Source organism: Emys orbicularis, chromosome 22 (assembly GCF_028017835.1).
Source record: "Emys orbicularis isolate rEmyOrb1 chromosome 22, rEmyOrb1.hap1, whole genome shotgun sequence".
Lineage (NCBI taxonomy): Eukaryota > Metazoa > Chordata > Testudines > Emydidae > Emys > Emys orbicularis.
The window spans coordinates 15780749-15924927 of NC_088704.1; the positions used below are offsets into that span (position 1 = coordinate 15780749).

General features: G+C 46.0%; 2 protein-coding genes across 2 annotated transcripts; both read right to left on the minus strand.

Annotated features, from left to right (window-relative positions):
- Positions 1–70284: 70284 nt before the first annotated feature.
- On the minus strand, positions 70285–115595 carry C1QTNF12 (C1q and TNF related 12). The gene is made up of 8 exons (XM_065421483.1): positions 115425–115595; positions 97966–98085; positions 96316–96427; positions 94859–95040; positions 86227–86335; positions 84430–84520; positions 72044–72122; positions 70285–70383 (listed from the first exon to the last, which is right to left on the minus strand). Exons 1-8 carry the CDS (start codon positions 115593–115595, stop codon positions 70285–70287), a joined length of 963 nt encoding a protein of 320 aa, XP_065277555.1.
- Positions 115596–123428: 7833 nt separating this feature from the next.
- Positions 123429–134210, minus strand: UBE2J2 (ubiquitin conjugating enzyme E2 J2). Its single transcript, XM_065421299.1, has 7 exons — positions 134041–134210; positions 129925–130055; positions 129635–129675; positions 128530–128632; positions 128282–128420; positions 127470–127550; positions 123429–125818 (listed from the first exon to the last, which is right to left on the minus strand). Exons 2-7 carry the CDS (start codon positions 130053–130055, stop codon positions 125534–125536), a joined length of 780 nt encoding a protein of 259 aa, XP_065277371.1. The 5' UTR covers positions 134041–134210; the 3' UTR covers positions 123429–125533.
- Between the last annotated feature and the right edge of the window lie 9969 nt (positions 134211–144179).

The window sequence follows — 144179 nt, forward strand, 5'->3', positions numbered from 1 at the left end:
ACAGATGGTGGATGATGATTTGCTCCAACCGCCACGCCCTGCAGCAGCACAGGCTTTCAACTATTAGTTTACAATAATAATACCTAGCTCTTATATAGCACTGTTCATCCGTAGATCTCAAAGCATTTTACAAAAGCATGTCAATATCATTAGCTCCATTTTAAAGATGGGGAAACTGAGGCACAGAGGGGTGTTATGACCGTGTAGCGCAATGGCAAAGCCAGGAATCCAGGTCTTCTGAGTCCCAGTCCAGTGCTCTATCCACAGGGTCATCCTGCTATATTTTGCCACATAGCAGCTAAGGGTGTGTTTTAATAGGAAAAAAAATCATAGCAGTTCAGAAATCAACTCCTGGCCAAATCCTAGTGAAGTCTGAGTGGTTATCTCCATGGAAAATGTTCTAAGCTTTAAAACTTTTTTTCATTTTCTTTTAATATTAAACCCTCTGTCAACGAAAACAGCATAAAAATTAAACTGCAGCAGAGACGCGTTAAACTGGTAAAGCTGGTAAATCCCCCATGTATCAAATTGTGAAATTCAAAGAGTGTTTGAAGTGTTTCTAATACGTTGCAGGATTCATTCAGTCCCGTGGGGCAAAGGAGAGATCCGATGCTGCTGTCGGGTTTCCTATAGAATTCTGATATAAGGGCAGAGGGAAGGATGAGATACAGTAGAAAGATCATAGCACAGACTCTGCTGGGAAGAGACATAGGCCAGGTGAGTCAGAGATTTGCACACACTGGTTTTTGTGAGCATGTGCATCCCTACTTTGCACACACATGTGCAGACTGGCCATTTGGAGCACACATCTCAGCCACGCACAAAAGGGCAGACACACTTTTGCCTGCTTGGGGCATGTTTTCTCTCTTGCTTATGCCCTTTTTACACAGATGGAAGCCAGTGAATTCAAAAGAGCTCCTCTCTCGATTTATTCGGCTGTGAGACAAGCATCAGGCAGAAGCTTCTTAAAATGTAGGCCCTCTCTGCATGGCTGTCTCCAGTGGGGATGACGAAAATGAGTCTGAAAAGGCTGTTAATCCCCCAGAGTCTCTTCCCATCCCAACTCCCCTAATATCTTTACTCATGTTTAGAAACAATCCCTTTTGAAGACTCTGACACTTTCAGCCACACTCTGTCTTATTGTTCTGGAGATCTATGCACTCCGGCGTGCTGGAAATGGAAAGTTGCTGCTTGTGGTATTATCTATTATCTGTAGCGCCAAGAAGCCCCAGTCAGAAACCGGTGCCATACAAACACAGAACAAAAAAGATGGCCCCTGCCTGGTATTTCCAGCTGGAGCAGAAAGGAGAAATACTGGAAATCTTGCAGGAAAGCCTCTTCTTGAGATAATTGTGGCCCAGTTTTACAAACTCACCAGGTGCTAGTTCAGAGAAGCAGCCATGTTTCTGGGGTGCTTCCCTAAACCCCAAACATTTTGCAGTTCTCCCATCTCTAGCTCCAAAGCTCAGCTCCTTCGGACCCAATTGGCCTGGGAGAAGAGAGCTCCACGTCTCTCCATTCTGGCTGTGGGAGCAGCCATCTGCCAGGGAGTTAGACCCAAGAGTCTGCAAAGTGATAAAAGCAGATAGACCTGGATCTCAGAGGGAGCAGGTTTGCTTTGTAGCTGTGCCAGTGCTGGCTCTTGGAGCTCATTTCATGAGCAGTGAGTTGGCTGGAACCTCACAGGCCCAGGTTCATTAACTTGTGCCTCTAAAGCCAAATTCAGTCTGCCCAGGTGCTTGTTAGCTCAGCAGCCGTAATTAAAACCACCTGTGCGAAGTGTGGGCAAGGCCAGGATGACATATTGACGAATGTCCCTCGGGGGCACGGCAGGGTGCACAGATTTGGGGAAGTCCAGGTTCTGCCTCTGAGCCCTAAGCAGGGGAAGGTACTTCAATATTCTTTCTGCTCTAAGGACATGCAGCCCGGGAAGACAGATTCATCACCTTTGGATGCTGACATTTGGCTTGGTCCCGTCTTCCCTAGGGAGATTTCCCCAGCCTAGGTACAGGGATGCTTCATGCCTGCCTGAAGCAGCCATACAAAAAATGAACACATGCAACAACAAACCATGGGCTGTTTCAAGAAATGTTCATATGGCTGCCAGCATCAGACCTCAACTGCTTCGCTGGCTGGGGCCCAAAATTGTGGGACTTACCACTAGTAAGACAGGAACATACCAAGGGGCTGGGCACGGAAGGAAGGTCAGACACAGATCTATAGACTGTGTCTTCTAAGTACATTTCTTGGGGCCTGGCTGGGGTTGAGGGGGGTGCTGGAGCTTGTGATGGGGGGTGTGGTTCAGGCTGGGACTCAGAAGACATGGATTCTCTTCCCAGCTTTCCTGCCGTGTCATCTGGAGCGAGTCACTTTGTCCCTGAGTCTCCCCTCCCCACCCTTTGTTTCTGCTGTACGAAGTTCAGGGAAGTGACTGTCTCTCGTTATGGGGTAGGACATGCACGAGGCCCTGATCCAGGTTGCAGTCTCCAGTTGTTCAGGCAAGATCAATAATAATGAAAGCAAAGCCCAAAACTCAAAGCAAATTTCCCAGTAGTGGACCCTATGTGAGCCGGAACCAACACCAAAGAGAAGGGATGAACACATGAACCCCGACTGCGGGAACAGCTGAGGACTGGGAAGGTATCAATCCTTTAGTAAGGCTGGTTTGCACTGAGCATCCGACCTGAAGCGTGTGAGCAATTTACTCAAGCTCTGGCCACGTAGCCACAGTAGCTGGATGTTAAAAACGGTCAATAGCAAAATAGTTAATTATGATAGTTAAACCACCATGGTTATGCTTCAGAGCCAATGCCCCACTGAGGGGAACAGGGACACTTCACACCTCTCCTGGAAGCAGGGTCAGATTTAGGGGCAGGCGAGTCAGGTGACCGCCTGGGGTGCCGGACTTGGGAGGCGTAGAAAGGTATTCAAAAGTTTAACCAATGGAGTAGGGGCGGGGCGCTGAAAACACTCCTCACCTGGGGTGCCATTTGGTCTAGGGCCGGCCCTGCCTGGAAGTGTCATTTCAGGCAGGCTTATCAGCAGACTGAGTAAGACTAGGTCTACACTTAAACCGCTGCAGCAGCCCAGCTGCAGTGGTGGTGTGTGGCCACTCACTAGCCCGACAGAAGGGGTTCTCCCGACCCTGTAATGAACCCACCTCCCCGACGCAATTCTTCCGTCGCCACAGCGCTGTCTACACCAGGGGTTAGGTCATCTTAACGACATCACACAGAGGGGTGGATTTTTCACACCCCTGAGCAACGTAGCTGGGTCAACTGAACTTTTTAGTGTAGACCTGGCCTAAAACAGCGCTGCCCTGGGTCACAGTCAGAACAGTTTCCTTCGCGCCTTAGGGTGTTTTGTTCTGTGTTTATACAGCGCCTGGCGTAATATACAGCGTCATGGTCCATGACTAGGTCTCCCGTGCGCCATGATAATACAAACAATAAATAATCATAAATACAAGGGCTAGAAATTTAATATTTTTTTAAATGAAATCTTAAATTCTGCGGAAACAGAGGGGAAGAAGTGTCAGTGCCATAAACCACCCAGTCTCAGCACCATTTGAACCTCGACTGGCACGGAGGCCTTCCTTCGAAGGCTTACAATGGGCATTTCACTGAACGGCTCAGATCCGACCGAAACCTGAGCAGAGCGATAAAACTGAACGAGGGCTGTGTTTGTTTCTCCAATAAGTTCCACACGGCTGGAGAGGCACCACCAGACCACACAGTTCTGTTAGTCAGGTATTTTTTAAAAAGGGAGACAACTTCATTTTTGTTTCTTTAGTGCATAAATAGAGCCTGTGCCGTGGGTGGTCTCCAAAGGAACCCACGTGCCTGTTCTCTAACATCTCCTGCTTTCTTCTGAACCGCTGTCAAGCAATGCTAATACCTGCTGGTAATGTATTTAATGTATTTATGCAGGCGAAACAAAAAACAAAAACCCCACTCCACATGGAATGACATTAAGGGCCTCAGCTTTCAAGGGATACCAACCCAGAGTCTCTTCTTGTTGTTGTTTTTGCAGCCACATATATTTGTGCCAGCAGTTCTGGGCCTGCAGTTAAATCTGCAGGCATCAGTGCTAGCTTTGAAATCTCCAGCTAGCTGATTGGTGAGCAGTGAAGACATTCTATGCTTTCATGCCAGTGTTGGCCCCGGCGGTTAATCGTGGGTGCAAAAGTGTGGAGACAATTAAAAATCAGACGCGCTGGGTTCTGTACTGGAAAGCAGCAATCGCAAGGGAATGCAATGCTATGCATCATGATCTCAGAGGTTGTGTCTGTGTAACAACCACCCTCGCGATCATCATCAGTGATTGAACTGAGGATCTGCAGAGCTAAGAGCCTGACCCTCTACCACTTGAAATAAAAGACTGAGGGTTTGGTGCTACAGTCCTTGAAATTAATGGGAAGACTCCCATTGACTTCATCTGGCATTGGGGTGGGTCCTCAGACCCCTAGCAAGGAGCTCTAACAGACTCATAGCCTCTGTGGATCAGATACAGAGGGACACACGTAATATACACTGAACAGCAGTTTACTCCAAGGGCACTGGGGTGCTGAAGGATGGCTCAGTGGTTAGGGCACTATTCTATGACTTGTGACATCTTGGGTTAAGTCCCTGCTCTGCCACAGAGTCCCTGTGTGACCTTGGGAAAGTCACTTAGCCTGTCTGGGCCTCAGTTTCCCCCTCTGTTACTGGAGACAACAGCACTGCCCTACTTTGCAAAAGCGTTGTGGGGACAAGTTGTGAGGCATTCAGATACCATGGTGATGGGGGCCATATAAGCAACTAATGCTATGTCTACACTTACAGTGGCATCTAATATAGGCGCTACATGCCGCAGTGAAAGGCTCTGGCAAGGGGGAAGGCAGCAGGACATTACCCTGCTAAAACTGGCAGTGTAGATATGGGAGGCACTGCTTGGCCCGTAGAGAGCCTGGGGTTCAGGCGTAGGGCATTGTACTCACCTAAGCTGTGCCTCGCCATCTACACAGCTATTTATACCCATGACAGGTGGGCATGCCGTGTCTGTACTCTATGCATTGCTGTAAATGTACACGTACCTTTAGATAGCTTTTAGCACCCAAAATATGCCTACGTTATGCACCCAAATTTGGAAACTGGGCATGACGAGAGAAAAAGTCATCATCCCCCCCTCTCCCTCCAACAGGGTCTTTTCCAAAGCCTGTTGGAGTTAATAGCAAGAATGACTCCCACTGATTTCAGCAGTGTTTGACTCAGACCCTTCGTCTCCCTGGAGAAATCCACAAGTGTTCCTAAAACACCTGAGGGGGAACATCTGTAGAAATAAGCATCTGAACATGAGAGGACGATTCACCTGGCTCAGCAGGAAATTAACAAGTAGCAGAGAGGAGGAGGAGGACTCAGGGAAGGACTTACCAGAAATCTCTCCCTATGCAAGAGTAGCCACAAATGCTAATCTAAACTGGGCCTCTGTACCACATTAAAACAACGAGGAGTCCAGTGGCACCTTAAAGACCAACAGATTTATCTCTCCATGCATCTGAAGAAGTGGGTTTTTTACCCACGAAAGCTTATGCCCGAATAAATCTGTTAGTCTTTAAGGTGCCACCGGATGCCTCATTGTTTTTGTGGATACAGATTAACACGGTTCCCTCTCTGATATTTTGTACCAAATTAACAGATCTTGGTTAACCAGACATTTCCCCTCCTCAGCTCCCCACCCCCTTGCTTGAGAAATCATGCTAGTGTGCGTGTTTCCACCTCATTCACATGACTTTCCTTCTAGCCCTACCGATCGCTGTTCTACTCCAATTTTCATCCTTAATGCAAAGCAGACCAGTCTCACGCTCCTTTCGGCGAGCTGATGGGATCACTCCCTCCTCCCATCTTTTAAATATAAAAAACATGCGGCATAATCTTCCCTTCAGTCATGAAAAATACAATATAATCTTAAGTAAATATTAGCGTTCCACTTACGTAAATACAAACTGCAGTTGAGGGCTGGAGTGCTGAGCCTTTTCAAAACCCCCGGCTGAAAATATTTCTTTGGAAAGGACAGTAAAGGTCAGGACTGAAAGATATTTTGATGTTTGTGATTAAATTAGGGGGAGAGCTGTGCTTGAGAACGCAAGGAATGAGCAAGACCTGCACCGTGAAGCGCTTGGAAAATGTGAGACTGCTTTGAATAACGCTTTCTTCTCTTGCTCCTGAATAAATTTCCCGGTGACTAGTGATCTGCCCCATTTGTTGTTGGCTACTGGGCATGATTATGTAACAAACCATGATGGCCTACCCCCCTAGCACCATGGTTATCGGTGGTGTGGGGATTGAACTCATGACCTTCAACACTTGGTACAAACTGAACAAAGGGAGAACTCCTCTAGCTATGACAAAGTAGTAGGATGTCATCGTTTCTTGGGCCAGCCTCCAGAGGGAGACATCCTCTCTCTTTCTCTCTCTCTCCCTCCCTCCAATGTATTTACAGCCATTTGGATAAAGTCTCTCAACAGAAGAATCACATGCAGCTAAGGTCACAAATGACAATGAATTGGGTGGTCTCTGAATATTCGTGTGGCCGAAAGCAAACCAGATCAAGCCCTGCTCGAACACTGTTTGCTCTTCCCAGCTGGAAAGGTAATTCCCCATTGGGAGCAGGTCAAAAAGGTGGGGGAGAGATGGGGCTGCTATAGCAGGGAGGAAAACTGGGCCTGATTTAGGACTTGGGCTGCAGGTGGCATTAGCCATGTATCAGGCATAGTCAGGTATCTCCAATGCCTGGGCAAGACTCATATCCATAGCTAGGCTGTGTATTTTTGCTACACACCCACAGCCTGATGTCCCTTGTCAAGTCCCCCCCCCCCCACTTCTGGAAAGACAGTCACTGCTGGAGCTGAAGCCCTGTTCCTGGAACCAATGCCTGACGTTAATGAGGGAGGCAAGCATGCGCCTCCCCTTATGCGCCTGTCCTCTTCAAACAGAGGTGTACCCCTAACGGTGACCAGGCAGAAAGGCTAGGGCACAAAATGCTACAGAGAAAGCACGCATGACTCATGGGGCATGACAATGACCTACGGTTTGCCAGCTTGAATCCTTTACAGGGCAGTGGCTGGAAATGGTTCTCACAGGATGGGCGCTCCAGTGGAACGAGCGAGCGGCCTCAGTCCGGGTCCTAAGGGACAATCAAGCACCTGGAAACAAGCCTCGTGCCATTTGGAAGCTCCGTCGGCAGGCTCAGCAAAGAATCACCTCATCGTGCCCCTGAGAGGCTCCCGTTGGTAGGTGTGCGGAGAGCTGGCACCTTACCTAGAAGGCTTCGTTCTCCGGCACCTTAAATCCAGTGCCTTTTACGAGCAGTAAGCTCATTTCAACTGATTTATTTAGGGTGGGTGTGACAGGGTGCATAACACTGACAGGGACTGTGCGCAAGGCACCCCTGCCCCTCCGGCCCTGCCAGTCAATCATGGTAGGGAGAAGGGCTAGAAAAGGAGAACGTTGTGGTCAGCCAGGGAGAAGCTCTGAGGAGGGAGTGGCTGGTGCCAGAGACTTGCCAACTTTGCAAAGAGTCCAGCGAACCCCGGGGCAAGCCCAGAAAGGAGAGACTGATTCGGCTGCCTGGCTGGAAGCACTCCAGCATAGCGACCCCTGGAATCAGTGGCGCCACTGACCTTTTCCCTTTGTGCGGAACCTGGGAAGGGCTTTTTCTCTTCTGAGTTTGAACTTTTGCTTTTCCCCACCTGTAAACAAAGGAAGACGGCCTGCAAGGGTGGGGCCCACTTCCAGGGCTAAGAGGCTGGGGCCTGGGGCCACCCTGTGTTGGTAACTGGGGCAGGGCAAGGGGCCCTGACACAGCTAGGGAGGCACCCCAGAAAGACTTTTTTTGGTGGGATTTTCAAAAACATTTTAACATACTTTAGGAGCACAAGTCCCTTTGGCTTGCAGTGCAGCACATGCTGCTTTTGAAAATTAATGTAAAATTCCCAGAGACTGTTAACCTGTTCAGCTCCATTCAGAGACCAGCAAACGACCCGTTCACCCTCACGCTTATATATATATATATATATTTCACTCTGGATAAATGTAGCTGGTTTTTTTAGTCATTAAAACATGAGAGTCCTCCTACATTCAGCATCTGTCTGAATTTTCCTCTCTGATTACTTTCGTCTAACATAAATGTCACACTCTTTCCTTTGTTTGGTGCTCTATTTTTCTCTCTCCTGCTCTGAGCCAGATTCCCATGTGTTTTACAACTGCCACGTCTTTGATGCTGACGTTAACTGTAAGAGGGGAGCTTTGTCAAAACCCATTTCTCCTCATAGCTGGCATCAGAAAAAGAAATTGAGGGTGTGTTTGATATCTCTGCCCTGGAGGGTGATGGTTAGCAGAAGTTCCTTGGGGGAAAGGACTCTCTTTTTATTATACAGTTGTACAGTGCCTAGCCCAAAGGGGCTCTGGTCTCAAATAGGGACTCTAATGATTAATAATATGCACCAGAGCTGGGATCTTCTGAGTCCCCCCAGCTCTCAGAACTTTAAGGGTTGGAATAAAATGGAATCCTGATCTCCACCACCTGGTTCGGGCTTTATAAACCCTAAACCAAGCAAAACCAAAACCGTGGCCTCCTTGTGCATCTCCTGCTGCACATTGTATCATGTGCAAAGAGGGTCAGGCTGCATCATTCCCTGTGTGAGTTGTTTCCCCAAAGCTCAGTTTGGTTAGCGGTTTTGATCTGGGGGCAATCTCCAGTTTAAATGTAGCTAAATTATACCCAAGGCCTCCAGGTAAGAGGAGAAAATTCTCAGCTCCTGGCTTCCCCTTCTTTACCTCTAGCAGGAACGTGGCTTCAGCACACCACTGCTCAGTGGGGCAGACCCAGGGAGGAGCCATGTATTTATTACTAGAATTGGGAAGGACTTAAAGGCTTTGCTTTGCAAGGATTTGTGTGAATATCGCCTTTGGCGTCAGTCTCCACCAAGCTCACATCCCCTCCTCTGAGTTTTGCTGCGGGTTGCAGGTTCAAACGCCTCAGAGCAAAACTCAGTGAATGTCATGTATTTATTCTGTTGCCATAGTGCCTGGGGGAGCCCTAGTGCTGGACCAGGTCACCATGCTGTACAAACACAGAACAAAAAGGCAGTCCCCGCCCCAGAGAGCTTGCAGTCTGAGTACTAAATGCATCAGGGTGTTTTGGAGACCAAAACTATGTGAAAGAGCAAATTTCACAGGGATTCTGAAGCAAAACCATAAATCCTCCCAGATTTGCTTGGGTTTGTGAACATTTCTTTGAACCTGGGCTGAATTTGGAGCTGGTTTTGGAGCAAACATTTTGCATGGCTCTGTTTAACACAAGGATTTCCATCAGCAATTCTGTTCCTCCGGCGTTATCCAGCAGGGGATGTCAGAGATCAAAATGCGGTTTATCACATAGCCTGAATGTGGCTTTGACTCCCACTGCCCCGAGAGGTCTCCTCTCCCCTTTGCATGGTAGCACAGCTAGAGCATCTCTACGAGGTTTTTTAAAAGAAAAGAGGGAATTAGGACCAAATCCTGGAAATATGGGCAAATGCTCAGCCAGCAAACCCGGACAAACCGTGCAGAGCATCCGGTACAAGCAACTCTGCTCACCAGGTTGTAGCACCTGGAGCAGGGCACTGTAGCACACAGGAGCTGCCGGAGTTACTGCTTCAGGGGTGAGCCACTGACACAGAAAAAAGTCCCAGACAAATGTTATCCGTGACATTTTTCACACTAGGACAAACCTGCAGCAATGTTTGGAGCTTCCCAGCAGCCTCTACGCGTGGGCCCCTGTGCCTCCGCACTGGCTTTTCAGCTGCCACAGCCAGCCAGCCAGCCAGCCAGCATGTGCTGAGGATGGCTTGGCAGCAGAGCGCTAGCCCAGGCATGCAAAAATTCTACTCACCAACTTCTAGGGTGACCAGATGTCCCGGTTTTATAGGGACAGTCCCGATTTTTGTGTCTTTTTCTTATATAGGGTCCTATTACCCCCCACCCTCTGTCCCGATTTTTCACACTTGCTGTCTGGTCACCCTACCGAGTTCCCCGGGGTGAGTCATTTATTTGACAGGGAAGAAAACCTTTGTGGGTTTATTCCCATTATTAGGAAGCACTGCAATAAAGGGAGGTCTGGGAAATTTCGTAGCTGGGCTAGTAGATCTTCACAATGGGTCTGCAAGGCCACATAGCCAAATCCTGAACTAACAACGCCTCCCTAGGATCTGGATACCCAGCCCGCCAGCATTAGACTGGCACAGACCTTAGGTGCAGATGCACAATGGCTCAGTGGCTTCTGCTCGCTCATACAACATGTATGAGGATCTTTTTGCCGCTTCCACTTACTGTTTCACCTGTGGGCAGGTGATATACCCTGTGGGCAGGGTATACCCTTTATTTGTAAGCCTTTGGCGGCCTGACAAAAATAAATGCCAGCTGCCACTGATGGCAGAAAGAGAGAATTTGTGAGCTAAAACTCCTGGCTTTGCAGTGTAACTTTGAAAGAGCCAACCTGCCCTAGACTCCGAGGCTCACGTCACCCCATCGAGCGCCTGCGAGCGCCGGAGACTAATCACCTAAATCCAGGTCTCTTTGTGAAGTTCTCTCTCCTCAGTGCCTCTGATTCTGCTTTATGATGCTGCAAGCGTGCACAGCCCATTTTAACATTTTCCAGCCCGAGAGCTGTAGTCCAACTGGGGTGGGCAAACAAACGGCTTGTCACCGCCAAGTATGGACCAACCTTGGCTCCGGCAAGAAATTTCCAGCCACGATGGAGCCAGACACATTTACATTCCTCTATTTGAAGTAAAACCCTAATCCTCTGGAAGATTTGCTGTCTGAGTGGGGGCTCTGCTCTAGAGTTTCCATCTGTCTTACAGCACGGGGCAGCAGTGGGCTTTCAAAGAAAGAAGGGACTATGGAAAAAAATAGGCTGGGGGCATAATACTACTTAGAGGAGTCCAGAGTTCACGTTAAATGCAGAGTTACTGCGCTCTAATGAATTGTGTTGTGTGCCCTTAGGCATTTTCACTCCGAACTAACTGCGGATTAAACACCCCCCATGTGTAAAAGCCTGTGCTTTCATCTTCAAAGTGCATTACAAACATTCCCTAATTAGCCCTCACGCTCTCCTCACTCTGAAGTGGGACAACATCATTATTATCCCCATTTTGCAGATGGGTAAACCAAGGCACAGGGAGATCAAGTGTCTTACCCCCAAATCAAACAGCAGTCAGGATTGGTGCCTGGCTTCATATCCCCTGTTTAGCCTATGCTGCCTAGATACACAGGAGTATATATTGCTGATGAGTCCAAAGAGCATTCACTCCCCCAAATGGTTTCCCCCACACATGTTTTTTTTCAGAGGATCACTTCCAATTTTATCAAGGTGCAATTCACTGTGTGTTTACTACTCACTCCTCTTTCTTCCCCATGGGTAATGGGGGATTCCTTCTAAAGAGAGGCTGCGTGCCTCCAGAAGTCAGAAGGGCTGTTCCAGGCTGACTGCAGCAGGAAAGGGTCCCGCCCACCTGCAGAGAGTGGGGACATTTTGCCAGTGGACTCATTGGGGAATGGAAGGGTAAATCTAACAAGCCTTGCAGTGTCATTCACACCTGTATAAAGTGAGCACTCAGGATACTCCCCTCTGAGAGCAGTGGTGTCTTTTGTTCTGTTTGTACAGCTCCTAGCACCGCAGGGTCCTGGGCTATGACTGGGGGTCCCTATGTGCTACCACAATCCAACTAATACCTACTACTATTGCATGCATTTTGCCCAAGTGGAAATGGTGGCAGAATGTAAAAGGCAGCAGAGAACCTGGCCCAAAGGGTTTATTAAGGACTGGGATTTCTTTTAGCCTAAGCCCAAAGTGAAGGGACAATGCACAGCCTGTCTCAGCCAAAACAAAGGCCTAACGTGTGATTCCTGTCAGCCAGATTCCAGAAGAAAAAACCCACCCAACCAGCCCCCTACACTCAGCTTCAGCCTTCCTTCTAGCCACACTAACATTCCCCCACCAAAACCAGCTGCTAATGCCACCTCACCGCTTCCTCTTATCTTATACTGGGCAGTGGGGGTGGGAGAGAGGAGGCGAATTAACAAATTTCCCACAGCTGGTCCAGTCCCCGCTGCCCTCATGGCTAGCAACCATGCTCCTTCTTCCAGGATGAAGGAGAGGGTGCCAGGATGGCCCAGCTTCCAAACCAGATCCTGCTGTTCAGGAAAATTAAAAAGGGAGAAAGGGGGGGAAAAATCTTGACAACAGCTTCCCTAGTTTGGTACCTCTACCTTTGAGATACATCAGGCACAGAATGGCTGTCAGCACCAGCACTGGAGACAAACAGAAGGCCATGAAAGGAAACAGGTGCATTTTTAAAAAAAAAACAAAAACAAACAAACAAAAAAACACCTGCAGAAAGAGCAGCTACTGGTGTCAAGGGAGTGTTGAATTTATAGCTGCAGATGCATGTTTGTTATTTAGAGCAGCCAGGTCTGTTTGCAAGTCTAGCTGAGCCTATTTGGATGGAGATACCTAGGGTAAATTAGCACAGTGATGAGCCTCCAGTAAATGGAAGTGATGTGGAGCTGTTCGCCATCACTCTAACGGGAGCTGTTTTGTTCCTGATTTAGTTGGGAATTGGTCCTGCTTTGAGCAGGGGGTTGGACTAGATGACCTCCTGAGGTCCCTTCCAACCCTGATATTCTATTCTATGGCCTACCCCACAATCTCCTTTGAAGGAAGCATTTGGTGTGGGGGGAAACCACTTCCTCTGCTTGGTTTTGGCTTCAATAGTTTTTAAAGCTGCTGCACTGAATCCTGCAGATGGTAAATCCTCTGTGTCTCCTCAGAAGAGAGATTATTAGGAGTAGCATTGCAATAGTGCCCAACTGAGGTCCGGTTCCCATTGTTTTAGGTGCTGTACAAATAGTAGGACAGTGTCCCTGCCCCGAGGAGATTACAGTCTAAATAGACAATATAAGGAATGAAAGTGACTCGCCCACGCTTGCATAGCAAGGCAGGATTAGAACCTGGGTCTTTAGAGTCCTAGACCAAGGCCCTAGTCACTAGACCACATTACTCCCAAACATACCCTTATTCCAGAATAAGACGGCCTTATCCCAAATAAATGTAATCCACTTTGGCCATGACTTAAGCTAATTCAGAATAAGGCAGTCTTATTTCAGAATAAGGGTGTCCACACATGGAGTTAATCAGGAAGAGTTAACCCACTTTAAATTCACACTCTACTTTATTCCAGATTAACTTTCATGTGTGTAGACAAACCCAAACACAGCCATCACCATGCGGGGTCTCCTAGAGTCCAAGCTTGGACTAAAGCAGTCACATCCACACTCCTGTTGTGCTACATAAATAACAAGAATATCAAGGAATCGGTTGGGCATTTTCCTGCCTCCCCGGCATTAGCCAAGTGCTACGTTGCCTTTTTAAAGCACTGCACGTTATGTGGGCTGTTCCCTGAAAGGGCTAAGAGTAAATTCCCGTATTTCATAGCTAAATATGTGGTGGCTATTTGTGGGTCTAATAGCACTGACTTGAGCCAGGCATCCCGCTGGCAGGTGCTATGCAAGGTTCCTATGTGCAGAACTGCCAACATGCCAGGTGCACTGGCAGCCCCAGACATGCACCTTTCTGAGGACATCCAACACCCTCTACTATTTCAGGCATGGGCAGAGATTGCTGGTGGCACCACATTGTGCCCAGCAGCTGAGATCAACAGGCTTGTTTTGCTTTTAGCCAGAGCTGGGTTTGAACCCAAGCCTCCAGGCTTTAGGCTTGTTAATAGCAGGCCCCTCGCTTCCTTATGGTCCAAGTACTGGGGCTAAATGCACAGAGAACAGTCTGAGAACCTGTCAGTTGATGTCATTTTACTACTGCACTCTCATAAAGATCACCTAGCAAGCCATAAATTAGTCCTGCTCTGGATTTCCAGTTAAGGGCTTGGACTTGCTGCCCCAGGCTCTCATTTCTTTCAATCCAGACATTGTGAAACTCTGATTTTCCTGTTTTCTCCCTTGATCCCCTTAAAGGTCCTATGGCTGGCTCAGATCACCTGTCCGTTTTCCAAGCCACACTTAGCCCACTCCACGACAGCTCGGCCTATGGGTATATTGCAACGGGCTCTCTTCGAATGTCAGACCTCAACGCTCATGCCTGTGACATTTGCAGATGGCTCAATTGCCCTTTGCAGTAGGATTTGGGATCATCTAGTTGTGGGGCCAGAATAGAATAAAAAGGGGGAAACTACATTTGTCCCACAATCTGCCTCAGAAGCAAAGCGTGGTTCTGCTGATGCTCTTTCCCTCCAGCCAGCTCACCCACCAGCGGCCAAAGTAGCTGTGAAAAAGCAAAACAAAGAAACCTCTGAGACAAAGCTCACACATACAGCGCTGTGATTAACATAAGCCCTGGCCAGCTGCAGTTACATGTAGGTAATAGCACTACGCCTTCCCAATAGCCATCAAACCAGAGCAGGAATGTTTAACCAATTTCCTGCTATAAATACCCTGTCATGTTTGCGGGTAAGAAATCCTTTTAGCAGAGCACCCCACGTAGGGCTGTTTTATTTTATGTGATCAGAGAATCTGGATTCCTTATTTGGTGTAACAGCTTTTCCCCTCCCCAGCATGTAGAAATGCAACACTACATCTTTGGCACCTGGATTAAAGCCCTTCCTTACTGATCAGAAATCGGAACCTCTGAATTATTGGATACCACATGCAAAACAACCTGCAAATGTGGCTCGTCGGAGAGAGAGGGTTTAAGATGGTCACATGCAAAATAGCCAGGATCTGGCTCCTAAACCTGCTTAATTATCCTACCCACCATAGAAACAAAACCACTCGGGACTTCTTACCTCTGCCTCTAGGCTGGTGATAGTGTCCACAGTTCAATTCAATGCGGGATTTGTGTGCATGCATTGGCTCTGTGCCCCCCTCCCCTCCCCGCTAGATCCCTTGAGATTAGCACAGGGCTCAGGGGGTCCACAAGGTTTTAGAGCTGGATTTCCTACTTCTCCCAGGGTCGGGGGAGGTAAGCTGTAGTGGCACCAGAGAAAATTCCAGGAAGCCTCAGGGTCTGATCCAAAGCCAGTGGAAAAACTTGCATTGGCTTCAGTGGGCTTGGTTCAGGGCTTCAGTGAGAAATGCCTTGCAGAGATTCCATCTCATGATTCTCTCCTGAGGACTTCACCCATGGGAGGGTATAATCCAGGAGATCATGGCTAAACTTGTAACTTTTTGCACATGTGTACAAATGGAGAGTCCAAGAAATCAGGGACAGAATAGATGTGTTGGGCCTGTGACCCATTCTCCAGCCCAGCCAAGCTAGTTCCAGGCAGTGTAATCTCTCGTCTACAGCTTTAAGTGCCTTGAGAAATGGAGCTTCCTCTGCTTCCCTGGTGAGACCATTCCACAATATCATCGCTCCCCACCCCACGAGGCAATTCTCCTGGAAATGCCGCCTCAGTTGTCCTCGTTATACCCCCCTGCTGCCACCCTCGACAACGCCTCTGCCTCCATTGTGCCTGCTTTGACGTTTCTCTCCCTCTGCCATCGCCGCTAGCTAGACATGTTCTTTTCATTTCCCCCTCGTAAATCAGCCCCTCCCTCCAGCCCCTTTTGATCATTTTCATCACCCTTCTCTCAACCCCCTCCGAGTCTGGGCCCTGCGTGACTCAGGGCTGGCAGGCCTCCCCAGGTTCCTACAAACACAAGGGTCAGCGCCGAGCTGCTGGCCCTTGGCTCCCATGCCCGCTTTTGAAGTCCCGCCACAACCAGTCTCCAGGCTGAAATCCTTGCGCGCTCATTTGCATAACAAAGAGCTAAAAGGAAGAGACATTGGGAAAGAAAAACGTTTCTTTGTAACAAATCCCCAAAGCATGTCAGAGCCCCCGTTCTCCCATCACAACATAACTTTTCCATTTCCCCTCCCCAAAACCTTCCTTTGAAGCCCTCACATTAAATAACGTCCACACATTACCATGCTTGTGGTCAAGTATTAATCACGCCTGTTAGCGTCTCCTGCTCATAAATAACTTGTGCCTCCAAATGCCCTTGTAGCATAGGCCTGTCCGGGTGAGCCGAAAAATACCGCAAACCCCTACAGCCTCTCTCGCTGCGGCTCAGATCGCTGGATATCAAATGCTCTTGAATAAATTAATGATTTAAGATTCAGATCTTGTAGCCTGTCGGGGGACTCGTTCTGGAGACAGGGACATTCCAGCGGCATTACAGCTAAGTGGTTAATAACCTGCGATTAGGATGGTTACAATCTGGAGGGGGAAGGGGAAAAGATTCGCGGGCACTAGTGCCGTAATCATATAGCGTCTGCTGCTGAACAGCCATTAGTACTCGGCCGGTTAAAAGGCTGCAAAAATGGTTCAAGCTCCCTGCATTTTCCAGTCACTTTAAGGCCAAGGGTTATGGGTTCATTTCAGACTCTAACTAGTATTTCTAACTCCTTGATTGCCATCTGAGCTGGGCCACTCCCAGGGCACAAGCGCTGAAATCCAGCCCAGCTTCTATCTCCTCTTCCTTCACTGGGAGTCATCTACCTACCTGAGATGGCCAGGACATCTTGCCAGTGCCAGCCGGGCGTAAATTCCCAATCAGGATGAATGTGCATTGGCACAGTTCCAGGATATGTTCCTGTTAAAGAACAGCAAGGAGAGATGGCCGGATGCCATTGGGCTTGGACGTACATATGGCTGCTGTGTGGGCCAGTTGGCTCCCACAGGTCACAAATGCCGTTCTGTTCTCATTTCTTTCTGAGGAGAAAGGGTAGCTGCAGAATGGAGACATTTCCACACTGCCTGCTCTTTAACTCTTTCACCCCCAGAGCTGCTCGCTGCCACCTCTAATGGTCAATCCCTTAGGACACACTCACAACCCTTTACATCCATTCAGACACCCAAGAGCAACCACCTCTTAATGCCACCACACGGATGTGGCGCTGGCCTATAGACCTCTGTCTTCCATCCTGCAATGGTTTTACTTACCTTTGCGTTGTACATCTCCGGTGCCATGATGCCTACAAAAAAACTGACCATGGTTAGAGAGCTGGTGTGCTGAGTCATTGGTGTCCCTGCACTCCCGCATCTGTCTGTGGCATCCACTTGTTGTCTCTTGTCTTGTACTTCAATTGTAAGCTCTTTGGGGCAGGGACTGTCTTTTAATCATGGTTTGTGCAGCACCTGGCACGGTGGGGCCCTTATCCATGACCGGAGCGCCTCAGTGCTACCACACTATACATGATTCATAATCAATATGGTATTGAGAAGAAATGGTTGACATTTTTCTCACATTATTTATTGTGGAGAAAATGGCCTGCTGCCTTTCAAAATCTGCTAAACAGAAAACAGATTAGGCATTTTTCACACAATCATTTGCCTGGGTTTTGACCAGCTTTAAGATGGCATCTGCGCAGAAGAGAGGCCCAAACCCTGCTGGCTTTAGTGACACAGATAGTATCAATTTCATCGTGGCTGATCCCAGAAGGCAAGCAGAATTTCACCCCTGAATTGGAAAATCTTCCAAGCAGAGATCTCGGTAAGGGGTTGATTTTCAAATCTGCTGAGCACCGGCAGCTCCCATTGGAGTAGATTCTCCCCTGTTCCCAGCGGGGATGTCAGAGAGACAATTCCAGCTGTGATCGTCTGGGCAGACCTATGCGGCTCCTGGTATTAGCATGAGTTAGCAGGCATTGGGCTGCCCTAGTACACTTCTTCCTGCCTCAGCGCAGGGAGCTTGGAGACTTCTCAAGGTTTCTCCAGCCCTACGATTCTATAATTTAGACAAAAAGGCTTTTTTGGGGGGTCCAAAATGATCATTTTCTGGGGGTTTTTTTTTCCAGTGAATCATTTTTTCCCAGTAAATATATCCAGTTAGAAACAGAAAAGTTTTACTGAGGTTTTTTTTTTTTTTATGCCAAAACCAGTTTTTGAAAACTAACAAAGCCCCAAAACAATACACACCCAACCAAACCAAGCCCCAATTTTCAGTTTGGGCTCTTCCGTGAAAAGTTTTCCATTTTTCAAATAAATATTTCAAATAAAATAAATAAAAATAAAATATTTGTATGGGAAATGTCAATGAAAATAAAAAAAAAAATTTTTGTTTTCAAAATTTCCCACATAAAAAAGAATGGGCATTTTCCAACCAGCTCTCCTTGGTGGTGTTCAGAACCTCAGAAAATCAGGCCCTACCTGTCTATGCAACACCTTGATTGGAAACTCTTTGAGGCAGAGACCATCTTTTTGTTCTGTGTTTATACAGCACTGAGTCCTGGTTCATAACTGTGGCTCCTAGGTGCTTCTGCAATACACAGTCATAAATGTCCAGCTACTGTGCTGCGTAAGTAGCTTGGTAAATGACCACGAGACGCTCACACTCCATCGGTGCAGATGGCAAATAAAAGGTCGGTAAAATTGGCAGACCTGTGCCAAGACTGAAATGGAACATTTGTGCTAAAACAAACAGTCATGAGCTTCTCCAAAACTCTGGGAAAGTTCCTCTCCGATGTGCTATGCCTCTTCCGGTAAGGAGACTGACAGAGAGTGAGAATGTGTCTATCACAGAGCGCCAGTGATCGGGAATCAAATGGGAAATAAGCAGAAATGGAAGCATTGCACTGAATCACAGAAGTGGAGGGCTGAAAGAGCCCTCGAGAGGTCATCTAGTCCAGCCCCCTGCACTGAGGCAGGATCAAATAAACCTAAACATCCCTGACCGGTGTTTGTTCAACCTGCTCTGAAAAACCTGCAATGATGGTGATTCCACCACCTCCTTTGGAAGCCTATTCCAGAGTGTAACTATCCTTAGAGTTAGAAAAGATTTGGGCAGATTAAGCAGTGATGCAGAACTGCTGCTGCCTGTTAAAAAGCGCACGTGCACCCACGCTATGCTGTGTCAAAGGGACTTTATATTTGTTCCTTCTTGTTTTATTTCCCTTTTGCTAAATTAATACATCCTTCAGGTTGGAAGTACGGAGTATCTTTCTGTGTGGCAAATATAATAAATAACAGCGAGATAGATCAGAGTACCCACCATCGTTGCTAGTGCTACCCTGGGGCTCCGGCCCTTTAAATCGCTGCCGGAGCCCCAGGGCTCCTGGCCACTGCCACTTGCATGGGGCTCCAGCAGCGATTTAAAGGGCCCGGAGTTCCAGCTACTGGCACGGTAGCGGTAGTGGCGGCCGGAGCCCCGGGCCCTTTAAATCGCCACCGGGGCCCCAGGGCTCCCGGCCGCCGCCATTACGGTCGGCTGTGTGCCAGCTCTTACCGGTACACCGTACCAGACCAGACCGGCTTACTTTCACCTCTGCTGCCAACGCTGCATAAAGTTCCAGTTGTGTGGAGCAGGAGTGGATAGGGTAGGGAAGCAGGCTGGGCTCCTCCGGATTCTCTCTCATAGACACATCATCAGCCAGATCCTCAGTGCAAACTGGCGTAGCCCCACTGACTTCAGCAGAGCTAGGTCGATTTGCACCAGCTGTGGATCTGGCCCATAAAGAGTAATTATTTTGTAACCCTCGGTCAAAGACCCAACTTATAGTAACATAGAACTGGGTTGGCAGGGACCTCGGGAGGTCATCAAGTCCAGCCCTCCAGCATTGTGGCAGGAACAAATACACCTAGGCCATCCCTGACAGGTGTTTGGCCAACCTGTTCTTAAAAACCTCCAATGACAGGGCCACAACCTCCCTTGCAAGCCTATTCCAGAGCTTAACTACTCTTAGAGTTAGAAAGTTTTTCCTAATATCTTACCTAAATCTCCCTTGCTGCAGATTAAGCCCATTATCCCTTTCCAAAGCACCTTTTATGAATGAAAGGTTATAAATAATAAAAATAACAATAAAAAGCAAAGCTGGGTGAAGAGTGGGGGAGGAGGAATACTTTGAAGGTTTAAAAAAAAAAAAGCATGTTGAAAAAAAAATTGCATAAACAATTTTGACGGCTCTTTTAAGGCATTTTCCAAAAGGCTGAAATGGGATTCGAGTGACAAGCCTTCGGATTCCTCCCAAATACCTCAGCACGCTGTTGCAAATTAGGAATTTGCTGCCCAAACCACACTTGCTTAGCTGGCCCAGATCCCACTGCATTGACATTTTGATGTTCTTTCCTTTCAGTCCATTTAATTCCCTTCCTCCAACCCCAGTTTTTACTCAGCACTGAATCATGGCTTCCCATTCCTGGGTTTTGACCCACTGGTTCTCTCGTCAGTTGCACCTTGAGGCCCCAACCAAGTTTGGGGTCCCATTGTGCTAGGTGCTGTACAGACATATAGTAGAAGCCAGTCCCTCCCTGGTGATAACTGTTATTGTTATTATGCCTAAAGACCAGCTAGGTTTGGGCCCTATCTTACAGATGGGAACTCAGAGATTAAGTGATTCATCCAATGCCCCATAAGAGGTCTGTGCCAGAGCTGAGAACCAAATCTTCTTCTCCCCAGCCCATGGCAGTGTCTCGATCACAAGTCCCCTCGGGTACTCTGATCTATCTCGCCTCCCCTGTAAGCTTGCTTTTGTGATAGATGGTCCCTTACACCAAAAATCACAATATTCAGGTTACTCCAAGTCCCAAAGGACCAGTCACTTATCCCAGGTCAATTGCACCTCAAATCTCAAACCAAAGACAACGCTTGTAGCCAATCCTCTAATAAGCTACCTAAAGATTTATTGACTAGGGAAAGGAAGTAAGCGAATTATTTACAAGGTTAAAGCAGGTAAATATACCCACACAAATGAGTTACAGTCTTAAGTTTCAAAAGATAATAAAAGCTTCTATAATAAGCAAGCTCTAAATATCCTTTAGGGTTAACCCAGGCCAAGCACTGGGTATCTTTTGCTTATGCTTAGTAATTCTTGCCCCTTAGAGTCCAAACAGCGTAAAAGATACAGTTCTTCCTTGTTAGGGCTTTGTATGTCTTCCCCTCTTCTGCTTCAAGTTGCAAATTCAGCTGTTGGGAGGAATTCACTTGCACATCTCCTCTTCATGGGGCAGGGGGGGAATGGAGGGGACAGAGAGCAACCAACCAGGGCCGGCTCCAGCATTTCTGCCGCCCCAAGCAAAAAAAAAAAAAAAAAAAAGCCGCGATCGCAATTGTGACCGCAACCGGCGGCGGCAATTGGGAAAAAAAAAAAAAAGCCGCTAGTGGCGGCGGCAGTTCGGCGGCATGTCCTTCGCTCCTAGCGGGAGTGAGGGACCTGCCGCCCCCGAATTGCCGCAGGTGCCGCCCCTCTCCCTTGGCCGCCCCAAGCACCTGCTTGTTAAGCTGGTGCCTGGAGCCGGCCCTGCAACCAACAAAGTATTTTGTCCTCTGATGTTCCACAATAGTTCTTCTGACAGGTTTCAGAGTAGCAGCCGTGTTAGTCTGTATCCGCAAAAATAACAGGAGTACTTGTGGCACCTTAGAGACTAACAAATTTATTAGAGCATAAGCTTTCGTGGGCTACAACCCACTTCTTCGGATGCATATCAGCTGTTCTTCTGGTGTTGATGGGCCTTCTTTGTTGGGCAGGAGATAACACCTCCTGTTATTAACACTTGTTAATGCTTCTCTTCTGTCTGGTGATTTACAGTTACAGAGCAAACACTATTACCTTATAACCCGGGTTACAGATATAGATGAGATTAATGCCTGAAGAAATGTACGAGCATTTCATAAAGTCGAAACATGACACACGCTCTTAGCATTTGAATACCTATTTTAACAGTACCAACGCGTGGGAGCTAGACTGGGTCCAGCTGTGCATTTGTCAGTGTTCACTTGAGCCCTAGGAGCTTTGGCATGAGCTGGCACCTGGTCTGCCAGCATCACAAGGAGGTAAACAGCACATGTCAGATTGATAGATCTTCATTTGGTTTTGAATGAATGGTTTAGCCCGGGCCGGGGCAGCACCATCAGCAGTTAATGAGTTTATCTTTTATTTAAAAAAAACGAGAGAATATTTTTATGTGCTACATTCAGCATCCAAAACACTACATCTAACTGTGCAGTGCATGCAGTGTGTTGGGCCATCACGGTAGACTCCTGTAGGGCTCTAATAAGAGATAGGTAAAGCCAAACTAACAAACTCCATGACTTTTCAACACATGTTGGCATCCTCGCTTGGGCAGATTACTTCCTGCTAAGAGCAAAGTCATTCAGTTTGCAGAAAATCTGAAAATCCACATCTATCCATCCATCCACTGATCCAGCAGTGTAGCCAAGGGTTAACTTGGATGAACTGAATTTACTCACGTCCCATTTATGGAATATGGAGTTTATAATAGGTTAGGTTATCCTCTTCCTTTTTTACCACTACATCAGTCTATTTATCTGTCTAGATTTTTATTCTTTGCCCATCACCATGAGGACTCCACAACATTTAAACAATCTATGAGCCAGACTCTGGTTATCTTTACTCCCATTAAGTACTGTCTTACTCCACTGATGTCAATGATATACTACTCATGGAATGCTACATAATGAGAGTAAATGCACCACAATCTGGCCCTGTGTGAGTAGTCTATGCAGAGACCCACTTCTCTCTCCTTGGCCAGGGATAAGTAGGATTCATCAGAATCGCTCTCTTCTTGTGCTTCGCCTCTGGACTGAGAGCAGGCAGGGCAATTCTGCTGTTGTCTGTATCAGCGAGGGTGTGACGGGTATGTCTGAGAGTGAGTAGGCGTGTCATGTGTATGTTCTGTTTCCCTTGTGAGGAGGAGACCACCACCTCTAACTCTTGCATTCATATATGTGTTTGGTCAATCACAGGGCACTCAGCAGACTGGTTTCCACACAGCACTTCTCCCCCTACCAGCCCTAGAGTGCAGGAATGGGGAGAGGCTCTCAAACTGATATGCAAAACATTTATAAACTTTCAGGCCCCATCTACCACTACACCTTCTTAGTTTATTTACACTGCTATCTGGATAGCCTTGATAATGGCTTCTCTTTAACATCAAGTGCTGATGGACAACATGGTTTGCAGAGCCCAGGCCTGAGCATTGTATTGAGTGTCACATCTTTCTCACGCCTTCTCTTCCCCCTCCTCTCTCTGTCACACACACACACACACACACACACACACACACACACACAAATTGTGTATCCAAATCCCGTAGGCAGCCTTGAAAATCCCAGACTAAGTGCCTAAATCATGTGTCTCTCACACTGGTGTAAATCAGGATCAGTTCCAATGAAGCCCATAGAATGAGAGTGGTGTAAAAGCATTTTAAGTTTCAGCAGTATCAGGCCCCATTCCAAGCTGCAGTGCCATATATGGCATTTTAGTTAATACCTATCACATTTATATTATGCATGTGCATAGTGACCAGGAGGTATTACTAATATATCACTTTGCTGGGTGCAGCGTTGGTATAATCATGTTGATCCCAGGATATTAGAGAGACATGGTGGGTGAGGAAATTAATATCTGTTATTGGACCAACTTCTGTTGGTGAGAGAGACGAGCTTTCCAGCTCCATGCAGCTCTTCTTCAGGTCTGGGGACCATTTGCTGGGTGCCATTTGTAGCGGGAGGGTAAGTGGTTAAAAAATAAATTATATTCTTTAAATGTAACGTTTACTCTACTGAAATTTGGCACCAGTGGCCTGTTGGCCAGTAGATGGAGCTAGGATACCTCCAACCATTGGCAACAAGATTCAAGTGATTTTCTATCATCTCTTAGCCCCTGTCGTGCGCTGGTTAAGGAGACATCCCCATACACACAAAGCACTGGCTACAGAGGGTTAATGCAGAATTAGAGAGAGTCTGTGGCAGATTTTTCAGTACAGAGATGTTGGTGAGTTTCAAGGGTCTGATGCAGACATGGTACAGAGAAATGATAGCTAGACTCCAGGAAACCTGCCTTTTGTCTCTCTCTCTTGTGTATGTTCCCAAACAGTGTGCAGTTAGTTGTGCAAAGGGCTTATTTTTTATTTTTACAATTTTTTAGTGAATGTATTGCTCGGGAAAGGTGTAGGAGCAACCCCCCTGGAGACTCAAGGCCTCTGTTTATCCATGGAAAAAACATAGCAGGGGTAGTGGTGGCAGGGCAAGCTTCTTCTACCCTGCTCTGCAGATGAGCCTTAACTCTGCCCTGGAGGTGATGCGAAGTTCAGTCTGTCTGGACTATTCACTTCTTGTACTCACCCTGGAAAACAACACGGGGGCTAATTATGGTGGGATTTTCATTGTGATGAAGACGCCAATTCACTGGGAACCACCAACTTACTGTAGGCTCCCAACAAGTTTCACCCACCACCATGGATTCTAACAGACGAGTGTTATGACCTACAATCAGATTGTGCTGTAATCCTATTACCAATCCCCTGACCCATTCAGCCTGCTAAGAAATGTTGACATTGCCAATAAATTTAAAAAAGCAGTAGAAAATACTTTTCAGAATACGACTATGTAGAGTAGACTGTAGCAAGGGACAGCTCCTATTCAGCCAGGCATGTGAGATTTAGCTAGAGCTGATTAAATTGCAACCCATCAAATGTTATATTCCAGAGCGTACACACTTCCCCATTGTGGTCTTTTAAGATCTGAAGGTACATTTATCCTTTTGAAAATAACATTTAAATTTGGAAGAATTTGGAGTGAGTAGGGGTGAGGGGGACAGGGTTTTCCAAGGTTATTTCTTTTTGTAAGATTTTGGGGATAATAAAATAACAAATAATATAATAATAAAATAATAATCAATAGCTCTTATATAGTAGTTTTCGTCAGTAGATCTTGAAGTAATTTACAATGGAAGTTAGTATCATTATCCCCATTTCACAAATGGGGAAACTAATGCACAGATAGATGAAGCAAAGTGATCCAGCAGGCCAGCAGCAGAGCTGGCAGTAGAAGCTAGGTCTCCTCAGTTCTGTGTGTGAGGTGTATGTATAAAATTTATCCCCTAGGGTAGCCAGAGAGTCTTTCTCATTACAATTGAGTAAATCGTTTGCAATGGAAAACATTTTCAATGAGGATGAAAATCACCCATTTGCAGAGGACTAGCACAATGCTTATGCATCATTTGAATCCCATTTACACTCTATTTTGAGGGCTTAATTGAATATTAAGCAGAGCACAGGAAGTCTGTTGGCACAATGCACAGGGGTGAATTTCATTATAAAAGACCAGATCATGATTTCCTCAAACTTGATCATTATTTGTATTTATTTGATTAATATGTTTTACTATATAGACTGATAGTCAATATTCCAGACGTGTCCTAATTGTGATTGGTTACATCAGTCACATGGTATGACTTCTGTTCCCAGATTGAATGAATGTGCAAGTTTGTGAATATTTATGCATGCAAATTTAATGTTGGTTGTCATGCATATTCACATATGGGATTTCAAATGTTGCTTCCCCTGAATATTTGTGATGGTAAAATTTAATTGTTTGGATGTTCATGAACATTAATGATAAAAATCTTTCAATTTTTGTTAAAAAAAACCTTTCCGTTGCTGCAAAACAATCTCTCTAGATTTTTACAGAAAGGGGGGAATTTGTGTTTTTGTCAAACATCCAGAAAATTTTGATCAAAAAACATTTTCTGCAAAAACATTTGATTTGGTTGGCAAGCCATTTTTTGGTCAAAAAATTGTTAAAATGAAAAAAAAATTCAGCAGCACTATTAAATTTAACTTAACTCTGTGCAATGTTGCCCTTGACAACACTGCTGAATGGCATATAATAATCCTGATAACTTACATTTCCACAGTGCCGTTCACCTCTAAAATAACTAAAACCAGAGTTGGTGCAAATTTTCCACTTTTCAAAATTCCAACAACATTTGAAAATTGAAGAGAAATTCAGAATTGTTTAAAGTGAAATTTCACAAGTTTCCTACCCCACTCCCATTTTTGACCCACTGAAGAGTGGGTTAAAAATGCTTCAAATTCTGAATTTTTGAAATTTGACATTTCAAAAAGATGGGTAACAGGCTGTTCCTTTGCTTCACTCAGCTCTGTTGAAGCCTATTTTACTAATGTAGCTAAGGAGGAGGCACTCCAACCAGCAATGAGATGGAACTATTGCGCTTTGAGATCTACTGATGAAAAGTGCAAACCTGATTCGCTGCCCACATTAACCAATGAACAGCGACAGTGATTCACCATTGGAACCAACTACCAAAGGAAGGGGCAGATCAAGACTGGTTGCCTTTGGAAGATACGCTTTGGTCAAACACAAGTTATTGGGCTCAATGTAGGGTAACAGGGCCTGTGATATACAAGAAGTCAAATTAGATGAGCTAATGATGCCTTCTGGCCTTAAACTTTATGCCTCCAAAAATTTTTGACAACAGCGAGGCGGCTGGGGTGCTGAGACCAGAGCCTAGCGTGCTGACCAATATTGTTGCATTGTTTCCTTGTAGTCCCCCATCTGTCTGTATCCATCTGTTGTCTCTTGTCTTACACTTATATTGTAAGCTCATTAGGGCAGAAAGTGTCTCTTTGTTCGGTATTTGTACAGCGCCTAGCACAACGGGGTCCTGCTCCATGACTGGGGTTCCCATGTGCTACTATAATACAAATTAGTAACAACAATCATCAGGATCATGTGACTCTATGATCCACCCTCGAAAGCACGGATCCCTGAGCATATTTTAAAATCTACAGACCGAGATTCTTCCTGGCACCAAGTTGTACAGGGCCTGGTGCACCTGTTCGGCTGCCCATTCCCTCTGCCTTCCCTGCCCTGCCCTGAAGCCATGCATGGTTTTCCTCGGGAAGGTAAAACACACCCCAGAAACCTGATGGTTGTTGTCTGGTGGTAGCCCCTGACGCCGCCTCTTGCGGCCAATTGGTTAACATTGCACACATCCTGGAACCAAAAGGGGTATGTTTCTCTCTGGCAGGCTGCAGAGATTTGCTGAACTGGAGCCAAGAAAAGAGAAGAGGCAGGGGGTGTTAAAAGCTACTGTCTCGCCTCTTCATACACATTACACGCACGAGTGCCTTCAGCAGCAAGGGCCTGGAGCCCAGACAATGCGCTGAAAGTCTAATGTGTTTCAGATAAGGCCTTTGACTATTACCTGGATTGACAGCCAGAGAATGGGAGGGAAAATCCTGGCTCCGGCCTACTCAGCCGAGCAGAAAGCATCCCAGCTCACAGGCGAACCTAGGTCAAGTGATTTGGCGCCTCGGGTGTATTAAAGCTATTTACAAGCGGAGAGAGGGATTTATAGGACTTTAAGAAGGGGAACAAACTCTCAGAGTGGGGATTTTTTTTTTTAAATTCATGATATGTCCTGGCGCGGTGCCATTAATCACGTTTGGGAAGGGCGCTGTCGTTATTAAAGAGTAATAAAATACAAAAAAAATTCTCAATGCTGCTGGCCGAGCCCACCTGACTCTCATGCTATGGACTCTCACTAGAGAACAAGGCATTTCAGCAGACAATGGAGAGAACTGAATGGACAGGGCACATAGACACACACATGCCCGCTCTTTGTGATGAAAGCGTCAAAGCAGGACTGTACAACGGTGGATAAGGGACTGCCCTGTATTTGTGCGCGCGCGCGCACACACACACACACACACACACACACACACACACACACACACACACATCCCCGCTCTTTGTGATGAAAGCGTGAAAGCAGGACTGGTGGATAAGGGACTGCCCTGTATTTGTGCCCTGAGGCCTCACCCCCAACTCACAGAGGACAGGAATAAATCCAACGGGCAGTTCCTCGGTACATAATTGTGTCACAGTAGTGGGCCCCAAACAAGAACATAGCCTCATTGTGCTAGTGCTCTGCAAACACATAGTAAGAGATCGTCCTTGCCCTGAAAGGCCAAAGGATAAATCTAAGGCAGAGAGACATGGAGTCAACTCAAGTCCCCACGGTTACACAGTAGGTCACTCGCCGAGCTAGAAAGAGGACCAGGTCTCCTGCACTACATTGCCTCTCTTCATACCCAGCCTGTGGGCCCCTGGAATGCCTGGGCAAACCAGAGTACCCACGTGCTACTCTTGGGTAAGTTGAACTAAAAGTCATTTCACAAGTTGCGATGGGTGAACCACAGGTGGTTCGGAGTTAGGGTTCACTACAGAAAAGCACCCCAAAATTCGGATGCTTCCAACCCTCCCGAGTGAGCAAAAACCAGGCTGGGAGAGCTGCAGAGACGTCTTCTCCTGTGAGATTTCTAGGGTGACCAGACAGCAAGTGTGAAAAATTGGGACAGAGGGTGGGGGGTAATAGGAGCCTATATAAGAAAAAAACCCAAATATCGGGACTGCCCCTATAAAATCGGGACATCTGGTCACCCTAGAGATTTCTGACCTCTCCAGCCACTGTTTGGGCTGCTGCAGCATCTCTCTCAGTACTTCCGTGTGGTCAGTTCTGGCCTCGTCTGGCACGAGGCTGCCGCGTAAATAAAAAGCAATGGCAAGAGTGTAACCGATCATTGCCGAGCCTTCCCAAGATTTCATTTCAAAAACTGGGCCTGAGGGCAGGGGAGGTCTGGCTCTTGCCAAAGAGGTTCATCGGCCCCTGAGTTGTGAGGCCTTTGCTTGAAGTAAAGGACTAGCTCACACACCCACTTCTAGAAATCCTATTGACATGAATGAGAGTCCCTCCTATACAGCAGCGGCAGCCTCAGGCCCAGAACCAGACACATTTGAGATGGAAGTGACCCATGGGGTTGTCTAGTCCATCTTTCTTTGGTCGAAGGCCCCTGGTGCTCTGCAGCGGATTTACGCAGTTGCCATTTGTCCAATCCAGTGTTAAATCACCCATTAAATGGGGCTTCTACCATCTCCCTTGCGAGACCGTTCCACAGCTCAACAGAGCTGGCCATCGGGATAGTCTGCCTGATCTTCAGATCATCCTTTCCTTAACTTCATCACAGCTTTACCCCTCGGGGCTGGGGACTGTTAAAGGACAGGCTTGTTCCTTGCAAACCTTAACTGATGAATCCAGCCAAGACCCCCAGGAGGAAGATAAAGCACACTATCCTCATTTTACAGTGGGGAAACTGAGGCAGAGAGCGGGCAACGTGACCTGGCAGACTGGGATTGGAACTCAGCTCCCTGAGGTGAGGGGAGGTCACTGGCTCCCCAGTGTTCAGGCACTAGGGCAGTTTCTGACTCCTCCAGTATCCAAGCCAGGAAACACTCATCCAATGGGAAAGCTACGGGGGGAATTGCCCCTTCAAAAGAGACTGGCCGGACAGCCCCTTGGGAGGTTTAGAGAGCAGCCTTTCCCACCGCTTGTTATCTCTCTTGTCACCATTGTGTGCCACCATAAATAACACTAGCAATAAATTCATTGATACTTCTGCCAGGTCTCACTGTTCAGAGCCCTGCTTATGAGACGCTTATTTTATTTCCTCTAAGCTGAGTCACTGATCCTGGGGGATTTGGTCACATGCCAGGATGGGTGCTGCATGCCATATGACATGTGACCGGCTTGACCCCCTCTGACCCTGCTGCAGCACTGACTGTTGCGGGCTCTGGATGAATTACATGCAGGAGACTGGAACCAGCACCAGTTCAGTGACCATGACAGGCCTGTTGGCCTCTCCAGTTTGAGCGAAGCACAGAGACACTGCGGCGGGGTGATGTGTTATCAGTCTCTCTACCTTCTTTGCAAGTCTCTCTCTCTCTTTTTTTTCTGCTGTCATTTAAACCTGCCTCCCATCTGAGCAGCCCAGACCACTTCACTCATCGTTTCTGAAGCTTGGGCTCCACGGGGCAAAACACAACAAGGGAAACTGATCCAGCCCACCCCAGGAAGATTGTAAGAGGAGAGAAGGAAGGGTTGGCTGTTCGGACAACCCTCATTTGAAGCCCTCTCCTCTGCCATCCCCAGGAATGTAAAACAGAATGGCAGCTCATCAATAGAGTTTGCATATGATAAACCGAGCCCCCAGAGTTTAGATGTCCAAGCGTGTGTGCGTCTACAGATGCCTCGCTGGAGATGCTTTCAACAGAAATCACAATACGGTTGTCTAATAACATCACTACCCTGTTTCTGAAAAGTTCCCAGCTGCACTGGTTGTATTTTTTCTGCCTAGAAAAATTGCTCGGAGCAAGTTACTTGCTTCCAAGTTACTAACAATAACAACAAACTGTTAAAAGAACCTGTCTGTGTGGAGACACACACCCACACGTAATTCGAAAACATTTGGCATGTTCACACGTCTCATTCCCAAGGTATTTCCCTCATTTTCAATGGCACTTGGGGACACACTGCACAATGTACATCCCTTAACCTTGCAAATGCCTAGTAGGTACCCAAAGGACCCAGCCAGTCTTTTGCCACAGACAGTAGGTCCATGTGCTGATTGATTGGTCTGACAAGTTCAGGAAATCGGAGGAACAAACGGAGCTGGAGCTGGAGGTAGGTCAGGCGAGGAGCCATGGTGATTATTATTCATTCGTAATAACGAGGTGTTTTCTTTTTCCTCTGAGGCGCGTGTTGGTTTCTCCACTGTCATCAACCTGAGCTCTTTTTGCACTTTGATCTTCAGATCAAAGAGCAGGGTGGGGGCGGGGGAAGAGCTGGTCACAGAATATTAGATTTCTCCAACAAACCGCCCAGGAGAACAAAAACAAAACAGACTGACAAATGCCATTGGCCAAGGATATCAACACACAACCTCTGAGGTGCTTCATTTGGGAAATTCCTGGATGCAAAGTGCCAGCCATTTTCTACCTCCAGTTCTGTCAGCTACCTATAGCACCCTTGTATCTAATCACATCTCAGGGATATGAGATCAGCTTTCCATCACACCTGAGAGACGGCAGCTCCAGCAGCCCCTAACACCACACTGGGTCATTGGGTGAGCGCGGATTTAGAAGGGAAGAGCACCACGGGCTAAATCACCAACCCCAAAACACCTTCTGCAGCCACCTGGGTTTTTCCCTTGGAAGTGTTTCATCAAACTACCAACCAGGTCTCACTTTGCTTAGCTTAGGAGGACAAACAAAGTCATAGCTTGAGGTGGCATAGCTGCGTCCTCTCAGTACATAGCACTCAATGCAGGCCAGTAGTGACTGAGAGCAGTTACCTTCCTGATGGCCGATATGTGTAGGGCTGGTGGTCTCAGTTCCCAGTCTCCAAGGAGTGCTAGTCCCTATCCCAAAATCACCACCATTGGCACTAATGAGTACAATTGTCTGTTTCAACAGGGAGGCCAAAGACTGAATGGGTCAGTGACTGTCCTCCAGGCTGATCCAGGTGAGGGGTGAGGCATGCTGGAGAGGTGCTGCAGGTGAAGCCTGCATTCCTGCTGCTCAGACGCTGCTCAGCAGATAAGCAGGGAGGCCTGGGTCTCCAAGGGTGGGCAGCCCAGCATCTTGCTCAGAAATGTAACACAAATTCTAGAAGGGCTGGATAAGACATAATGAAAAAATTAGGACAAAACAAATCCCCTTCAACCCCCGGGACTGGTAACAGCCTACGGCTGTCAGCCTGTCACTCATCATGGGAAAGCAGATAGTCAGGCACTGGTAAATCACATGGAACCAAAGGGTTAATTATTATTATACGATAATCAATCTAGAGCAAGCCTGGGGTTAAATTATCCTGTAACACAGAGATTCTCAACTAGGGTGACCAGATATTATCAGGACCATTCCTATTAGGGTCTTTGACTCATATATGCAACTATACCCTCCCCCAAAAAAGAAAGTGTCCCTATTTTTCACACTTGCTGTCCGGTCACCCTATTCTCCACCTTGCAGAGCCGAAGAAGCACGTCATGCAGCAAAGTCACAGAGAATCCCAAAGACACCCCGGAGCTACCCCCCAGAGCCTGCACTGGGGTGTTTGCATCCGTGGCTGAGATGCAATGCCGCATTGCAAACATCCCAGCGCACTGTCGCAGAACCATGTCACGAGGGTCTCCATGATGCACCGTCCATTCTCTCTACCACCCCCCGGCTCTGGCAAAGAATGAGGGGGGGGCGTAGTGGGGGGGGGAAGGGGGAGCTTCTCTCTGACCCTAGAGCAGGGGTCGGCAACCTTTCAGAAGTGCTGTGCCGAGTCTTTATTTATTCACTCTATGTTAAGGTTTTGCGTGCCAGTAATACATTTTAACGTTTTTAGAAGGTCTCTTTCTATACGTCTATAATATATAACTAAACTATTGTTGTATGTAAAGTAAATAAGGTTTTAAAAATGTTTAAGAAGCTTCATTTAAAATTAAATTGAAATGCAGAGCCCCCGGGACCGGTGGCCAGGACCCGGGCAGTGCGAGTGCCACTGAAACTCAGCTCGCGTGCCGCCTTCGGCACCCGTGCCATAGGTTGCCTACCCCTGCCTTAGAGTATGAGAGGAATCAGGATATTGTGCTGCATGCAGGTATAGGTTGCAAATCAAGCTGTTTGCCAGCCCCTGCTCCCTTGGCTACGGGCAGTTGTGACTTTGTTAGTATTAGGGATTTCATTTACAAAACAATCACCCCGCGTGGCTTCCCCTTTCAGAGCAGCCTTCCCCGGCCGCCTGCAGCAGCAGCACCCCTCAGCTCTCGCCCTGCTTGGCCCGGCACCTGGCTGGCAGAGGGCCAGAGCTGTCACTCAGCATCAGACAGATGTCTTGTCAGCACGCTCTTTACCCGTCACAACACTGTCAGCCCTGGCGTCTAGGCAACAGGGAGAGGATGCTTAACAAGGCCCAATTTGTCTGGCTGCGCAAGGGAGGAGAAGCTGGGGGATCATGTCTGAAGGAGAACCCAGCACTTGAAGAAAGAGTTTTGGGACAAGATGGAAGATCCCGTGGGCTGAAGCAAATAAATATTTCCCCATATTATATAAGCCATTCATTAGACACAAGCCTTTCTATTTCCATTCGCCCTTCCACAGCCATCCAACTCCTTCCTTGATGCCTTTTTTCCACCTTTGCTAGGAGCAGCCTCCCACTCCCTGTGTGCTAAGCATGGGGGAAGCTTGCCCGTATGCACATGGAGATAGCACGGCACCCTGAGGCGCTGTCTCCTCACCTCTTGTTCCCCCCCTACCCCCGCCGTGAAGGAAGCTACCAGTTGACTGGTGCTTGCCCTCCCAGAGGCACCGCACACCACAAAGGAGCAGAGCTGGGTGGGAGTGTGGCCAGAATCTCTCCCCACTTCTTGCTCACTAGAGGTTAGCAGGACGGGGACCCCCTACTCTGTGCATGGAGAAGAGCCCCTAAAGCTGGCCTGGCACAAGTAGGCATTTTATGGGATATCCGCAGGATGCCTTTTTTCACCGGGTTTTCCTCTGTTCTTCACCCTCTGCTCTTTGACTCACCGTCTCGCTCTGCTTTTCGCTCTGCACCGCCAGCGGCTTCAATGCTCGGCCTGGTTTTCGTTGGGTCTTTTCTCAACCCCTTTCTCGGCTCCGTCTCTCTCTCGCCCTTAAGCAGACAGTGAGCCACAACATTGAAGTGCTTCCACAATCAAGCACAACAGGGCAAATGCAACCCTGCTGTGAACTCCACGGCAGTCAGTGGAGATACACCGTGCCAATGGGGGTACAGTAGGGTGACCAGACAGCAAGTGTGAAAAATCGGGACAGGGGGTGGGGGGGGGGGTAATAGGAGCCTATATAAGAAAAAGCCCCAAATATTGGGACTGTCCCTATAAAATTGGGACATCTGGTCACCCTAGGGTACAAAGGGGATTCATTTGGCCCAGTGAGTTCAGCCAGGCTTATCTGGTGTAAAATGACTCCCATTGACTTCACCGGTTCCACTAAATCACTACTGATCTACCCAGCTGAGGATCTGAACTGACGTGTCTAAAGTCAGCATATGCTACAGAGGGAGAAGAGGGTCATGTTAAAAGTCCTTGACAATGCGCCGTTTTATTTCATTTTCTTTTAAACGGTTACTTTTAGAGCCTAACCAGGCACAAGAGCAAGTTAACTCAGCCTGTCTGGAATTCACTGTCCTAAGTTCCAATTTTGACATAAAACCATGGGCCAGATCTTTGGACCCCACAGCGGAAAGCAGCAGTGGGGGTGTACGGCGATCCCCAAACAGCATGAACAGAAATAGACTGCACTCTACCACCGGCACCCTCCTCAGTAACGTAGGGGACATAACATGAGCAGGAGGGAGCAGGGACAGAGCATACTTCTCTCCTGGCTGAGTCTGGCTGCATAATGGTCCGCACCTGCCCATAATGCCTTCGGTTCTCTGCTGCAAAGATTCTGCTTGAGAACATCACTAGACACTGGGCTTGTTATTTTATTTGGTGTGTATACAAGGCTCCAGGCGCCCTAACACCTAATTAGTATTACAGCGTAACCCCAGCAACGTCACACATCTTTCTTTCTATCTGGCTTTATATAATAACAGCCCAGCAAAGCTTGCCTCGGCCTCACCCTCTGTTTTGTTCCCTGAGGCGGCTGCTTTCCACTCAGATTTCCACCTGGACTAACCAAGGCACAAAACGATCACGTGACTTGCCTCACAGTGACAAAGAGACACGCCCAGGTAGGATTTGAACCCAGGGCCAATAGGAATCTTCAGTTCTTTGCTGTAATCACCGGATCAGCAATAAGCCAAAGTTCAACCCTAGCACGGAGAATTTGTATGACCCATCCTCAACTTTAAGACAGCGGTGCAGCCCAGGGAGGCTCGTGGGCTTTGTGGAGAGCTCATGTGTGTGTCAAAAACCCTGTACTTGCTGACAGCGAATGGGGATTCCCCTTTAGCTCAAGTGGGTGGGGACTGTGGTTTTGGAGGTTGCAAATCTGACTGGTCTCTCCACTGTCATCATGACACTCTGTGTGGTCATTATGTGCATCTTCGTGACAACTGTGAAGTTCTCGCTAGTCACAGAATTGTTACAGTACTATAGGCAACATTACCCTAGCGCAATAATTCACCTGCCTCTCCATATTCCATGCAGCGATCTCCATATAAGCCTCACTGTACTTGTAGCTAAACAACATCCTGCTTAATAACATCAAAGGTCTCCTTCTGTGTGCTTAACACATCAAGGGGTTTCACGCAGTGCTGTGTCTGGATAACAGAAAACAAAACAAAAATTGCTCCTGGCATAAAGAAACATTCCTTTAATATTTTATAATCCATATCTTCGCGTCACATCTAAAATCATGCTTTCAAGGCACTGACTAAGAACACACTGGACCTTTAAGTAAGAGCATGATAACCTGGATTTTCCATGTGCTCATACGTACTCTCAGTCTGGAGTGGACTTACCATTAAGTGGGGCAGGAGGGACGTGTTCAGGTGGAAATGACTAGCTGTAACTTTCCCTTGACACGTCGGCACATCATTAACATAACGGACATGCACCATTTCATAGAAGAAAATGCTTTACTGCAGCATAATGGATTTATAGCACATCATTGTTATATTACACGACTAATCAGTTTAACTTAGTGCCTCTACTACAAGTGCCTTGTACTCTTAGCATGGGCAGCGGCAAAGGCTAGCTGCCCTAAGTGCAAACTCGCCTGAAGCCGTGGGTATGTACTCGAGGCAGCTAGCTCATGCTAGCACAGCTACGCTACTATTTTTAGCTAGCTTGATGCGAGCTAACACAAGTATGTTTGCGCAAGCTGGGAATCACTCCCCTAGCTCTGAATGCAGACATCGCCCCAGGGTATGTCTACACTGCAATCGGGCGGTGAGATGGTAGCACGTGTAGGCCCCTTGGGACCCTAGGTATGTTCTCGATCAGCTCACCTGTGTCACCACCTACACCACCACAGCAATTCTGCAAATTTCAGCCGAGGCTAGCTCGGATATGCCTATACATGTGTCCCGACTGCAGTGTGGACACACCTTCATTAGAAAGGGATGTCACAACAACTATTACAGCAAGGAAGCTTGTTTCCAGACTCGGTGGATTTTTTTTCATCAAAACTTCTTTTTTTCCCCCAACAAAAACTGGGCTTTTCAACCAAAACAAAAATGTTCCTGGAAATGTTTAGTTTTCCTTGAAGTTTTCCAGTTTTTCAACCAATAAAAAAAATGAAAACTGAATTTTTGTTAAGCCACAAAACAACTTTGTTCACGAGAAATTTTAAAACCATTTTTTTCAAAATTTCCTACCTCCCCTCCTCTCCCCCGAAAAAAAAGTAAAAAAAAACCCCATTTTCCCACCAGCTCTATTTCTTTCATCTCTTTGCTATTGATTTGATGTGGAAAGAATTCAGATCCTACCGGGAGGGGTGGTAGTATCGGATAGATCCCAGTGGCCAAGGAAGAGATGCTTTCCTACTCACATATAATGTGTGCTGTGACGCTATGCTTTCCTAGAGCCAATTCGTCAAACACCAATTGGTAGCATGAAATCTTAAATAAAAGTAGCCAGATACTGAAAGGTGCTGAGTGTTTGGCACCAATCGGCTTCTGACAAGAACACATCCACAGCTCCCAGTTTGTCTTCACTGGAAACTGCCGGGTACTCAGCGCCCTTTGAAAACCAGGCCATTTATTTAGGTGCCTAGAGATGGATTTATTTATTTTCAGTTATTCTACTTCCGGACCTAAAGGCCCAAATCCCAGTTGGAGCCCCTAGTGCTGGGCATTCTACAAACCCATAATGAGAGAAAGGCTCAAATAGACAAAACAGACAAAAGGTGGGAGGGGAAACAGAAGGACAAAGAGGGGAGGTGACTTGCCCAGAAGATGAATGACAGAGCCAGATATAGACTGCAAATCTCCCAGTTTCCAGTGCAGCACCCTATCCCCTGCCTTCACCGCCCTTAGCTGCATAAACTTTGAATAGTTTTTGGGTGGGAGCCTTCGCCTGGCAAATGGGCGTTTGTACAGGCTCAGCACTCAGAAAGGCTCACTTTGGAGTGGGGGATAGATGTATGGATATCACGGTTACAGGGGCAATTATCCTGGAGCAGGCAACAGACAGGGACATGGGCTAGAGTCCTGTTAACGAGGCCTTCATGTTGCAGTTGATTTTTGGATGGGAGAGTGGAGTCGGCTCTGCAGAGGCCTTCACCCGGTGGTGGACTCAGAATGAGGACAGAAACACAGCCCTTGTGGAGAAGACAAAATTTACACCCCCTCAAGCTAGGGTGCGACCCAGAGCCATTCACTCTAATTCACTCTAATGGCCTGGAAATGGATCCTTCCTAATCAAGGATCACATTCTAAAAGGAGAGTGTCAAAAACAGAGACAGGAGAGCTCTCCAGCAATAAAAACGGGGGTGTGCGCACTGGGGAGTTGTGGTGTGGAAAGCAAACAGCCCCTTAGCCGCTGCTTGTGGTCTAATTATTTAATCCAGCTGTGTTAAAAGGTTATTGTATTACCAGAGTTTGCAGCTAAATACCATTGATTTACACAACCTGAGATGTGTTTTTCTCCCTCTTTTCAAACTTCTTGCTTCCTACTTCATTTGCAAAGGAATTTGAAAGGGCATCTCTTGTCTGCACAGAAAAACCCTCCTTATAAATGGCTGTCAATTACTGTCACCTTGAATTAATTGGTTCACGGGTTGCATCAGCTCACACTGAGGCCTTGGCTACACTGGCAATTCACAGCACTGCACTTGCTGCGCTCAGGGGTGTGAAAAAACACCCCCCCCCCGAGCGCAGCGAGTGCAGCGCTGTAAAGCGCCAGTGTAATCAGCGCCTGCAGCGCTGCACGCTCCCTCGCAGCGCTGCAAGCTACTCCCCTCGGCAGCGCTGTGAATCCGCGAGTGTAGCCAAGGCGGGTGATCTGGCTGTTACCTTAGCATAAGGCCCCTGTTGAACCAGATGTTCATGCAGGGATGATTTTTTCCACTCCTCTTCATCTGGGGGAGAATAGTGTGAAGTGGGAGCCTGGCAGTGAGGCAAGATCCTTGCTCTACAGTGAAAAGAATTTTAATTTAATCTCTCAACTATTAATGACTAGAGGTAGGCTTGAGCCAGAGCGTTTGGGTCAGGAATCAGACACAAACTTCTCTCCACGGTCTGAGGAGTTGTTGGGGTCCAAGGTTTCGATTCTGGCCCCTCTCTGATAATTACTGATTAATCTAAACCATTCTAAGGCATCAGTTCAGAAAAACACCCCCAAAAGAGTCCCCTGAGTGGGGAAGGCATGGAGTGGGGGTGGGGCCTGGGGTGGAGAGTAGATTGAGCACCCCCTCGGGTAGAGAGGAAGTCGGCGCCTATGGTCAGACTAAATGATCTCATGGTCCCTTCCTGCCTTAAACTCAATGAATTTATCCAAAGGGAACCACTGAACTTTCTGAGGTTTGCCCAGTGCTTGTCTCAAGTGGACCCTGATCACAGTAATGTGGAAATGATGTTATCTTTAATCTCTGCAAAGCTCCATGCAAGGTGCCATGTGAGGGCAGATCCCCAGAGCCTTACCAGAGGTGGGCAGGAGACGTTTTTCCCATCCTGCAAAAGTTTGTGAGGTTTCACATTTTTTCCCCTTCCGGAATAGGGATGAAAAGTCGAAATCTCAAAAATGTTCATGGCCCGATAACAAAATAACCCACATTGGATTCTGTGTAGTTGTAGCCATGTTGTGTCTCTTTCACCAACAGAAAAGCTCTTACCTCTCCCACCTTGTCTCTCCAACATTGAATTCTGTCAATCAAAACATTTTGCTTTAATTTTGACCTTTTAAAAAAATGTTAACCTACTTTTTAGTCTAAATTAGCTAAGCTTTCAAAACAGAGTCATTTTGAACCCGAAAATGAAAGTGTCGGGTTAGAAAATGTCAAATTGGGATGTTTTGACAATTTCAAGACTTGTTTTTTTTCCTTTCAAAACTTTTTCAAATCAGAAAGTTCATCAAAACCGACCCATTCCCACAAACAGCTTCCGTGTTGAGGAAATGGCATTTTCGGATAAAAAAAACATTTAGTTGGGAAATTCCCAACGAGCTCTACTCCCTATCTCTGTTACACCTTCCTCACCCCATGGAGAAAAACACTACACCCCACAGATAAGACTAGCGCTGCTGTTAAATGGTTAGTGCTTGATTCTGCAACCCCTACTCACCCTGGGTAGCGTTTACTCATTTGCATAATCCCAGCGAAGTCAATGTGATTACTCACAAGAACGGGTACTACTTAACGCGTGGAGGAGTTGCAGAATCGGCCCTTAATAAATAATAATAATTCATAAATATTGATTTATTCAGATCAGAGTGGATGAGGCTGGGGCAGGGAACATACCTGCTTTTGCTACAACAGACATTTCCAGCCCCGGCAGCAGAGGAGCGGTATTTGAGGACTGTATCCAGGCTAGCTGAGAGGTGTTGGTGTGGATGACATGCAAGCCGTGTGTTTAGTTCATATCGCTCCAGCAGATGTTTGTTTGTGTTATACCTACGTGCCTCTGATCACTGCCGGAAGCACCTGCTGTTGAGGTGCCAGACAGAGATGATATCGAATGAAACTTTGGCACCAAAATTGACATACTTCTGCAAAGCCAATTTACATTCCTTGCTCTGGACTTCTGGAGCCAAAAAAAATGTTCCTTGGATCCAAATCTGACTTTGTGGCTCCAGATCGCCTAGCGCAGTCTCACTGGCATTAAGCTAAAATGACGTTCTGGCTCCCCGCTGTATCCTGGATGGATCCCTGGTGGGTTTTGCAAAGTATCTCAGGACGGGTGCAAGACGGCAGTTATGAGATGGTGATGAAAAGTGGCTCTAGTTGCTACGTTGCCCAACCTTGTTTCCATCTTTGTCCTGAAAGGCTTCTTCTCAGACACTGTGATTTGCTCTTGTCGGTTTGGAAAAGGGAGTCTCTTTCCCTCCCCCACCCCATTCACCATCCCTCCTTCTCCTCCCTTCCCAACTGCTGCTAAAGAACACACACAAAGTAAGCCATGCTAGGACCCCAGCTGGAGGAAATTGGCGGCGTTCCATTGAATTCAATGGCACTGCGATGATTTACACCAGCCGAGATTCCGTCCCAGTGATCACACAGAACAAACCCGTTGCTTGGAGCTGTCCCATTATAACCCTCTGGTCTTCTGGCTGCTGGTGGAACAGCCTCTGTGAGGCCCAGAACCCAGAGCAAGACAGATTCTTATACCTTGTGTCACAATTCAGACCTGTGCAAAATGCTCCCACTTCTGTAAGTGATTTGGCAGCATTCCACACCCCTGCTAGCCAGGTGTAATTGACTAGCTGGGGTGCCCTGCAATGGAGAATCAGGCCCCATTGTGTCTCTAGTCTGTGATCTGCTCTCAATCCCCATTATGGCTTGAACACTGAACTCATAAATTGCCCCTTTGCTGATCAGTGACAAATTTTCAGGGCCGCCCAAGTCAGTTTCCAGTAGGGTGACCAGATGTTCCGATTTTATAAGGACAGTCCTGGTTTTCGTGTCTCTTTCTTATATAGGCTCCTATTACCCCCCACCCTCACCCCTGTCCCGATTTTTCACACTTGCTGTCTGGTCACCCTACTTTCCAGATCGGACCTGAAATCGGTGACACAGCATCGGGGTCCTTACTTGATGAAATATATCTAGTCACACATTTGCTTTCTGTTTTCTGCCCCAGGAGTGGTAATAAACAGCACACAGGCAAGCCCCTTTGGAAGAAACCTCAGGCACGGCACAGCACCACTGCCCTGTCCCAAAACACAGCTCTGGTGCCCTTATCTCTCCGAGGGACCCACAAAGACCCAAGCCAAAACTGTCTGCTTCAGCTTCTCTCCCTCTTCTGCTGACTCACTCCAACTACTTCAACACACATGGAAACAGCCCCAAGCTTCCCTGGCCTGAGCCAGGTACTACAGACCTATATTGATATAACTACATCGCTCAGGGGTGTGAAAAATCCACACTCCTGAGTAACATAGTTATATCAGCCTAGCGTCCTGTGTAGACAGCGAGAGAGCCCGCTGACTTACCCACTGCCTCTCCGGGAGGTGGATTAACCACACAGACAGGAGAGCTCCCTCCCGGTGGCGTAGGGCGTCTTCATTAATGCGCTAATGCAGGGTTTAAAATGTAGACGTGCCTCCACTTCCCAGCATTTGCATTCTGCCCATATAGCTCAGCCCTGACCAGCCCATGTGTGAGGCCTGTGTTTTCGTGACTGCTGTTGTTTCAGCTACCTCATTACTTCAGTGAGTTTAATAGCTTCTTATATTTATTCTGAGTGTTACGGCTACCAGGTTCCGCCCATCCCCCGCCATAACACTCCTAATCTATTCTGCTCTTTGGGAGTTGTATAAGCTTTTAAAAAGGTACTTAAGAAATCAGACTTCTGTTTTTATTGGAGCTCGGATAAGCCAAAAAGAGCCTCATGAAATTTAGTTTTGAAAAAGTTCCTCCTTGTCTACCGTAGTTTCTGTCCAAAGTAAATGTGCCCAAGCTTTAAAGTTAAATAGAAGTCAAGGTAACAATCATGGTTTGCGGTGTTTTATTTTTTTCTGTATTAGTAATAAAACTTGAGATTATTAACACTGAAATGATTATTTTAACAAAAATATATAATTTGCTCCTTACCTTTCAGCACGTGATGCTGCCACTGGCTGAATTGTTTACAGGCTTGGAGCCTTATTTCTGCATTTTGCTCGGTTTGCACAGTGACAATGCCTGAGCAAGCCGAGTAATGAAAACATTTGCAAATCTATTGGTGAATAAACAGCTCACGTTTGATTCACTGCCTTGTATCTCTCTCTGTGCTTTAGGGTTTTGTACTGCCACCCATCACCACAGGATCTCCTCACCGTGCAGTGGCAATAGAGAAGTCCCTGTAGACTTCATGGAACCTCCGGTCCTTCTTTTTGGGGGTAAACACCCTGCTTGGGGCAGGATTTTAGATTTGGTTGGTTGGGATTTCAGGGTGGAAAGGGGTGTTAATGCTCTTGTCAATACTCTGAGGGTCTCTCTTCACTGCAGAGTTAACTTGAGTTATACCCACTCGAGTGATTCTTCTTAGAATCATAGAATCAGAGAATATCAGGGTTGGAAGGGACCTCAGGAGGTTCTAGTCCAACCCCCTGCTCAAAGCAGGACCAACACCAACTAAATCAACCAATCCCCAACTAAATCTTGAGTTAGTTTAGAGAATAACCCTCAAGCTGCTGTGTCCACACTGGTGCTGCATTTACCCATGTGTCACTAAGACGTCCAGAGGTACATCCCATGGTTCTTTGGACTGCAGTATGCGGAGCCGCTCTATGAATGCTTTCCCAGTGAAACGTGGGAGAACTTGTCTGTCCTTTCTGGGCACATGGGAAGGTGTTGGAGGACCAGCAGCACTCAAGAACATAATATTCTTATGAGTTAGGGGGGCAACGCTCAAGTGATAACTCGAGGTCACTTTTATAGTGGAAAGGCCTATTTCTAGAAGTGCTATGCTTAGCCTCATGCTAATCTTTATGTGCAGTTGGATTTCTTAAGTGCCTTTTTAAAAGCAATCAAAAGCAACACAGTAGATGAGACCCATTTTATTTTTGCTTATGTCAGCCGGGCTTGAGAGTCTGACAGCCAATAAAACACAGGCCTGAAAGAAAAAGGCACCAAACAGAGAGAAAATACAACGCAAGGAGGAACCATTTTAGTTCTCCTGTTGTGCCTGGAGATTCCAAGGTTCTTATTCTGTATTCTGCTCCTTAGTCACGGTTTAAAAACAACTGGCTCTCGGGATTAGTAGTAAATAAACCTGAAGACTGAACAAGCCCCGCCAAAAAAAGAAAGATGTGTTTTGTTCAGAAACATCGTAACCCCGGGGCTTAACAGGAGTTTCTTTTATGCCTGTGCTCTCTCGTGTGACGTGTGTATCCAACTTCTGTGCCGGGAGCCCGGTGCCTTGAATAATTGCCGAATGAGCGGCGTTTAATTCTGGCGCTCAGAGGCAGAAAGAGTTCACAAGAGCAGGGTATTCAGAAGGGCCAACACTCACAGGAGGTGACCACCAGTGTGCCGCTTAGAGGGAGCGAGACCTCGACGAGGGCTCCGAGCTCAAAGGAGCTGAACTTTGGCATAAAAGGGAGAAGAGCTACGTTCCCCGACCCAGCCCAGCATCACAGGGGCCTCCTTGCATTTCCATCTCCCCACTGCAGCCAGCTCCTTGATACAGCCCTGACCTGCAGCTCACTGTGCCCATCTGCCCCCATTCTTTGCTCCCCAGCTCAGCCCTGTGCTGCAGAATTGTAGACTCCAGGTTCCAAGGCCAGAAGCGACTGCTGTGATCATCCAGGCTGAATTCCTTGTCCAGCATAAGCCATTCCCCCAGATAATTACAGCAGGCATCTCTGCTCTTTAGCGATGTCTCTCCTCTCACGTTGAATCTGAAATAAAAGGAGGGAGCCTGGGTCCTTCCTGCATTTCAGACTCACCTTTCTTCAGCCCTGCTCCGGCGAATCGTTCTCATTCGCACCTCATCGGAAGAGCCCAGAACTAACTCTTGGAGGGGAGGGATAGCTCAGTGGTTTGAGCATTGGCCTGCTAAACCCAAGGTTGTGAGTTCAATCCTTGAGGGGGCCACTTAAGGGTCTAGAGCAAACATCAGTACTTGGTCCTGCTAGTGAAGGCAGGGGGCTGGACTTGATGACCTTTCAAGGTCCCTTCCAGTTCTAGAAGATAGGACATCTCCAAAATAAAACAAACAGCTGGCAGGGGAGATTTAGGGTGTTGCTTTGAAAGAACTCTCTTTTCAGGAGGGTTGGATTTGAGGGGGTACAAGGACGTCCCACAGCAAAAGGGAAAAGCAGCTCTAGGTAAATATCAGGTTTGATAACGGGATTCCCCGGCTGTCCCCAACCCCCATTTTCAAGGCCTCATCAAAGGACCTTGAGCAGAAGGGATCATTTTATCTATATTTCTCTCAGGTCAACCCCAAGCCCTCCTAGGGTCAGCAATAACTTAGATATTAGCACTGAGAGATTACTTCCCTCTTGCCTCTGTTTCAGACACTCCCTTTGAGCTAGCTGGTCCCGCTCATGGGACCCCAGCAGTCCCTCCTCCCTCCCCACCCCTTTTCAGGCTGCCAGAGCAAGCATCCTTTCAGACAAAGATTTACTAGTTACTAGATATTAGCTAGTTGTTTGCCCCCCAAAGGGACAGGGCAATGTTCTCTCCGGCCTGGAAGTATCTTTGCCTCGATAAAATCAGGTCATCTTCAGGCCCCCTTGCTCTTTATTGTGGCTCTGAGCCCCAGATGCCAGTGCCCACTGCGTGACCTTTTGGGGGATGTACAGTATCCTCTTTCAAGCCCTCGCCTTCTTCCCTGTGAGGGAAGGCTCCGGGGTTTACACATGCCCCACTAATCTTCATGCTGCCAAGTTCAAAGATCAGGAAAGGTGTGATAAGCCTCTAGGCTCAGAGCTGGTTGAGTAATGATGCTTCACTTCCTCCCTTCAGTGGCTTTTCCTGGCAACTCCTTCGCTGGAGTCCTTCTTGGATTGCATCACCTAGTAGCTAGGTTCCCCTGCAGACAGACACCTGCATTTCTGTAGGTCTCACCAAGGCCAGCAAAATGTTCTTTCCTTCTCCTCTGCTGCTGCTCCAGCCCTCTTTGGGGACATGGGGACATTTGAGGGCAGGGGACTGGACTAGATGACCTCTCAAGGTCCCTTCCAGTTCTATGAGTCTATGGCCGCCTCGCCCCTCTCCATCTGGCATGAAGCTAATACCATTGTGAGCTGTGATAATCCTATCAGAATGAAGCACCTCTGAGGGAACAGCCAGGGCACTGCTGGAAGTGGTGGTGGAGATACATCAAGAGGTGCTGTTACCTCTAAATTATAAACCCTAGAGCTTTTGCAGAGCTGGGGGCTACTGTGCTGCAGGAGGGGCCATGTTTTGGAAGAAAGGTACAAAAACATTTCTGACCCCTGCTGCTCATTAATGGCCCCATGGCACTTATTGTAAGAACAGCGGTGCTGACCCTGGGTCCTTGCCATACCCCAAACCAGCTAACTGCACTCTACTTCCCTACATTTCCTGGCAGTTTGAAGTGGATATAGTGCTCTCTTCACTTCCTCTTCTACCTTGCCTTGTAAGCTGTTACCAGCTGTCTGTGTTACACCCCAAAGGTGGCTGCATTTTAGCGGTGAGTGAATGAATGAACCCAGAAAAACTGAGAGGGAGCTGGAATATCTGCTGAGGGGAGAGGAGGAGAGATGACGTATTGCAGATGATATCCTTGTCTTTAGCTCTGCGATGATACTAATGATAAATAACTAGTTCTCAATACTTTAAGGTTGGATATTCCTGGTATTTTCAGGGCACTGGGATTATTGTGGCTGTTTTCATAACAGTGTAGGTATTTTCACAGCACTGTGGATATTGTCGTGGAAATGTGAGTGTTTTTATGCCAGTGTGAATGTTTTGACAAGATAGGGAGTATTTTCACAACAGTGAGTGTTTTCACAGTAGCGTGAGTACTTTTAGAACAGGTGGAGTATTTGCACAATACTTTGAAGATTTTCCTGGTGCTGTATTTTCAAAATATGGTGAAGATGCTGTGGGAGTAATTCCATGGGGTATTTTTATGATACGATTGGTATTTTCACAGCACTATTTTTTCCATAGCCCTGTGGGTTCTTTTGTGGTTCTCTGAGTATGTTCCTGTTAGTGTATAACACCACGGGTATTTGGAACCATGGATATTTTTTTCTTCTATGCCAAACTCTTTCAGCGTATAGCTGTTGGAGTCTATTTCCTCTCCTTCAGTCCCCAGACACCAAAAACCTTTTCTGATTTTTCTGATCCATTTCTCCACTGATTGATTTCTCCATACCGTGACACAGGGGGCTTTACTCTGCAGCTTAGCATTCTGATTCCAGCACGTATTAAATTGCCCGTTGAAGTGCTCACAAATTCCAAAAAGGATTTGCAAGTGTGTGTGTTGCAATAAAGTTGATGGAGAAAAAGGTACAGCCTCGGGACGCAGCCCAAGCGCTCATGGCGTATATCAAAAAGCAGCATTTCATTATGTAACAGCTTATTCCAGAAAGTGTCGACTTACTGCTAGAAAGCAAAAGAAAAGTGTCTGTGCATGTGTAGGTTTGCGCAATTTAGAGCACATGATGTCCCGCGTGTCTGATTGACATAGAAACACTTAACACTTGCATAGACGCATAGGTACACACATGCCTCTGCAGAACACACCGTGCCCTTGTGCAGTTAAACTTAGGCACTGTTATATGGCGTGCATTGGGGGCTGGTGGGACAGAAGTGAAGAACCAATTAAAACGCTAACTGAAGAGCCATGGGAAATGGTTTAGAACAAACAAACAAAATCAAGATTTGCAGAAATTGAGGGTGGTTTTCAGTGCTGGTGCACCTGCAAAATACACATACACCAGATGAACCAGCAGAACACCTGCAAGGCAATATGTGTGCATACAAAATGGGTAACTGAGTGTGCCCCACCACTTATTTGCACGCAGTACATTAGTTCCATGCCCACGTGCTGGACTGTGTGCAAATATGACACCCTGCAAGTATCCTAGGGAGAAATGCCCCATCTACTGTAAAAACAACTCTGTGTGTTCTAACAATCACCACTGATAGAAAGTAACGCATCAGCCACTTTGAAGACTGCACGAAATCACAACGCCTGGAGGATTTCTTCTGTGCTCTAGGTGGATTACACTTTTCAGTGCCTGGGCCCGACCTGCAGAATAAAAGGTTTGATGCCCAGCACCCCCAACCTGTCAACCGCATCTTGGCTTGAAGTGAAACCAAGCAAACCCACGGGGATTGCACTGAGGAATGCACGAAAGAAAGTGATTGTGAAGAAAGGAATCGCGCTGGGGAAACATCGGCTTCTTAGACGTTGGGCAGGAATCGATATGTAGCCAAATGCCCAATTAACTGAAAAACGATAAGGGTTCTTAAAAAATACGCAGCCAGATTTGTCACATGCCAGAGTCCCAGGGCCTGGGACTCAGCCACAAAATAAGAAGGTTGAAATATCGGAGAACGAACCCAGCAGACATGTAGTAATAAGAGATGGGTCCTGACCCTGAGCTAGACACAGGGATTTTTCTCACCACTGGCCCTTTGGGGGAAGTTCAGAGCTGGCTCGGAGTAGCACAACTCAGGTCCCTCTCTGTGCAATGAGCCGGAAAGGGAATCCCAGATGCCCGACTTTGAGACAGCACAGATCTGGAGATGGATTGCAAAATGTGTGTCTTGCTTGGGCCAGCTCTGCATAACTCAGGCCTGTTTCTGTGGCTATAATATGACCCTCACTGTGGGCCTGTGTCAGATACCTTTGCTCATGAGTAACTGCACTGATTTCAGTGGGACAGCTTGTGAAGTCAGGCACTAGCCAACCGGAGGAACAGCACTGTATCCAGATCTGGCCCTGTGCTGAGAACTATATGGTATGGCCCTGAATGGCAGCGCTTTGCTACATCACTGTAATCTTCTCCATCGTTGCTGGTAAACTGATAGCACAAATAAGTCTCGATCCACAGCTCCTTTCAACGGAGACTAAGCATTTCTAAAGGAAAATAACCATGGAATTCCCTTGATTTTTGATGGGGTTTTTCATAGGCATTTTTTACACGGAAGTCAATACGTCTGAGCTCCGAAACTCAGAGTTTGTGGATTTAATCCTCAGATTGGAAACCGAGTTTATGCCGCGTGGTCTTGAGGCTAGAACTGGCCTGGGACTGGGGTGACCTTGGTTCCATTCCTGACTTGTCTACAGGGTGATCTTGGGCAAGTCAGTTCCCCCCCATCTGTGAAAATAGGGCTATTGATGCTGCCCTCCTTTGTAAAGTGCTTGGAGATCTGTGGCTGAAGAGTGCTGTATACAAGCGAGGCATTACTATGCTCCGTACTGAGTCACAGCATGGTTTAGTGAGTGCAGCGCTGGCCTGGCGATGCGAAATCAAGGGTGCAAGAGATAAGGCAAACTCCCTTTGGGCTGATGGGCTCTTCGCAATTTGATCAGTAAAGATCCTGGACCCATTATCAGCCAGGGGAGGTGATAGCCAGCATTCCTTCTCACTGAATGTTTTCACCTACCAGGCCTTTGGGATCTCTCTCCTCATCTGAGCTCTGGTCTCTTATTCCCCACAGTTTCTTGCTACAACCCCACGCCGCTCTGCTCACATTTAGTGCTGTTTTGGTCACCTCCTCTGCCTCTTGGCTTTGTGCTTCCTCTCACAGAGCCCCCTACAATGCCTGCCCTCCCCATCCCCCGTGTGGCTTCTCTCTCCTCCATCAACTCCCTTCTTAAAACACATCTGTTTAAGCCAGGCCTCACCCCTCCTACATACACACATCCCCTCTTTTCTCTCTCTCTTTCCCTCCGACTGGAGACTAGATCCTCGGCTGGCATTATTTGCCGTAGCACCATTGAACTGAATGCACCTGCTCCTCAGCTGGGACAGATCCCCCCAGCTTAACTCCAGTAAGATCACTAGGCCAGCACCTCACAGCTCCACTGACTGACGTGATTGGGCCAGATCTCTCGCTGGTGTTCATTGGAAAGCTAGGCCGATGAGCATCAGCTGAAGAGCTGGAATGCCGGGCAGAGCACGTGTCTCTTTTTATGTAGGCAAAGGGCTGCGTATTCTCTCTTTATGCAGCATCTTACATTTAAAGACCAAACTGCTCGTGAACCCTGCTGAGAGCTGAGTGGTTGCTTCATTTGCCTGCACAGGCCCTGCTCTGCCAACATCCAGTTCATTGCCCTTTGGTATTTGAGGCTGGAAGGTGCTGCAGAAAAGCACATTCCATTTGGTTGGTATTTTATTTCCACATATCTATGAGCCTCTCGCCTATGGCCAAGATTTGCTCCCACAGTCACCCCCCCCCTCCCCACACACACACACACACACACACAAGTGCTACAGAAACTGGCTAGGAAATGAAATGGAAGGTCAGGGTGCTTAGTTTGGCTGGTGGTTTTGAAGTGAGTGATGGCTCGTGCCAAGAAGCCAAGAGAGTTGGAGACACTCCGCTCAAGAAATCAGATAGCTGATTGTCTCTCTCACACACACACCGAGAGGCAGAGATATTCCTATGTCACACACACACACACACACACACACATAGAGGCAGAGATACTCCCATCTCTCTGCATCCTCAGAGTCATTTTACCTTTGAATACTCTGGGAAGATTCTTTTCATCCTTTAGCCACCCCCATCAAGTCCAGGAGACGATGAGGGAACTCGTTATGTTAGGTAATAGCTGACTTGTTTGTATAATAGTTTTGGCCTAAGCTTGCATAGGTCAGTTCAGAGCCTGATCCAAACTCCATTGAAGTCAATGAGGAGTCTTTTCCTTTGAGTCTTTCCATCTTTACTTTGAATCAGGCCCTCAGTTCCCATGGAAGCAAAGAATGCTAGCCCCTTGCAGGATCTGGGTTTCTAGATGTAGAATTCAAATAATTCCCTGGGGACTGTGGGGCTTAATCATCTGAAAAGTATTTCATGGAGGCCAAAGACCATTTTACCCATCCACAGGCAATTCACATCCAGGAACAGAGATAAGAGACATCAAAGTCACCGGGGAGCATAAGGCAGAGCTCGTTGGAAAATATTGTTGAGTCAAAAAGTCATTTCTGGTCCCCCCACCCCCAATAAAAGTTTTGACGCAAAATGTTCAGCCATTTAAAGGGTTTATTGACCCCATGAGAAGGTAAAAAGTCTTGCCCTGCCCCACAAACTAAGCCAACTGGCTGGGAAAAGAACCCAGACATCCTGAGTCCAGATGAGGCTGAATATTTGAGGATTTTGTTGAATCCCCCAATTACTTACCTACATGCCTCCAGCTTCCATCCAGGACACACCACACGATCCATTGTCTACAGCCAAACTCTAAGATACAACCGCATTTGCTCCAATCCCTCAGACAGAGATAAACACCTACAAGATCTCTATCAAGCATTCTTAAAACTACAATACCCACCTGCTGAAGTGAAAAAACAGATTGACAGAGCCAGAAGAGTACCCAGAAGCCACCTACTACAGGACAGGCCCAACAAAGAAAATAACAGAACGCCACTAGCCGCCACCTTCAGCCCCCAACTAAAACCTCTCCAGCGCATCATCAAAATCCTGAAAGATGATCCCTCACTCTCACAGATCTTGGGAGACAGACCAGTCCTCGCTTACAGACAACTCCCCAACCTAAAGCAAATACTCACCAGCAACCACACATCACTGAACAAAAACACTGACCCAGGAACCTATCCTTGCAACAAAGCCCGATGCCAGCTCTGTCCACATATCTATTCAAGTGACATCATCATAGGACCTAACCACATCAGCCACACCATCAGGGGCTCGTTCACCTGCACATCTACCAACGTGATATATGCCATCATGTGCCAGCAATGCCCCTCTGCCATGTACATTGGCCAAACTGGACAGTCTCTACGCAAAAGAATAAATGGACACAAATCTGACATCAGGAATCATAACATTCAAAAACCAGTGGGAGAACACTTCAACCTCTCTAATCACTCAGTGACAGACTTGAAGGTGTCAGTTTTGCAACAAAAAAACTTCAAAAACAGACTCCAAAGAGAGACTGCTGAACTCAAATTAATATGCAAATTAGACACAATTAACTTAGGTCTAAACAGAGACTGGGAATGGTTGGGTCATTACACTAATTGAATTTTTTTCCCCCCATGTTAAGTTCTCCTCACACCTTCTATGGGTCATCTCGATTATCACTTCAAAGTTTTTTCTTCTGCTGCTACTGATAGCTCATCTCAATTGATTGGCCTCTTACAATTGGTATGCGTACTTCCACCTTTTCATGTTCTCTGTATGTATAAATATCTTCTGTCTTTATGTTTCACTCTATGCATCTGAAGAAGTGGGCTGTAGCCCACAAAAGCTTATGCTGAAATAAATTGTAACCCCCCCACTTCGGACTAAGGTACGCAAATTCAGCTACGTTAATAACGTAGCTGAATTCGAAGTACCTTAGTCCGAAGTTACCGCGGTCCAGACGCGGCAGGAAGGCTCCCCCGTCGATGCTGCGTACTCCGCTCGCCGAGCTGGAGTACCAGCGTCGAAGGCGAGCACTTCCGGGATCGATCCGGGGCACTTCCGGGATCGATCCGGGATCGATTTATCGCGTCTTAACCAGACGCGATAAATCGAACTCAGAAAACCGATTGCTTGCATCCGGACCCGGATGTAAGTGAAGACGTACCCTAAGGTGCCACAAGGACTCCTGTTCTTTTTGCGGATACAGACTAACACGGCTGCTACTTTGAAACCAATTCAAGTGTTAACCCCACACAAAGTGAAATGGGAAAGCAGGCTTCCCGCAAACCCCACAGTGGACATCGGGGGCTCCCCTCTGCAGAGCCATGCGCTCCATTTCCAGGGGAGAGAGTCACGGCAACAGAAGGGAGGGAACTCAAGGACTTTTTGCTCCCAAAGCTCAGGAGCCCGTCCCTTGAGCTAAAAAGAATCGCTGTTAGCTAGGAAGAATATAGTGTCTATGACACACAGCTGAGGGATTTTGATTCAATCCAGTAAAGGGCAGTGAGACATAGATACACACACACACACACACACACACACACACACACACAAGCTAGTTCATCAGCATGATTAACCCTTGGTGGTGTTCACTGAGCCAGCCTGCAATCCAGGGATACCGCAAGCAGGAATCTGCTCATAATTGGAAACAGCAAATTTGTGGGTTTTTTTCCATTGCCTTTTTTTTTTTTTTTTGGGTTCTTGTACAACTTATGCTGAGAACTGTGATGCTGCGGCTTTAAAAAAGCTCCCGCAGTCATTCCCCCCTCCCTCCCACCCGCTATCAGAGTCAAAACAGAACATTCCTTGTGACCCCAAACGCCTGTGTGATTCCACTGGGCAATAAAGGAGGACTACGGGAGGAGGAGGGGGAAGAGACTAATCCTTAAAGTTAGCTAGGACAGCTGATGGGAGGAAGTCGTCTCGATAGTCCGCTGGAATCAGAGCCAGTTTGGAACTCTCTGTCTTGGAGATGATCCCGACAACAGCTTCCAATCTGTCAGTTCTGGAAACCACAATCCTGAGCCTTGCTTGTGTAGCACATGAAGTACAGTAGCTTCCTCTCACTGTCAACTGGCTGATTATGCCAGACAAGGGCTGGGGTTCCACCAGGAACCAATTCTTCCCCTTCCTCCATTTCTTCTAGGCATCACATGCGAATGTCTCGCGTGTTCATTCTTTAAACTTTGCAGATCGACCGGACTCAGCAAGGGGGTTGGTTTTTGGATGGCATCTTGTTTTCATAGGGGGAGTTCATCGTGTCGCCTCGAGAAATGCTTGGCTCTCTGTTTTACCACTAGCGATGAAAGCGACAAGAAACAAAACAAATGTTTGGACAGATTTAATCTGATTAGCAGTGGCTTGGAAAAGAGGGGAGGAGAGAGAGAGAAAGCAAAGGAGTGTTGGACCCTTTCGGAAGAATACGATAAACCAGCTGTGTAGTATCGTCAAGACTGGATAAGAGAAATGGTCTGTGAGGATTCCCCTCTCTGCCTGAGGAGTCCATTCATTTCCATGTGGCAGACACTAGGAAGGAGTTTTTCAGTAGTCTGGAGTAGTTATTTTGGTACAACCCCCCCGTGTGGACAATGATGCTGGAATAGCCATTTGGTAAATTTCCAAATGTAGACAAGCCCGAGTGCTGTTTGTAAGGGTGAGCCTGGGCAGCGATGAAGAAGGCTCCCATCACCACTGGTGGCACGTCTACCCACGCATAGCTTAGCAGCCTTCATCCACCCCCTTACTGGGATTGGCATGAGTGCCTTAGACAGCTGGGTTTCCGGCTCCCCTCAGGGGCTCATGGAGTCGATGCTTCTGAGCAGGGTGCCAAAAAAACCCCACCCCAACACTACAGCAAAGCCACAAAATCCAGGCTACCTGTTCAGATTGGCAGATGCATCCCCTATATACACATGTTCAGGGAATGCCTACGGAGGAGACTGACAGAGGAAACGTACAGGAATAAACCATACCAATATAAGCCGGTCAATCCTGGTGTAACTGCATCGGTTGTACCGATTGAACTATTTTGATTTCGAAGGCAAAATAATTAAAGCAGTATGAAAACTGTGCCTAGATCAGGTCTGCGCACCTCTGCTTCCCTAACTATGAACAGCGATAATACTGACCCACCTCCCACGGTTAGTCAGCCTCCATGCAGTTGTGAAAAGTGTTTTGAGCTACGTGAGCGAGAGGTGCCAGAGAAGTGCAAAGTATTTGAGTATTTCAAATACAGTTGCAGGGTATAGGAACAGGGCAGCAGCCCTTCAAATAGCTTGAGAGTCTTCTTATAGCGCTCACCATGCTCTGGGTTTTAGAAGCCACCAGAAGCCAACTGTAGCAACCTTGTGTGGTGTGTCTATTCAGGAAACATGGTTCTTTGGACCTAACCCTGCCTGGGTGGTTTCTTCAGCCTATTATTATTGTGCAAGGGTAAGAGACATAAGAACAATCATATTTGTTTGAGCTCGGCCCAGGCACTGCTCCATGACTACAGGGCCATTCGGTGTGTTTATTGTAAAGCTTTCTGAGAGGCGGCTATGAAATGCGCTCCCTAAAATAATGCACCGCTGTTCCCAGGTTTATGTTTAGGTGAGATCATGGGGTCTAGGGGCTGGGGCATTGCCCTGGGAGTGAGAGGACCTGGTTCTATTCCCAGCTGACTTGCTGGGACCTTGAACAAGTCACTTCCCCTTTTTGGGGCCCCGGTTTTCCCTCCCAACCTTTGTCTGTCTTGTCTAGAGCATTAGCTCTTCGGGACAGGGACTCCCTCCCACTATGTGTATGTACAGCACCTAGCACAGTGGGGCCCTGAGTGTGGTGGGGAGCTCCATGTATTACTGTAATGTAAATAATACTGAGAGCAGAGACAGATTCCTTTCTCCGCCCACAAGGAAGAAAGGGGGAAGGGGAGAACGGAGAAGAGGAGGATCTAGCCAGGGCCCTGGCTGTGAGAAGGTTTGCATTGGCCGCTTTTCTCACAACGCCTAAAGGTGTCTACTGAAAAGCAGAAGGGGGGGGAGGAATCCCCACCTGTTCGCTAAGTGAGCTCATGCTTTTTAATTAGTCTGTAAGTCTCCCCTGACAACTCAAGCATGAACAAGCCTAATGAGGTTCCACCTTACATGAGAACCTTACACTCATTGGACTCTGGTGGGGTGAAAGACAGAGAGAGAGCGAGCGCAAGAGACACAGACACAGTTCGATGTGTGTTAAGAGCAAGCCATGCAACCATTCCAGCTGTCTCTCTCTCTCACACCCACAATGCTCACTTCACTGCAGAGTTAACACAAGTTTTCTACGCTTGAGTTAACACCCCTCACGTTAGCCTAGGCCAGGGGGTCGCGAGGTTATTACATGGGGAGTCGTGAGCTGTCAGCCTCCACCCTAAACCCCGCTTTGCCTCCAGCATTTATAATAGTGTTAAATATACAAAAAAGTGTTTTAAATGTATAAGGGGGGTCGCACTCAAAGACTTGCTGTGTGAAAGGGGTCACCAGTACAAAAGTTTGAGAACCACTGGCCTAGATCCAGGTGAGAGCACCTACACCATGAAATAATCACACTGCAGAGTGCTTACATGAGCAGCTGATGAGCTGTGCTCCTTGGAGGGGTAGGGGCTAGCCCTGAGCATGTGTCTGCACTGCAGCTGGGAGGTAGGTTCCCAGGTAGACTTGTGCTAGTTTCACCCAAGCTAGTGTGCTAAAAATAGCCGTGTGGACATCAGAACCAGGGTGGCTAGACCTAGCCACTGCCACTCCCTGGTGGGACTCGCCCCTCCCAGCTGTGGCATGGACATAGCCCGACAGGCCAGCCAACTTGCATTAAAAGCACCCAGGCATTCAAGTCACAGGGCTTTGTGTGCAGACAGGATTAGAGTTAGGGACCAGACTTGAGCTAATGCTGTAGCGAAGACAAGCCCACAAAGTCCAACAGACGTTAGGGTGAGTGTCTCTCTTGTGCATGCGCACACCTGCTTCAGGCAGCTGCTGGCCACATGTTCTCCCTGCTGCCATCCCCTCATGCCCAGACCTGAAGGACCCCCTCGCTCTATAGGGCTTTGATGTGGAATGAATATCTGGACTGCTGCTTCCCATTCCCTGGCACAGCTCTAAATCAACTCTTCTCTCCTCCCCCCATCCCACCTGACCAATCAGATTTTGTTCATTGTGAGGTTTAAGCTAATGGCTTCCTCATGCAGAGCCCAGCACAGCATTATCAGCAAAGATCCCTATCGCTCCTTAATATACCTTAAGGCTCCAGCTCCTATTTGTTAAAATAGGCGGGAAGGGGCAGAAGAATGTAAATCATTGAGACGGAGGGGAACAGTTGGAGATCCGGCACTGAGATGTCTAGCAGGACAGTGTCTCACTGGCATTTTTCTTTAAAAAAAGAAAAGAAAAGAAACGGAGCTTGTGCCTAAGTACAAATCAATTCCACAAATACCTGCTCGCAGGGAGCCAGCCTGGCTGCAGTCCTCTCTTGCTGTTGGTCTTGGCCATCCACACTGGCTCTTCTGCTGCCAGAGGCCCAGTGATAATAAACAGCAGCAGCAGGTTTTCCGAGGGTAACAGTCACCCCATGCACAGAGCCTGCACAAGGTGCAGGCCCCTCTGAAGAGGGGCTTACCTAGGCCCTTTGCACGGGGGTGAATCTCCCTGCCCCCTTTTTCAATATACCCGAGAGAAAGCTTTTCCAAAAGCTCACCCGGCTCTATGGAGGGGAGTCCCAGTTTATTTCTGGTGCTTAGCCATTTACTTCAATTGAGATCCACCACTGTAGAAAGAGAAGACTCCAAAACACCTGCACTTCTGCTCTCTGGAGGAAGGCGGGGCTGGTGTGTCTGTCTATTACAGAAACACCCTGCCGAAGAATTCTCTGTAGCAGAAGAACTGAGCAGCAACTTCTGCTGTGAGATGAACAACTAGGATACATCTGTGAGTGTGGAATTAGCCCATAGAATTCTCTCCACAAGGCATTAGGCAGGTCAAGGCTTTAGCAAGCTTTAAAAAGATCAGTTGGACAGCTGCCACCTTAAATTAGCTATCTAGTTCAGCGGGCACTCCCCCTGTGAGGCAAGCAGACATGCTGTTCACACCTGTGATTCAATTAATGAGCCAGTGGGTATCAACATTGCATGATTAAAAGGTAGAACCACATCCACCCTAGAGGAGACCAAAAACCCTTTCACTGAGAATCCCTTTAGTGGCTCTGGGTGTATCAGATAGACCCTCTTGTTCCCTGCCATCCATTTCAAGCACCCTCACTGGCCAGGGTAGATGCATAGTTTAGCAACAGTGATTAAGGTCAAAGGAACCTGAAGTCATCACACCCAGAGGCAGATTAGGGGTTTGTGGGGCCCTGGGCCACAGCAAGTGGGGCCCCTCCCTACCCCTTCTGCCTGCAATTCCCCTCCCACCTCCATACTCCTGCCAGGAAGCAGGGTTGGGGTGCAGGGGCTTCCCCTGTCCACCTGGCACTCCTGCTGGGGAGTGGGATAGGGGTGTGGGGCCTTCCCATGCTCCCCGGCAGGAGCAGGTCGGGGTGTGGGGTGCCCATTTTCAGGGGCCTCCCAAATGGCCAGGGCCCCTGGGCACAGGCCCCATTGGCCCAGTGGCTCATCCACCACTGATTACACCTGTGATCCTCCCTCCTGCGAGCCTGTCTCATAAGCTAAGTAACAACAGGTCAGGTCAATATATGGATGGGTCCCAGGCCAGTTTCTTAACCATAAGACATCCTTAGTTCTTCCTTGCGGGGGGTATAACACTGCACCACTTTTTAAAGGAGGCCCACTTGTAGAATTGGCTTGCTATTTTCTCTCTCATTCAAAATGAACTTCTTTGACAAATACTAGCCACACCTCAGGAGAGATAGGAGAGCTTTGAGGATATGGACAAATGCCAAAGGATTAAGGTTCTCCATGTAGGTTTTGCTGGTTTCTGCAGAACATCAGCATCTCTGTCAGTAAGTTCCTATATGCAAGACACCAATGCCCCATGGAGGCTACCAAGAGAAAGAAACAAAGAGCACCATCTTGTGAGTCTACCATGGAAAATTCAATAGGTTTCCTGCATTCACTTTGTCAAATAACTCCACTGCCCATCTCTCTTCACACCATGTTTGCAACTGGTTTTAAGTGCCCCTGTGAGAACACACTTTGAAGGGTGAAGACCTCACAGCTCATGGCTTTCTTTAGATAATTTCAGATATGGCCAACTCACACCCACCAAGCTGTGTGCTAAGAAGTTGAGACACTAGCTAATTAAGGTGCTTTAGTATTGCTGACTAGCCTCCAGAAAAATAACCTAAGATATTCAGTTACCATGAGATGGGATTTAATGTGCAGAATTCGGGTGTCACACACATTTTGTTCATGGAAGAAATTAAACTGATTGGTAAAACTAACTGCTTTCAACATAGCATAAAATATTAACCCTCTTTGCCCCAGGCACTCGGACGTTCTGACAAAATTGGGTGACAATAAAACCAACCAGCCATCAGAGGGGAAGAAGAGGGAGAGAATAAGCAGCTATGCATACCTCTCAGATTTCATTTGTCAGACACCACCACCTTTTTAAAGTAGCATTTGGCTTTAATCATGCAAATATAAAAGGGCAAAAATAAGATCATAAAAGACTCAGAGGTCAGAAGTCTGAAAATCCCGGTTTTGGATCTAGATTCATTGCAGTTAAAGGGGACGACAGGAGTAGAAATGAACGATAGGCCCAGCTGAACAGCGCACGGTTCAGAACTTCAGGCTAGATAAGCAGCCCACCCTTGTTTTTTGGCAGCGAGAGACCTTTGAGACACAAGGACTGATTCTGCTCTCAGCCCGGTGTCAGCGAGGAACTCCAGCCACGTGAACAGAGCGACACCGGTGTGAGCGAGACAGAACGATGCCCCAGAGCGACACTGAGTTATGTGGTGGTTGTGTTAAGGTTTCATAAACTCCACCAACATTAGCATGAGCCTCTGCATGTCACACACACGGGCGCCTGGCTGTTATGGACACACATCTTGAACTGATTTCAATAATACCGAGACACCACAAGTGAGACTGTGGCTCCCTCATGTCAGGCCCTGCATGCAGACAGCCCCTGCCCCAAAGAGGTTACAGGCTAAGGACACAAGACAGACTGTCAGGGCCAGGGCATGAGTGTTCCTGGACAAGGTGTTAGCATCAGGTATGGACCGAGGGCCAGTTACCAGGCCGGGTTGGAACATGAGATCAGAATCGAGACACAGACCAGAGGGCAGGAACCAGTTACCAAGTATCAGGATATCAGAAGGCAGGACCAGGTTAGCACCAGACCAGCAAGGTGAAGCCCACTTGTAGAGACAACTTCTTCTGGCCTCCTCTGGGTTAAATAGAGGCTGCAGCCCAATCAGGAGCCTTGGAGGTCTCCCAGTCATGGCATAGGGGTGGGGCTTGTGCCCCAGATGGGCTTCATGGATCTAGGTCCCAGTGACAGTCTGGGAGCTGCTGTGTGGAGGACTGCTGTGTGCTGGCTTCAGAACTCCATAGGGCTGGGTTCAAGATCTAGGAGGCCTGATACAGACAAAGGGTGGGAGGGAAAACAGACATGACATGACTTTTAAGGTCCTACAGCAGGTCAGTGGCAGAGCTCCAAACAGCACACTGGTCTCCTGGCTCCCAGTCCCGTGCCAGTGAGCCATGCTGCCGGGATTTCACCAGATCACCAGGGTGCCCTATAAGGATGTTCCATCCATGGCATTACCTCTGCCTTTCGGGCTTCCACTCCAAAAGGTCATAGCCCAGCCGCCATCCCCCCTTCCCCCTCTCCCTCCAGCTGAAAACATCTCTAGAATTTCCATTACTCTTTGTAAAGCTGCAAGACTAAAACCAGTTGGGGGATATTTATACTATTTGAGATCATTTCCCCGAGATTGACGGTTGCTCCTGGTTTTTAGATTACTGGCAGCGTGCCGCACCCTTTGCTGGGAAAGCAAGGCTTTGAGAATTACAACAGCCCACGAGAACTTTGATTTAAAAAAAAATGATTCCATCGGGCTGTACAGTTTTATTAGATTCCAAGTCCAAAACGCACACCTCTCCACCAGCCCTGCCGTAGCCTGTCTGTCAAAGGAGACACCTGAGACAGTGTTAGGAGCCTGATCCTCAGCTGCTGTAACTTGGCCATTCTACCAGGCAAGCCAATGGGGCTACGCTGATTTACCCCAGATAAAGGATGTTCTCTCTTGTATTGAAACTTGTAGCATGGCCCAGCCAAGGATCCTACAGAAAGTGCCCTACAAACATTAATTAATAAAGCCTCAAAACACTTCCATGAGGCAGGTGGGCATTGTTATACCCATTTTGCAGTGGGTAAACTGAGGCAGACATGTTCAGCCAGCAAACTGATGGCACAGGTGGCACTACAATCCTAGATAGAGGCCCAACTTTCAGATCCTTACTCTAAGCACTAGGCTATACTGCCTCAGTGTAAGCGGCCGGGAGCTTTCTCCCATCTGCTTTAGATGCAGGTAGATATGTTAGTTTGGCTGAATTGAGACATTTTCCTCAGTTTTCCTTGTACCTCTCAGATGGAGAGTGTGACCGCTGGGCCTTTAAGAAAAGTGCTAGAAGGTGTTATGATGCATTTATAAACAAATGGGGTGTCATTGGCCACGGAGTGAGAGACAGCGCCGTTACCAGGAATTTAGGACTGAGTTCTTTTCTTTCTTTCTTTCAGCCATGAGCACTGACTCAGCATCCCTGCCTCCCTGCTGAATGCTTCATTTATTTTATTACCTTCCAGTGTGGATCCAGCTCACCAGTGCTAGCGTCCTAAATGTTTCTTCTCGTCTCTTTCAGGAAAACTAGTTCCAAGAAATTGAACTGCGAAGAACATCCATGAAAATGAGCAAGAGAGAGAGAGAGAGACAATAATTTCTTGTCCTGATTTGTAGGGTCAGATTCTGCTCCGGTTATAAGCATCATGTATTTCCCAGTAAACCAGGGTCATCATAATGCTAATATTTTACCTTTTTATAGAACTTTTCTATCCAAAGAACTTTCCAGGCTACATATGCTGCATGCAGCCACCTCTGGGGTGGAGAGCAAATGTCAGATGGACAAGGAACAAAGACAGAATGCTGGACCTGCTGTTACAAAAACAAAAACAAAGCCGCACATTTTATTTGCCAGAAACACGCTCCACAGTAATGAATTAAAATAAAAAATAAATGTGCCTAATAAATAAACAGGTTCCTTGTAAAAGAGTTTAACAGCCTGATTTATTGCCCAACAAAAGCAGCAAGAAAATGTGTGGCAATGCCTGGAAATACAAGCCAATGCTCTGTGCTTGGCTGAAGACGTGGTGCTATTTTTTCCTTGTTTTCCACAGGAGTATGAGCTAAAGCCCAAGCTGATCTGAAGTTGGATTTCATTATTATTTATCTGTGCTACTGAGATCAGGGCCCCGTCATGCAAGGCATTGCATCGTGACACAGTGCGAGGCAGTCTTTATTATTTGCATTATGGCAGAGCCTAGGAGCTCTGGTCACAGACCAGGACCCTCTTTTGCTAGATGGTGTATGTACAAAGAACCAAAAGAGGGTTCTGGCCCCCAGAGACTTTACAATCCAAGTTTGCTACTCCTTGCTGCAAGGTCCCTTGCTTTTGAGGCTTTAAGTCACATCCATGTATTTTAAATATCTATGATTTTTTTTCTTTCTTGCCTTCGTGGTAGTTGACTATTTTCTAGGCTTTTGTGCTAACTTGAAGCTAAGCACACAAGTTATTTAGGCAAGCAAGAGCCCCAGAAGGAAATAGCCAGGCTGGTCATCACAAAGACAAAAATATTCTTATGTTAAACCAAAACCCAGTAGTAGCTGGAATATTTTGTTTGTTTTACTAACATTTCCATTCATATCAATGCGGAGAAAAATGCAACAAGCTTCTAAAAGTGCCTCCCTGGTAGGAGACTGGAGGATCTCTTGGGGAGGCTGTCCGAACACCAAATGCACCCACTTCTGCACAAATATCTCCATGGCATCTTCTGGGTGTGGGGTGGGGGGTCCATTTAGGGTCATATTTAACTGAGGGAATGGGGAGATAATTTGTCTCACTGCTATGTGGGAGGCACAAGTAGTTAGTTAAAACCCAGAGGCAGCATTGGGTTGGTAGTAACCAACTATTGTAACTTTAAGTTACAGGGCACAGCTAGTAACCTCAGAAAATCCATTGTGTACTCAAAGTATAGATGCTGTTACATCTGGGGAAGGGACCCTGCGTCCTTTATATGCACCCAAGTGATTAAATATCTGCCCTAAATGCAAAGCTCAATTCAGCCTTAACTATGGAACTGTCAGTGGCACTTCCATAATGGTATCAGGCCAGACTGACTATGTCAACATTGCACCCTGTGCCGGGGCTCTGACTCAGGTTTGGGCCCAAGCCCCCATTCCATCCACACAGAGATCAGTCTGATTTGGATCAGCAAGCACTCAAGACCTGTGTCCTAGGACTCTGCTAAGGGGATGGGTCAGAGCCTGAATCCTGCTGAGACTGGGGTCCAAGCCCTGTCATTTTGCAGTGTGGACGCAGCTCAAGCCACAGACCTGAGTCAGAAGGTCTACATAGCGCAGTGTGAATGCATTAGCACGGCTGTGCGCCCTGGGTCCAGCAACTGTATGCAGTGTGGACGCTCAAGTGAAGATTAAGGCTTGCAAAATCCAAATCCACAAGCACAGGTCCCACAGACCCAGGTTTACACTGCAGTGTAGAGAATCGCCCCCATGGAGCTCAACGCCTTAGCAAAAGGAGATCCCAATCGCCACGGCTCACCGCATTGTCCCCTGGGACACACAAGAGCTTTGGGGAACTGAGGAAAAATAACGTCAAACTTTTGGGATTCCTATCAAGTTTCAACCTGGCGAGCTCACATGCAAAATAGTTGCATCCAGTCACTGTCCAAATCTGCAGAGGCTGAGGAAAGGGGGTGAAGCTCAAGGGGGCTACTTGCGGGGGAGTCATGTGCGGGAAGAAGAGAGTTAGGGAAGAACATATGACGTTGAAGCCTTTTAAAGTGGAGAATGCATGGTGCTCGGGCAGACGTGTGGGACAGAGATAAATCCATCCTGGGCTTTGCTTCCACATTGTTTATCCCAGCATGTTCCAAATTGCCTTTTTGGATGCTTTGTTCTGAGATTTATGCTGGTTTTATTCTACTTATGTCAGGAATTTTCCTTTCCTTATAAACAGTAAGCGGGTGACTGCCTCCCCGCCCCCATACACCCTCACAGTTACAGAGACCCGTGCAGCAGATACATGAAGTGATGCAGCCGCACATACCTGCAGGTGCTCACAGCCAGTCACGCAGAACCACACACATCCATGACACACACACAGTCCCCACAGTGACACAGAACCACATGCCTCTATGACACACACACAGTCACCTGCTCACCCAAAGCCACAGACAGACACCCACAGCAGGATCTCAGTTACACACATATGCCTGTACAAAAATGCATGCACACACATGTTCTTGTAGGCAGCCACACAGATGCACAAACACACTTACATCCATGGCATGCACCCCCACCCACCCCCATACAGCCACACAAATATGTCAATTGGAATCTCTCCAGGGATTGTTACTTAACTAAACAATTACAGATATATTAGTTATTTATGGGGGCAGAACAAAGCCGTGTTCTGCCGTCCAGAGCAGAGGAGCTGGCTGGGTTGGCATAATTCATAAGGACAGCCAGATGAAAGGGCCTGGGTAAAGTATTTTCACTCTGCGATCACACAGCAGCAAGAAGCTGGGGAGGGGACACTAGACAGAAATGGTTTCAGACACAGAAATAGTTTGACAAGCAGATTGGGTGACCCCACAAGGTTAATCTCTCAGCATTGCTAGCCTCCCGTTTCATGGACCTTGTGATGGGCTACAGTAACAAGAGATGCCTACATTTCCCCCCCACCCCTCCTTTCCCCAGGATAATTGTCATCGTGGCTGGCCTGTCACAACCGGGAACGCGGTGCTGCTGGCGCTAGGAGAAATAATCCTGTCTGAGCTCAAACCTCATCTAGGCCAAGATTTCCTAAAGTGACTCGTGTCTCTGGGGCCTAGATCTCAGGAAGTGCTGAGCACCTGCCCGCTGAAAACCAGGCCTCTTCAAGGTGCCTCAGGCTGGGCTCCAAAAATCACTCCGCACTTTAGAAAAATCTTGCCCTTAGTGAACGGGGGCCAAAATTGTTCACCCAGCTGGAAAACCTCCTCCTCTCCTGCAGCCAGCTCCCAGAGCCCCGGAGAAAGACAGACGGTAAAGAGAGGGCATTACCCCTAGCTGGGGATAAGGGGTTCCCCCCCACCCCCTATAGGAATCTGAGCTTGTTTTAAAACAGAGCTTCCCAGGAAAGGCACAGGGGACGACTTATTTCTGCCTCTCCCTGCCCTCTCTAGCTACCTGGGGGCACCTGTGCAGGTTATTTTACAACAGTTGGCTGCAGAGGAGAAAGGGAAAATGTTTTGCCCTTTTAAGGCCCTAACAAAGGCAGACCACTCATTGAGCTGCAGGAACAGAGCGGGGCGGGGGGGAGGGGGGGCTGGCTCCTTCAGACACCAAGCAGGCTGAAGGGGCATACACATTTCCCCAGGTGACCAGCACCCTGCAGATTTAAATACCCCTCCCCCAGGGCCTCCACTGCCCACTCATCAGCCTTCCTGTTGGGAACCCCCTGCACAGCCAGCCAGTTGAGGACACTGGCTTAATGGGGAAGGATCTTAACCCCTTCCTTGCTGGAACTTGTCCAGATCTGATTCTCCATTGAATTCTACGCCCCTGACTTGTGCCTTGCGTTCTCCTTTCCATCCATGCTGCATGAGTGTTTAACAAACAACACCACCACAATGCTACCAGCTTGGAATGGTAGCGCTTTGCACTTCCTTTGGACAGGTGTAAAGGATGGCACAAAGCAGCGCCCGCTAGGTTTTTAAGAGCTATTTGTATAGAATCCGTGCCCAGTCTTTAATGTCCATAGAGCCCTCTGAAATCCCATCCATCGGACTTGTCCATGAAGATAGTTACAATGCCAAAGTACATTCATTCTATTATCTTCCCCATGTCATTCTCAAATGTCACACAAGAGGAGATGTCTAAAGCACATCTCGGGCTGATTCACCCACTTTTTCATTCACGTCTCAGTCTCAGAAGAGCTTTCGTATTTCCCAACAGACTCCCTAGCTAACCCTTTCACTAACCATCTTTCCCTCCTTCTGTGTGCCGCCTTCCCCCACGGTATACACTCCATTTCTGTGCGATTTCATCATGGGCCCCGGGAGTGATTTATAGTCCGTCAGAGTTTTATAAGACAAACGAATCATTTTGCTTGAAGGTTAATAGCACGCCATTCAAGGGGAGTTTACATATGCTGGGCTTTCCTCTATCAAGTGAGGAAAGGCAGGCAATCTGCTGCTAATCCAACATAAATACCCGTGGAGTCAGTCTGAAGTGTGGCATCAAAATCATTTACAAAACCTGAAATTTGAATAGGGCTTAAAACCCCATAACCTGTCAGCTCCCAGCCAGGGAAAATATTCACAGCCTGCCCGAAATTGGAGTCGTGTACTGTCTAGGTGCCAAGGAGATTGCTTTTTTCCCTTTCCTTCTAAGCAGCTAGTAAGGGAGGGGGATGGGGACAGGACAGCCTAGGGGTTACACTGCCGGTTCTAACACAGCTCAAGCTGGTGGGGTTACCATCCAAGGGCTGCTCTGTGTCAAATTAGGGGCTAGTGCAGCTCCCCCATTGCAAAAGGCCCGATTCAGCATTGCGGGCCCAATGCAAAGGGACAGCAAGGCAGGGGTTACCAGCCCCCCCATACACATCCGCTGGGGAGTACCCCGCTGCAGGGAGCCACTGTCTCACTTCTGCAGAAGATAGATAGATAGAGCCATTGAGTTCAGTGGAGTTATGTATGCTGCCCCTTGGGTGTGTGACCCATTAGCATTGATATGTTAATTGTCTTTAGAGCACAATGCACGGTGCATTTTATTGCAAAGGCGGGGGCAGACGATTAGCCTTACAGGAGGGCATGAAAAAGAAAGAAAATCTCTTTAAGTAATAGCTAAACCATGTAGGAGATAGGGGAGTCCTTTCCGGAACATTTCTGAGACTAGTGTCTGGAGCCTAGACACTATCATGATTGGTGCTGGGTAGAATAGCTAGCTATATAGAGCATTTAATCTTCAAAACATTTTAAAAGCATCAACCGATTCATTCTCTCAAGCCCCGTTGTGAAGCAAGTAAGTAATCCCCCCCCACATTTTACAGATGGGGAAACTGAGGCACAGGCCATTCCAGTGACTTGACCAAGGCCATAGGGCGAGCCAGTGTCAGAGCTGGGATTGAGACCATGCCTGTCTCAAGGGACAGTACACCCTCAGGAGGCCTTGCTACTAGGAAAAGGTAAACTCATGCAGAAAAAGCACAAACAGCCCCTGCCCCCTGCTGCTTCCCTGAAATTTTATCCAGAACTCAACCCAAGACTTTTCACAGGTTTCAAAATATACAATGAATGGTTCCCATCCTCCCTCATTCTGCTAACGCCTCCTAGCCGGGATGGTCATGCAACAAGCACATCTCTTTCAATCTGCCACAGCTTGAATGTAAAATATACAGAATATAGAGCAAAGCTACAGAAAAAGGAAGGGGCACAAGAAAAAGACCAGAGCAGGGAGCTTAAATAATTATATATCAGATTTTATATAGGGCCTCTCGTCTTGTAGGCTCTTATAGCGTACAGCACCAGTGCAATGCAGTGTGGGGAAATGTTACCCACAGACATTAGGACAAACCCTTATTCGTATGGCAAGTTTCAGGGGCTCTCTAATGACAGGATCTGAGATGTTCAGAGCTGGGCGCAATGACTTTAGCTGAAAAGACAAGTTTTTGCCCAATCATCTGCTTATAACGACCCCGCACCCCACACCCCCCTACACACATTAGAGTAACTTTCAGTAATGCCCCCAAACACTGGTAACACAGCATGGCACGCTGCTAAATGCAGAATATGCTTTGCATAAAACGAGAAGCAGCATTCAAGCCAGCTGTGCGCAATATGCAAGTAAATGGATGTCTAAAATGAAGACCCTTTGAGAGGGATAGATATGTGTGTCCTGGGAGTGTGGGGAGCAACGGCACAGCACATTGGCTGCTGTGGTGCCAGTGGTAGAGAGAGAGGAAAGCATTCACGGATGTTGGGGCGAAGGGCCTGGGACTTCCTGTGTGATGCTGGACAAATCACTTAATCTTGCTGTAGCTCAGATTCCCAGCTCTGAAATGGGGACGACGATTCCTTTGTCAGTCTCGTCTATTCAGACCGTGAGCTCTTCCGGTCCGTCTACACTGCCGTGCAGCACCCAGCACAATGGGGCCCGGATCTGGGTTGGGGTTTCTGGGTGCTACCCTGATACAAAGAGCAGTAAGTGGCATCATTCACCGGTGAAGAGGAGGTTAGTGTCTCTGACTTTATGCCTAGCACAACTTTGCTCCACCATTCAACTGGCTGTCAAAGTGTCACTCTGAATGGGATGAGTTCATGGGGCTGCCTGCCATAGGAGGTCTCAATGGCCTATCAGCCCCCTTCCTGTCCTATGTTCCATCACTGGAATAAAACTGTTCCTTTGCATTGATAAATCCCACTTCCACTCAGTCCAGTGGTTTAAGCCTTTCCTCTCTAAGGACCCGTGAGTGAGTCCTGCACATAAGGGACAGCCTGCAAATGTTGACATCTCCACAGGTCTGAGGAGAAAAACAAAGCCTTTTCGGTTGTGCCTGTTTCAGTTTTTCCTTCGGTCCTGCCATGATTCTACTCCCCTCGGGGGCTGTTTGGGTGGGATTTACACTCTTGGCCATTAAACCAAAGGCTCAGGCGCTCGGGTTTTGTTATAAACAACGTCTCCTTCACACTGAACTCGGGTTCTCCCAAGCGCTCGCGTTTTTCCTTGGACTATAAATTTTGTGGCTACAGACAGAGAAGCACCGAGACTTTGCTTCTCACACCATCAATCTCCACAGCATCCAAACAGCGGTCAGGCCGTTCAACGCATTCGCCTCCTCAGCCCCCCCAAGCCATGTCCTGCTTTGGAGTCTTCTGTTTTCACTTCAGTGGCTATTATTCCAGAGCCTGGTACACACCCAGCTCACTGCTAGTCCCCTTGTGTATTGACTCTTTGCCACCAACATGCCTCACAGCCTGTCCCCTTTCGTCTTACCATTGGACTGATTATTTCTCTCTAAGGTGTCTAATCAGATTGATGGCCAAGGCCCTTGAGGCACGGAGTAGCAGCCTTCCAGTGACATTCAGGGCTGACACACCAATAGGGCAATGCGTGGGGAAGCTTCCACCGTGGCTTGTCCTGTAGATATAGGACTTGATCCAAAGCCCATTGAAGTCAAGGAGAAAGGTTCCCATTGACTTCAGTGGCCATAGGGATCAGGCTCCCGGAGAGAACTTTAATCCCCCCGGGGCTGCCAGTTGGAGCCATTTCACCAGCACTAAATTCATACCACACATTATTTACTTATTGGAGAGGCACTGTGGTCTAGTGCAGGATTTCTCAACGACCGGTCCGTGGATTGGCTCTGGTCCCGGAGATCTGCCTGACACAGTTTAGGAAGGCAGCAAGCAGGTCCCTGGTACCAAAGAGGTTGAGAAACACTGGTCTAGTGGATGGCATGTCAGCCTGGGAGACAAGACCATGGCTCTATTCCTGGCTTTACTGCGTGACAAGTCACTTTCCTCTCCCTTCACACTTCCAACCCTTTGTATATTTAGACTGTAAGCTCCTGGGGGACAGGGACTGTCTCTTGCTATGTGTTTGTACAGCGCCCACTATAATGGGCCCAGATCTCAGCTAGGTCCTTTAGATCTTGTCGTAATACCAATAAATACGGGGGGGTGTTCCCTTCCAGGCCCTGCAGGTAGGTAAAATCCAACCCAGGGTGAATATCGGGGGGAAACCACCAACCCAATAAAACAAACAAACAAAAAGCCAAGTCAAACAAGCATTTTAGTTCTACGACAAAATAAATATTTCAACTCCAATTTGCCAAGATCAGTGAGACGACGGTTCACGATTCATAGGTATAACACCACTTTGTACGGCACAACACTCAGTGACTATGCTGCAGCATGAAAAAGCCCTGATGAGTACAAGTATTCACACAATATAAAATATGGTCTAGGGATATATGCTGGCTTATAGGCTACTTGCCTGGGCTACCTGTACTCTGTAATCACGCAGTGTCAATAGTCTGTCTTCACCGCTTGACTGATTCATTTCCATCAAGGCCTGGGCTGCCACCAGTTGCCTGATCCCAGGGACCAGCGTGCACTGAGAGGATAACAGTGTACAACACACCTCGGCAGCTGATATCTGTCATAGAGATTGTCTCATACGTCTGTAGCCAGGCCTGGGACAGACTCCTCCCCCCATGGAACTCTGCTGACTACAGGGATGAATATGGCCTGTGTTTAAAGGACCCGGGTTTTCCAATTCTTTATTGCTTTTTAATATACTCCTAGCAAACCGAAAATACTATCTCCCCCCCTCCCCGCCGCCTCTGCGCTGGATATTTTTCTCCCTGGGTTTAGAAAGTAGCTGATACAAAAGAATCCATTTCTGTTCTACTGCAACTTTTCCCACAGTGCCTTAAATCGATCAGCTGTGTGGGGCAGTGTCACTGGAGCATGGAGGCTCATTGATTATCTCCTCCCAGAGAGCCAGCAGAGGGAGGAGTGGGCAGCGTTTCTGTGGGTATCACAAAAATGGCATCGGTGGGTTCATTGCTTGGTGAGGAGGGTGGTAGATTAGACAAGTACAAGACCCCTAAACTAAGTATTTGGAATCTCTCATTTATTTTCTTATCAGTTTAGATCAATATTAAAAGGCCCATCGATCCCATTCTTTACCTTGCCAGTGTCTCTTTAGAGTCATCTGACAGGGTCATTTCTCTATGGAGTTTGCATTAGCAAAACATCCAAGTCCCATCTACTGATGCTGGAATCAACACCCAGGTGCATCCAATGAGCTTTTATGTGCCTCAGAGGTTATCTGAGTCTCCAGATCATGGGTGAAATCCTGGCCCCACTGAAGTCAAAACTCCTATTGATTTCACATGCATCAGGGTTTCACACCTTAGCGCCAGGGAATACCGGAATTTGGGAGGTGCAGGACCTATTAAGGCACCTACCTTTGCAAACTGGGGTCTGGACAAGCCCCGATCCTGTGACCTTCTCGTTTGGTGCCTTCCAGGTGACATTTACAAGGCCTTTGAAGCACTTAACACCTAAAAGTAGGGAATAGGTGGGTCCTAAATGATGCCTTCTATAGGGAGGGGAGTTGCACTCCTTCTTGTTGCTCAGATATTTTCATCAATTCCGCCACCAAATTAGCACCATACAAAAAGACAACTTTCACATTGCCAGTCTGGGGCCTCCGGTCCCCAGCCTTTTCCAGGCCTGTTGGCAATCAGCAACTGTGCGCCTGCCATGTTTACAACTTAATATGTGGGGCCCAGGGGATGCTGCATATATGGATGTGACTAAAAATACATATATATCTTACTAAAACATAAGAATATAAGGGAAGCAGAGAGTTGGCTAGAACTGTTGCCCTTGCTTGTTTGTCTTACCCTAACATAAAAAAGTAATCACGCAGCCAACATGAAATGCTCAGCTTTGGCATGATATTAAGGAACTATTTGGAAATAAAGTAACAATGTCGCTTCAGTCCTTGGGCCCCCAGAATTACACTGGGCAACACTCAGGCTTGATGTTAGATAAAGCAGTCAGCATGCTGTGTATCAGTCATCCAGGAGGCAGGCCGGAAAGTGGGGGCTTTCAACTTGTCCAGAGCGTGACATCAGCAGAGTTTGCTGGCAAATCCCTAACTTCTTCCTCCCAAATAAAGAGAATTCATCCATATATATATTTTTTTTTTGCTTTGTTAGCTAGTTTGCAAAGAAACTCAAACGAAACCCATCGATCCCCAAGACACGCCGGATACAAGCTCAATCGTGTTATACAGATAGTTACAATGTAACCCTTCCAGACCTTGGTATATTGCGCTGTGAGCTTTTGGTGAAGCACAGACAATTTAAATAATATACAGTTCTTTTTTTAATTATTATTATTATTTAAAATATATTTGTAGGCAGAACTGATGTAGACATTTAAAAGCAACAGCCTTTGAAAAGCAAGTTGAGTGTCTGCAAAAGGAAAGGCTCTTTACTTCACTGTATTAAAAATAGACGCCAATGGGTAACGGAGCAGTCCTCTAGGGTCAGAGTAAAGGGTTGTTCAGTCAGATGTATGTTGCAAGGCTCCTTGAGTCATGTCCTTCCCCACCCAACCTGTGGTGGGGATCCAGGTTAGACGCCCATAAACATGCCCATGAAATCCGATCCATTCTGAATGGTGATGGGGGCTCCTGCGCTGTTGTCGACAAATATAGAGGTGTATTGCCCAGCCTGTATGTTCAAAACAAAAAGGGGGAAAGGAATCGGATACGGCTATCCAGTGTGTAAGGGAAAGCGAAAAGCAGCAAAGGCTACTGTGAGGGTGGACTCGGGACACCAGAACGTGGTGGTTTCAGGGAGCTGCTCAAATATTTTCACTGCAGCACTGTGTTTCTAGCTTGTTACTATTCAGTTCTATTTACATCCGTGTCTGGGCTTGACATGATTAGAGTGTGGAAGCAGTGCGGTCTAGTGGTTACAGCAGCCAACGAGGGATAGCTCAGTGGTTTGAGCATTGACCTGCTAAACCCAGGGTTCTGAGTTCAATCCTTGAGGGGGCCACTTAGGGATCTGGGGCAAAATCAGTAACTTGGTCCTGCTAGTGAAGGCAGGGGACTGGACTTGATGACCTTTCAGGGTCTCTTCCAGTTCTATGAGATATATATATATGGAGATATACCTATATAAAATCAGATGACTATTCCTTACTCTGCCACTGTCTTGCTGGGTGACCTGGGGCAATTGGTGCTCTCTGCCTCAGTCTCCCTTCTATGAAATTGGGATGATACTTACCCACTTTGGTAAAGCCCTGGGAGATGGCTGGATGAAGAGTTTATGTATTTACTATTATTAATATCACAGTTTTGTAGGAGGAAGATTAATTGTGTGGTTAAAGTTAGGAACTTGGACCCAGGAGATCAGGTTTCGGTTTCTAGCCCTGACACAGACTCCCTGGGTGACCATTTAATTTCATGGTACTTTAATCCTAAAATGGAGTTAAGAACGCTTCCCTACTACATAGGGGGTGGAAGGGAGGGGAAGGGAGCTGGGCTGAGAATCTTAATTCAATAATGTCTATAAAGCATAGGCGCCGACTCCGTGGGTGCTCCAGGGCTGGAGCACCCACGGGGTGGCGGGGGGGGAGAATTAGTGGGTGCTTAGCACCCACTGTCAACTAAGCTCCCCCCACCTCCTCTCAGCACCTCTCACCTGACACCAGCCCCACTGATCAACTCCTCCCCCTCCCTGTTCCGCAGTGTGCAGGAGGAGCTGGGAGGGAGGGGGAGGAGCGGGGACGGTGCACGCTCAGAGGAGGGGACAGAACTGGGCGGGAAGAGGCGAGGTGGGGGTGGGGACTTGGGGGAAGGGGTGGGGCCAGGGCTGGGGGAGGAGAGGGGGCAGGAATAGGCAGGGTGAGGGTGGGGACCTGGGGGAAGGGGTGGAGGGGGCTGGGCCTGGGGCAGAACTGGGGCGGGAAGAGGTGGGGAGGAAGTGGGCGCTTGGAGGAAGGGGTGGAGTGGGGATGAACCTGGGGCGGGAGGGGGTCAAAACACCCCCACCCACCCCCGGGTAGAGATGAAGCCAGTGCCTACGCTATAAAGCACTCTTGCCCAACTCCACAAAGGAAGCTAGGAGTCTCAATACCTTTGTGGATTTGGGTCTCTGTGATCCCACCACACTCAGAGAGAAAAGTGTGCGTGCGTGTGCGTGTGTGAAATAAGCTCCATGTAAGCTCGAAAGCTTGTCGCTCTCAGCAACAGAAGTTGGCCCAGTAAAAGGTATCACCTCCCCCACCTTGTCCCTCTAATATCCTGGGACCAACACAACTACAACTGCACTGGGCACTGAATGAGTGCAGACTGTATCATCATCATCTTCCATGCCCCCTTACCTGTAGCTGTAGCAACCCATGCACATAAACAGTGAAGATCTTGCTGTTACTTTCCAGACCAGCAATAACTTCCAAAGATCTAAACAGCAGCCAGAGAAGAACAGAATATGCACATTAACTCAGCCAGCTAGTCACATCAGCTACACACCTAAGCAGAAACAAAGACATCCAGATTAAGTCACAGTCCTCCCCTTCTCAAAGAGCTTCCACACTCCCGGGGGGAAACCAGTGTTGCCGTAGGCATTGCTATGTTGGATCAAACCAGTGGTCCCCATCTAGTCCAGGTGCCTCAGAGGGAGGTGCAAGAAACCCTGGAGTGACAGTTAGGTGATAGGTTTCAGAGTAGCAGCCGTGTTAGTCTGTATCCGCAAAAATAACAGGAGTACTTGTGGCACCTTAGAGACTAACACATTTAACTGCTCCCAGGGAAATCGCCTCCAACCCCCTTCTTCCCCCCATTAGTTAGTGGCAGACATCTACAACAGGCCACTTGAGGAGTCCTACACAGGTGTGAAAAGTAGCAGCAGGAGAAGAGGAACTGATTAGCTACCTCCCAGCTGAGACCTACCAAGCCATTATAAAAGCCAGCAAGTGGCTCAGCGTGGGGAGCAGATAACTGCCTTTCTGGACACTGAAAAAGCATATGATCTGGTGTGCAGGGAGGGTTTGTTCTATATGTCGGCCAAGATAGGGGTAAAAGGAAAAATGTGTAAGTAGACAAGAGATTTTTTTGAGGACTAAACAGGTTACAGTAGGGAAAGTCTTAACAGATATCTATAATATCGCCTATGGCACTCCACAGGGAAGTGTTATCAGCCCAACCACATTTAATATTATGATAAACAATCGCCCAAAAAATGTCAGGGCAGGAATAGGTATCACCTTAGTTGCAATATGGGTCAAACGCAGGAGAATTAAAGTGGCTGGAGAAAGAAGCAATGAAGCATTCAGGGAGGTCTCACACTGGGGAGCTGATTGAGGATCTAAAACAAATGGAGTGATCTTCACCAGGAAAAAGACTAAAGATGAGTGTAATTGATTTCTTTATGGAGAACAGGTGTGTGTAGTTAATAGTTTTAAATTTCTGGGTGTAGTGTTTGATAATAAACTCACTTGGAAGGGCTATATAAAAAGTATTACAAACAAATGTAAAGGTAGGATTCATCTGCTTAAAAGTATTGCTGGGATTAATTGGGGAGCAGGAGCGCCGCCAGCTTTTCTGCCGCCCTAGGAGGCGGAAGGTCCCGCCCCGAAATGCCACCCCCCACAGAGGCGGCGGAAGGTCCCACCGCCAAAATACCGCCGCGGTCGCCGCCCCCCAAATTGTAGCGCCCTAGGCGACCGCCTAGATCACCTAATGGGTTGCGCCGGCCCTGTTGGGGAGCAGATAAGAAAGTGCAAATGATGCTACATAGAGAGTTAATAAGATCAATCATAGATTATGGTGTCAAGCCTTTAGTTCTGTGACCAGATCGGAGCTTAAAAAGTTAGTCAATTCAGGCTCAAACGCTACAAATTGCATGTGGTGCGTTTCTTATGACACCACTGTGTGCAATGCAGGTAGCTACTGGAGAAATGCCTATCAATTTGAGAATGAAAAAGTTAGATCTGATATTTTGGGCTCAAGTTAAGGGAAACGGTGCAGATAAGAATATTGGACAAATTTATATGAGGAATGTTGGGAATAAAGCAGATGAAATGTAGCCTAACACAGTAAACTCCTTCATGCTCAGAGGGTTAAAATGTAGGTAAAAGAGTTATGTGAAAAGGAAGGACTAGAAGAGATTCAAATCTATAATTATGGGGCAGTAAATTATACCTGGAAAATTGTCTTTCCGGACGTGAGTTTAGAATTATATAATATAATAAAGGGAAAGAAAGCGTCATTCTATATGACAGATAAAGTTTATCCATTTATATACGGTAAATGAAGTCACCATTGCTAAATATTATATATATAGGCGAAGCTTAAGTTGAAAAAAATAAGTTGAATGGGAGCAACCTTTTGCATCCCTGAGATTGGAGTTAAGAAATCTAAAAGAATATCTAATTTTGTAGCCATGATGATAGCTGACTTGGTGGGACTAATGTTAGCACTGAACTAGATAAGAGATGTACAGCCTACCACAGCTGTTATCTTTTCAGATTCATTATCAGGAATTCTGGCCATTCCCAGGAGACCTCAAATCGAATAAATGAAATATTGTTTTTGACAACAGAGTTAGGATGTTTGGACATTGAAATCATGCAAACCGGGTGAACATATTACTACCAAGGATTCCAGCACGTGTAGGGATACCTGGCAAAAAAGCGGCAGATAAAGAAGTGAAAAATGCTTTAAAACATGGAGACACTGATATAAAAAGATTCCTTTGACTAAGCAGGAATTTAGAAGTTTAGTTTAAAAAACAAAACAAAACCAAAACAAACATTAAGAAGGAATTACATGAATTGTGGACCAAGGAGAAGAGAGGAAGAAGATTCCCCGAAGCAGAGGATAATGTGCAACTCCAAAGTTCGGAAAGGATCGGTGAAGTGCTCATATTTAGACTAACTGGTCACTATGGTCTGAATGATCATTTATATTTATCGACTAGACACAAAGTTGGGTGATGGAACATGGGTAAGGTTAAGAAGCAGCTGATCCCCTGAATGCAGGGCGTGTTTCCAGGAAAGCCTCTTTGGGAAGAATGGAGACACTTTGAAGGTGACAGAACATACTGTCTGAGGCTACAGAAGGTAACATTAGAAAGCTGGACTACGGTGTTTTTAAGGGTATAGAGGAGGGTAAGAGTGCAGTGGCATGAATGTCTGAGGAATACATTATTTGGTGGCAGTTACAGACTTAGTAGACGAGTCTGCTTCACCCTGGGGCATGAGAAGTAGAAAACAACATTTGGGGAGCGGGAGTTGGGAAGCTGGTATCTGTAGCTGGCCCTGGAGCAGTGGGGAAGGGCCTCTGGGCCCTGCAGCTTGCTTTGCTCAGGGGAATAGCTTTGCTTTGGCATTGCTTTGTGAGTTCTGTGTTTAAAGAATCCAACTGTGCCCTGACGGAAGTGCCTGAACAGACTTGGGGCACAGCGTTCCTTCTTCCTGGGCTGGGGAGTCAAGTCAGCAGCCCTACACAGGCTCTTGCTCTATAATTGCCAAGCAAATGGACTGAAATCACTATTTCCGGCCCTCTAAATGACTCTCAAGAATGTCCAATTCTGTCCTACAGGGGGCACTCTGCAGCAGTCAGTACGATAGCTACTCTCTCAATAGCCATGCCTACATGACTCCTTGCACTAAGTGCACATTTGTTTTCAGGGCGTAAAAAAATTATTTGAACGTTTCACAAACGACACAAGAATTCTGACTGCTGTAGGTAGCGAGGGAAAATCTACCACTTGCTATGGGACACGTTGCTAGTACTGTTCTAGTATTCACATACTCATGGAGGTCCATTGATCTCACAGCAAGTAGCTGTTTTATAGCTGAGGAAAGTGAGGCCCGGAGAAGGAAAGTGACTTGCTCACGGTCACTCAGCAGGTTAGTGGCAGTGCTAGGAACAGACCCCGATCTCCGGAGTCCCACTTCCATGCCCTACCCACCTGACCAAATGCTCCATGGAAGTGGTGACTCAGAAATAACAACAACTAGCTTCTATATAGCCTTTTTCAGCTGTACAGCTCAAAGTGCTTTCCAAAAGAGGTAAGTATTATTCTCTCCATTGTATAGGGCGTTACTTGTTCAAGATTACAAAGCAGGTCAGCACCACAGCCAGGAATAAACAACCCAGCTCTCCTGAATCCCTGTCCAGGACTGCACTGTCTCCCCCAGGTCAGAGCTGAACCAATAACTAAGTATAGTGTTAGAGCAGCAGAGAAAGAGGTGAGCTGCAGGTGCTGTCCTCCAGATGAAATCTGAAAACACCCCCTGTGGTTTCCACTGGAAACACTATTGTTCCTCTCTCTTGAACGGTCATGCAGTGTTGCTGTTTGCTCTTAAACCGCTGCCTCCTTCCGCCCAAGAACCAGCTGCATTTCAGTGATGAGTGAAATGACTCTGCTTCCAATCAGCTTGTCAAGTTTGCCAAGCACTATGGGTGGGAGGTTCTATAGCATCCTTTTATTGCTCATTGTTTATTAATTGCTTTGTAGGTGTGATGGTCACAAAGAAAGTATGTTCATGGAAAAGACAGTGCTCTGTATGGGAGCCTGCTCTTTGGATGGGAGGAGTGTGTTGGCCTGGGGTTTTTATCAGGCCCATACGTAATGGACAGAAAATCATTTTCAAGGGCCAGACCATCCTCTGAGTGCCAATAAGTCAGAGCCTGTTTGGAAAGCTCTGTATCACCTAGCCAGCATTGTCCCTCCATGTCACCCTGCATGCTCTAAAACTCTCCCTGAGGGGAAGTTACAGGGATAACAGGTCAACCCATGGGAGCACAGCTCCATCCCAACGGCATGTCACGGAGGTAGGAAGCAGGACAGAGGCACATGGCCTCCGCCTGGCTGGATCCTCCCAGATCTGCCCTATTCAGTGGGTAGCACCTCTGGCTTCTTCCCCCAGGAGGCCAACGCCACCCCGCTCCTTTCCACAGTGAGGTGAAGAAACACAGCGAGTGCCAACACATGGCGTTTCCAGCCCCCCGACATGGAGATAACCTGCGTAGGGGGGACTATTTGGCCCAGAGAGCACAAATCACTTGGCACCAAGAGCCAACTAGGGAGTTACTTGTGTGTGTCATATACTACCAAATGCCAAACCTGGGAGGGAACTTTCCTTCATTCATCTCTCTCACACTCCCTCTCTCCTTCCCTCCAAGTGTCTGCCTCCCTCTCTCTCCCAGTCACAGCTGGAAGCCTCGAGGCTCTTTCAGCTCCCTAAAACAAATGACTGCATAAGCAGACATCCCTAGCAAATTCCACAGGCTGGCTCCGGTAGCAGTGCACCCAGTGCCAGCAGAATGCTCGTCCGAACAGGTCCCATAATGACAGAAAAGTTCCTGTGCCCCTCCTCCCATTCTCTCACCACTCCAAGGGACAGTCAGGTCCTCACCCATTGTCAGAGAGCGAGAACAGCCTCTGCTAGAACCTGGCGCTTGCCAGGCTTTGTCCCCATGGCTGTAGAACTACGCTGACGGGACAATAGTTTTCAACACCATTTGAAGAGGGCCATGGTAGACACCCAGTGGAAACACAGCTCTGTCTCCTAGTGGGCATGGCCCTGCAGGAGCTTAATCTAATCTACTGAGTGGTGATTAAGCCTTCCATCAGTTCTGACTAAGCAAGAACAAGGCAGGGGTCATGGCAGCTGCTCCTCAGAGCCAAAGGCCCTCACCATGTTATGGCTCCAGTCTTGTAAAAAGGACCCTTATGCTACGCAAGGCATCCCACCAGCCTGAGGGAGGGAGGGAGGGAGGGAAAGAGAGAGAGAGAGAGAGAGAGAGAGAGAGGGGGAAAGGGAGAGAGAGAGTGTATGTGTGTGTGTGGCTCCCCTTTGCAGAATCAGGGCTTGTGGCCATAAATTACAGCTGAAGACAGCTGCGATATATCCTAGAAGGTTGCAGTGCTCTCGATGACATCTGGCCTAGCTTCCTAGCTGGGGGAAGGATTAGTCTGTGGCATGGTTTGGCTAAGTTCTCAGAAAAAAAACACCCACGAAAACAAGGTAGCCATGCGCCAGCCTTGCTAGCTACAGCCATGTCAGAAGAGATCTGCTGTTGACAGACATTTTCAATACCTGATTGCTCCTCGCATGGCTGACGCTGTAGTGTGGAGAGACAGACAGACAAGGTCCTTGAGGGAGGTGAGTAAGCCTCCCCGATGAAAAACACTTTGTTTTCCCTCAAGACAAGTGCCTTCATCAAAGCAGTCAGGAGTATGGAGAACCTGATAAGGGAGGAGAGCTCCCCACCCCTCTTTATTTTTACAAATGGTTATCTGTCTTCCCCTCTCTAAAAGGCATTAAGTGACAATCAGGCCCAAGTGCCCATGGCTCTGAAACTATCAAGCCTTTTAAATAAACAAGGATAATTGCCTCATGGGCCTAATAAATCCAAAAGGGACATTGAGTAAGGAGAAATAACAGGAGTACTTGTGGCACCTTAGAGACTAACAAATTTATTAGTGCATAAGCTTTCGTGGGCTACAACCCACTTCTTCGGATGCATAAAGAGTGAACCATATATTGAGGAGATATATATACACATACATACAGAGAGCATGAACAGGTGGGAGTTGTCTTACCAACTCTGAGAGGCCAATTAAGTAAGAGAAAAAAAACTTTTGAAGTGATAATCAAGATGGTTCAGTACAGACAGTTTGATAAGTATACTTGTAAGTATTTTCACACTTGCTTCTTATCAAACTGTCTGTACTGAACCATCTTGATTATCACTTCAAAAGTTTTTTTTCTCTTACTTAATTGGCCTCTCAGAGTTGGTAAGACAACTCCCACCTGTTCATGCTCTCTGTATGTATGTGTATATATATCTCCTCAATATATGGTTCACTCTTTATGCATCCGAAGAAGTGGGTTGTAGCCCACGAAAGCTTATGCTCTAATAAATTTGTTAGTCTCTAAGGTGCCACAAGTACTCCTGTTATTTTTGCGGATACAGACTAACACGGCTGCTACTCTGAAACCTGAGTAAGGAGAGCTCAGTTTAAAATAGGGTGACCAGAGGTCCTGATTTTATAGGGACAGTCCCGATATTTGGGACTTTGTCTTATATAGGCGCCTAATACCCCCCACCCCCGTCCCGATTTTTCACACTTGCTGTCTGGTCACTCTAGTTTAAAAACAACTGAATACATGACGGGGGAAATCCAGGACAGCCCCATGTGCACTAGGAACTGGAACTCGGCTGTTCCAAGACAGGCAGGATGGTCCAGCGGTCAGGGTGCTGATGTGGGGCTCAGGAGACGTGGGTTCAATTTCCTGCCCCACTACAGACGTCCTGCACGACCTAGAGCAAGCCACTGCGCCAGAGATGAAAAGATGGAGATAGTCCTATTTCCATACCTTACCGAGGTACTGTGAGGGTAAACGTAAGAAAAATTGCGAGGCTCAGATACCATCCGGGGCGCCGGATAAAGTCCTTAGATCCATCTTCTGCAACACTATTAAGAAAGCAACTGGCACCCCAGCACTGTAGTGGAAGTAAAAATAGCTTTTCACCCTCAGAGAGCAACACGAATAGGCTAAGAGTTTCAAATCTCTGAAATCTCAGCCATTGATACACACTGGCTGAGGGCTCCACTGAAAAATACCTTGGCCACCACTCTGGTTCGTCCATCAGGGACATTTTCCCACCTAATATGTGAGATACAGCATGATGGGCAGTCTCTGCTCAAAAGAGTTTCAGGGCTAAGGGGATCAGCCCTGCTTCCAATAGGATCAGTAGGGAGGGGACTGTAATGAGACAGCAAGGAGAGGCCAGGCTGCAGGCCGGGAGAGAGATGCACTTAGCAGAGCTGTATGAAGGAAGCTTGCTCAGATGCCTGATTCTAGCTGGTACCACTCACACAATCACATACAAAAAGGTGTGGGATGTGGGTCCAGGAGCAGGAGGCTCCGAGTCCTGCAGCTGCCCAGAGTGGGCCAGTAAAACATTTGGGGGAGACATTTCCCCTCATCCCTCATTTAGGCCCCGTCAACTCCTCACTTTTCTGAGCCCTGAAATCATAAAGGACCACTCTAAAGCAGACTGCAGAACAACGCTGCCCTGGTTAGCAAGATCCTCACCTTCCCAACAGGCCAGCAGGTGTTCTGCACTCATTGTTACCTTGGTTACTAATGGGTACTTGGGCACCAACCCAGTCTTTTCCACAAGCCAATGAAACACAGGAGCGAGACCTGGTATTTATGGTACGAGGCTTCATTTCAATTTAATTCTCTAATAAAGCTGAGGTGAGGTCGATCCCATTTACGACCATCCCAGGCACAGGGCAGGGAAAGTGGAGGTTCCACCTCGGCAACACATTTAACGGCATTAGTGGCTTTAAGTCACGCCCGTAAAGTTGTTTTATTGACACATTTTCAGTGCTCTAATTGCTCAAGTCTCACTACAATTTGGGCGAATAGTGGGGGTGAGCTGGGGTGGGTCTCTTGACCCTGGAGAGTTCTAAACAGGAATCCTCCGGCCGGGAAAAGCGACCAGAGCGAGCCCTGAAGGGGACTGGCTGCCCTAGGGGAGAAGCACTGCCCTCTGCTGGGTGAAATGCCAGGCCTGCCCGTATGTTTGTCAGGTCCCTCTGCCGAGCTCCCTAGGGAGAAGCCTGCCTTTTCAGAGACAAAGGTTGTCAGGGCCTTGGTGACTCGTTAAGCTGGTGAGAGCGGTGCCTGTGTCTGTGCGCACGCTTTGGGTGCCCTTCCTTAAGGCCCTGATCCTGCAAAGAGAACAGTGCAGATGCACTTCCCCCACCCCCAAGAATCTATTAATTGTTTTTCCGATGCTGTTCATTAGGGGCGATGTAGACTCTTAGGAGTCCATTGACTTTCTGAGAGACGTGGGCTCCTAAGTCACTTTTGACAATGGAACTTGGACTCCTAAATCACTCAGGCACGTTAGAAAATTCTACCCCCAAGTCTTTTTATTGTATGGCTTTTTATTTCCGTCGCTGAGGAACAGTATGACATCTCTCCTAAGTCCTCCCTGGTCTGGCATATACTAAGGGGCCGCTGAATTTAACAATCCTTGGCACCACACCAAGACTCAATGCTCACCCTGAGTTATGGGTGGTGGGGTTCAGTATGCAAAACGGGGTCTCTCTGTGTCTTTATCCCAGTGACCATGGGTGCCTGGGGGGGGGGGGGGTGCACGACATGCTTGTATATAGGTCCTGGCACATTTAGCATCAGGAACTATCTACACTCACCCACCCTCCTGATCGGTCCAGCATTTTGAAGGACAGCATCAGTGAGATGCTAAGCTCTATCCAGATGGGATGCAAGTGAAATAACAAAAACATAGCTTCCATAGTCTCCCCTGACCCCGAATTAACATGCTAGCACCACTAGGCACGTGTGCAGTGAAGTCTGAGGGATGGGTTTGTGGGAGGCTTTCCTCGGGAAGATTGATAGGCCCGTGGGTCGGGTCGGTTACCATCATGACAACTTGTACATCCCCAGGGTTTAGCAGGGCACTTACGTGATTACATTTAGGAAGCCGTTCGTGGGTGTGGGTTGTCTGATGGCAGGGCAGGGAAGGAACGCTGTTCACAGCTAATAAAAATGGTAAAAGCCACAGCAGTGCCTGTATTTCAGACCCAGAATCTCATTCCTGCCTCCTGGAACCACAGTGTCTTTCTGACACTTTTATATCATTCTCTCTACTCAGCACCCTCGGCCAAATTCAATTCTAGCCCATTTTGTCTATGACGCTTTGAATATTTACTTAGGTATACACCGTGGATAGCACCATCCATTGACAAGCAGGGAGAGCTCATGGGAAAATTTACACAAAGCTCAAGAGCCTGACCAAGTTTCTGTTCAAAGACGGATCCTGTTTCCCAGGGGGTTCTTTGGGCACAGAATTGATCCCTGGTGAAGTCTAGTTCACAAGGATTTCCAGACCAGGTCAGATCATTAGTCCATCAAATCCATTATCCTGCCTCCAGGAGTGTCCCGTACCCAAGGACACAGATGAAGATGAATGGACCTCTCCGTGTGCATGGCGGGGAAAGAGGAAACATGCTTTCATGTCAGCTAATCACCCAGGATTCATCGATTTTAAGGCCAGAAGGAAACATGTTGATCATCTAGTCTGACATCCAGTGATTCCTACATCAAGGGCATGGCTTCTGGTTGAACTAGAGCATCTCTAATTCATATGAAATGTACCCCTCTGCAGAGGATCAGTCCTCAAAATAGGACTTAAGTGGGGCATAGCCCTTGTGCTGACCTGCCCAGGGATGAATTTCACCCCAAGCGATTAGTCTTAAAGATCAAAGCCACTTTTTCTCGGCTGAAGATCACAAGCTTCTGATTGGTGCCGGGCACCTCAATCCAATAGGAAAAAAGTTTGTTTGAGGGTTTTTTTTGGTAAGGATCTCTCATAGGGTGGAGCATGCATTTTTTCAGCAATTATGGAATGGCAAAAAGCCTTCCTGGAGCTAGCAAAGCTGGGGATCATTGGGAAAAGGCACCAGCCCAGTAATTCTCTCTCAGTTCTGAGGAAACAAAAACCAGCTCTGTCTCTGCCACAACAAACAACACCCATGAATGTACTGACTGGGGCATATTTATGCGTATGTGCTTATATAACCCACACTAGAAGATCACGGATCTTTGTCCTTCTTTAGTGACTAGTCCACAGAAGAAGAAAAGAGTCTACTAGCGCTGCCAGCTAGTGGCTCAAGTGGTAGAAAATCATGTTTTTAAAGCTGAAGGGGAAGTTCCTCTACTGGATGGACTTAGTACTGCGTGCCTGTGCTTCAGCCCTTATGCTACTGACAGAGGTTCTCTGCAGGGGCGGCTCCAGGCACCAGCGCAGCAAGCGCATGCCTGATGCGGCAAGCCGCGGGGGGGCGGCCTGCCGGTTGCTGTGGGGCAGCAGGCAGGCTGCCTTCTGCGGCGTTTCTGCGCGAGGTTCGTGAGGTTCGCCATCAGCGGCGGCTCCAGGCACCAGCGCTCCAAGCGCGTGCCTGGGGCAGCAAGCCGCGGGGGGCACCCTGCCGGTCCCTGCAAGGGCGGCAGTCAGGCAGCTTTCGGCGGCATGCCTGCGGGAAGTCCGCCGGTCCCGCAGATTCAGCGGCAATTCAGCGGCGGCTACGCTGAAGCCGCGGGACCGGCGGACCTCCCGCAGGCAAGCCGCCGAAGGCAGCCTGCCTGCCGTGCTTGGGGCGGCAAAAAAGCTAGAGCCGCCCCTGTCGCCGGTTCCGCGGTTTCGGCAGTAATTCGGTGGCGGGTACGCTGAAGGCGCGGGACCGGCGGACCTCCCGCAGAACCGCCACTGAATCCACGTGACCGGGGTGGACCTCCCGCAGAAACGCCACCAAAGGCTGCCTGACTGCCGTGCTTGGGGCGGCAAAAAACATAGAGCCGTCCCTGATTCTCTGCTTGTTCATGTAGTAGGGGACTCAATATTTGGAGCAGGAGGATCTGAGTTCTAGCTGTGCTGATAAGTTCTGAGTGACTATAATGTAGAGCCTAGAGATACTCATGAATTCCTAGGTGACCTTGGATTCAGAGCTTTCACAGAAGGGCAACCCTAGCATTATCAAATGACCAGTGATCTCGCTTTGCATAGCAGAGTTCTGCAGCCCCAGGTCGCTGCTGGAATGCTGCCTTTCTGACTGAGTGAGAGGTTGGTGAGCAGTATCCCACGGCTTTAATAACACACCCCTCAGCCATCCCAAGCGAGAGTGCCATTCAGTAACAGAGGCAACATGTTAGATCGATGAGCTCATCTGGTAGGGCACCAAGGCTGCTGCTTCTTACAGGCAAGTACAAAATATATTACGGTGTCCACCTGCCAAGTTTACCTGGGCCGAAGTTCCCCGTTAAATTTCCTGTCACTGTTTTTATTAGGGCCAATTCAAGAAACCCATCTCACACTCTTTTTCATCAAAGTCTGAAATGTCTTTTGGTGACATTTCTTGAGGGCTTGTAAAGGTCCCACATGGGCAGTGATGAAAAGCAAAGGCCGTTATTGTCTAACGTGCAGATCAGGTAATAAGTCAGGCCGCTCCAGTGAAAACTGCCACATGGATGGAGTCACCCCAGCCCTGAAGAGAAGCTAAAAGCTCTAGGGCTAAGGAGAAGGTCAGTTTCCTTTGTCTCTTCTCACTCAGCAGCAATATGGAAACCCTGGCCCCATTGCCATGGCAAAACTCCCACCGACTTGAAAATCCTGGCCCCATTGCTCATGGAGTCCATGCATCCAAATTCATTAACTAGCCCACAAAGGTTCCCAGGGTTGCTCTGAGGAAAGGAAAGATAGTTACTCCCTTCTGGGCACAGGGAACTGGAGTGACTTGCCCAGGGCCAGGTAGCACATCAGTGGCATACCCAGGAGAAAAGCCAGGGATTAAATTCAACCCAGGTGTGATTCTATTGACTTCAGCAGTGTTACACTAGGGATGTATTTGACCTCAGGAATCCTGCTTTGAAGACCCCTCTCCCTGCCACTAGACAACACTGCCATAGCTCAGGATAGCCTTGAACCCTGACAGCACCAAGGACGGATGAGTGCTTTATTCGCTAGGAGATCCAGGGGTAATAGCCATTCTGTTTATTGAATTTGAAAGGATGAACACCCTGGGCCTTTCGAGATGCTTGGTCCAGTAGGTTTTTGATTTGTCCCTCATTCACAGAGGGTATCCGTGGCATTTGCCAAAAGTAGCTGAGAAAGGAGCAGTTTGTGACAGGTTAAGAACCGCATTGCAGTGACTCACGTGTATCGATGACAGAGGGATTCGATGCAGATCAGCACACGGACATTGTCTCTGGCCCGGAGCTGCACCTTGCTCTTCAGCTCACTGTGATCTTGGAAAGAAGCAAACCATGAAAATAAAGAAAGAAGGAAACTCCCTCTACAACAGGACAAATCATCAACCACGTTAGGCTGTAAGCAGCACGTCATGGCTCCATTAGAGAAGTACCCCGCTGGTTTCTCATTGAAATGCCCTTTACCACTGTTGAGTGAATAGGAGGAAAAAGCATCAGTGAACATTGTGGTGGGTTCTGAATGTCCTTTCAATTTAGCCGTGTTTGCCTCCGTTCCCACATGCCCACCCCATGCTTTTCATAATCATTCGTGGAAGGCAAGTTTTCTTCATATGAAAGTGAATTTAGGGCCCATAACAGAGATTTGGCTGATTAAGAAATGAGATTTATTTTGGCCAGCAGCAGGACAGCTGATAAAGAATCAGAGCCACCCAGGCCGAGAAAGTACTGTGCCATTCAGACAGTGAATTCACACAGCTATTCTCAGAGAAGAGTTCTCAAGGGCAAAACACATTAATACGAAAGCCCTGCCAGCAAATTCCAACTGGCAAACAAATGAATCAAAGTCGTGATCTGCTGTCCATGGACATTGTGCTTTCTGGAGAGTCAGCTGGGAAATCTGACGAAGTGGGTTTTCCCCCACGAAAGCTTATGCTCCAATACATCTGTTAGTCTATAAGGTGCCATAGGACTCTTTGTCGCTCTTAACTGGGAAATTGTTCACTATGAATAATTCATCCAGCTCTAGCCAGCACCAAAACCCACGTAAAGGTCTGATGCACTGTTATCTATAGACAGGCAGGAAAAGCAATGAAATGTCTGTAGAGTTATAAAATGCCATCCCTTTATCAGACTGCACCATCCTATGGTAGCAGAGAGGACTGTCTGTAACCCTGTGTAATACAGTGGCAAAGTGCATGCCATGCCTCCATTAGTGGCTGGTCTGCTAGAGCAGAGGTGGCAAACTACAGCCCGCGGGCCACATCCGGCCCGCGGGACCATCCTGCCCGGCCCTTGAGCTCCCGGCCGGGGAGGCTAGCCCCTGGCCCCTCCCCTGCTGTCCCCCCTCCCCTGCAGCCTCAGCTCACCGTGCCGCCAGCGCTCTGGGCGGTGGGGCTGCGAGCTCCTGCCAGGCAGCGCGGTCCTGCCAGGCAGGGCACCGGCGTGGCTGGCTCCAGCCAGGCAACACAGCTGCCAGTCCTGGTGCTCTGAGCGGCATGGTAAGGGGATGGGGCGCGGGGGGATTGGATAAGGGGCAGGTGGTCCCGGGGGGCAGGCAGGGGACAAGGAGCAGGGGGGATTGGATAGGGGGTGGGGTCCCGGGGGGCAGTTAGGGGCAGGGGTTCCCGGGAGGGGGCAATCAGGGGACAAGGAGCAGGGGGGGTTGGATGGGTTGGGGGTTCTGAGGGGGGCAGTCAGGGGGCAGGAAGTGGGAGGGGACAGATAGGGGGCGGGGGCCAGGCTGTTTGGGGAGGCACAGCCTTCCCTACCCGGCCCTCCATACAGTTTCAGAAGCCTGATGTTTGCCCACCCCTGCGCTAGAGGATAACAACCTACTGCTGCTGCCACCTAATGGAGTTACTCTGCTAGCTCAAGTGGTAGAGGCCTGTATGCTACTGACGACTCATGCCAATGGGTGGTCGTTACACATGTTTCAGATGGAATAGCCTCCATGAAGCAGTCAGTGGAGTTCCAGAGTCCCTCACCATGCTAAACTGGAAGAGGCTCCAGTGGACAACACTCACCGATGTGGACGTTGGCTGAAAACTGGTAGATGCCCGACACAGTTGCGGTGAAGCGCCCAGTCACCAGGTTCAAGCCTGATCCCCGGAGGAAAGCTCCTTTGGCCAAAGGCTATGGGGGGGGAAAGAACAGCAAACCTTGAACTGTTGAACAAACCCCCCCAGCAATCTGAACCATCGTTATCTCTACCCATCGCAGGGAGAAAAAGAGTGTGTGAGCGAGGAGCAGATGAGTGTGAAGGTTGGGAAGGGTTTGCCAGGCCTCTCCTTCCCTAGAAACTTATCCTATCATGGGCAGGGCTCTCCCTCGGTGTGGCTTTAACGCCCAGGAAAGGGGAGGATTTAACAGAACCAGTCAGTATCAGGTTTAGGGCGGCTGAGCTCTGTGCAGGTTTCCCCCATGCAGCTCTGTTAATGCACCTTGGTCCGGACTCTCAAAACGCCTGCTATTCTAGTACTGTATCCCGCCTTCCAACACCAGCTTTGCCAATGCATCTCAGTCCTTACCTACTGCCACCCCCTCTTCCAGTCCTTGGGGCCCCTTCGCTCTGCCAAGGACTGACGTCTTGAACTTGTAGCACCCCCTACTGTTCCAGTCCTGGGACTCCCTAGTTCTCCCAAGTCTCCTGACCAGCCTTACCCCTGCTACGGCAGTCCTGGGTCTCTGCAGTGCCAAGCTGTGTGTGTGGGTTTTGTGATGCAGACACAGAGGAGACAATAACACAGGGCCTCCAGAGGTTTCCTACCACTCTAGGCTTTGATAAGACAGGACTGATTCTCTTGTGCCAGCAGCGCTGCACAGCCTTGCTGAGTTCTTACGGAATCTATATTTAGCTTCATTTTCTTCTGAGTTTGGATCCGAGAGGAAAATAGCGGGCAAAACTCGAGCAAAGCACAGCGTCTCCCGGTACAAGGAAGTGGTCTCAAGTCAGACTCACAGCGGATTATCTGATTTAAGCTAAAATAAACTCAATGCGACGTGTTTATTGTTAGTTTTGGCCCACTCAAGATCGGTTTGGCTGGAGTCAGGGAGAATCAGAAACAGCTTTGATGGGCCAACAAAGCAAATTACTCAGAGACTCTGCCTCCACCACAAGGGCATTATGTGAAACTTAAATGCGTCGGGACAAGCGCTATCACCATTGCCCCTGCAAGGTTTATATAGCACCATTCTAGCTGGCAGAACAGCTGCTGGAGTGTCCTGGTGCTTATATATGTAAATACATGCACCACATCTAAGTTATCTGTACACACATCCGGACCCAGAGAACTAAGGAACCCTGACAGAACTGAATTGCCTGGTATTTGTGCTTATGACTTTACACTAGTAGACCTCTGTTAGAGAAAGTCTCTCTCCCCATGATACACTGCCAGAGTTGCCGTCACAGCACTGATTCTAGATCCCCTTCAGTATAACAAGGAAGAGCTGTCCAACAGAGGATGTTCTGTAAACACCCTAAGGACCTCAAATGCCCTCCCGCCCCTAACCAAAACAGCCGGGAAAGGAACGCCAGCTTTCCCAGTGCACTACAAGGCCTGTTTGTTTGGCCTTATCTTTGAGGCGACATAGCAGTGGCAAACGTATGGGCATGCTGGTATTTGTATGAAGAACTGCCGTGTGGTAGAAGGGTTGACCCGATTGAAACATGCATTGGAGTTGGTCATTTTAAATCCCTGGCGGAGCATACAGAGCCTGCGAGGTCTTCTTATTGTTTCTAAAGAAAAAGAAAATAAAAACCGATTGAAACAAAAATCATTCACCGCATTTCTCTAGTGCGAGTCACTTGTATTTCCTAGATCTCAAAGCGCTTTACTCTCTCTGATGCTGGTTTTATATCAACGCTGCCCTGGAGTCTTTGACAGAGTGACACCTGAACTATAGTGCTGTAAGTGAGAGGAGAGTCAGCCCCCGTGTGTGTAGGTAGAACTGTGCCTGGGAGTTTCTCCATTCCTTTCTCATTAAAGCAATTAAACTAACAGAAGAAGCAACTTAATTCCAAAACCACTGGCTGAATTTGGAAGGCAATTGCAGGCACCAGTAAATTACTGCTGTTAAAACATTCCTGTTTTTTCATGTCCTCTGCGGCTTTGTTACTCTTTGTGAGGGGAAACAGACAATATGGAATGTTGGGAAGGAAGAGGACTCATTGGACAGTATGCTTCAGCAAACGCCACACCAATTATAACTCCCTGCTGAGTTCGCTGCCTGACATTAGCACGACTCATTTCACAGCTGCCATAATTGCTGCCAGGAGTAATCCGCGAGAAATTTGCAACTTGCTCTCAGTTAATTTCAACAAGCAGCCCCAAAGCATGTAAATAACAAGCTAGTGCCAGCCCTCCTCTGCAATCCAAGCTCAGGTTCTCTTTCCCCCTGTCCACACCCACTGTGTAATTTACTTGCTGGTGGGAACAGGGAATCAAGCATCGTAGGATTAAGGCGTGGGCTGGGTGCTGCCCGATGGAAAGATTTTATTTTTAAAAATTAAATTGACGGATACTTAGAATAAGAACAAGAAACTAGTGTGTGAAGCAGTCACAGCAAAGCACTGCGAGCCCTCTGACCGCCTAGCCAGTGTTAAGATTCAGCTGTCAGAATGAGTTTAGCCTGACCGCAAAACATGAGAGATACCAGGATTCCTCCTGGATCTACCCAAGGCTTCTCATCACAGGGAGCACCCTCTTAGCCTTGGTGAGTCTGGCATCACTCCAGCGATGTTCCCTGGACCTCAGTCAAACCAGATGTAAAGCCGGAATTTCACTGCACACTACAAGCTGTGCCTGATCTAAGCTTCCCTGTGCAAAATACATTACCCAGCAACGCATCCAGAGGAGGCAATGGTCTTGGGAGAGCAGAGTGCTTGGAGCATTGTAGACAGGATGCTCAGAGGGAGGGGAAGAAAAACCACCCGCTCATCTCAGATGCTGTAGGACTGAGGGCACTGTAAGAGCACCAGCAGGTGTGTGTGTGTGTGTGTGTGTGTGTGTGTGTGTGAGGGGAGATATCACTGGGGAATAACTATAGTACAGAGGGATGGGACTTATGAAGTCTCTGCCTCGGGGAGAAGAAAGCTCTGCTGCCCTTTGAACGCACCCCAGGTCAGGAGAATGGAGGCTCCAGTCTTGGAGACTTTAGAACAGCTAGGTCCTGATCCAACGCCCAGTGAAACCAATGGGAGCCTTTCCATGACCTTCAAAGGGCTTTGGGTCAGGAGCTGAGTTGCTACCTCCCCATTTTAATTGGGGAAGCATCAAACCCTTGAGATCTTAGCTCTATGAAATCAGTGACAATGGGCTTCCTTCCTCTCACCCCGATTGCCCCAGAGATGATGCTCTCCTCACAGCAGGAGTGTCCGCCACCACCAAGAGCCGTACCTTAGAGCCGTGGCTCTCAGCCTTTCCAGACAGCTGTACCCCTTTCAGGCGTCTGATTTGTCTTGCGTACCCCCAAGTTTCATCGAACTTAAAAACCACTTGCTTACAAAAATCAGACATAAAAATACAAAAAGTGTCACAGCCACATTGTTCCTGACAAATTGCTCCCTTTCTCATTTGACCATATAATTTAAAATAAATCAATTGGAATATAAATATTGTACTTACATTTCAGTGTATAGTCTATAGAGCCGTATAAACAAGTCATTGTCTGTATAAAATTTTAGTTTGTACTGACTTCGCTAGTGCTTTTTATGTAGCCTGTTGTAAAACTAGGCAAATATCTACACGAGTTGATGTACCCCCATCTGCATACCTCAGGGGTGCACGTACCACTGGTTGAGAGACACGGCCTTAGAGCACAAGCTAAAACCAGGCACTTCTTGTCCAGAAGCTGAAATGAAGCGTTGGCACACAGAGGCCCATCTGACCTGCCAGCCCTCCCACATCAGCTCTGGGGCCAGGAGTAATCAGACTTGATGATAATAAGGCTTGGGAAGCCCCAGCCCACACACTGATTGCTAAGAAGTCTATTCACATTCTCACTCCTAATTAACGAGGCAGCACATCTCTCCCGCTGCTTCAAGTACAACCTTGCTCCTGTGCCAGCACCTGCAGAAAATCTGGGCAGCTGTCTCACCCTGCCTCAGAAATCACCACTGCAGGTCTGCAAACTGTGTCCCTAACCCTGAAGCCTTGAAGAGTCTCATTAGCTATGGGACTACTCAACTGAATAAGATCTGTTGGATAGGCCCCTTCATAGACAGGAGTCTGTACAGCTGCCATGGAAATGCAGCCACTTCTGGGGTGCAGCACAGTCGCTAATTAACAGCATGAACACACCTGACTGTTGATGGCAACCAGCAGCCCTACTTGGTGCCAGTTAAGACACTTTAAGATCTCGGTCGGGCTCTGGAAAATGACTCTAAAAATGGCGTCATGGAACTGCATGTCCATTGTGCCTGCATCAAGTTTGCCCAATAGTAATAATGAGAATAATTAGCACTCACTCCCCCCTTTGCAGCTAACATGTACGCTTTACATTACCCTTCCATTTACAAATAATTTATAAAGGATTCATAGATGTTTTAATACATGGGTAATCATTGCCAACAGGTTGCTTATAACCATGGTTTAAAACCATTAATAGCACCTCCTACTGACATCGATAACATGCTGCTCATATCTGTACTATCCTTATAACACTGATTAACCCTTTAGTGACCCGTTCTAAGCCATTTATAAATGGGAGCTTAGTCTAAAGTGTGACCCATCTAACAGACAACGTCAAATGCTGATTTTTGTAACTGCTGGAGCCATATATTCACACCAGGGGCCTGGAAGGGCCAGGAGGGTCCTTGCTGCCATTTTGGGCTTGCCTACACATGAAAATTATTCCAGGATAGGGTAAAATGTGAATATAAAATGGAACAGCTATTCCTGATTAACTAATTTGGAAAAAGGCACTTTCATTCTGAAATAAGAGTGTCCACACATGGAGTTATTTAAGACTAGCTATTCCAGACTAACTCCATGTGCAGACAAACCCTTATAACAACTACTGGAAGGCAATCAAAGACTACAGTGATGAGCATGGTATAAGAACTTAGATACAATAGAACAGAACAGAATTAGCTGTAATGAAGATTCTACAATGGGGACTGTGACGTTGTGCAGTCTATATGGTTTTATAAAAATATAAGTGAGTATAATGTAACTGGGATATGCTTCATGCAAAAGGTCTCTTGTAAGGTATCATTACAAAGCTTATAATCTACTGAGTGTGATCATCCGATTTGTATAAATGTACCACTCTTGTATCTAAAACTAGAAATATAAAACATAACTCTGAGGGCCTATTGTAATTATGTAAAGTGTGGGCCATTAATGATGGTTTGGAATCTTGATGACTCCCATTAACAAGGACCATTGTCTGCAGATAACTGTTTACCTGTGAGTCTTCCTGTATATGTGTGTGCTGGCAAGTGAGTAATGAAGTCTTGCAGTGACATGTGATCATGTCACCTGAACTGGAATACATCTTTAACCTGGTGCTTTTCCAGTGAGGGGGGGTGGAAACCCAGAGAGACAAAGGGTTCCCGCCTTATGCAAAAGATATATAAAGGGGTGGAAGAGAACAGAGAGGGGGAGGAGCCATCATGGAGAATCCCCTAGATAACACCTAAGCTGGAACAAAAGCTGTACCAGGGGAAAGAATTGTGCCCAGGCCTGGAAGGTGTCCAGTCTGAGAAAAACTTACTGAAGCATCTCTGAGGGTGAGATTATCTGTATTTAGTTTGATTAGGCATAGATTTGCGCATTTTATTTTATTTTGCTTGTGACTTACTTTGTTCTGTCTGTTACTACTTTAAACCACTTAAATCCTACTGTCTGTATTTAATAAAATCACTTTTTATTTAGTAATTTACTCAGAGTATGTATTAATACCTGGGGGAGCAAACAACTGTGCATATCTCTCTATCAGTGTTATAGAGGGCGAACAATTTATGAGTTTGCCCTGCATAAGCTTTATGCAGGGTAAAACGGATTTATCTGGGTTTGGACCCCATTGGGAGTTGGGCATCTGAGTGCTAAAGACAAGCACACTCCTGTGAGCTGGTTTTCAGGTAAACTTGCAGCTTTGGGACAAGTGATTCAGACCCTGAGTCTTTGTTAGAGCAGACTGGAGTGTCTGGCTCAGCAAGACAGGGTGCTGGAATCCTGAGCTGGCAGGGAAAACAGAAGCAGGGGTAGTCTTGGTACATTGGGTGGCAGCTCCCAAGGGGGTTTCTGTGATCCAACCCGTCACAGTGGCGTAGTCGGCAGGATCTGTGCACAGCTGATTGCTTTGAGATACTGGTAGTGATTTTAAGTGAGTTTTAAGTGTGGTGGCTGAAGAACAGACAAAGTGGTTACTGGTTTGTTATTTTCTGTTTGCTTATTTCGGGAAAGGGAAGTAGGGACAGAAAAGGAAGCAAAATAAGTAAGAATGAAGATCAAAAGAAGCTAAAACTACACAAGTTTCAAATTGCCCAAAAAGACTGAACAATGGGTGCTGGGAATGTCTCTGTTAACTAAGAAGCCCCTGAGCTGAGTGATCTCAGTTTCAGTGAACTGCAGATGGGTGTGGCCCAACCTCTGTCTGTGCTGAAGCTGACTGAAGTGTCTAATTTAGCAAGACAGGAGTGGAGGGGTGCCTGTTCTGGCAGGAGGGTGTTCTCTGTGGTATCCCAGCTCATCAAGTGGTGGTCTCAAGGGAAGACAAATGAAAACTAATGTACAATTTGCCTGGGAAAAGGCTGACCTGGAAAAAGAAAAGGCTGCCCACCAGCCTGAACTTAAAAGACAAAGCAATTAAGACCCAGAAGCATGACCTGGCTGTAATGGAGTGGAAGAGGTGCACAGAGACATGTATCCTGGAGCTGGAAGTTGGGGTCCTGGTGACTGCTGCGGTGGGAACAAACCCCAAGGACTCTAGCTGGAAGCAAACCCAACCTGAGTGAAAGGGGGGGGATTTTGCTGGCCAGCGAAAGGTCTCTCATAGCTGGTAGCTGTGAGCCTACAGCTGGATCAGGGTCTCTTTCCCTTTTGGGGGACACAGGAGTGTCTGCCCCATAGGGGAGCCCAAAAACGAATTTTAGGTATACTGCCTCCGCCATGGTCAGTGTCCAAGTCTCTGGCAGTAAGTTCAGGAGGAGGGTGTGACGTTGTGCAGTCTATATGGTTTTATAAAAATATAAGTGAGTATAATGTAACTGGGATATGCTTCATGCAAAAGGTCTCTTGTAAGGTATCATTACAAAGCTTATAATCTACTGAGTGTGATCATCCGATTTGTATAAATGTACCACTCTTGTATCTAAAACTAGAAATATAAAACATAACTCTGAGGGCCTATTGTAATTATGTAAAGTGTGGGCCATTAATGATGGTTTGGAATCTTGATGACTCCCATTAACAAGGACCATTGTCTGCAGATAACTGTTTACCTGTGAGTCTTCCTGTATATGTGTGTGCTGGCAAGTGAGTAATGAAGTCTTGCAGTGACATGTGATCATGTCACCTGAACTGGAATACATCTTTAACCTGGTGCTTTTCCAGTGAGGGGGGGTGGAAACCCAGAGAGACAAAGGGTTCCCGCCTTATGCAAAAGATATATAAAGGGGTGGAAGAGAACAGAGAGGGGGAGGAGCCATCATGGAGAATCCCCTAGATAACACCTAAGCTGGAACAAAAGCTGTACCAGGGGAAAGAATTGTGCCCAGGCCTGGAAGGTGTCCAGTCTGAGAAAAACTTACTGAAGCATCTCTGAGGGTGAGATTATCTGTATTTAGTTTGATTAGGCATAGATTTGCGCATTTTATTTTATTTTGCTTGTGACTTACTTTGTTCTGTCTGTTACTACTTTAAACCACTTAAATCCTACTGTCTGTATTTAATAAAATCACTTTTTATTTAGTAATTTACTCAGAGTATGTATTAATACCTGGGGGAGCAAACAACTGTGCATATCTCTCTATCAGTGTTATAGAGGGCGAACAATTTATGAGTTTGCCCTGCATAAGCTTTATGCAGGGTAAAACGGATTTATCTGGGTTTGGACCCCATTGGGAGTTGGGCATCTGAGTGCTAAAGACAAGCACACTCCTGTGAGCTGGTTTTCAGGTAAACTTGCAGCTTTGGGACAAGTGATTCAGACCCTGAGTCTTTGTTAGAGCAGACTGGAGTGTCTGGCTCAGCAAGACAGGGTGCTGGAATCCTGAGCTGGCAGGGAAAACAGAAGCAGGGGTAGTCTTGGTACATTGGGTGGCAGCTCCCAAGGGGGTTTCTGTGATCCAACCCGTCACAGGGACCTAACTGACAACTGTTTGGACGTAGGAGGTGAGGAAGGGGAGGAGTTTTAGGATCAAAGTAGGCACTCGGGAAGCAGATATAGTGCTCGCTCTTGTTCGCTATGAAGTCAATGACAAAAGTCCCCATTAATTTCAATAGGGGTAGAATTGGCCATGGTGGGTGAGAAGATGCCACTTCTCCCAACCATGACCAGCTGTTAATAAGGCAAGTGCTCACTTCCAGCAGCCAGACCGGAGATGGGTTCCTGGGATCAGCTCTCCCTTTCTCCTTAAGAGCCCTATGGGTGAAAGGCATCACAGAAGAGCTCAGCAGGACAGAGCAAGTGCAGGCTGTGACATTGGCTCACCGACTGGAAGTTCTGAAGTTCGACCAGGGTCTTCTTGTCCACAATGACCTGCCCTTTCAGTTTGCAGTGGAATGCTTCCTCCACCCGTTTGTAGGGCGAGGTCTCCTCCAGTGACAGCAGGAGCGGGGGCAGTTGGCTGGGATGGGCTGAGATAGCCAGAGATGCCCGCCGTTCAATGGTTTCTGAAGAGAAAAGAGATCGCATGGGAGGCCAGCTTGGATTTGGACAGAACAATCCGAGCAGCAGCGGGGGAGCATTTTTCTAATTTACACAATTTTAATAAAAACTTGTTTTTTTAATATTTATTTACACTGAAGCACTTTTATGCTGGCAGCCAATGATATTCAGACATATCTGCAAAGCCATCTCATTGTCCCTCCTTCGAATCCCCCCTTAAAACTCTCCTTTATCATGATGCCTACAAAAAAAAATTGACAACGGCTAGGAAGCTGGTTTGCTGAGACCACTGCCTGGCATGGGCTTATTTCCTTGTGCTCCCCCACCAATCCTGTCTTATACTTCGATTATAAACTCTTTGGAGCAGGACTATCTTTTTGTTCTGTACAGCATCTACCACAATGGGGTCTTAGGTGTTACTGCAATACAAATAATAAATAAGAAGAGGAGGCCCTAACGTGGCCAGTATAAACAGACCTGCTACGTCCTCTAGTCCATACATTGTTCCCTACACGTGTTCTCCAAAACTTTCTCCAGTCCTAATTTAAATGACCCAGTTGAAGGAACTCCCACCACTCTCCTTGGAACAGACCATTTCAGTCTAAAAGATCTCACTCGGGAACTTTATTGCAGTTGCTCTGCCTAAAAAGGTACATACTTAGCTCTGTGTTGCCAACTCTCATGAGTCTATCGCCAATCTCGCAATGTTTGGGGTTGTTCCTGAAGCGCCAGTTCCTGGCCTTCTTGGAATCATGGGGAAATCTGCGCCTTCCTTTTTGATAAACAAGTATGTTTCTAGCCCTCATGGTTGCAGGGATAAAACTTGAAAATGTGACCCCACTGCACCCTGATGCTTCCAAATCCAGAAGGTGAATAAAAAATGTCCACAATCTTCCCACTGCCCCCGCCTTATGATGTTTACACCTGTCTCCTGATTTCTGAATACTTGTCATTGGCAATATTGTTCATTCCGTCCTGTTACACTTAACTGGACCATCCTAAGCCATTCCTCTCCCCAGTATCATTGATGGGAAGAGGGGGAAAGGGTGACCGACTTAGGCCCAGATCCTGCAACCTTCTGCACACAAGCTGAGCCGGGCACCTGCCCAGAGCCCCATTGGCTTCGTGAACTCAAATCAATGGGATTTAAGCACATGCTTAAGCACTGTGCTGAAACAGGGCCTTAACGAGAGGAGCTCCCGCTAACCTGGGACTCGGCTGTAGGTGCCACATTTGTGAGGAAGAAGGAGAGACAGACATGCGGCTCCAAGCGCCTTTACCTTTTAGTATCTCCTTGAACTCCTGCAGCAGGACTTCCTGGGTGACTTCGGCCCCTGGTGCTCCTGGAGGTCCCTGGGGGCCCGGCGGCCCTGGGGGCCCAACAAGGCCACGCTAAGGAAGGAGCCAAAAGAAGACAATGGGAATCAGATCCAGGCAGTAACTCAGCAACACTCCAAAGGCCCCCTTGAAATGAAGAGCTGCATCCTGCAAAGCTATCAGTCACGTGAGTAGACCTTCACCACAGGTTCAACAAAAGGTCTGGTGTGACACCTAGGTCTCGTGCTGGCTTTCTGCCCAGCAGGTAATGCCACCCAGGGGTCTATTCACCTGAGTAGCAATGTGAGTAAGAGGTTGCAAGGCCAGGCCCTTACTTTGGGTCTCTGGGGACCGGGGGGAACTTGGGTTTGCTGCTTCTGTTTTACCTTCCAGCATCACAGATGGTAGCATGTCACCAGCCTTTTGGGGGCTGGGTTTGTTAATTTCCATGTGCGCCACCTGCTGGCTCCCCGGAGCAGCAGCAGAGCCACCCTATTACATAGTTTAATAAAATCAATTAGGCTTGGCAGAATTTTTAATCTATTTCAATGTTTGCAGTTGTGGGAAATTATGGAGAGGGTCCGACCATAATTATTTAATGGCAGGATATGTTGAGATCAAAAAGTCAAAGCTACCTAACGGGCACCCCTGCTCCACTAACACCAGCACTACGATACGTTTCATCCACGTTAAGGTGGGGCTGGTTCTCAAGTGGCATTTTTCTGACGGTGCCTATTTTGGTCACTATCGATGGAAATATTTTTTTCCTCAATCTGTGTGTGGATGGTGAAATTGATGTTTACCGGCATTTACTGATAAAAATCGAATCCTTCCAAGCCTAAGACTATTGCAATGACATAAGGATGGCATAAGTACGTGAGGCTGTGTGTTTGGTGTGACTGTTGAGGATGTCAACTAGGGCTCCTGGAAAGGAGAAATAGCTACTCTGTACCCCGGAAGTGGGTCTCCATGTGAGACCTGGGTCCTAAACTGATTAACACATCAACCTTCCGAAATAAGAAGAATACCCATCTCTTATCCAGCGCTTTTCATCAGTAGATCTCAAAACACTTTACCAAGGAGGTCAGTATCGTTATCCCCGTTTTACAGATGGGGAAACTGAGGCACTGAACAGTAAAGACACTTGCCCAAGCTCCCAAGAAGAGCAGTGGCCAAACCAGGAATAGAACCTAGGTCTCCTGACTGCCAGTCCAGTGCTCTATCCACTAGGTCATACTGCAATATCTTGTGCCTGTGGAGGCTAAAACACTTTGTTATGGATCCTTAATACCTGTCAGTTAAAGGGAAAGTCTCAGCACAAGAAATAGTTGATTTTAAAAGATTTGTTGAGAATATCAGAACACATATATGGATACACAAACACACGCTCATGCATACAGACACAACTTTCACTTTACATTTATATAGCACATTTTGTCCTAGTTTCCCAAAACGCTTTACAAACTATAAATACATATAGCACCACTAAAATGCAGCCATCTCTGGGGTGGGAAGGCACACAGAAGCACCTTTTACAACAGCCGTATGAGGGGAAATTTTGGGCCCAGGACACAGATATTTGTGATCCAGTGTTATATCTAGTGGTAACCTACTAATTTCTTGTCTCTCCCTTTGCATTTCCTTTTGGAGTTGTTGCCATCGTCCGGGCGATGTACAAATGAGATCCAGGTGCGCCGCGGATCTGTGATTCGAGGATCTGGAGATTCTAGAATCTAAAGAGAAACGAGAACAAAGATTGGATGTCATTGTGTGTCTTCATCCACTGACAAGAATCCTAAACTCAGACTGCACGACTGTCTGGTATCCAACAGGAGCCCTAACGAATAAAGGGGGCCTGAACCAACCCCCTGGATCCAAACACCCTGAAGTTTGTGGGACATTTATTTCGGAGATGGAGCTGAACTTGGCAGTTCAAGGCCTAGCTCCAATAAAGAGCAAGTCAGAACTTGAAGCTGGGATGGGTGAGGGGACAGTTTTCGTTGTGGAAGGATGTAGGGCTGGCTGCAGAGGTCAAGAGGGAGGGTGGGGAAATGACTCCAGACCAGATCATAAGAGCAGAGAGGGAGCCTGCAGGCTGCAGCTTGCAGAAGCTGCGTTACGAAATGTTGGAATAAAAAAAAAATGTTAAACACAAGAAATTCCATTGCTTTAATGCAAAGAACAACGTGGGAGGAAGGTACAGAGTGTTGAGAGGCAGTGTGGTCCAGTGGTTAGGGCTGGACTGAGTCTCCAGAACCCTGGGTTAGCAGGAAAGGGTGCTGACCTTGGCTGGGTCCTTCTAGGATGGAGATGAGAAGAAGAGTCCATTGGGACACCTGAAATAATTCTGACCACCAAGGCATGAATATTTCCTACTGAACTAGCACTTGTGGGGACTCCATGTGGTGTAGTGAATCTCTAACATTGGCTTCTCTCTTAACCTCTTGAGACGGGGCTTCTCTGCTGTCTACACCTCACACCCACTGCACAATGAAGCAACTCGGGGAAGGCCCATTGCCACAAAAGCAACGTCAGGAGCAAACTGTATTGGCAGAGCTGGAAATGAGGAGCAGTCTGCATAGCACCGGCCTGCAAGACACTCTCCCTTCTAGTCCTGGCTCAACATCCCTTTACATTCATGCACATCCACTGTGGAATCCGCATAGAGTTTCCCATATCAGGATCAAATCCCCCTGGGCCATAACGTGTCTAAAAATCAACACTGGACATCAGAAAAGATAAAATCCCAAAGCCAGAGCCCCTTGCTATTTAAAATAGCAACGATAGTTTGGGTTCATAAAGGGCATTTCCCCCATCAGTCTCCAAACACTGGGAGAGAGAGGTGACGTGACCTGACGAAAGTCACCCACCAGTCAGTGATGGCGATGGAACAACAACATCCTTCTGCCCCACAGTAACTGCGAGAAATCAAACACTCACTGCCAAGCCCATAGTGACCCACACCTAAGTAATCCACGTGTGCATGGATACAAAAGCCATGTCGCCTGTTCACATGTATACATACACACATGCACAAATGTACATATATGCATGTGATATATATGCCTGCACAAATATGTATATGCACACACTGTGACAAAGTTCCTCCTCTATCTTGGTGGGTACTGTGCTTATTGGCGGATTTTCTTGCCTCAGAGATTCACCATCTGGGTTGGGGAACAGCCCAGAAACCTTTCCCTCTGGAAGAACCCACAGTCCAGGTCAATTGGGAGGTTTGGGGGGAACCCAAGCCCGCCCTCTACACCGGGTTCCAGCCCAGGGCCCTGTGGACTGTAGCTGTCTATAGTGCCTCCTGTAACAGCTGCGTGACAGCTACAACTCCCTGGGCTACTTCCCCATGGCCTCCTCCAAACACCTTCCTTGTTCTCACCACAGGACCTTCCTCCTGGTGTCTGATAACGCTTGTGCTCCTCAGTCCTCCAGCAGCACACCCTCACCCTCTCACTCTCACTCTCAGCTCCTTGCGCCTCTTGCTCCCAGCTCCTCACACTCCCACCACAAACTGAAGTGAGCGCCTTTTTAAAACCCAGGTGCCCTGATTAGCCTGCCTTGATTCTAGAAGCTTCTTCTTAATTGGCTCCAGGTGTCCTAATTAGCCTGCCTGCCTTAACTGGTTCTAGCAGGTTCCTGATTACTCTAGTGCAGCCCCTGCTCTGGTCACTCAGGGAACAGAAAACTACTCATCCAGTGACCAGTATATTTGCCCTCTACCAGACTCCAGTACCCCACTGGTCTGGGTCTGTCACAACACGTATGCAGAGGAATATGCATATACATGTAATGCGCACACACGCAATACAATACAAACGACATTTCACATTCCAATTGAATTTTCACTGGTGCCGTCACAGGATCTTCTCCCTAAACTTTCCAACCAGCAGTAAAGCTGGCTAGACCTGGCCCCTTGCCAGTCAAGCAGCCAGATAGGAGTCCAATAAAAGCCCACAGGTTTATTCAAGAATGACTGACCTGACCCCAATTTCCACCCATGTTTTACCAGTCCGTTGGTTTTGCTTTATTTCACGGAGTCAAAGATGGCCTCGATGGATTGGCTTCAAAGAAACACAACAGCACATGGGGCCACGTACAGCCAGCTGCGTCACTTTCCCCCCCTCTCGTCTGGCTGGGAAGCTGTGGCACTGCAGTAACACCAGAGATTTCAGCAATATGCAAATCATTTGTACTTGGCACCAAGTGACAAAGCTGAATGTTTATGGCTTTACCTGGTGCTGATAAGTAAATGGGCTTGGGGGAAATCACTGCTACTGTCCACCCCCAGGCAAGCCCAATTACACATGTGCATTCTTTTAGTGCCAACAAGGCTGAATTTAAAGAGACAGGGTCAGGCCTATAATCTGACTACAAAATTGTCCTGGTGCAGAATGTCTTCTGGATTCCAAATAGCGCATGCATGTGTATATATGTGTATATTTATCATTCTGTCATTGGGAAATTTTGTCAACCTTGCCACTGTTCAGACAGGAGCTACACTGAAACAATGTTTTGTGCTACCTCTGCAGAAGCAGTTGTTAATCCTTGGCGTCTGATCCTCCACTGCCATCCCCCTTGTGTCATCATTGAGACTGCACCAAGTGAGCATGAAGTAGGTGTGAAATGCTACCGCTCTGATTTAGCAGCCACTTTGCCCAGGTGCAAATGTCCACACAAGAGGCCAAGTGGGGAAAATAAGGCCGTTAGCGTTTATATAGGGCTTTGTTGCAACCGTTTGCTAATTAATTCTCAGAAGACTTCTGTGAGATAGGCAGGTGGGGAAACAGGTTCATATTCTAGCCCCTGTTCTCCAGACTAAAACAAACACTAATCCCTCCTAAACACTAGTGCCCATGCCATGTTCTTTCTGGGATGTGCTAGAATGCAGTGTCAAAAAGGAGAGGGCAAATTGATTGGGATGTGTTAATGTCTAGGTCCCTTACTAATCTGGGCTGGAGTGGGGAAGGGGACTCACCCCATTGTTTGGGACAGAAAGCTAACAGCAGGCTTCCAAGAACACACACAACATTTTTGAAAGTCCAATACAAATAAAAAGCAATCAAAGACCTACCGGACAAGTCTCATTCTAGCCATATCACTAGAGGATTCATTGATGTCCGACCTGTCAGTAGCATTACAGGAGTGGCTCTGTATCTGTACATAATTAGTTAACAGATACAGTGCCAGTAGATGGTGCTCAAGAACAAGTAGAAAAACAATGAGGAGTCCGGTGGCACCTTAAAGACTAACAGATTTATTTGGGCATAAGCTTTCATGGGTAAAAAACCCACTTCTTCAGATGCATGGAGAAGAAGAAGATGCAGACTAACACGGCTACCCCTCTGATACTAAGAACATGTAGCTCAGTTCCTGGGTTTTATAGGACCAATAGAATAAGTTGTGCATTGCAAATTGAGTTCCACCAAGCAGCTGTTTGCATGGCGCTCTTAACAAGCGGCGGATACAGTTTCCACCTTCTGGGCCACGGTTGGCATTTTGATCCTGGGCTAAAAATCACCCTCACAAGCCATAAATGTCATGCTGATGAGGATGAGGTTACTATGTGAAAGTTCTGAGGAGCACCCCAGGATGGTTGTTCTGTGTGCTATGGTTCTGAGCCCCAGGATGGTATCCTACTCGGCCTTCCTATGGCAGGATATGACATTCTGGTGGGAGTGGTTGGTTCCATGCAGAGTTATGGAGAGGTAGATTCTATGGCCTTATTTGAAACGGTCCATCATCTTTTTTAACTTAAAAACCCCCCAGCAATGGTGTTTTGTAAGGAAAGATGCCAGGACTGACAGCCATGAACAACGAAGCCCGTTTATACGGCACAGAACATATACACTATGAGAAGTGACATAAGACTTCTCAGCAACATAATACTCCCTGCCAACATGCCTCAGTCATGAATGGGAGGGATCACTCTGAGAGGCTAAAAGGGATCTTATCCATTGCCAGTTCCAATCCTGGATCCTCTTTATTCTAGGAAATGGGGTCTATCCTGGTGGAGGGTTTTGCCATTTGGCCCCTTGACTCCTGGGAGCTAGAGTAAGACTTCCGCGTTCATCTTGCAAAGGCTGCCTGCCCAACAGCCCTCAGATGGCCTCACCTGTTGGTTGACATTCAGCTGACTTGGGATTGAACTTTTAGCTGCATTGTGAAAGGCTGGCCCGGGGGCCCATTTGTTACAAGTTTTCTAAGCTATCCAATCCCCCGTCAAGAACAACTGGACGTTGACTTTCGAGGTCCCAATCCCTTCGCCTATCAGTCTGGCAAATTTCCATCACAGCGAGGAGGAGAAAATACAAGTCCATCTCGAGCCCCAATAGTCTCAGCCCCCATCAGAGCAAACTGACAACCCAGAGGTTAATGAGTCATGCCTTGGCATTTAGACTTGTTAATGAAAGAGCTGAAGAGAGGAAGTACGGGAAAGAATGCATCAAATCTGAAAAAAGTGCCTATTGTCGATCCTGGGAATTCATCCAAGAAGCGAGTGGTTTTGCGCTTTGGTTCCCCCTTCCAACAAGGTGGAAGCCGGGGTGTGGACAAGGAAACCAGTAAAACACAGCAGTGAATTTAAAAGATATTAGACAGGACTCCTAGACCTGTAAGAGTCCATTTGAGTTTGAAACAAGTAAATAGCTATTTACTGTATCTAGTAGCAGATCGGACAACATAATGGAGAGTGGGAAAGGGACAAATGGGAACTGGGAACAGGGGGTGGGGGGGAGAGGAAAGCAGAAGTGTCTCAATGTTTCAGAGTTAAAATCTTCCATTCAGGAAATGTTGCTTAGGGCAGGTCTACACTAGAAATGTACATCGGCAGAGTTGCACCAATGCAGCTGCGCCACTGTATTTGTCTGGTGTGGACGCTCTAAGCTGATGGGAGACAATTCTTCCATTGGCTTAACAACTCCACCTCCATCAGAGGCAGTAGCAATGTCGCTGGGAAACGCTCTCCCGCCAACACAGCGCTGTCTACGCGGGTGTGTAGGTCAGTATAGTATTGATTATTCACACCCCTGAGCAACATAGTTACACTGAAGTAATTTTGTAGTGTAGATCAGGGCTCAGTCTATGTCTGCTAAGCACTGTGTACATTTGCGATGCTATATGCAGGGGTGGTACTGATCAAACATGCCAGCTTTACCCAGGGTAAATAGATATGGGTGCTTCAGTATCTGCAGTGTTCTTGCTCCCTATAGGAAATAGCTTGACCTTGGCAAAACATCCAGCTTTGCTCACTTCGCCATCTCATTTAGCTGCCTAAAACCCGAAGAAGAGCTCTGTGGAGCTCGAAACCTTGTCTCTTTCACCAACAGATGTTGGTGCAATAAAAGATATTACCTCACCCACCTTGTCTAACGCAACAAGCACTTTCTGGAGTACTAGCCCTGTGCATTCTTTTTAATAAGACTGTACATAACTGTCTTACATGTACAGATTGTTTTTCACCCTGAAGAATCCAGAAACACGTTGCCAAGAATGCAGCCACCTCTGAGGAGGACAGCATTAGATGATTGGAATCCAGCACGCTGCACAACAGCAGTAGAAGAGGGAAGCAGGGGATGGAAATTTTTGACTAAAGACATCAGGGCAAATCCTATCTTTATGTCCACCCTGAGAGAAGACCACATTTTGTAAGGTCTCATCTGAAAGACCCCTGAAAAGTAAACTGTCTGGAACTCAATTCATCTCCTTCGGAAGGATGACAGGTTGAGTCGAGTCTGATGGAATTCCATCTTGTGGTTATTAAGACTGGTGTTTCAAACCTGATGCATATCCAGAAAGCTATTCCCTCCAGGCATGAATCCTGGCACCCGGGTGCATCCATCCATTGATCAGAGGGATGATGTCACCACCACTCTTTTTATTTCAACATCATGAGTCAATAGAAGATTTACAAACTGCTAGACAGCAATCAATCAGAAAGTGACAAATGTTTTGTGGAATTGAGGGGGGGGGGGGAGGGCAGTGTCTCAGAAAACCTTGGCACCAAATCTGTGTTTCTATCTTCTCAACGAACGATTGCAGGTGATTGTCTGCTGGGGCATGATCTACAGACAGAATTCACTCCCACAGAATTGCTATATTCCGGCAGCCCCCCTTCCCTCCAGGTAGACACTTGTAAAATAGCTGGTGTCTGTACTGTCAGCCAAAGTGTGGGCATCCGGCATCATTTTTCCATATTGTTCATGCATTCCACTGTCATCAGGTAATTAGTGTGAGAGTCACGGCTGCCAGGTACACTCCCCCGCACACTCAGGTTTAGCAGCCATCTTTGAAATGAGAGCAGGACTAACTATTCATAAGAGCTTGTTTATTCAGTGAACTTAGTCCTTTTCTCTGTTCGCAAATTATATATGAGCAGACTCTGATTTTTCAACCTGGCTTGCAGTTCAGTGGCATGCTGTATTTTAAGCCTATTAGCTCCTAGCAAACTGTTCATTCCAGCTACGTCTTCCACTATTTGCTATCGTGGCTGGAATGTTCAAAGAAGCCCAAGGGATTTAGGCACCAATCGGCCACTGAAAGTCAATGGGAGCTGGGTAGCTACCTTATGTAGCCCCTTTTGAAACAGGAGGAAGGAAAGCAGAGAGGCCCCGTGAAAACTTCTGGTCCATATCTTTTCACCAACTTCTATCTGCACAAGTAGTTGCCAAATTTTAACTTTCTGAGCCCAGGACCAAACAAACAATTTGCAATGGTACAAAGGAGCAGCTGCACTTTCCACGGACTTTGCTGGGTATTGCAGGCTCTTGGCTGGGGCTCAGCTCTTTTCAGGAACGAATCAGGCCCACTAAAACCACAGGTCAGCCCAAGCGGCAATGATCCAGATGCAAATTTCCCTAATGTTTGGGGGCAGCGTTTAGACCGGAGCTTGTGCTTCCATCTTGTCTAAGAATAGGGACAAAGGTTGTATCTGAACTTCACGGCGTGGAAGGGGGTTCAGAGCGGAGATTCCAGTTCAAGCCCATCTCAGACACTGAGTGGAGGCAGCATCTCTGAATCTTACTCTAGGCCGTGCCCAGCTGTTGTGTGTTTATTAATTTTCTGGAGGTTAAAGTCTCCCAATGAAAGGGCTGGCAAGTGTCTGCCTGACATTCGGCCAAGGGAAACTGGTGCCTTTCTTCCCCCAGTGAGTGGGATTTGTGGGTCTGTGGTGCAGCTCATGCAGCAGAAGGAAATGGCCTATTAATAATTGTGCCTGGCTCAGATGGTATGGTACATTCCCTCAAGCCCGCATCAGAATAAAACAAGAGAGCGCCTGGATTCCAGCGGAAAGGAAGGCAGGATTATTTGGTCCCTGGTGGAAAGGGCCGGCTCTTGTGGCAGAAGCTCAACTGTGTCACCTACGGGCTGGATCCTTAGGGATCAGAATACACTGGGCCATGCTAGCAAATAAGGGACCGACCCAAGGATGCCCATTGAGTTCGTTGGGCTGCAGATCAGGTGCAAAGCCCTCTCCCTGCTGCTTAAATAATCAGCAGACAGGCAGATGGTCCTGGGCTGACCCATCCATTTACAGTGAAGATGGATGACTGTCTTCAGCCCTCCACGTGCTGAATGGAAGTCAGCCAGAAAGCAGACACCCCACTGGAAAAAAAGCCCAGATGGCACATCCCAGCGAAAGAAACGACAAAGAAACCCTCCTGAAGTAAAAAACCATCGCGCCAGCAGCTTCCTTGAATTACAAATCCCTCTGCGAGGCAGCCATGGCACTCCCCAATTTCTCCAGCGCGCGGGTGATTGACGGTTAAAATGAATGTTCCATCCTTGTGGTATTATTATTTAATTACTATGGCATGCATGAGCAATCCTCGGAATAAGCATGCAAGCCTCTTTATTTTTCTTGGCAGAGGCAGGCTCCAGCAGCCAGAAGGAGCTTGCAGCCAACTCAGGTATCGCCCAGGACTGAGAGCGCTCTCTCTCAAAATCCAGGCAAAGCAAAGGCTGCTGCAGGAGATGGTTCCTGCATCATGGTTTGCTGTTTATAGGCCCAAAGCTGCCCCACTGGAGGTGGTGGGAGTTTTCTCGTTGACTTGGATGAAAATCAGGTCCTAGGGGCCTGATCCAAAAGGTCTGTGGAAGTGTTTAGTGGACTTTGGATCAGACCTTTTGACATTACCTTGCAACCCAGATACAAAAGCGTTTCTGCTAGTGCATGAGAACCAGACTGTGAAACAGACAAGAAAGTAAAGCTCCGTCGTGGCCCTCATGGTAGATAAGAAACAGACTGGGCTGTAATTGGGTGACGGGATTCCCACTGGCTCTCTACCTCTGGGACTGACTAATATAACCTGAGTAGCCCACTGTCACCACACAGGCCTTAAACTCTGGCCTGGCCTCACCTATCATGGAATGAACTGTCGTTAGCACTGCAGGTTGAATCACAGAATCATAGAAATGTAGGACTAGAAGGGACCTCAAAGCGGCAAAGGTTGTATCCTGAGCAAGATATTCATAGATTCATAGATTCTAGGACTGGAAGGGACCTCGAGAGGTCATCGAGTCCAGTCCCCTGCCCGCATGGCAGGACCAAATACTGTCTAGACCATCCCTGATAGACATTTATCTAACCTACTCTTAAATATCTCCAGAGATGGAGATTCCACAACCTCCCTAGGCAATTTATTCCAGTGTTTAACCACCCTGACAGTTAGGAACTTTTTCCTAATGTTCAACCTAGACCTCCCTTGCTGCAGTTTAAGCCCATTGCTTCTTGTTCTATCCTCAGAGGCTAAGGTGAACAAGTTTTCTCCCTCCTCCTTATGACACCCTTTTAGATACCTGAAAACTGCTATCATGTCCCCTCTCAGTCTTCTCTTTTCCAAACTAAACAAACCCAATTCTTTCAGCCTTCCTTCATAGGTCATGTTCTCAAGACCATGACTGGATATGAACTTCCTGGAAGCTAAAGTGCATTTGGGATCCAGCTGGTTGGTGCAACTCTATTGGAAACTAAAATGAAACCGACGAGTGTCATTTCGGTGTCTGTGCTGAGTGAGTAAAATGAAAAAAGTAAACCAACTACTTTACACAGTAGACAAATCAACGGCATTAAATACATTCCCGCTCTGTTAATAACTTCACGTATCATTAGTAGCACAGGAAAGGATTGTGAGGGGTGGGAGAGACAATGTTTGTACAGTGGCAGTTCCCCTTTACTTTTGAACAGGCTAATGAACTTATATCCCACCAGGAATCACACTGGTCAAAATTCTTCACTCCTTTGTCCCACTCGTCACTGCAGTCAAGTGTTTTGCTCAATGAAGAACCACAGTATCATAGAATACCAGGGTTGGGAGGGACCTCAGGAGGTCATCTAGTCCAAGCCCCTGCTCAAAGCAGGACCAATCCCCAGACAGATTTTTACCCCAGATCCCTAAATGGCCCCCTCAAGGATTGAACTCACAACCCTGGGTTTAGCAGGCCAATGCTCAAACCACTGAGCTAGCCCTCCCCCTGTACCTATGTATCTATCCTGCACACTCCCCTCTATCTATGGTTTGTGTCACTCTTGTGATAAACTGAAGTACATTTAACATTCTTGGTTTAGGAAAACAACCCCTGCTCTCTTAATAAATTAACTAACCTTTGACTAGCCACAAATTGGGCTTGATCCTGCTATCGATGACACCCGTTTTACAGCGGTGTGAAGCCCCTGGACAGCAGTGGAGTTACTCCTGATTTACACTAGCAAGAGCATAATCAGGCCCATTGTATAATTAGTAACAAATGACTTACCCCAGTAATGTATTTGGTTTGGAACTAGTTAAAAATGACATATCGCTATTTTTTAGCCTGAAAAATCCCATGGCAGCTACTAATAACTCATGGTTACACACACTCTTGGTTATTAACGAGACATAAAACCAAGGACCTGACCACATGTGGTTTTTAAGGATCTCATGAGAATTTTCACTACAGCAGAGGTGTTAAGCTCAGCCTCCTAGCCAAATCCCAACTGGAATTCCTCTCTAAAACGGCCCTCTGCTTTTAATTGGAGGAATTCGTCTTCATTCCCCCGCTCCAAAACTGTTGTGTCGCTCAGAAAGTTGCCTTAATCCACTTCGAGGGCATGCACCTGTCACCGTTACTCCCACAAGGAATCCCATTGAAGTCAGTAGGCCTACGCGCAGGAGTAAGTGCTACTCCAGGTGAAAAAAGGTGGCAGAGTTGGACTCTGAGCTAACTGTATTGAAGTGGCAGGTGACGCGATCCCTGAACTTGCAGGCAGAGCACGGGTTGGGAAAGGCGCTGTAGAAAGGGAAGAATTAGACAGTTTTGACAGAGCCGTACTACACTGTGCTCATAGGATTCCAGCTCCTGAACAGAAATCCAAGTGAGGTCCTTTGGGAAATAAATCATATTAGCTCAAGAAAATCTTGCAGGCTGCTTGCAGACCGAAAGACCAAGTAAATCGAACTATTTCGTTGCTCTGAATTACTTGCTGAGGGCTGGGCTATGCTGGTGACACCATTCTAAGCGGACCTCGACTGGGTGAAGAACAACATGTATCCTCTTCTCTGTCACAGCTCCCAGCACACTGGGTCAGGCCTGGACAGTAATGAGTGGGTTCTACCCATCTCTGACAGACAGCTTTGGTTATACCCGTAGAGCTTGTCATGCCAATAAAGTCCGCTTGAATTGAGTGCACAATCTCCCAAGTGAGGCCAACATGCAGATCTCATAACCAGAGGTGGTATGTGCTTTGTGCTACCCCAATGGACTGGCTATATGGAAGGACTGTTGGTTTTTGGTCAGGATTCAAACAGAAAGGAAAGTGGCATAGAAGAAGTTTGGAGGGGGAGATTAAATGAGGTAAAGCCCAGGTAGACCTAGTTATTTTTCAGGAATGGTTGAATCTGTTCAGCAAGACAAGAACTGAACCAAACCTTCAACCAGAAACATTGAAAAAAATAAAAATTGGTGAGTCTAGCGTCGGAAATCCCAAGTTCAGACCCTGCTAGCGGCCCCATGATGTCGGTCGCTACATTTGCTTTTGCTGGCTGCTGTGAAAGCTTGACTTGGGTTCTGCCATCAAAAGGTTCCCCTGGATTCTTTTCTTCAGATGGATCAAAATGAGGCTCCAGTAGCTAACAGTGTCCATGGGAAGGATCAAGGTCTAGTTTCTCACTAGACCTAGTGCCTGGAGCAGACTTTACATAGTTCATGAACCAATGGGTTCACTGGTTGTTCAGGGGATGGGGGAGAATGACCCATTACACACAAACCCCTCAGACCTTTGGAATTACCATCCATGTGAATCCTATTAATTTGCCATGGACAAACTAAGCTCCAAAGACTACTAGGAAGCTGGACAGCGTAACACAGCTGCCCTTCAGCTTACATCTGCCCGTTCACTTTGGGCTGCAGCCAGTTCCGATTCCTATGGCTGATGGAAGAAAAACTCCATTAGCTCCAACCTCCATCCTTTTCCCACTCTTGGCTTCCCAAACATCCTTTAAGGGGAGCTGAGTGCAATGATAATTAGCTTTCTACCTGCAGCACTGATCTTATCAGTTCTCACAAGATAAGCAGGTTCACGCCTAGGCGCTACCTCATTGGGGGACTGCCAAGGAAAGACCAAAGTGGTGAAGGAAGTGGTGCTGGTGGTGTTGAATGAGTGCCCAAAATAGCACTCAGGGGAGATTTAAAACCAGGTACCTCCTGCGCACTTCATGACTATTACAAAGATACATGGACACTTCTGGTACCGACTCCAACCAGGGTAAAAGTCTGCTTACCTCAAATCCTTCTCACAATTTCAGTGGGATACACAATATTCTCCTCATCCTACACTGCTGCTGCTGAACAGCAGAGGTGTTCAACCCCAGAGGTGGCTGCATCACAGTGATGAGCAGAATGAGACTCCTGCATGGGCCAAATCTGTAAAGCGCTCCCATCTGAAAGGCCCTATTAGAAACGACCCCTTTCCTAGCCAGCTTGCTTCATGCACTCAGGGCAGTGCTTTAGCTGGATGCCAATGAGGGCAAAAAGAAGATGACTGATTGAAAACTAACCTCTGTCAGGTAACATGCAGCCCAATGTCATTATTCTTCACATGCATTGTGTGTGAAAATAACCTAGTCTGCTTTTAGTATAACCTGTTATTCTTGAGGTGGTCAGAATAGGCAGAAATTAGCTCACAAAAGGCTTCCGTTGCACCTAGCCCAATTGCCCAAGGAGATTTTTAAAACCATCAGATGGGACAACACGCCTAGCCTGGAGGTTGTGGTTTCAAGCCCAGTCATACCCGAGTGCTGCAATATTGCTACAATTCTTGTTTCCAGCAGTTGAATCTAATTACAAAACCAGTTGTGTTCAGGTATTTTTTTTAAAACCTTTTACAATAGATCCTGCCTAGAATAAAGGATTTAATAACGGATTCCTTCTGGGGGGAAAAATAGATCAGTTACTTGTTCTAATGTAAAGCCGTTATCTTGGGTCAGGAGCTAGGAGAGGGGCACTAGAAGTTTCAATGGCTTGGTAATAGGATAAAAAGCATTAACTTCCCTTGGCAGCCAGTTCAGATCCAGCCCAGAGCAGCACTGATCAATAAACTACCCCTTGATGTCTGTTTTGGCATTGGCAGGCTAGCTTCCCATCAGACACGTGACTATTCCTGAACCCCTTCATTGCTGGACTTGGGTGGATCAACAGTAGGGATTGAACTTGGGGCCTCTGGGGATCTTAAAGCATGAGCCTCTTCTAGCTGAGCTGAAAGAGCCAGTTCTGTTAGCCAAAGCTCCTTGATCTCAGGCCCAGCCTTCCCTGGAAGGGGACAGCGCACCATACTGAGTGGGTGGGGAAACTCAACAGTGAAGCTAAGGGCTGAATGGGCTGTGGAGACAGAATTCCCCTTCTGTTCCTGGAGGTGGTCCCTGCACATCAGGGTGAAGGAGCCTTGCACTGCCTTTGGAAAGGAGGATATAAGCCTGGCTGGTGGACGATGTGGGGGTGGCCAAAGCACCAAACCAAACTGAAACGGGACTGCCTTGCAGACAAGTTTCCCCAACCATCTCTATCAATTTATCATGCCCTTGGCTTGGAAAGTCCATCCTTGGGCTAAAGACAAGAGCTCTTTGCATGTGCTTAGCAAGACAACAAGGAGTCCAGTGGCATCTTAAAGACTAACAGATTTATTTGGGCATAAGCTTTCATGGGTAAAAAACCTCACTTCTTCAGATGCATGGAGCGAAAATTACAGATGCAGGCATTATATAATGACACATGAAGAGACGGGAGTTACCTCACAAGTGGAGAACCAGTGTTGACAGGGCCAATTCAATCAGGGTGGATGTAGTCCACTCCCAATAATAGATGAGGAGGTTTCAATTCCAGGAGAGCAAGACAATCACTTTAAAAATGACCCAGCAAGGGGGGGAAAAAAATGGGATTTTGCCTTTTAGTATAATGGCTATGATCAAGTGTCTGATGTGTTTGGTCTTTTGGCCCCGAGATGAAAACCTTGTCTGTGTCTCTGAGACCATGAAGCACAAACATTTCCTCCTTAGGAATATCAGAAGTGTCAAGTGCTCCACTTCCCAGTTTTAGTTAGAGGTCTCCTTGGATGACTCAAGAGAGCTGTGTATGTTCAGAAGCCATGTATGTTCAGAGGCTCTCTCAGCCCCTAATTGAAAAGGCCAGGGTGTGGCCTCACCACAAAGATGGACCTCCCAGATATCTAGTTAAACACATGAAAACAAACACTTGAGTTTTAAGCAGCCTAGATAAAAATCACTTCCCCTCTCAGCTAATCAGATTTCACTTCCTTGAGCCTTCTCCAGGTGATCACAGAGTCTTCAAGGGTAAACACGATTTTTCTTAATTTGTATGGTAAAAGACCACAGATTTTCAAAACGCAACAACAAAAACAAACGGTTAAGCATTTTTTATACACAATACCAAAGGGAAAAAAGCACACTGTCAGATTTTTTTCTTTTCTTTGGCAGGTCACCTTTACCAAATGAGACTCCTCAGAGGTAATATCTTCAAATCCTAGTGGTGGCCAGAGAGGCTAAGTCAGTCTTCATGGAAAAGCAGCTCCCAGCAAGTGATCAAGCTAAATGAGTGAGATCTGGAAGCTCTGATTTCTGACACCCCACTCCAGGAGGTAGGGATATTATCACCCAGCATATGAGAAGGGATACTTCCGAAGTGGGTTTTAGTATGTTGACTTATAAACAATACAGAAAAAAATCATGCAGTCCTTTACATGCTGCTTGATCTCTACACTCAACTAGCTAAGGAGACAGGTTTCAGAGTGGTAGCCGTGTTACCTCTTCAAACCATGCCAGTTACCATTCACCGTAAGGTATGAATTACAAGTACTGGCTACTCATCTCATATATTCTTTATAGGGTATTTAAACAGCTGTCTTTCAACAGTCAATCACTTTGAAGAACCAGGGGCCTGTTACTTCATCTTGACATTTTCTGCTGAGTGGGTGCTGGGATCTGCATTTCCATGGCTAAGGGGAAAGTAAACTTTTGCAAATTCTCCATAAAAAGCAAACTTCTTCTGGGATCAAACACTTAGGCAGCACCAGATTTTAAAGGCAGATTTAAACAAAAGCTTTGGCAATTTAACCAGGCTGTAAAATACGGTAATATTATTTTCAACTAATGGATACTTAGTCCTCATTGCATTGAGCTGCTCATGCATACAGATAGATGCAATTGTACTAAGCTGCCTAGTTCACAGTCTGTATTAACACATGTACCATATACCTCATGCAGCAAGCTGTGCACTGGTTGGCTAGAGCCTTCCACTCCAGAGGTGGAGATACTCATTTCAATGGCACTGCACACACAGTGCACCTTGTAAAGCATTTTGTGATCTCGAGATCAGGTATGAAACCTCTAGACTCCTTGGGCCCACAGATTCAGGGTCAGCTTCAGAAGTAGATATGTAAAGTTCAAACTGTTTATTGTGTTGGGGTCTTTCAGATAAGACCTTAAAAACTCAGCTCCTGTGTGGCCCTGTGGCCATTTACTTAATTGCTTGCCCTGGTGTCCCTGATCAAAGCGCTCATTGTTATAGATGGCAGTTGACATTCACCCCAGAGGTGGCTGCAGCTCAGTGGTGCTCTATGTTTATAGTTTGTCTAAAACCCCTTGGCTCGGAAGGTGCTATATAAATGTAAAGACAATACACTCTAGCCACAGTCTGGATATATTTCGAAACAATCCTTAACTAGTAACTGAGCATTCTTCACCTTATAAGATCTCACCACATGAGAAGTTCAAGTTGCAAACTTTGGATCTGGGTATCAAACAAGGTCAGGAGCGTTTGAATTTTGTTTCGGCACTATCGTTATTTCAGAGGTTCTGTCTTCATTGCACCATCAACCTGTTCAAGTAGCCAAAAGGTTTGCCATGGAAGCAGCAAGGTAGTTTAGCTTCTGAACAATGTACATTACTATGTATGTGTGATGCCTCGAAACAGCTACACTACTTCTAGCAATAATGCATACGTTGCTATATCCATTTCAACCCGGACTAGATTTTGTTTAAGTTTGAAATTAAGACACACGCTGCTAACGGTCTGATAAATTACTCAGCAGGCCAAATTCATTCCTGAATGGACTGCTGCAGTTACACCCGGGATGAATTTGGCCCAGCATGCAGAAAGAGGACACTTTTAAAGAGGTGACAGGGAGAAGTGACTGAGATCAGGAGCATGAGCCGACCAAGAATTAACACAGTCACACAGTTTGTGATGACAAAGTCTGCAATAAGCAGTGCAAGGTTAACAGAAGAAATACAGCCTATATTCCCCTAATGATCACTTAAGAGCAGCCGCCAGCTTTTTAATATAGAAGACAGTTTCCCAGACTTGCCCAACCTTAACCAATTATTCTCACAATGGCTTTGAATGGGATATTTAGAATGTCAGCCCGATTGTTCTAATTCACCCTCCCAGCCATCCCCCAGTTTTTGACAGGTTTGTTCCTCTATTGCTATAGTGACTGCCGCCCCTAATGCTTGTGATCAAAGAAGTCACATTTTAGAGGTCATCTACATTTGAAACAAGGGACATTTTTGTGTGTCAGAGAGAAAGGGACTGCGTGATGGAGGAGGTTACACCCTCCTTTCTCACCGCTGCAGTTTCCTTTCATTCTGTCCTGCTCCTAATCCCAGGCCCTGCTTTTAATTCCCCCCCCCCCCCCCCCCCGCCGTCACTCAATGCGAATTCTCAGTGGCTGTATCTTAAAGGGTTTCTGGGATCCCTGAACAATTGACCTGCAACTTTTTGCAGCCTTCAGACTGGAATGATTCTCACTGACACTTCCTGGAAAGGGTCTACCCTGCAGGACTGGTTCACTTGCTATGCCTGGTAATACAGCATTAGACAGTCTATGCTGTTCTTTCACACAAGGATCCTACTATATACATCTGCCTTCAGGCATTATTACTACAGTCTCAAATCCTTCAAGACAACACACACAGCTATTCCTGACAGAGATTGTCTAGCTACACTAGGACTTTTCTGACCTGTAATTCCCAATGTGTGCAGTTTCCCCGGTGGAAGCTGTAGTGCAGATAGGGCTCAGACATACTCAGGTGCTCAGACCACTGTGTCATCTAAGCCTGCTTTGGCATCGTATCCCATGCTCAAAAAGTGTGCGTGCAACAGACGCACACTAATGATATTGGAATGTTCGTATCAGGATGGCCAATTGACTCGGGGCTACCCGGATATCCCTTTGGAAGCTAACAGCTGTTTTTGAGCAAGGATAATTTGTACACTTAAAATAAACTTCCTGCCAACCAGGTGCCTTAATAAATGATCAGAGGCTACCAGGATGGGCACATTAGTAATGCAAGTAAATAAAACAATCAGTCAACATCATCCCTAGCATTCTGGTCATTTGAGGGGGCGGGAGGATGAGAAATCATGCCACAGAAAGAAGATTTTAACCCCTCTCTCTTGCAAGAGGAAGGGAATTTGTTAAACGACTGGTTGGATCAATGAAAAAATAATCCAACCACACATATCCAGAAACTACTCAGTGCAATGACTACACGTGGGTTACTTTAATACATACCTTGGGATGCCCATGCAGTTCTTCACTGTTGGACAGGGTTGCATTGAAGGGCTCTGTATATTGATTGGGCTCTTTCATCTTCTTTCTCTCTCTCTTTGCTGCCATCACTCGAAAGAGAGAGAGCTGCTGGCACAGTAAAGTTGCCACAAGTAGCCAGATCCAGCCCCTCATTTTGGCTTCTTTTTAGAAGGGGGCGTTAAGTCAAGGCTGAATACTCTCCAGGAGCAAAACGAAATAATAAATACGGATGGCTCTTTCCGTCCCCCTTTCTCTTTCTTTCTTATTGAAGTTACTGCTGTTGAAGATGATCCACTCTGGTAGACGATGTCAAATCATCAGCATGCGCCAACGCGCTTGTCTCTGGAGAGATCCTCTGTTCAAGTTGGATACATTGAACCGACATGGATCTATTTGTTTGCAAATTCTGATCCACAGCCGCAGTTTGATCAGGCAAAGCGGGGGAAGAGGGAAGTCAGTCTGCTCAGCCCCGCAGAGCTTTCATAAATGGAAACTGACTAGGAGATTTCCCCCCAACTCTGCCTTTAAAATTTTACCCCACCCCCACCAAGTCTTCAGATCTCAATTAAAATTCACTCAACTATGAAACCTAGAAAGTCAAATGGCTCAGGGCAACTGTAGCTCAGGCCAGAGCTGACAGCACACAAGCCCAGGAGGGGGGTTGTGAGTTTGTTCCTTTTCAATGGGAGATTTTACCTTCTGTCATTTAAACCCTTGTGCACAATTCAAAGGGTGCTCAATGGGGTCTGCCCATCCTCAGCTTAGTGATGGGACCCCTTCCTTAATGACCAGCCCCCATCAGTTCTCTTTTCCTTCATCAATGCTGGACGACGAAAACCCAAAGCTGCTACAATCGCTCTTCCCCTGGAGAAGCAGAACGTGGCAGAATCCAACCAAGGGCTCAGTCCTCTAGGGAGAGAATTGATCTCTCGCACGCATCAAGAGTTAAAATTGGGAGAGACAAGGAATCCGAGGAGGTACCTAGGTCTATTAGGAGCAGACAAACTTGTCCCAAGCCAAACCCTGTCTGGCTTTATCTTTCCTTGGCTTTAATAAGAGGACGAGCAATCAGTTCCAGTGTTGTAAACAGCTGTCAGGATGTGGAGTCTTGTGTCTCCCATCCTAGCTCCTTTCCACACTATGCAAGATTTCAGGTACCTCTCTCTCTAAGTTTCGATCATCTCGGATTTCTCTCGGTGCTCCTTTTCCCAGCTGCAAATTGGCAAAGCCTTCCTCAGCCTTTGCTCTACCTCAGCAAATAAGTACTTCTTTCCTGAGAGTGTTTCCATCAACTTGAAGAAAGAAAAAAAAAAAAAAGAGGGAGGGATCATTCTAATGAGCTGTCAAGCCTATTCTCTTCACATTCCTATTAGAGACGCCCTGTAAGTGGACCTGGCCCTTGTGCCAGGAAGATTTAAATCAGCACCCCCCACCACACTCCCCTTCATTATCTCAGGAATCGCAAAACTGCCCCTGGGAATGTGGCAGCGTTAGAAGTATGTGGCTTTGAATGTGCACTCAGCATCACAACACACACACACATCCAGATGTCAGGGCTCAACTTTTACTCTCTATTCAACTTCGCTCCATGCAAACGTTTTTCTCCAGACCCCCTCGGATTCACTGTGTCTTTAATAAAGGCCGTGTTGCCATTCCCCATTGCCCTCCTGAGGAAGATCTCAAAGCACTTGGCATACGGGTGTGGGCATGTTGTGTTAACCAATGCCGTGCGAGCTAGGGAATAACCGCCCTATTTTTTACGGATAGGGAAACTGAGGGAAGGACCAGTGAAGTGGCACAAAGTCGCACAGCGAGGCAGCAGCAGAGTTAAGAATAAAACTGCCAGTCCTCTGCTCTATCCACTAGACCATAAGGCACTTCCATTTTCCCGAGTCTGACTCCCTTTTCATGACTGGGATTATCCCCCAAGTAATATACTACTCAGCACTTGCACCGCACATTTAATCACAGATATTAAAGAGCTTTACCAAGGTTGGCCAGGATCCATACTCACCACTTTGCAGATGGGGAAACGGAGGCATAGAGCATCAAAGCAACATTCTCCTCCCCACCCCAAATCAGATGGTGAGTCAGTGCCAGAGCTGGGAGCACAAACCCAGATCTTTGAAACACAGAGATAGAGAAGCTAAACAGTTAACAACCTATCACCTATCCCCCTCACCCCCCCCCCCCCACTGGCTCACATTCCATCAAAACTATGTCGCAGTCTTTATTTGTTAATAATATTTAACTTTCTTTGGCGCCTTCTCATACTTAAGCCCCCTTTTCAGGTTAGTTGTAGACAAGCCATGAATTTGTAAAAGTGCACTTGATGACACATTAATAGGACAATCTGTCATATTGCAGCTAAACAGCCCTGACAGATCCACACACCATGGCAAGAAATGACATTCTCAAGGCTGGAGCGGGGCGATTTCTTTTTTGGTCTGCCGGTGCAGGCTGTGCTGGGCTGCATGCAGTGTCCCCTTTCTCATCCCAAGAGCCAGATGCTGAGGGCACCCTATGCCCATGGGAAATCTGCTAGGGGCTTGGAGAAGGAATCCTACCCTCCCACCCCAAATCATCAGCAGATGCTACTAATCCCCTATGTGCCCTTCTCTACAATGGACTGACCCCACCCCCCCCAACCAACCTCTCTTGCTGCTGCAGAGAGAGACACAAGCAGCCTGCCCCACTCAGTATAAGAGCACCCCAGCAGTTCTATGGCATGAACCTTGTGCACCCAGACTGACACAGCGTCCACTCAAAGCAGCACCATGCCACTCACCCAAACAGAACCGCTTTGCATTTCGCAGCACCTTCCAGCCAAGGATCTCAAAGCGCTTGAAAACACAAAGCCTCATACCCATGAGGTAGGCAGCATTATACCAACGTTACACTGGGGGAAAACACACACGCAAGAGTGAAGGAAGCCACCCACTGGTACGTAGCGAGTGAATGGCAGAGCCAGGAATAGAAGCCAGGAGTCCTGGCTCCTACTCCCCAGCCATTATCTATGGGATTTCTAATGGTGAGGATTTGGAGCGAGCCACATTAGCTTCTCAAATGTTGGGGAACTTAGAAATAGTATAGCTAAACATAGCTAGCGACAAGCTAAGAACGTGCATTGTCAGACGAGTAGGTTACTGAATATTAAACTAGTTGAGAGGGAGAATTTTTCCCAGCTTGACCCCCTTCAGAAATCGGACAGTCACGTGCTCTGGTCACCACACCCCTCTCCCTGAACCATATGAATCTTTACCTCTGTGATTCAGCTTTACTTTCAAAGTGACTTTATCTTGCCAACAATAACAGGGTGGCAATTTCCAAATCTCAAAACGTATGAAGACATTTGGAATCCCCCAGGCACTGCTTGCTCCAGATACAGTCAATGAGGCCTAGACACTAGGCCTGGGTGCTAATGATCATGTTTTCCATAGGCTAATGCGCTAGTGGGCCCCATCCATACACTTCTGCAGGTGCCAGGTTACACTGTTGCTGCATGGACTATATAGATCTAGAGGAGAACAACTTGAATCAGCCCTGAAAGCAGTGCTCAGGTCTTTGGCTGACCAATGCCCATATCCCCTTGTTTAAACCCAGTCACAATTTGGGTGCTTACACAAACAGCTTCACAGTCCTAGGTCAAAGGGTTATAGAAAGTCAGAAACAAACAGCAGCTTTAAAGAAAGGTCAAGGGTTTGGGTTGCTGCAATTGCCTTTCATAACATACTTTAGCATGACAGAATACGCCACGTTCAATATTTCGGGAAGTCTCCTTCCATGGACCCTTTGTACACTTCTAACGTAACACCCTAATATTCTCCAGTCATCTGGTTCCAGATCTCATTTAGAAAGACCTAGATGGTGTTACAGCGCCACCCGCTGACAAAGCGCCACAATTCAAAAGGCACATCTAAGCCAAGACTGGTATTACTCTAGAGTTTCCTTATTCTGTTCCCTTAAAATCTGATCAGGAATGTGGCATAGGGAGAAGGACTGACTTAGAGAATCTCAGTGAAGGGCTCCACATTTTTATTTTATTACTAATTTTGAAGCCAACAAAATCAGATGGGATGTTTTTAAAGGTTATAGGAGCAGTAGGGAAAGGTGGGCTGTGATCGCTTTTGTTTGTTCCCAAGTAACTTTAAAAACAAGCTGATTTAAATAAAAGAAATAAAGGGACCATTTGCAAGCAATTAATGAATAGCAGAGTCTGATGGCTTTTATCATGTTACAAGAAAGAATCTGGCAATTTCTCAATTTCAAAGCTACTGTAAGATCAAGAAAAAAAATTCAATATATAGTACAATTATGTACTAAATACATAATTACACACCAGGTCAGAATTGTTCATTATGGAAATGGGACATACTGGGGGGGATATTTAGGGCCCAATCCAACTCCCATTGTCTTTCCATCTTCACTGAACCATTAACCAAAACTGGAACAATCCTGTGATACGAGGGGAGGGAGTTAAAAACCCTGTGTAAACATTTACTCATTAAACCAGAATAGCATCAAAAGATCTGTTCCCATCTCCTGGATGTATTACACATTAAAATTTTTTTTTACCTAAGCAGAGATTTCTCTGATAAACGGGAACAGTTTCAGCATCTGGTGAATGTTATTTTTATGACTTTTTATGACTTTTTTAAAATTCCAGCCTTTTGATGGGAGCACGCACAACCTACGAACAAGGAATTTACAGTGAGGCACTTTTCCTTCCATACCAGTTCCTTTGCTATTGTTTGGTTCCATAGATGCCAACAGGTGAAAGCAATTAGCAGGGCTAATTGGAAGGTAGAAGATGGACACACTTTTAGCCCCTCTGAAATGCAATGAAATAGATGGATTTTCCAGTGTGACTACAGGAAACCATTATGTCTTTCTTAAAATGGAGACTGTCCTTACCAAGCAGGAACAATTCGGTGGCATCTGCAGCATCCTTATCCTAACAGTTTTCTTCCTCTCTGCAGCAGGCAGGTGGGTGAAGATCAGTTTCTCACATCCTCTACTTCCTGCAACTGAAACTTGCCATGTTATGTTGTAGTTGTGTGTCACCAGTGCCCCCTACTGGCTAGATTCACATCTAAGCATTCATACAGCTGCAGCAAAAGGAAAATTATTCCCCCCCATTTGTGGCAAGGAGGGGTACAGTTTTGAAGAATGACATGAGGGGTTATCCTCACACAAGACCACAAAATTCTGGGAGGCTACAGCAAGTGATATAGTTATGACTATCCATTTCACCCCAGAAGCAGGCCTTATGTTTTGGCATGTGGGTATTGGACTCAATGACCCGTTGGATGCATTAATTTATCTATTTAATTCACAAGTACCGGCAGGCTCTGGATCCTTTGTTTAGGGCAGCTAAAATGCTTCTGTCCTTCTAAACAACCAAGTTCAGAAGCGCTCCAGTGCTAAGAGCTCTGCGCACACACACATGCTGTTGTATTCTTTACACAATTCTTTGGACAAAAGTTACGAATGCAGATTGGCTTCCATGGATTTTCCTTGAGTCAGCAATGTAACATATTAGAATTAGCCCATTATTACAAATAGCTAAATTCTATAGAGTAGAATTAAAAGATAAGTGACAGGATACCATTAACCTGTTTTACCCAGCACTCAACTCGGGGATGGAAATAGCCATCTACTATAGATGCAGAAGGGAATACTGGGAACACGAAATATTTTCTATTTCAGACAGTTGTGTTTGTGTTAATGAGACAGTTGTGTTTTCAGAGACAAGATGGGTGAGGTAGCGTCTTTTATTGGACCAACGTCTGTGGGTGAGAAAAACAAGCTTTCAAGTTTTATTTTTAGACACCTAGGACCACTCCGCTCAGCATCTAATGCTATGCTACCCCTCACTGAACAGAATTGCCTCAGACAAAAGACAAATTAGAACTCATTGTCCTTTTTCTTAGTGCACCATTTGATTAATTTCTCAGATGGAAGACTGATGGGTATGTCTAGCTGGATGCTGTGCTCCAACCACAGCGGTGGCTGCATTACAGTGGTGAAAGGATAGTGATATATATATAGGTTGCAGAGGAATTGAGGCACCTCCAGGCATAAATGGACTAGAGGAACAAGGTATTAGCTGGACTTGGAAAGTATATGGTTTATTAGAAGTTTTCATATGGAAGTGTTCGGGCTGACGTTAATTGACTAAACATGAATGAAACACAAAGCTGAAATGCTGTTCTCTCCCAAACCCAGCCTAAATAAAAGACATTTCTTCCTTACCTTTACAAAGCTACATACCGTTGACATTCAAAGATGCAGCCGCGACACCAGTTTGCGCAATCTTACGTTCATTTGTGGTTATTCCCCTTCAGGGTTTAAACGTGCATCAGCAATATGAGCTAGCGCATCTGTATTTTAAAACCAGATTGTTGTTCTTCATGCTCTACTGTAACTAAATAAGAGATGCTCTACCTAATGTACAGAAGAAAGCAATAATTTGAGATGCCAGCCACACACATTACTTTTGACAGAGTGATTCAGCGAACTAAAGTAGCTGCTAAACATTAATTCCTCTACTTCATAGAAGCTAATACACCTGAACAGCCTATGTCAAATAAACCACCAGATTGAAGCCAAGCACCTGCCATTTCTAAATTGGTTCATTGAACATCTTTTCTTCCAAAGTCATCATTAAAAATAGTATGCCAGATGTTTTGTCATTATATTTAAGTGGGGATGTTCTCGTCAGCACCTGTTTCCTCAGTAGCAAAAGGTCAGCCGTCTTTGCCTTAGTAATAGTTTTCCTGTCCATCCAACATCTCTAGCTTTGATTTCTCCCAACGTTCCCTTTCCCAAAAAAAGTCCCATAGAAAAACATGCATTTTAAACACGAGTAGTTTTGTTTTTATTATGAATGGATAACTTTACAATGCAGTCATTTCTACTCCTCAAAACATGCTCAAAGTTCGCAGCTGAGGCATCAAGAATAGGTGGCGATGTAACTTCCTTCAACTGAAGATTGGCGAAAAATGTAACTACACACAAGTCCAAAAACTAATTCTGAAAAATTTAAGAAGGCTACAGTTGAGATGTCTCATGATCCAAGAGAGGTGCAAATCTTTTCCACCAACTGTGCACTGCAATCTTACAGAACTAAGGAAATGCAGCATAGAAGTGAAGGGTCAAGACACCATTTGTTCCAGTATGACGCACAAAAGGACAACTTTCAGTTTTATTATGTCATTAAGATAACATACTGCCTCAGGGCATGATATCAACATTTTTGCATGGCAAAGAATGATTAATTCCATCTACTGACTTTGGTAACAAAATCAAAGTTCGGATACTGCATACCATAGTAAATACTATTTAAATTCACTAAAACCTACACAGGAAGGGATAAATATTCTGCTACCAAAGGCAAGGAGCAAGGACATGTACCAAAATGTTGGGAGGGTGCAGCAATTCTGCTAGCTTTTCACAGATGGCCCCCCAAATCACTGCCAAGTCTTTTCATCCGTCTTCAGGGCGTTAAAGAAAAATCACTAACTGAAGATGAGCTCCACCTTTTTAAAAAAATCAACAATTAATCTTTCAAAAAAAATGCAGCATATTCAGGGTTCTATAAATAGTATCAATTTTGCATTCCCAATTGAGGCACTTTTTTAATAAAAAGGGACTCCACCTTCAGATACCCAGGGCTAACTGCAAGGCCAACTTACTGCCATGCAATAAAAGTGGTGGATTTTTGAACAATGACCTCCTGAGGTTATTAATCCTTTCCCCTCCAGTACATACATTCACAGAGGGCATGAATGTACCACAGCCAAGGTCTCCTTGCCTTCATCTTCATTCCTGTGGCCCAAAGAGCCTTCATGAGAGAAAGATACACAATGCTGGGTAGCAGTCTGCTTAAACATCTGCCTATAGGGAATGACAATGGTAGCAAAAGAAGGCATAATGAGAAGCCTGAAACGCATTTCAATGTTATGATGATATAAGAGGCAGCTCAACCTTTGCTACAGATCTGTATATTTTGCAAACCAGTCTTTAAATCCCATAATTGCAGAAGAGACAAGACATTTCTTTTCCCCAAGACTGACAGTTTCTAGAAACAAAAGATACAACCGGGGCTTCTCTTTACAAGAACAGATTAAGCACATACAAGAGGCAAATTAAAGAGCAATTATAAATAAAATTTGATCAAAAACAAAACCAATTTTTAAACAGTTTATAAATACGTTTTAAATCAAGCCCAGCACACGCTCCCCTCCCACCCCCAAATAAGGTCTGTTTTAAGATGTCTTTAGTCTGGAGCTATTCTGTTAGTTCTGCTAATCCATACCTATTTCAGAGAATTGGTCACAGCACATATTTTCTGATTATCTAAGCTACATGGCTCATGGGTTTAACACTTTTTTTTTGGGGGGGGGGGGGGGGGTAATCCAGTAATTTCAAAATACCAAACAGAAGCAGAAAAATCAAACATTAAAAACCTGCCAAAGGAAATAAAACAAACAGCCCAAATAAAACACATTCTTAAATACATGAGGTAACATTTATTGGGCTCTTTAGAACATTTAACACAATATGAGGTTAGGTGCAGAGCTTTCCATTCTGCCAACTTCTTTTACAGTCTTTGTTAGATCATAACAGGGAATATTTCATTTGCTGGGTGACTAAAAGTCATTGCCAATTATGAAAGGCACAGTAAGATTGCCTTTATGACAAGTCAAAGCATTTGGATAAAGTCATAAGGATTTTCTCTTAATTACAATTTTTAATAAGATATGAGCTGTACAAGTAGCATTTCTGACTGTAAACTACGCTAATAGTTTTAGTGCATATCCATGCTATCATAACCTTGTTACCGCCCACTGGAATGAAATCCTCATTCAGTGATCATATGCATGGGACCATGGCTAAGAATTTAATTTAATAGAAGCAGAGGGCTTCCATAATTCAAGCAAAATAAAAAAAAAAGAATAAGCTCTTTTTGTAATGGAGTTTGAAAACAGGGTCAAGTAATTTAAATGGAACTGATGCAAATAAATGGCTTAAGTTTACTGTAATTACAGCACTTCAGAGGAATCCACTAGTCTTCTGAAAAGCTGGCTCGGTATTCAGTCTTCTTTTTCTTTCCTCATTAGGCCCTGAAGAGGCAATGTCATTTCACTCAGCGAAAAACCCAGAATCCAAGGATCTTTCTTCTGAAAAATATACTACATTCTTCATTGTTCTTTGCAGATATTTTAAACAGAACAGTGGCAAACATGTTTTCTTTTTGAGCACAAGTTGTTTCACTTTTAAATCACACTAATTTCCAAAATGGAAAATTGTAATTAAGCAAACAAAAACCAAAAAGTTTTCAAAAAAAAATTGCTTTTGAGCACCACCACTAAACCCATTTTAAATGCTTTTTGCGTGCAAATGGTTTTCGAAGGCTGGCAACTGCACTTCTTGTAGCCAAACTAAACCTTCTTAAATGTTACTGTGACAATTTAGACCAACACACATTGTGTTACTTTCCAACTCATCTAATCATTGTTATTAACATTCATTCTCTATTACAAAGTGAACTAGCCTCTTTCTGTAACACCAACATTCACATTAACCAGGCCTTTCAGAAGTAAAGTCAGTGAGGAAACTTGCATTTTACTCATTCCAAACTTGTACAATTGACTCTTCGCAAATGAAATTCTCAGCTGAAAATGTATGCTGAACATATGATATGCATCTTCAAGTGTCATATTTTAAAAATTGTTCAATCTGGTAAAAAGCCTCATTTACTTAAAATATTTTTAATTTCAGAAAACAAGGGGTAAGTGCTATAAAAATCAAAGCATTCAAAATGCCAGTTTCACATCAATAATGCTTTGACTTGCTAGTGAATCACTTAAAACTGTAGTGAGGACAAAGGAACTGTGAGCAGAACACCTTTTGCTTCCCTAACAAATCACACCTGCTTCATTTTCCAAACTAAACCCATGAGCCAACCAATATATTACCTGCATCATGGTAGCACAAATATTTATCCCAGTGTCAAAGTCTGATGCCCAGAGTCCCACTCATTCTGCAACTACCACTAATTTGGTCTTGGACTTCTGTTATGTTCCTCATTCTTGCGCTATGCTTCTCAGTACATACTTGACTGTGTAGGCAAAGGCTGCAAAACCAACTATAACAAACAAGTTCGCCAACGCTCCTCCTAAGAGTCCATGGTTACGATTGGCCTGCTGAAGACCTGGGTGATTGGCAGCTGCCAGTGGTACGTGCCCATTAAGGAGCGGTATCCCATTTTGACCATGGTGTGCTTCCCCATCTGGGACAACATCTGGTAACGGAAGGGATGGAGGTCTGTTATTGAGCTCTTCTTGTGCTTTCTGTTTTTGTTTGATCTCCTGGAGGGAAAAAAATGAAAGGAATCATTGAAAGCGAAGTGGATTAAGCTTTCTGCCAAGTCACCTTGTGTCTTATCAAAAAGTCTATCCATGCAAAGAAGTGAGACTGATGCAGAAGATATTCCTTCTCAATGTATATCCAGGTGCAGCTCCACAGAGACAGCTTCTTGGTCATTTTTTATCCATAATGAAGTTATAAAAGTTAAGAGATGGAAGGTCATATAGTCTACAGGTCCCATCTAGTCCTGGATTGTTGTTCCATATACTATATTTTCCAATGCTCTGTATCACTCTAAATGTCCTAAACAATGGGATTTGCACAATTTCTCTTGAGGTAACTATTTCACAGAGTAATGAACTTCACTATTAGCAACCTTTCCATAATATTCACCCTAAATGCTTTTCTCTTAATATAACCCCATTATTTATTTATATCCATTTGAAAAGACCTAAAAAAAATTCTTCACATTCTTTGGAGGTTTACACCTTCAAATATTTGCAGACAGTAACTACGACACCTTCTTGTGGTCGTCATTTAGCCAAACTATGTTTAGTTTTTAAATGTTCACTTGTACATTTTCTATACCTGGTTTAAAATTTGAATTTTTTCTGAGAATTGGGACACTTTTTTCAGAAAATGTCTTTTAAGACTGCCTCTATATTTGCCACTACGAAGACCCTTGAGTGGGATAATGTAATTCAAGTACTTTAAGAGTTATGAATAACCCAACAATTCTCAAAGAACTGAAATGGAAGAAACAGGAATCCTCAGAGCATCATCTCATGGTTAGAGCCCCAAGTAAATCTCTTACAAGTTAAATGTATAGATACTCAGGTTCTGACAAGAATATCATTACCACTATAGGGTATCAAACTGCACATCTTAATCATTTTGGGGCTATCGGGAAGAGAGCACTGTGAAGGATGGAGGATCTCATGTTCTCTGGTAACTCTGCTAGCTGATTATAGGGAAAGCAGATTCCAATGCTCCAGTCCAAGACTAATTATGACGGGAGGAGGAAGTGGAGATGAGACCCCAGATCTCAGAAGGCCCCAAGGGGAGAAAAAAAAAAGGCTAAAACTGCACTATGTAACGTATTCAGATGTGTAATGGAGAATGTAGGTAATCAAACTCTGAAGTCTAGATGGATTTGATGCACTGTGTTTTAAAAGCCCTGATGGGAGGTCTGGACCTACTGACTGATTACTCGGCCCAGAAATTCCCTTTGTGCCTATGAATACTGCGAACAGCATTAGCCAGGCTCGCTTTGTGCTTCCCCATGCTTGCATCCAAATTATGGCTGCCTCCCCTGTATGAGTCCAATGGGAGGAAGTGCTTTCTGTAGATTCTCTCCCTTCTCTAGCACATCCACATTGGACTGCTGGAATCTGTCCCTAAATGTACAACTTTTGATTCTCCAAGCAACAGATCTTGGTATTTAAATACAGAATTTTCTACCCAGAGAACCATGTTTCTAATTTTTATACACTGAAAAATCAGGCTGCTTTAGAGGGGTCTCCAATTGGACACCCAAAATTGAGGAACCTAAAAGTGACTAGTCTCTTGAAAATCTTGGCCAATTTGCATAATCTGCATATTTACACAGCGATAAAACATGAAAGCCAGAAATAATCAAATGAACTTTCTTACCTCCACCACTTCAGGGAACAGCTCACAGAAGACTTTATCTTTTAAATTAAATGCTAAGCTTTGTGCAGCAAGCTGTCTTTTCTATCAAGGAAACCAGAAAGGAACGTCAGCTTGAAAATTAAATTTTAAAATAGACATTAAGCATTAAAGCATCTGGAGGATATTTCACATAAGAACGCTAAAAAGGTGCTAACCTACTACTTTATATTTGTAGCTACTTCACATCTGTGACTACAGACTCATTGGTAATGACTTTCTATAAACCCCCACTCTTCAGAAGTTCTTAACTGCATTTTATTTGAATGCTTTTCCATTCTGTGTATGCCCAATGGTAACTGGGGGGTGAGTGGGGGAAGCAGAGGGGAGAAATAGTCCAATAATGTAGCTACATTTCATGGAGAACCTTCACTTCAAAACAGTCAAAAGGTCTTGTCCAGAAGGGTGAGAAGAAAAGGTTACAAAATCCCTCCCTTGGATTTGAAAGACTGACCTATTCAGCCCAATGTTGAATTCCAACTAACCTATTAATAAAACAAATATTTCAATGTAAAAAATTAGCTTTGTAGTCAGAAGCTGTGGCACTTAAGTTACATTTCCCACCCGTGATCCAAACCCTTGACTCTATGCTCCTTTAAACACCCTCATTTTCTCATCTGCCCATTGACTAAATTCAAAGGCAGAGCCAGGTCTAGAACCCACGACTGCTGGATTCCAGTCTCGTGCCTAACCACTGGGACGTGCTCAACATACCCTGACCTCAACAACAACAACAAAAATTAAATTAAATAAAAGATATGATATTAGGAGCTTACCTTGAATTCTGAGGTTTCTATGCTGCCCAATGTAGGGCCCTTTTCCACCATAAAACTAAGGAGGCCTGTCAAGATTGTTGAGACTGACCACGCTGGATTCCATGTATCAGGGTGGAAATCAGTGATTGAAAGACACAACCTTCAAAAAGCAAAACAAGCAGTGCACTTTATTCCTTGCCATTAGTAAAAAGGGAAAATAATACTACGTGTGATACAAGTTTCAAAACAGATGTTAATTAAATCCTTACCTTGTATTGCATTTAAATCTTCCATTAGGAGTTATCATATAAATACTAGGAGGTTTAAAAGGAAATTCTCTGGGGAAAATTAATTTCCCATGGTAATAGCCACCTGTATTGTATATAAAAAAAAGGAAAGATTTGTTCTGCACTAAGGAAATGCTTTCCTCAAATACTCATAATGTTGCAGCAAATAAGATTTAAAGCAACGTTTACTATAAACACACTCCAAACATTTAAAAACTAATCAACTTAGGCCCTTCACTGATACAAATGATGGTCAGTACCTTTGGGAAAGACATATTTTGGAGGTACTATTATTCTGTCATCTGCATAAAGCAAGCAATGTTTTCCAATTGTCAAGTCCTTATTTCATCTACTCAGGGTTCTCCCTTTAAACACACATCTGCACAAATGGCAGGGTCTTGCCTGCTATCATCATGCTGGACATTTTAAGTCCACTGAAAAATCCAATTTCAGAAGCAGATCCTTTGGGTGAGGCTGGAATATACAGCGAATTATTATATTTAGGCAAATTAATTCGATATGATACTCAGCCTCTCCAGGGATGACATTTACAAAAAAAGGGTGTATGCCTCAACTCTAGTAAGAGCAGAGTATGTGATAAGCCAGAAATAAGTTTTATTAGCACTTTCAGTTTGTTTTTTAAAGTAAAATCGGACAAAACTGGCTATTTTTAACACTGTTCGTCTTGGCTACCAACCAACTGGGCTCCCTGTGTTTTCCGGAAGATCTGTGGCAATCGCTAAAAATCAGACTTCGTTAAACAAAGAACTAAGGGTGCCATATTAAAAAAAGATCAGAGAGAACTGTGCTAAGACTTTGAGGAACACTAAGGGATTTGCTAGAATTACTTGGTGCTAGAGGGAATCATTAGAGGACAATGCTAACACTATCTCATTTCAAGAGGCTATTACACAAGTCAAAGGCAAGTATTACAGTTTTATGATTGAAGTAAATCGTTGTGCTCATACACTTAAAACCACTTCTGTTACATAAGAAAGACCCATTCATACAATTATGAACTACTACTCATCAAATATAGATAGCAATATACAGCATGTGCATGCTTTGGCAACAAGCTAATGTTTACCTTCATATGGAGTCATTTCAGGTCCTCGTACAACATAGTGCCTAAAGGAACAAAGGAATTTTGTATTAGAGGTGGGAAACCCAACACCTTACGTGCATCAAATTTCCAAAGGGAACACAAAGTATAAATGGGTTTATCACCTCAGCTCAACAGCTTCATATTAGTCTCCTTTTACTACTCCCTCATAAAAGATTCCAATACAAAAATGAAGGTGTATATGAAGCTCAGACTTGACAACCCAGATGGTCTGGGTCTCTATGATCGTAAGAACGATTCATTCGGATTCTTACCATTCAAGGATATTAGATGGGAGGGGTTCAGCACAGATATAAGGCACTGGATCTTTTTTAATTCGAAGGTAGTCCTGCTTAAGTCTCTGTGTTGCTGTTGTTGGTGCTCTCTTATTACTGTTGTTGCTCATCTAGTTTTTTAAAAAAAATTATAAACAGACATGACCTCAATATAATCTTACCGATAACATGGTTAATGAAAGCAATCCCCCTCAAATAAACAGGGTCACAACTGGTTCTTACTGACCCACCAACAAGACAGACTGCAGGCAGCAAACTCAATTGCTGTCAACTAGTACTAGACTTTCTGATCCTGAGGACTCAATGCAGTTAGTTCTGTTTAAACAGATTAATGGATACAAAGGCTGGTTTGAACAATGTATCAGAAATGCCAGAGCACTATGTTACAACAAATACACCTGAACATCAAGTCTGACCCTGATTTTATGTGATTGTTTCCAGTACCGAGAAATAATTTGCTTTGTATGTTTATTTTTTCAAAGAGGGGGGGAAAACACTCCTCTTAATGGTTTTGAATTCTGAGCCAAGGACTACTTTGCACAAACCAATTTTATATTCTGGTAGCACCAAAAGGCTCCAACCCCATTGTGCTAGGCACCACACAAATATAGAATAAAAAAAGGACCTAACTCAAAGACAGATATAGACAAAAAAGTAACTTGTCAAAAGTACAATACATTTTCTTCCCAGTTTTCCCTTTGCATAACAACCCCACCCCCCCAAACTCATTTCCAGCTGCCAGTCAACCTGCCTCACAGTCCCTCATGTCCTCCTTGCATCCTCCAAGTAGGAAAACACTCAGCCGACTTCAAACCACCTTCCTTTCTGAATAGCTAGTTCTCCAGTGATTTTCCACTTCTCAGACCTAAAAGCTTTTTAAAAGAAGTTCCACTCAAACCTCTACATATGGTGGATTCTTAAATATCATCACCACCACACTGTATGTATAAATGGCAAATTTAGAACATCCTGTTAGCCAGCCAGTTTCCAGAGATAATGCATTCATGGCTCAGAGGTTTCTCTAAACATTAAAATCAACCAGAGAAGACTGTTACCCGAGAGTAGCAGTTACTGTTAAGACAAACAAAAATACATAACATGAATGGCTCTGCATTATGCAAGGCACCTTGAAAAATCAATCTGGTTTTGTGCCAGAGCACAAACTGAACAGATTGTGATGGCTGATACTCTTGACATGCTAAGCACAAGATCCGCACAGCAGGGCCACTAGAAAGACTACTAAGGGACACTGTGCACATGAATTTTAAGACTTTTTTTATACACTCAAGCTCTTGCATACCTTTTTGTACTTTGATTTTTAAAATAATGTCCCCAATGGAGAGAAAAAGACAGTCATTTACTTTCATAAAAACCAATTAGTGTGACAATATATTAACACAGACCTATTTTCTCTCCACATTCAATGTTATCTAAAAATTAGAAATGGAAAAACAAAACCTACATTTTTACTGAACACAGTTTTGTAAAGTTGAACCTCCAGCCATCTGGAGCAGGGTTTTTAGCAGCTAAATTCCTCAAGAGTTGAATTCATTTCTTGATTCAATATGTGTTTAAAGCAAAATTAATTTTTATCTGTGCTACTTTTGACTCTAAAAACTTTGAGAAACCCATTATGAAGCATACTGACTTTTGGGTGAAAGATGCTAAAATAAGAATCATGTTGTCTGCTTTGAGACCCATTAAATCAACAGAAAAGGCATTTTCAAACCGAGTTATGTGCCCTCAGATGCACACGCAGCTCCTACTGAAATCAAAGCTGTCAGTAACAAAGGGAAGTCTCATGTCTCTCCTGGGAAGAAGGGAAGCAACACCCCTTCTCAACTAACATCTCTAGAATATACACCGATTAAAAGCCTGCCATTCAACTTTTTTCATACAATAAATCACAGAATCAAGAAAGTCACTTGGCCTTATTCTTGGAAGTTTGACAACTTTTATAAAGGTATGAGACAGTGCTCATTTAATGCTGTGGGAGACACTGAAGTAAAAAAAGATCCCATAGACAACTTTCAGATTTTATTAGGACCATATTATTACATGGTGTCCCTTGAAATCTGACTAGTGTACAAATGGATGTATTCTCCCCAAAAAACTAGTTTTATGTGCCTTAGGATAAAGAAAAAAGAAATACAGAGAAAATAACTGTGGGGTGTGGTGGGTTTTGTTTGCTTGTGTCTTTTTTAAAAAGGAGACTAAAGTTATACTACAGGTTGGACATGAAGCCCCAATTTTGGGAACATCTCATTAAAATAATGAGCAGAGAAATTTACAGCTGACTGATGCTAAGGATGAACAAATCAGTACTCAAGGATATATCACTGTTAGGCTGCATTCCACGGGTGGTTAACAAAGCTTGCTAAAATTTCTGTTCTACCTAAAAAACTGTTATTGCTGGTAAGGATGTAGGCTACCAGAGTTAGCTTTTACTAAGCTTTCTTTATCTGTGAATGCCAATTACAGTACAGCCCAGAGAGAAATACTGGTCAAATTAGTAAACTTGTTTTGGGGTTATACCTCATGTATGAAATGAGCAGTTAGATCCCAGCTTTAAACAGAGAAATTTTCCTCCAGGTCGGAAGACAGCCAATATGGATATTAATTATGAATTTTATTAATCTACAACAAGTGGTAACACACTATTTTTGACAGGAGTTAGGGGGAGGCAAATGAAGTTTTGGAGGAAAGAAATTAAAGAAAGATATTAACATCTCAGACTTTAATTCAAAATCTTATTCAACATAGGAGGAAAAAAGCTCCAAAGCCTCTGTTTGATCCATATTTGCTAAAAAACTGACTTTCACACTGTGGATTTTTGTTTTGTCTTTATTCCTGCAACTTCCCCCCAGTAACCACATGAGATTTCTGATCCTGCAAACTGTTCTACATGGGCAGACCTCTGTGCCCCCAGGAAGCCCCAGTGTAAGTCAATGGGGGTTCACCCACACAGAGGAACTTGCATGAAGCTGGCTAAGTGAGGTATTTTAATTGTTATAATTGTACTGTGTCTGGCAGTCAGAAGTCTTTGAGAATGGTGTGCCTTACTTCTTATAGGCTGCATGAAAAATACAAAAATTATATTGTAACAACAAATATATTTGTATACCGTATTGTTGTCCTCCCTCACAAATAGAGACACTTGTAATACCCTTAAGTTAAAAGGAAAACATTTACAAAACTGAAAAGAAATGTATTTGGGATGTTTTAAAACACATTCAATGAGAACAGCTTTTGTTTGTAATCAGATTTTTCTTTGTAGCATTTCTAGATAACTTGCATAGACATTTGTGTTTCTAAGCACCAAAAGCAGGACTCAATCCTGAAAACCCTTACTTCCTTGGATATGGGTCTGCAGGGTCGTACCTGATGAATGCAGATAACCAAGGAGAGGGTGACTAATGCTAGCCAACAGGTCTTCAAAAGACCTTTGCTAACAAATACAACTGTTTTTTTTAAATTAATATTTCTAACCTGACAGTTTTCCTTGGAAAACAGCTTCCACCCCATCCCCGTAAGAAATTCCCTGATAATAAACTGCTCCCCCACAAAGATTAAACAGCCAGGAGGAAATGATACCACAAGACCGGGGGGAAGTAAATGAACACGTCCCAGCGAGGAGCATCCGTGCTGCGGCTAGCTTAACCCCTCTCATCTTCTACCTAGAGACCCGGGGGGGCCTCACCACCAGCCAAATCCTGCCAGCGGAAATAAATCACTGCTCCCCTACAGCCACTCCCAGGGACCGACTCCCCGATCCCGCCAAGGACCCAGCAGAATCTGTGGGGGGGACTCAGCCCCGCACTCCCCGGTGACACTGAGAGAAAGCCCCGAAAGCCCAGACACCCCCCGGGAGAGGCCCTGGGAGAACAGGCCGCCCCTAGCCCGGAGGGGGCTCTGCTGGGGAAGGGCGCAGCTCGTCGGTGTCGGGACCTCCCCAGCTGCCCCCTGCGCCTCCCCCCGCGAGGGGCTCCGTTCCCCCCCAGCCGGCCCCACACTCCCGCCAAGCGCCGGCAGCTCCCCGATCCCTCCCCGGCGAGCCGCCCTAGGCCCCTGGGGCCCGGCCTGGAGCCCGCGTACCTCTCGCTGCTCAGGCGGGAGCCTCGGCCGCTCGGTCCCTCGGGGAAGCTCCGTCCGGCTGCAGACGCCGGGGAGGGGGGAGAAGGAACTTCAGGCGGGACACAGCAAGCGCCGGGATACGGGTCCGTCCGCTGCCCCCCTCCACCGCCGCTACTATCCAAGATGGCCGCCAGAGGGAGGCGGAGCCGGGCCAGAGCCGGCTTCCCCTTCCGAGAGGCGGGACCGAAACGCGCCTCTGGTCGTTCTAGTGGAGGGAGAGGAGAGAGAGCCTTCCAACTGCCGCCACCCCATCGACTTCCGCTTCCGGCCTATAGCTAACTTCCGCTTCCGCTTCCGTTTGAACTAAGACGCTGGTTGCGGCGGGGCTGGGTTGTGGTTGAGGGACGGTGGTGTAGGCCCGGCTCTGTGGCGCGGAGAGCCCGGCCCGGTCCGGGCAGTCTTCGGGCTTCCTCCTCTTTACGACATAGGGATCTGCCGCAGAGCAGCGTTCCCCATTCCCAGCCCGAGCCAGGCCCCCGCAGCGGGGGTGTGACTGACCAGTACCCAATGGCCGGGGGGGGGGGGTCTCTTGTTAGTTTGCCTTCGGGTTTCTGAGCCCGTAGGGCCCCGTCTGTCATCTCCCAGCACAAAAACTAGGATCTTAGCAATTTTTTAAGAAAAGGTGCTAATCTCACTTAACGTGACTCCAGGGGCTGGGGCTTTAAGAAAAGCTCCAGACGTGGCAAGACTTGCAAGCAAATCAGAATCCTGGCAGTGCCGCCATATTTGCATGATCCTGTTACATGGTGATGTCATCGTCCTGTGCGGCATCATTTGTGCTGTGGCCCAGTGGCGTTGCATTAGGCTGGCCTTGGTATCAGAACGTTAACAGATGCCTTTGCCTCGTTGTGCATTACATGGCCATCATTGCTCTGTGGCATGATGCTGCTGTAGATATAGATGTTTAAGAGAAGAGGTTTTAGTGCTTCTGTAACTGAATAGCTTCTAAAATACCTTTTATTTTATAATTACCACCTGAAATTATGCATAACTTCAAGCCATAATTTGTACTAGTGCATCAGAGCAGAAAACACTTCAAAACACTTTTTTTTAAATTTTTTAGTGTGTTACTTTATTTTGCACGTGCAGTAACTCCTCTTACACAAACTTCTCAGGACAGCCACATTTCCAAATAAAGGATAGATATGTAAAGAGCCACAATACTAGACTTCTTAGAACATGTAAATGGAAACTTGGAACAAATGCTTCAATAAAGCATATACAAACAACTCCTCTTGTCAACAGGAAAAGAAGCCAACCAAGAATTGAAATCTCTCTTAATCCAAGGAAGATTTAAATATTTATTTAAGATTTTGTGCAATCGGATCATCTCACAAGAGGCGCTTCTCATGTGAAATGCTCCTTCTGTTGAAATCAATATCAAAACTGCCACTGACTTCAATAGGGCGAGGATTTCACCCATAATTTCTGCCAAGACAAGGACAGATATACATTCTTACTCTAGTTTTCTTCCCTATAGTAAAACCAATAAGCCTAACCCTGGAAATGAACCAAATGCAACTTCCCCCATGTATGCTGTATTTTGTCAGGTAGCAATATGACAGACACCTCCAATGCCAGTGCACCTGAACCTTGCTAGGAGCAAATATTTAATGTCACAAAGAGATCCAATATGCCTACAATCATAAAACAATAGCTTTCTTAAGGAAAAACACATGCTTAAACTTAACCAAAGGTTTAAATGTAATAGAAACCTTAAATCTACTTAACTTTAATGAGCAATGTTACATTTTTTAAACATTATTTTTATTAAGATTTTAAATACGTACGCAGCAGCACTCCACTGTTGAAGCCTGAGATTTAAAGAAGAGCAAAGATAGTTTGTGTCCTGTAGTGAAAATCTCCTTGCTCTTCAGAATAAAGTGCCTTATCTCACAACACATGACTAAGAAAAGGCGCTAAGTAACATGTTTAAAGCCACAGAATCCATTATTTGGGTAAATTCTTCAGGAGACATAAGGAATAAAATATAGTATTGTCCCACCCTCTATAAGCCATAAAACAGAAAATTCTGGAAAGAATGGGATATGTTTGCTATCTTTTGTATTTCTCATAGTAAATACAGTTCCAAGTGAAATGCAAAACCAGAGTTATTATATTAATACAATTAAATATTTCTGGATCCAAGAAGTACAATTCTGCAGCTTTTTGTGTTCAGGAGAGTGAAGTGAAAAATGGGGAATAATTCTTATCCCAAGCTGAGCAGCTACTTAATTTGAGAGTATTTTGGTAGTTCATTTCAGCTCTTCAGGCTAGCTATTTTTCCATTTTACTGTATACTTATTAACTTCTTGCATCTTTACCTTTCCTTTCATCTTCCTGAGATAAGTGCAGCTTGAATGATAGTTCTTTGTTACTAAAGATATGAGGTTTGCCAAGCCTTGAGAAATTTCAGCTCAGTATATATTACATGACATGTTTTGAATGTGTATATTTATTTCACAACTCAGGTTAGTAGTAGTCATTTATCCTTTTCATGTGACAGAATTACTCATTCTGTGTTTTTAAAATAGTATAGCTGTTGTGGGCCACTGTCCTTCTACCTGTTTTGAAAGCTTGAGGGTGAGGCTGGGTATCATGCTATATGTACTTTGTAGATATCTTTTTACTATCTTAGAAATGTCATTCCGCTTTGCTCTTTGGAAAACAGATGTGGAAATGTTTCTAATCTGCCTTATCGCCTAGATATCCAGCACTGATTCATGTAATACTCACTTTTCAAGTGTTCTACAGAAGTTGATTCAGAGATAGCTATTATTTCATGTTAAGCATCCTTTTAGCATCTCACTTATTGTTTGGTAGATTTTATATTAGTTGGAAATAGGTATGGAAATGCTGTTAATGTGCCGGAGGACTCTGCAGCACTGATCTGTCTCCTTTTTTCATACACAGCTCAGCTCTGGATTCCTTATTACTGGCATTTTGCCTGGTGCATGTCAGCGTAGTATCTGGGCACACCCCAAATGGCTCAGATAGCCCTAAAGAGACTACTCACATATAGGAAGCTAATACTGTAGCTCAGCACCAAGATAGGTTCTTTTTTTTAAAAAGAACAGAGAAAAGGGAGACATTGATGATAGGTGAAACTGATCTGTCATAAATGGGAAAACCTGAACATAGAGACGATTCTTAGTGTTTTCTGAGCATTGCTAGGTTTAGGGTTAGCTCAGTTTTTGACAGCAAGGAATTTCAGAGAGAAGAGTTGCCTGAGACTTGTCATGGAGAACTCCCTGGCTCTAGCTATCTGTAGCCTCACCCTTGGCACAATGAGCATGTTTATGCAATTCTCTGTTCCAAAGACCTTGATTAACAGATCATGTTCATCCAAAGTTTGGTCATTTATATCTTACTAATCCTGAAATCTTATAGTATATCTCACTCTGAGTAAGATAGTATTTAACTGGCATAACTGTCCTTGTCTAATTTGGTCTCTTATACACATGCCGCTGCCGTCTGACACCTCTGCTTCCTAATTTATTCCTCGTTATCTGACATTGCATCTAATGATCATATCCCTCCTCATCTTACCAACATCTTACTACTAAGTATTATTTGTATTACAGTAGCAACCTAAATGAGCTTGGTATTGTACAGACATATATGAAGACAGAGCCCCTGCCTCAAATTGCTCACTTTCTATAGAAACAAAAACATGAAGGGTTGGGGGGACAGGGAAACAAAATAGAAGCTGAGTGGCCAGGGTAAAGATTGGCAAATGTCATGTTAGCTGAATGGTCACATAAGCTTGCTATCAAGTGCTTTTGCTGATTTTCTTTCAGAGAAAATGTCACCTACGTATGATACTTAATGATAGGCCAAGACAACTGTTAGAAGATTGTTCTATCATTCCTTAACCAGCACTATATCTGACCACGCTATCACCTAATTTAGCCAATGTAGTGCCCAATTACATTCTCAAGAGGAGACAAATGAGGCCTAGGGTTTGGTTTGGTTTTTTGTGGTGTTTTGCTTTTACTGCTCATCTCTGGAGACTTGAGTTCCAGTCCTGGTTGAGGTCTTTTAGGTAGAGTGAATCTGAGAGTCTCATCCTATCTCTCATGTTACAATTTGTTAATACACAAAATCACTACACATTTAGAAGCAGCTACTCAAGAAAGGCCCCGAAATAAACTACTAATGGGGTGGGATCATTGAGAGGTTGGGATTGAATTGACAGGAACTGGCAGGACTGGAGTAACAGGTTGTTACAGTTCAGGTTTTGAGGTGTGTGAGAAGAGAAGTAAATGCCAAAACATCTGCCTACACTACGTCTGGCTCACTTACATAAGCACCAAACCTACACAAACCCGTGGAAATAAAGACAAAAAAGGTAACTTTCAAGTACTTTTGCTCAGGTTCTGAGAGAGGATTAACATTTCACTATCACCTCCGTACTGAGTTACATCTCAGAGATCTAATGAGCAATCTTTTGCTAGCTGGTTTCACATGCTGTTCTTTCAAGGCACTTGAGATTTGCTACTCAAAACAGATAATGGTTTTGAAAGTGAAATCAAGGGGCTAAATTTCCAATAGGATTTTTTTTAAGTGTTTGCCTCCTAATTTGCATATTCTATTATATCTGTATCTAGCACAGTCTTCAGCTCATAGCCACAATGGTGTATTCATTTTTGGTGATTGTTAATATGTGGCCTAGCTGCAGGAGATGTCCTCGTGCAGTCTTCTCTGCCAGAACTAATAATAAATATTCAAGAATACAAGCCTGCTTTACCCCCTTGAACAGAATTACAAGCTGGAAGCAAAAGCGAATGAGTTGCCCAAAAAGTTTGCAATGGATTCATAGCCACAGAGGACTTTGTGATCACACCAGGCACAGAACCTTAGTCTTTCTGTTCCAAAAAACACTGGCACCTTCTGAAGTACAGGTAATAGTCAAAACAGTACTTGAGCACTTTTGCAGTTATATCCAACAGGGGGCAGCGGTGGCACGTACAAATTATCCAGTGCATTCAAAGTCGATTGTTAGATGTCCTCATAGGAATGTATCTGAGTCAGCAGATTTTCCAAGACATTGTGATAAGGTTAAGTTGTTTCAATAATACATTCTAAGGATACTAAACAGACTGAAATTACCCAAAGGGATTAACATGGACATCACAGTCCATCCTCCTTATCTTTGTGGTTAAGTAGGTACACTATTCTAGTTTGCATCTCAGTCTTGCGTTGCTGTGATCTCATCAGAATTCATATGCTAAACAAGGTCAAGCCAGCCAATACCAAGATAGGAATTTCCCAGGAAAATCAAGGAAGTGGTGATGGTGTCTCAGAAGATGTCAGGATGTGATGGAAAACCAAAGTTCTGACCACATGTGGTCATTAAAACCCCATGTTGGCTTTACAAACTAGGGATTGTTAAACCCCAATGTCCTTATAAAAAGTCTAACTTGGGCATATATGTTCTGTTTCCTTGTAGTTTCAACAGGAGTAGTTATTTATCACTTCTCTCCCAAAACACTAAAGTGAGCACTGTACACTTTGTATTCTGCGTTGTTATTGAAATCAGCATATTTGAAAATGTAGAAAACATCCAAAAATATTTAAATAAATGGTATTATATTATTATTTAACAGTGCGATTAATCATGATTAATTTTATTAATCACTTGACAGCTCTAGTAATTTTGAAATATTTCAGTTTTGACCTTTCAAAAATGTTTCAATTATAATTTGTTCAAATTGTGAAATGAAATGTCATTTCAAATGGGAAACCTGGAATTTTTCATTTAGAAAATGTCAAAATAGCATGTTTCAACAATTTTGAAACTTTTGAGTCAAGAAATTCATCAAAACCATCCCTTTCCTGCAAGCATCTTTGGTGTTGACAAATTGATATTTTTTGATGGAAAGATGGTTTGCCAAAAAATTCCTGACCAGTTGTCACAGTTCAGGGCCACTACACCTGTATTTCCACTTGTGGTCCACCAAAGGCACCCGGCTTCTCAGCTGTTACTTCCCCTGGGTGGAGACTCAGATCTTTCTCCCTCCTGACTGGGTTTTTTCCGGGTTGCACAATTTCCTATCTACACTGTGATATTCCCAGGAAGTCAGACTGCCTAAACAGGACAGCATCTATACTTTGCTTTCTCTCCAAGGTATGACTAGGTAATTGTTCACGGTTGTATGTTACCACACAACTGTTTCTAAGCAAGCACATGTATTCTTAAGGTGAAAGCACTACAGGGAAAACATATTAAAAACAATAAAGAAACCACACATGCCAATAAGCTTACCAGAGATCACCCTCCCCCCCAATCCAACAAGGGCCCTGGTAGGAGTCAGTCCTTCAGACCCAACACAGCAGTCGTTTTTGTGGTTACAACTTCATAACAGCCTTAGTTCAGAACTAACACCCCCCATAAATCGATTAGTCTTTCCTTTATGCCGCTTGGGCCTTTGATCTTGCATCTCCGGGAACAGGTAATCAGTAGACAGTAGTCCTCTTCTCAGGCATAGCTTCAAAAGGCTGGGGTTTTTCACAGCTGGAAGTGGGAATTTGTATTCACCTTTCCCTAGAGAATCCCCAGGTAAGCCACTCGATCCTGTTTGTCCACAAGTCTATTCTTGTCTGGCCCATTGTTCAGTCTAGTCCTTTGAAGGCCATAGCACTTCTCGGGGTTCACATCTCCCCACTAGAAAGCTTACATACAATACTGGCCCTCATTAATTTGTAAATTTTGCATTTAACACAATGGACTCCAAAGATACTTAAACATAATTCAGTAAGGTTTTCCAAGGATATTGCAGGAAATTGCCATATCTGTCACACCAGCTCTATTATGCTCCCCAGCGCTTGAGTCTGAAATTGGCTCACAGTTTATAAAGTGCTCTAGGGTTCTTCAGGATAGAAGGAGTTTTATGATGGTAAGTTGTTATAACGCTTCAGGATGAAAGACACCGTATAAATGTAAGGTGTTATTATAATGTATGGGTTTTTAACCTAGATATATCTGACTAATAAATTCCCTATGACAACTCATAATATGTACCTAGTTTTATACCTTTTAACCGGAGGGAAGCTACCTGGTACTTTTCCTACTGTACCATGTCATCTTTTTCTTATTTATCACACTGGAATTCCTCAATAAACTTCTAAGTATGGAGAAGAAAGAAGAACCCTGTTGAACCAGATGAGCATGGAGAGGGTAATGAGGCACTCAAAACACTGAAGGATTCTTCTGGATATTCACATTTACCTTTTGAATGTTCCTCAAGCACAATGTATTTCGTGCATATTATATATGAGCCATAGTTAACATACTGGACATATGACTGGAACCTTAATCTAAACACTAATGACAGTGTATTATGAGCACTGGTATCATAAAGTTGTTTAAATGTTTCTTCCCAGTTGTTTTCCAAAATACAAATGAATCACACCACTATGGCATTGCTCTTAGTTTAGAAGTAATTTTGGTTTCCTGTGGTCATGTGTGGACAGGTTTTTGGGGGCCCAGGACAAAATCTGAAACTGAGACTCCCACACACACACATCCTACCCAAAAAATTACCGCTAAGGGGAGGGTGGTGTCCATGTGTGTGTTTAGAGAATGAGCCCACCCTGACTCAACCCATGGCGGCAGGGCCCATGCAGGGCAAGTCACTAAGGTTTTCAATTTATGTTCTTGGGGGATTAATGTGGGCAAGGAGACTTTGACTAAAGCTTTGAGTGCAACAAGTAAATAGTAAGTACATGTCTCAGATAGGGAGGAATTTGGAAAGTGTCAAAGTCCTCAGCAAAAACAACGAGGAGTCCGGAGGCACCTTAAAGACTAACAGATTTATTTGGGCATAAGCTTTCATGGGTAAAACCCCCTACTTCTTCAGATGCATGGGGTGAAAATTACAGATGCAGGCATTATTATACTGACACATGAAGAGAAGGGAGTTACCTTACAAGTGGAGAACCAGTGTTGAAGGTCAATTCAGTCATGGTGGATGTGGTACACTCCCAATAATTGATGAGGAGGTGTCAATACCAAGAGAGGGGAAATTGCTTTTGTAGTAAGTCGACTCCCAGTCTCTATTCAAGCCCAAATTAATGGTGTTAAGTTTCCAAATGAATTGTAGCTCTGCAGTTTCTGTTTGAAGTCCATTTTTTGAAGTTTTATTTGTTGAAGGATGGCTACTTTTAAATCTGTTATTGAATGTCCAGGGAGATTGAAGTGTTCTCCTACTGGCTTTTGTACGTTACCATTCCTGATGTCTGATTTGTGTCCATTTATTCTTTTACGTAGAGACTGTCCAGTTTGGCCAATGTACATGGCAGAGGGGCATTGCTGGCACATGATGGCATATTTCACATTAATAGATGTGCAGGTGAATGAGCCCCTGCTGGTGAGGCTGATGATGTTGGGTCCTCTGATGGTGTCGCTAGAGTAGATATGGGGACAGAGTAGGCAACGGGGTTTGTTACAGGGATTGGTTCCTGGGTTAGTGTTTCTGTGGTGTGGTGTGTGGTTGCTGGTGAGTATTTGCTTCAGGTTAGGGGGCTGTCTGTAAGCGAGGACTGGCCTGTCCCCCAAGGTCTGTGAGAGTGAGGGATCCTTTTCCAGGATAATTTGTAGATCGTTGATGATGTGCTGGAGAGGTTTTAGCTGGGGGCTGTACGAGATGGCCAGTGGTGTTCTGTTATTTTCCTTGTTGTGCCTGTCCTGTAGTAGGTGACTTCTGGGTACCCGTCTCGCTCTGTCAATCTGTTTCCTCACTTCCCCAGGTGGGTATTGTAGTTTTAAGAATGCTTGATAAAGATCTTGTAGGTGTTTGTCTCTGTCTGAGGGATTGGAGCAAATGTGGTTATCCTCAGCATGGAGTAAACTGATGGAACACAGGGCACCCTGTGTGGCAACATCTCATTTGTGGACATGTACGCTATTGTTGTTATAAAGGTTGGAATCACCTGGCAAGTGATATGATCTCCTGAAAGGATCGGGAAACCTCTCTTCTTTCTGTAGATATTATGCCCTCATGATGACCGAGATCAACTTGAATCACATTAGCTGACCCTCCCTAGATGCACACTGACTTGTAAACAGGGCACATTCAGTGGAAGCAGTTGAACTTGTTCTCTCTGGTGGTCTGTTAGAACCTGAGTCTACTGACCTTCAAGCAAGACAGATCTTGATGGTCCAGAATTTGTTTGACTAGGGATCACTGATGTGTCTCTATTGATGTTGTGGAAATTTAAAGGGGGTGGCTGAAAATTGAAGGCTGCTTAGTTGAATGTATTGCTTGTTTTTTCAAATTTATTTCATGCATCAGGATGCCAGAACAGTGAGGGCACTACAATGATTTTTGCTCATTAATTAATATAATCCCTGGATGGATATTGGTAGAGTACGGGGTGAGGATTGGACTGTTGGATGGTGGTTTGAGGTTCAGTTCTATTTAGAAGCATCATCTGGAAGGTTAGTGTGGAACTGTGGAGCTCTGCAATCAAGGGGACCCATGGAAGAATGCGTAGTGCTTGTTGAATGAATGCCTACGTTTTACAGTGTGTCTTGTGCACTTTTATGTTATGGGCAATAGACATCCAGTCTGGGATCCAGTTTAAGGAAAATAAACATTTAAAACTTTTTAAAAAAAATGTGTGCACCATGTTTTTTTACAGGGCACAGGAAGATATTTCTAATAAGATGACAGAAATATGTGGGAGCCAGCATCTTAGGTTTATTAATTTTAACTCATCGCTCCATGGTTTTAAAAACCCATTGCCATGGCAACTGTTTGAAATTTTAGAGAACACAGACCTTTTGTATCAGTTCTGAAAGATAGTTGTTGCTTTCTTTTTTTTTTTTACTTTGCAAAAAGTATTCGTTAATATCTATCTATCTTGTCCTGGCATGTGGTTAATTATTTAGCAGTATTGCAAGTTTTCAAATTGAATGCAAACAAATGGGAGTTTAGTTCTCTGCTCTATTCTTGGATGATGTTGGGAAACACACTAATACCTTGGTTTCTCCTTTTGTAATATGGGGTGTCGCAGCAGGCCTTGCTCACAGCTACTCATTCACAGAATCCACCTACAATGGACTATACAGAATGTGGACACCAAAATTCAAAACA

Coding starts and splice junctions, on each gene's coding strand:
- C1QTNF12 (XM_065421483.1), bottom strand. CDS start 115,595: ATGAGGGGCTGGATCTGGCTACTTGTGGCAACTTTACTGTGCCAGCAG. Junction 86,336..94,858: donor AACTTCAGAACTTCCAGTCG/GTGAGCCAATGT, acceptor CCCCCCCCATAG/CCTTTGGCCAAAGGAGCTTT. Junction 70,384..72,043: donor ATGGGTTGCTACAGCTACAG/GTAAGGGGGCAT, acceptor TTGAACATACAG/GCTGGGCAATACACCTCTAT.
- UBE2J2 (XM_065421299.1), bottom strand. CDS start 130,055: ATGAGCAACAACAGTAATAAGAGAGCACCAACAACAGCAACACAGAGA. Junction 129,676..129,924: donor CCATCTAATATCCTTGAATG/GTAAGAATCCGA, acceptor TTGTTCCTTTAG/GCACTATGTTGTACGAGGAC. Junction 128,633..129,634: donor TGAAATGACTCCATATGAAG/GTAAACATTAGC, acceptor TATACAATACAG/GTGGCTATTACCATGGGAAA.